Source organism: Orcinus orca, chromosome 2 (assembly GCF_937001465.1).
Source record: "Orcinus orca chromosome 2, mOrcOrc1.1, whole genome shotgun sequence".
Lineage (NCBI taxonomy): Eukaryota > Metazoa > Chordata > Mammalia > Artiodactyla > Delphinidae > Orcinus > Orcinus orca.
The window spans coordinates 123076376-123220554 of NC_064560.1; the positions used below are offsets into that span (position 1 = coordinate 123076376).

At 41.4% G+C, this 144179-nt stretch overlaps 3 protein-coding genes across 6 annotated transcripts in view; all 3 read left to right on the forward strand.

Annotated features, from left to right (window-relative positions):
- Window positions 1-26310: 26310 nt before the first annotated feature.
- ARHGAP11A (Rho GTPase activating protein 11A) lies at window positions 26311-53239 on the forward strand. Of its 3 annotated transcripts, none has more exons than XM_033435857.2 (12): window positions 26311-27156; window positions 30872-30942; window positions 32731-32827; window positions 33360-33613; window positions 34297-34454; window positions 34621-34767; window positions 43158-43232; window positions 44028-44192; window positions 46763-46892; window positions 47368-47476; window positions 50161-50299; window positions 50703-53239. In XM_033435857.2, exons 1-12 carry the CDS (start codon window positions 27028-27030, stop codon window positions 52286-52288), a joined length of 3060 nt encoding a protein of 1019 aa, XP_033291748.1. In that variant the 5' UTR covers window positions 26311-27027; the 3' UTR covers window positions 52289-53239. The 3 variants fall into 3 exon arrangements, with proteins under 3 accessions (XP_033291748.1, XP_004274080.1, XP_033291749.1); XM_004274032.4 differs by having other exon boundaries at window positions 26312-27156; window positions 34291-34454; XM_033435858.2 differs by having other exon boundaries at window positions 26312-27156; window positions 34291-34454; window positions 44028-44156.
- Window positions 53240-55852: 2613 nt separating this feature from the next.
- SCG5 (secretogranin V) lies at window positions 55853-110213 on the forward strand. Of its 2 annotated transcripts, none has more exons than XM_004274033.4 (6): window positions 55853-55993; window positions 57471-57703; window positions 95317-95466; window positions 99160-99272; window positions 105719-105772; window positions 109632-110213. In XM_004274033.4, exons 2-6 carry the CDS (start codon window positions 57478-57480, stop codon window positions 109725-109727), a joined length of 639 nt encoding a protein of 212 aa, XP_004274081.1. In that variant the 5' UTR covers window positions 55853-55993; window positions 57471-57477; the 3' UTR covers window positions 109728-110213. The 2 variants fall into 2 exon arrangements, with proteins under 2 accessions (XP_004274081.1, XP_012389992.1); XM_012534538.3 differs by having other exon boundaries at window positions 99163-99272.
- Window positions 110214-140347: 30134 nt separating this feature from the next.
- The window catches only part of GREM1 (gremlin 1, DAN family BMP antagonist), a 13852-nt gene continuing 10020 nt past the window's right edge, over window positions 140348-144179 (forward strand). Inside the window, exon 1 of the mRNA XM_004274034.3 lies at window positions 140348-140533. Within this exon, the coding sequence (XP_004274082.2) occupies window positions 140367-140533 (167 nt within the window). The 5' untranslated portion in view covers window positions 140348-140366. The remainder of the gene's footprint in view (window positions 140534-144179) is intronic.

Here is a 144179-nt window from a genome sequence, read left to right on the forward strand (position 1 = left end):
CCTGAGAAAACCGTATTTCAGAAAGGGTCATGTACCACATTGTTCTTTGCAGCTCTATTTACAATAGTCAGGACATGGAAGCAACCTAAGTGTCCATCGACAGATGAACGGCTAAAGATGTGGCACATATATACAATGGAATATTTCTCAGCCATAAAAAGAAACAAAATTGGGGCATTCGTAGTGACGTGGATGGACCTAGAGACTGTCTTACAGAGTGAAGTAAGTCAGAAAGAGAAAAACAAACACCATATATTAACGCATATATGTGGAACCTAGAAAAATGATACAGATGAACCGGTTTGCAGGGCAGAAATAGAGACGCAGATGTAGAGAACAAACATATGGACACCAAGCGGGGTAAGTGACGGAGGGGTGGTGGTGGTGGTGTGATGAATTGGGAGATTAGGATAGACATGTATACACTGATGTGTATAAAATTGATGACTAATAAGAACCTGCTGTATAAAGAAATAAATAAAATTAAATTTAAAAATTTAAAAGAAAAAAAGACGAGATAACAAGTGTTAGTAAGGATGTGGAGAAAAGGGAACCCTTGTGGACAGTTGGTTGGAAAGTAAATTTGTATAGTTACTGTGGAAAACAGTATGGAGTTTCCTCAAAAAATTAAAAGTAGAACTACCAAATGATCCAGCAATTCTACTTCTGGGTATATATCTGAAGGAAACAAAATCACTATCTCAAAGAGATATCTGCACCCTCATGTTCACTGCAGAATTACTGACAATAGCCAAGATATGGAAAGAACCTAAGTGTCTGTCAACAAATTAATGGATAAAGAATCATGGTGTGTATGTATATATGTGTGTGTGTGTGTGTGTGTGTGTGTGTGTGTATACATATATATATACACACACACGAATGACATATGAGTTATATATATATGTATATATGTGAATGACACATATACAATGGAATATTACTGAGCCATGAGAAAGAAGGAAATCCTGCCATTTGCAGGAACATGGATGGACCTTGAGGGCATTATGCTAAGTGAAATAAGTCATACAGAGAAAGACAAATATTGTATTATCCCTATGATCTCACTTATATGTGGAATCTAAAAAAGCAAAAAAAAAGAAAAAAAGATGTGGCACATACATAGAATGGAATATTACTCAGCCATAAAAAGAAACAAAATTGAGTTATTTGTAGTGAGGTGGATGGACCTAGAGTCTGTCATACAGAGTGAAGTAAGTCAGAAAGAGAAAAACAAATACTGTATGCTAACACATATATATGGAATCTAAAAAAAAAAAAAAAGTTTCTGAAGAACCTAGGGGCAGGACAGAAATTAAGACGCAGAGGTAGAGAATGGACTTGAGGACACGGGGAGGGGGAAGGGTAAGCTGGGACAAAGTGAGAGAGTGGCATGGACCTATATATACTACCAAATATAAAATAGATAGCTAGTCGAAGCAGTGCGTAGCACAGGGAGATCAGCTCGGTGCTTTGTGACCACCTAGAGGGGTGGGATAGGGAGGGTTGGTGGGAGACGCAAGAGGGAGGAGATACGGGGATATATGTATATGTATAGCTGATTCACTTTGTTATAAAGCAGAAACTAACACATCATTGTAAAGCAATTATACTCCAATAGCGATCTTAAAAATATATAAATAAATAAATAAAAGCTTGTATTTCCTTATTTATTTTCATTTTGGATGATCTGTCCATTGGTGAAAGTGGGGTGTTAAAGTCCCCCACTATTGTGTTACTGTAGATTTCCTCTTTTCTGTCTGTTAGCATTTGCCTTATGTATTGAAGTGCTCCTATGTTGGGTGCATAAATATTTACAATTGTTATATCTTCTTCTTGGATTGATCCCTTGATCCTTATGTAGTTTCCTTCTTTGTCTCTTGTAATAGTCTTTGTTTTAAAGTCTATTTTGTCTGATATGAGAATTACTACTCCAGCTTTCTTTTGGTTTCCATTTGCATGGAATATCTTTTTCCATCCCCTTACTTTCAGTCTGTATGTGTCTCTAGGTCTGAAGTGGGTCTCTTGTAGACAGCAAATATACGGGTCTTGTTTTTGTATCCATTCAGCCAGCCTATGTCTTTTGGTTGGAGCATTTAATCCATTTACATTTAAGGCAATTATCAATATGTATGTTCCTATTACCATTATCTTAATTGTTTTAGGTTTGTTATTGTAGGTCTTTTCCTTCTCTTGTGTTTCCTGCCTAGAGAAGTTCCTTTAGCATTTATTGTAAAGCTGGTTTGGTGGTGCTGAATTCACTTAGCTTTTGTTTCTCTGTACAGGTTTTAATTTCTCCATCCAATCTGAATGAGATCCCTGCTGGGTAGAGTATCTTGGTTGCAGGTTTTTCCCTTTCATCACTTTAAATATGTCCTGCCACTCCCTTCTGGCCTGGATAGTTTCTGCTGAAAGATTAGCTGTTAATCTTATGGGGATTCCCTTGTGTTATTTGTTGCTTTTCCCTTGCTGCTTTCAACATTTTTTCTTTGAATTTAATTTTTGATAGTTCGATTAATGTGTCTTGGTATGTTTCTCCTTAGCTTTATCCTGTATGGGACTCTCTGTGCTTCCTGGACTTGATTGACTATTTCTTTTCCCATATTAGGGAAGTTTTCAACTATAATCTCTTCAAATATTTTCAGTCCCTTTCTTTTTCTCTTCTTCTTCTGGGACCCCTATAATTCGAAGGTTGGTGTGTTTAATGTTGTCCCAGAGGTCTCTGAGACTGTCCTCAATTTTTTCATTCTTTTTTCTTTATTCTGCTCTGTGGTAGTTATTTCTACTGTTTTATCTTCCAGGTCACTTCTGTTCTTCTGCCTCAGTTATTCTGCTATTGATTCCTTCTAAAGAATTTTTAATTTCATTTATTGTGTTGTTCATCGTTGTTTGTTTCATCTTTAGTTCTTCTAGGTCCTTGTTAAATGTTTCTTGCATTTTGTCCATTCTATTTCCAAGATTTTGGATCATCGTTACTATAATTACTCTGAATTCTTTTTCAGGTAGGCTGCCTATTTCCTCTTCATTTGTTTGGTCTGGTGGGGTTTTATCTTGCTCCTTCATCTGCTGTGTGTTTTTCTGTCTTCTCATTTTGCTTAACTTACTGTGTTTGGGGTCTCCTTTTCACAAGCTGCACGTTCATAGTTCCTGTTGTTTTTGGTGTCTGCCCCCAGTGGCTAAGGTTGGTTCAGTGGGTTGTGTAGGCTTCCTGGTGGAGGGGACTGGTGCCTGTGTTCTGATGGATGAGGCTGGATCTTGTCTTTCTGGTGGGCAGAACTGCGTCCGGTGGTGTGTTTGGGGGTGTCTGTGAACTTACTGTGACTTTAGGCAGCCAATCTGCTAATGGGTGGGGTTGTGTTCCTGTCTTGCTAGTTGTTTGGCATATGGTGTCCAGCACTGTAGCTTGCTGGTCGTTGAGTGGAGCTGGGTCTTAGTGCTGAGATGGAGATCTCTGGAAGAGGTCTCACCGATTGATATTACATGGGGCCGGGTGATCTCTGGTGGTCCAATGTCCTGAACTCAGCTCTCCCACCTCAGAGGCTCAGGCCTGACACCTGGCCGGAGCACCAAGACCCTCTCAGCCACATGGCTCAGAAGAAAAGGGAGGAAAGAAAAGAAAGAAAAATAAAATAAAGTTATTAAAATAAATTTTTAAATTATTAAAATATAAAAAGTAATATACACACACACACACACACACATATATATATATATATATAAAGTAATAAAAAAAGAAGAGAGCAACCAAACCAATAAACAAGTCTGCCAATGATAAGCGCTAAAAAGTAAACAGATAGGGGGCTTCCCTGGTGGCGCAGTGGTTGAGAGTCCGCCTCCCGATGCAGAGAACATGGGTTCGTGCCCCGGTCCAGAAAGATCCCACATGCCGCGGAGCAGCTGGGCCCGTGAGCTATGGCTGCTGAGCCTGCGTGTCCGGAGCCTGTGCTCCGCAACGGGAGAGGCCACAGCAGTGAGAGGCCCGCGTACCACAAAAAAAAAGAATTAAAAACTAAACAGAGATAAACATAAAAATCAGAAACTGGTCAGTCACATACAGCAAACCCCAAGTCTACAGTTGCTCCCAAAGTCTACTGCCTCAATTTTGGGCTGATTCGTTGTCTATTCATGTATTCCACAGATGCAGGTACATCAAGTTGATTGTGGAGCTTTAATCCTCTGCTCCTGAGGCTGCTGGGAGAGATTTCCCTTTCTCTTCTTTGTTCTCACAGCTCCCAGGGGCTTAGCTTTGGATTTGGCCCCGCCTCTGCGTGTAGGTCTCCGGAGGGCGTCTGTTCTTCGCTCAGACAGGACCGGGTTAAAGGAGCCGCTGATTCCGGGGCTCTGGCTCACTCAGGCGGGGCGGAGGGAGGGGCACGGAGTGCGGGGCGGGCCTGAGTCGGCAGAGGCGGGTGTGACGTTGCACCAGCCTGAGGCGCACCGTGCGTTCTTCCGGGGGAGTTGACCCTGGATCCTGGGACCCTGGGACCCTGGCAGTGGCGGGCTGCACAGGCTCCCCAGAAGGGGGATGTGGATAGTGACCTGTGTTCGCACACAGGCTTCTTGGTGGCGGCAGCAGCAGCCTTAGCGTCTCCTGCCCGTCTCTGGGGTCCGCGCTGTTAGCCGCGGCTCGCGCCCGTCTCTGGAGCTCCTTTAAGCAGCGTTCTTAATCCCCTCTCCTCGCGCATCAGGAAACAAAGAGGGAGGAAAAAGTCTCTTGTCTCTTCGGCAGGTCCAGACTTTTTCCCGGACTCCATCCCTGCTAGCCGTGGCACACTAACCCCTTCAGGCTGTGTTCACGCCGCTAACCCCAGTCCTCTCCCAGCGCTCTGACCGAAGCCTGAGCCTCAACTCCCAACCCCGCCCGCCCCGGCGGGTGAGCAGAGAAGCATCTCGGGCTGGTGAGTGCTGGCCGGCACCAACCCTCTGTGCGGGAATCTCTCCGCTTTGCCCTCTGCACCCCTGTGGCTGTGCTCTCCTCCGCGGCTCTGAAGCTCCCCCGCTCTGCCACCCGCAGTCTCCGCCCGAGAAGGGGCATCCTAGTGTGTGGAAACCTTTCCTCCTTCACAGCTCCCTCCCACTGGTGCAGGTCCCGTCCCTATTCTTTGTCTCTGTTTTTCCTTTTTTCATTTGCCCTACCCTGCAGGTACGTGGGGAGTTTCTTGCCTTTTGGGAGGTCTGAGGTCTTCTGCCAGCGTTCAGTAGGTGCTCTGTAGGAGTTGTTCCACATGTATATCTATTTCTGATGTATTTGTGGGGAGGAAGGTCATCTCCACGTTTTACTCCTCCGCCATCTTGAAGGTCCTCCCCTCACATCCTTTTTAATATGTGTTTGTGATGCTCAAATCATATCACACAGCAGTGAATCAGTACGGGTTAATCAGTTAATTGTCTGTGTCATTATATTTTGGTGTGTGCTACACATGACGTGTGTGTCCTAGAAAAGTTTATTCAGAAATTATCATGGGGTTTGAAAATAAATAGCCACTCAAAATTGTACAAGCACAATCACACAGGGCTATGTTGTGGAAATTCCCCAGTTGTTTCACATTTATTATGTCCTTCCATGACTGAACAGTGATGGGAAGGACAGAGAACATTAGACACCCAAGCTACTCTTGTTCATGTACTTTTATAGTCTCTAAGAGTGCTCTCCTAAGTAATTCCCTCAACTATGGTTCATTAACGACCGTTAACAATCCCCTTCTGGCCCTAATTAATTACCTTGCTTTGGAGTTAAAGAGGGAGAATTGTTGTCAAGGGCATTATTTGCTCAATTACCCAAAAGCCATAGATAATGTGTGGTAATGAATTGGAAGATGGAACACCCAGCCCTTCTCCAAACCCACAACCATAAAACCTTGTTCTGCCCTTTAAGGTGTGTAACATCAGCCCTTAGAAAGAGCTTGTATTCAGGGCGACGCTAAATGGAATTAGAGGATGTAATATCTTCATTTTCCTTCCAGCAGAAACACTAAAATTCCACATTAATGTGGAAAGGCTCAGCTTTTTAGATGATTCATGGACCAATTACCAAGGCTTCTTGTTTTTCTTTCGTTGTCTACTCCTCCTCGCGGTCTGCTTTTTGGCCCTTTCACGGCTATTTCATAGCTGACTTCATCCCTAGGCTAATTATATCTTGTATGGTATAATTAGACCTCTGCTTGCAGGGTCTTCTGTTATAAAACTACATTTTACTTTTGTTTGCTTTTTAAAAAGCATGTTCTATTAGGGCTTGGGTTTTAAACTATAAAAGGAATGCTTTTCTTCTTTTTTAAAGAAAGAAGTAATCTTCATCAGACAAGAGTTATATCTGATCCTATTTGAGATAGTTGCTAAGGAGATACTTGGTGTCATGTTGAAAATAACAAAGCTTCAGGGGTAAAGAGCTAAGGTGAAGAGAAGTAAATCGGAAGCCAAGCACCTCTTCTCTAACAGGAAAGTGAAATCATGGCATTTTCCTTCTCTAAGAAGAAAATGATATGCTTTTTTCATGTGCTTGAGATCTTTTTCTTTTTACTTGAACCAAGGGAATTTGAAAGCAAATTTTTCTGATTAAATCATGAGCTGTCAGTACTTTGTGGCTTCCTTCTACCCATCTATAACAGATTTTGAACTGACATCGGCTTAGGGTCCTAAAACTATTACAGTTCTAGGGTAGTCGGGGTGCAGGGTTGGGGTAGGATTAAGCAGTGGTTGCAAACCACTTTGGAATTCATAACACTTGAAATGCTCTAATTGTTTTTAAATATAATTATAAGGAAATTATTGTTTAAAATGTCTGATATGTGTAACAATAGGGGTATGTTAACTTGCACTGCTAGCACTGAGGAAAGGGTGTCTAGCTTTGCGATGGTGGTGGGGCTGTGTGAGGTGTGTGTACGTGGGTGTGTGTTTGAGTGTGTGATTGGTGCATGAGTGTGTGGTATGTGTAAGTGTTCATGTGTGTGGTAGGTGTGACATGTGTGTGTGCATGTGTGTGTGAAGGCTTCACTCAGAAGGTAACTCCTGAGCTGAGTCTTGAGGGATGAGTGTTTCAGGTGGATAAGAAGGGTGAGGACGTTTAAATCAGAATAAACAGCACTTCAGCAGTAGAGAGGCCCTGAGGAAAAAGAAGCTAGATCCTGCTGAAGCAGAGACTGCAGGCTGGGAGATGAGGCTGTCATCGATGAGAGGCTGCAGACCAGCTCACAGATGCCTTGTCTACCCATACCTGGGCAAAACATGACACATGAGGAGAAGGCAGCTAGTCTGATCATTGATCAGATAACTGTTAAACTGGCAGCATGGAGCTTACCCTTCTGTACTGAGGCTTGGCCTGTCTGTTCGCTGGCCATCTCCTTGGGTTCCCTGGTCCTCTGGAGCTAATCTGAGCCAATTTGTTTAGACTCACTGGATTCAAACTTTGGTCCATTCCCCCAGTGTGCCTGTTACCGCCTATTTGGCAGACACTTTAGGCTTTGTTTCCAGCTTGCCAACTCTGAATCTGCTTCTCTTCAGCTAAAAGGCACATCCAGATCCCTCCTTAAAATGGAGATTTTCAGATGATTCCTTTTGTGCATACCTCACGTCTGTACCTTTCATATCCACTTCTCCAACCAAGCTTTTATTTTGGACATTCTTTTCAGCCCATGACACAAACTACAAATGCCTTTGCTTACCTATTTGAATAAAAGATTTTTTTTGCTTTGCTTTGTTGTGTCTTAAAACACAATTGACTGAAAAACTATGTGCCATCCTTGCCCCACTGTGGTACAGTAAGAAATATATTTGGTCTTTGTCCCCAGTCCCTGGCACAAAGGTGCCAAAACCCTCGGGATTTCCTGAGTGATAGGAGCCCCTTTTGAGCCCACCTGATTTTATGCTAATGAGGTGACTTAGAGATCCATAGGGAGCCTCAGGAAGGGACTGGTCACCAGAAAGCCTAGGCGATTAGAGGACTGGAATTTTTAGCCCCACCCGCTGACCTCTGGGAATTAGGAGCAGGTGGCTGCAGATTAAGCCCTATAAAAGCTCTTGAACCACAACAGTTGATGGGCCTCCACATTGGTGAATGTATCCACGTGCTGGTAGGGTGAGGTACCGCAATTTCATGGGGACAGAAACTCCTGTGCTCAGGGTCCTTCTGAGCTTTACCCTATGTACCTCTTCATCTGGCTGTTCATCTTTATCGTCTATCATATCCTTTATAATAAACTGATAAAAGTAAGTAAATGTTTGACTTCTGTAAGCTGCTCTAGTAAAATACTTGAATCTGAGGAGGGAATCACAGGAACCACCAGTTTATAGCCGGTAGGTCAGAAGCACAGGTAACAGCTGGCCCTTGTGAATGCCATCTGAAGTGGGACAGTCTTGTAGGACTGAGACCTCAGCCTGTGGGATCTGACAATCTCCAGGTACGTAGTGTCAGAGTTGAGTTAAATTTTCAGGACACCCAGTCAGTGTCCACTGAGAATTGGAGAATTGCTTGGTGATGTTAGAAAACATACATCAAACCCACTAATCAGTCACATTTGGCCATTTAGGCCAAAAGGTCTCATTATCAGCCATTACCCCATCCTTCATCAGTCATGGTTTGGTATAGTCCTTCTTGAAGACAGGAAAACACATTTGGAATCTATCAAAATTCTTCCAGTTCTCATGACTTCATGGTTTTATCCCTAGATGTAATTATTTGTAGCCCATAAATGCCAACAATGAAAGCTAAATAATACTTTTTGAATGATTTCTTTTCAAATTTCTGATCCCCATAGAATCACTTTTCTGTGTCAGAGGAGACCATGTTTACAATCTCTCTCATAGAAAGAATGAAATGTCACCAGGAGCTCCCCTGCTGCCACCCCCTGAGGATAATAAATGCTGTTACACTGACTAGTATCAAGGCATCATCAGCCTGGAATGCTTGCATGGGGCTCCCTCATTCTGGGTTATAACGAAAACAGACTTTCTGATTTCAGTAGGCACCTGACATCCAAGAAACTTGACTGTAGTATTTTGAGATGATTTTAGTCCCGCAGTTCACATTTTATCGTATTGCAGCACCTGGCTCAGTTTTGGTAGTGTCACCACTGTCACTGGAGGCCTGTCACAAAACCTTGGCACCTCATCCGTATTTCTCGGTAAATCCACGTATTTGCAGTTTGCAAAATGATCAGATTGTATCTTAGCTGTTTGGACTACTATAACAGAAATACTATAGACTTGGGGGACCTAAACAACCAACATTTATTTCTCACAGTCTGGAGGCTGAGAAGTCCAAGACCAAGGTGCCAGCAGATTTGGGGACTGGTGCGTCCTCTTCCTGGTTTGTAAATGAATGCCTTACTGCTGTGTCCTCACGTGTTGGAGAGCTAGATTGAGAAGAGACAGTATTATGGACTGAATTGTGTCCCCCCCCCCCAGATTCATATGTTGAAGCCCTTACCCCGCTGCCCCCCATACCTCAGAATGACTGTGTTTGGAGATAGGGTCTTTAAAGAGTGATTAAGTTGAGGACTTTAGGGTCAGCCCTAATCCAATCTGATTGATGTCCTTATGAGAAGAGGAGATTAGGACACAGAGAGAGACACTAGGGATGCACATGGAATGACCGTGTGAGGACACAGGGAGAAGGTAGCCGTCTGCAAAAAAACAGGTCTCAGAAGAAACATCCTGCCAACATCTTGATTTTGGACTTCTAGCTTCCAGAAATATGAGGAAATTAATTTCTGTGTCTTAAGCCACCCAGTCTGTGGTATTTTGTTATGGCAGCCTGGATGGTCAGGCCATTCAAGATGGCTGTTCTCTTGCTCTCTGTTCATCCCCTGCTCGACGAGTCCCTTCACTCACATGACTATCCAATCCACTTAATTATGCAGCTTAATCAGTAACTGCCTACGTGCTTGCTCCCTGCCCCAGCCACTGGTTTCCCTGGTAACCGATGAGCCTACCTGACATTAATTCCCCCTGAGTAGTAAAGATTGCTGACTGTCCTGCCTGCTGTCTGCTGTTCACAGTGGGGTGTTGCTCCAGGACCTTTTGCTTCAGACTTGTAAGATTCCCTATTCAACAAACCATTGATGTCTCCTATTGCTGTCTCTGGGCTCTTTCTTTGGTCTTGCAGCTGGGCAATTGGAAGGCTTGAAGGCCTGTGGGGTGCACCCCAATACAGCCCTAGCAAATTAATACATATATTAATAATTATTAATAAGCATTTAAACAAATAAAATAAGAGACTTCTTTTTGAGCCTACAGGGTGAAGCAGAAATAAAATGACCCAATGATCCTACAGTTTCACCCTTGTTTTAGGGTGTTTGGAGGAAGACAGTATCACCCATAAGCCCTCTTAGAGACTGAATCGGGCTGATTCTGGATCTGGATTACTGCCACTACCCAGGCGCCTAGTGGTAAACTACTGACCATATGTTTTCACCTATTGTAGATCAGTTACTGTCTTTTCATTCTTTTTAGTGCCCACTTTAACTTTGAAATGTGTCCTGACTTATATGAGAAGTGATATAGTCATCTTTATAGGTAAGTTGGGGTAACGTGCATCTCTGCAAGAAACCTCTTCGAGCTGGGATCAGAAAATCAAGCAACAGTTTCCCTGGATGATTTGCTGAAGGAGAAAAGGAGCCAGGCGTCCGCGGCAGTGTGGCAAGCGCATACCACACAACAAATGAGCACGCTAACAAATAAAAAGCAAGATTTAGTACATTGTTATAGGTCTCTGTACCACACGCAAACACACAGACAGCATCAGCCTAGAAAACGTCCACCATCCCTGGGTCCAAGTGCCTGGGGTTGTATCACACCTGACCTCTCTTCCTCCATGTTCTTTCAAAGGGTTTCTAAAGGATTTTAGCTTTGGTGATTTCTCCCATTAAACCTGCTTTTTAAAGGAATTGAATTTTACTTGCTCCGTCTGCATAAATATATGTGAGCCTGTAGAGGAGATGCCACAGTGTAGTGGACCGGCATCCCCCTCCACTTCCTGCCTCTGCACAGAGAGAGGAAGGATACTTCCCCTTCTCCCAAGTAAATTTACTTACAGGCAGAATTGGATGCAAATGAAATTTTAAAAGAGTAGCTGCAAAGAAAGTAGATCATAAATGTTCTCAGTGCACACACACACACACACAATTGCAATTATGGATGTGTTAATTAACCTTAGTGTGGTAATCATTTCATAATATATACTTGTATCAAATCGTCCCCTTGTACATCTTAAATTTACACAATGTTATATGTCAATTATATCTCAATAAAGCTGGAAAAATAAAAGAGTAGCTATAACGAGGAAGATAGCAAGCAACAGTAGCTTAAGGAAAAATAAAACCTTTATATGAAATAATAGGAATCTAGGGAAGTGGCCTCCTAGACGCTATTTTTATTTTCAGCATTTCAGGTTAACACAGATTGAGTTAATGATGTTTTCCTATAGCTCCCAGGCAACTCAGAAATGGCAGGGCTCAGACTAGCAGAGATGCACTTCGTGCAGATTTGGAAGGGGTGAGAAGCCAGGCCTGGGGGTTTTGCTGAGTCTCCAGTCAGTAGATATAGAGGAAAGTAGTATTATATCAGGGATTTTCTACTGCACCCTAGACACATGGCAATTTTCACAGATCTTCTCCTTGTCAGTTTAACCAGTTTGAATCAGCTACCCAATTTCAGTGGCTAACAGGCTTTTTTATTAAAGTAACCCCAGAGGTTCAATGATGGAAAATGAGCCATATTAGAGTAGAGGACCATTTAAGAATCCTAAATTCCATTTCACCCCTGGTGTTTATGTTTTCCATGGGAGAGATTAAAATGTGTATGTTCACAAAAAGGAAATTTCTGAAACCCTAATGGGAAAGTTTGAGATGTTTCCTGCTGCTAATGGATTGTTAAAGACTAAAGAATCAGCTCAAACTGAGGTCCACCTTTTGGTTGACTGGTGATTGCTACTTAGAGACTTTATGTCAACCTGTTTAAGTCAATGAAGATTGGTAGAGACATTTTGAAGTTCCAGCTCTACTTTCTTCTTTGGAAACATTTTCGCAACATCTGCCTTTTATGGAATTCTTTAATTAGTTTCTCAACATTACTTAATTATTCAAAAGCCTGACTCATGAATGCTTCATGAGCTACAGCCAGCAAGTGGTGTGGTGTGTGTGTGCACGCATGTGCATTGCATGCTCACATGCACGTGTGTATATTTTCATGTGCTCTCTTTGGACAACTCTCTAAGTTTTCTAGATAATTGTCTGCATTGGGATCATATTCTTTGAATCATAAGCTCTAAGAGGACTACTTCTAGGTCTGTGAGTATTGAATTATATTATTATATGGTGCTTAAAACATAAGCATAATAGAGATAGTGTAAGACAGAGGACCTTTCCTGAAAAGGGAATAGGAATTTTTGGGTTATTCATATCATATTATAATTCATATTAGCAATGCACATTGTCATATTTTATTATTGTATTAAAATATTATGTTTTTTTAGTATTGCCTTTTTTGCCAAAAAAAAAATGCATTCAGGATAGATGAGATAAAGACAGTCAGCCTGATGTGACCTATAAAAACAGAAGTCAATGAATGTTTGGTCTTCCTATCAAACACTTGGCCTCCAGGCAGCATCTATTTCATGTCAGATGCACTGTCTATTGTGCTTTTATTGATTTGTTTTATTGTGGCAAAAACCACAAAACATAAAATTTACCATGTTAACCATTTTTAAGTGTACAGTTTAGTTGGGTTAAGTATATTCCCATTGTTGTGCAAAGGATCTGAAGAACTTTTTCATCTTGTAGAATTGAAATTCTATACCCATTAAACAACAATCCCCCTTTCCCCTTTTCCTCAGGCCCTGGTAACTACCATTCTACTTTCTATTTCTAAGAATTTGACTACTTTAGATATATAAGTGGAATAATACAATATTTGTCTTTTTTGTGGCCAGCTTATTTCATTTAGCATAATGTTCTCAAATGTCACAGCATCTGACAGGATTTCTTTCCTTTTCTTTTTTTTTTTTTGCGGTACGCGGGCCTCTCACTGTTGTGGCTCTCCCGTTGTGGAGCACAGGCTCCGGATGCTCAGGCTCAGTGGCCATGGCTCACGGGCCCAGCCGCTCCGTGGCATGTTGGATCTTCCCAGACTGGGGCACGAACCTGTGTCCCCTGTATCGGTAGGCGGACTCTCAACCACTGTGCCACCAGGGAAGCCCTCCTTCCTTTTTTAAGGCTGAATAATATTCCGTTGAATGTATATATCACATTTTGTTTATCCATTCATTCATCATGGACATTTGAATGCTTCTACTCTTGGCTGTTATAAATAGCGCTTCTATGAACATAGGCATGCAGATATCTCTTTGAGATCCTGATATCAGTTCTTTTGGATACATACCTAGAAGAGAGAATGCTGGATCATACTGTAGTTGTATTTTTAATTTTTTGAGGAACCACCATACTGTTTTCCGTAGCGTTTGAACCTTTTTACAGTACTACCCAACAGTGCACAAGGGTTCCAGTTTCTCCACATCCTCATCAACACTCATTTTTTCCTGTTTTTCTGATAGTAGCCATCCTAATGGGTATGAGTCTTACTGACTTTTGACTAACAGGTTCCATAAATTCTATTAGAGCCTATTTCAGTGTCCTGTAATCTTCACTATTGAAATACCTTCGTTTACAATTGTTCACTCAGCCTTTATTTAGTGCCTACTTTGTGCTAGGGATAGGGGATACAAAGACTTTTTAAAAAGACATCTTGCATGCCATCAGAGAGCTGACAGTCTCATCAGGGACAGACCTGTAGATAATCATGTATTTACATGTGATACAACATGTTATATCACATAAGCAATGTGGTAAGTGTTAAATACACTCAGGTACAATGTTTCAAGACAGTACTAAGGAGTGAGTACTTAACTACTTGGAAGAGAACCCCAAGGAAATGATCGTTGAGCTGATTCTTGAAGCATTAGACAGAGAACGAGAAAGGAAAGGCTTAGGGAGTTTGCATTTGCAGAGGTACAAAGCAATGGAAGAATATTCAAGTTTAGGAAACCACCAGTTGTTTCTCTGGATATGGTAAGAGCATAGGATATGTTGTGGAATGTGACAAAGGCACAAAGGAGTGTGACAAAGGAAATGGCAGAGTTGATGCTAAAATGTAGGCAAGAGCCAGATGTGAAGAGTCTTGTGTGTCATGCTCTAGAAGAGGATGTCACTTCCACGAGCAGGGAAGTGACATAGATGCAAAATGTAATGGAGTTGGAGGACCAGTGGGGAGGATAAGACTGAAGATAAGGAAGACAATTTAGAAACTTCAATTGTCCTATACAGGTTAAATTAAGTAGAGATGTTAATGTTGGACCAGATTCAAAAGATACTTATTGGCTGAATATATGGGCTCTGATGAGTCTCTTGATGTGGTACATAATGGAAGGTGAGGAATCTAGGATGGCTCATATTTCTGATTTGGGTGGATGGTGATGGCATTAACTGAGATGAGAATATAGGAAGAAGGCCAAGCAGGTTGTTTGGTGTTTGTTGGGGTGGGACTCTAGGAGGATGACAAGGAGATAGAGAGGTAAGAAACACCTGTAGGATACAGATAGAGAGATGTTTAAAGGGGTAATTGGAAAAATGAGCCTGGAGTCCCAGAATGAGGTCTGAGCCAGAATAGCATACATTTGGAAGTCACCACTGATAAATTAGTAAAGCCATGGGAAGGGATGCCATTATTCAGGCAGACCACACAGAACAGGAGAAGGTTGAGTACAAAACTCCGGGGAGCCCAGTCTTCACAGGGTGAGAGACATGGGAGGACTTTAGAAGAGCCAGAAGAAAAGGGTTCTCTGGTTGGCCAGAGAAGTGACATAATGACTGAAAATTGTCCAGTGAATTTGGCAACCAGGTTATTGTCACCTTGGCAAGAGCATTTTCAGTGGATTAATAGCCATAGAACTCAGATTACAGTGACCTGAGGGAGGTGAGGACTGAAAGCCATAAATGTAGAATACTCTTTCAAGGTTTTTGTAAAAAGAAGAGGAGAAGGTAGGAGGCATAGCTGGAGAACTGAAAGAAAGTTTTTATTTTTCACTTTTTTTTGTTGTTTTTCTGAGATGAATATGTTTTTAGGCTGGGAGAAAGGAACCAGTGGAGAAAGAAAAATTGGCAATGGAAGAGAAGGGGGAAAACTGATGGAACAAGATGCTAAAGTTAAAAGTTGGTTGGGCTCAAAAGTGCAAGTGAAGACATTAGCATTGGACAAAAGAAGGGTCCCTTCTTTACAAGAAAATGAAAAAAGATGTTCTGGGGTACACACCTCTATATGTAAGTGAGATCATTCCTTATTCTTTACAGCAAGTCTCTTAATTCTCAGCAAAGATGGAAAATGGATCAATACCTTTCTCCATTATAATTTCTACTCCTCTCTTAGTCATTTGAACTATAGTTAAATCTTTTGTAAAAATCACCCTTGGTTTGAGTGATCCAAAAACAATAGAAGGACTCTCCTAGGCTTACTCTTTAGGAATTCCCAGCAAAGAGGGATCCCAAGTTCATTGATATCAAGGTAGCTAAGCAACCGTGTCACTATCTAATGTTATCTACCACAATGGCCTGACACAGAAAATAACCTGACTTTAAGTGTGAACGTAACTCCCTACTTCATTTTGCTGTCTCCCCCTCCCCCATAAATTTGGTGGTCTTTATTGAAAGGGAATATTTGCCATAAAACACAAAGGGTATTTGTTTCCTTAACTGGAATTTCAGCATTCATTTAGCCCACGATGCAAAAATAGTGCCTATGTCCATTCCAGAACAGAAATCAGGGAAATCCTTAAGAGTTGTTAGTGACTTCATTTAGAAACACTCCCATCCATGGTACAGTTGCATCATGTTTGCTGCTAGGGAAAAATAGAAAAGATCTGCCATAAAGAATTATAGATAGGATTTAAGTATGAACATTTTTTATGAGCTTCAAGGTACTATTTTCTTGAGCATAGAGCACAAGAAGGTGGTAGAGGAATACAATATTTCTTATTTATGCTTGTATTTATTATTTAAATTCTTGATAATAATGTATTTTGTGTAATACTGAGATAACATTTAATGCTTACCCACTGTCATTTTTTGAGGAGAATTGTATTTCTAAGATGAATTATGGTGACTGGGAGAATGGAAAGGGAGCTAATATTGATTAGGTCCCACTCGTAGGCTGGGAACCTTGGGCACATAATCTCATTTATCTCCCAAACCTGTGAAATAGTTATTATCCTTATCTACTTATCTACTTGAGGAACCGCCATCTACTGGAGTTGCTCTCAGGTTTATGTGTTAGATCCAGGACAGTCTCCTCTCTTTTTTCCAGGTAGGGCGTCTCTTAAACTCCAGAAGACTAAGTGATCTCTACTACTTGAACCCTCTCAAACTCATCATTTTTTATAACTCACCTGATACATAACTGCTTTCTTACTTACCAAGCACTCTCCTCCCTGGACTGAGTGTTTTATTCCCCCTTTAATGCTCTTTATTCTTACCTTATCTTTGAAGCCTGCTATCATTCCATTTTCTTATCAGGACCTCCCCAACAGTCCCAGAACTCTTTGATTGTCTGGTGTGCTGACTTAGGCCCTCACTAAGGCCACTAACAAATCAAGCCTATCTTATCAACTGACAACACATACTGGAACTATGATAGATCATTAGATATCAAGTCTTCTATCAAGACCTCTATCAATACTTGATGTTCTGGGACTGGAAAATGTCAATATGAATAGAAGAACTTCAAAGCTGCTAAACAGGTAAATAACAGTGTTTACCGTGTACTCATTAAAGGAAAGAGGATGGTATTACTTCTAGATCCTGTATAAAAAAATAACCAATGAAGATGAAACTGATGAGTGGACACTTCTTGAGATGAAATCTAAAGCTATCACTTTCCTTCTCTCACCTACCAGATTGGAACTCTCTGGTAAGAGCACAAAACTCTGGTTACCACTGTTAAATTAATTGAACAAGGAGACCATGAGGCCAGGGTGGCTCTACTGCTGTTGTGGCCCACATAAGCAAACTGCAGTCTTAGCTATAAATGCCTCCAGGTTACAAAATTGAAGCCTAAGGACAGCTAATCACAGACAGCCAACTAGGCTTCAACTATACCTGATCAATAATTTCCTTGCTTTGCTCCGCCCTTTCTCTATAAAAGTCCTTCCCTGAGCTCCTGTTAGTGGAGCACTCCTAACCACTTCTGGTTTGGCACTGTCTGATTCAAATATATTTTTGCTCAGATAAACTCTTAAGTTTTTTTTTTAATACGCCTCAGTTTATCTGTTAACACCACTCTATGAAAACTATGGACTGAATGAATGTGAGGGGAAAACTTGGTGAATAATATCTTGGTTTGCTTTTGCAATTCTAACCTATTGGTGATTGGTCTTCTCTTTCCTTCAAGGGATATCTCACTGCAAAATATACTCTGGTCTGCCTCCTCAACTAGATGTTCCCTCTCAAGGTAATGGCCTCTTCAATATTGCTGTGTCTCTAATGCCTAGCACGGGAATCGCTCAATGTATATGTCGGGTTGCTGACAATGATCCCTGAGATCTCTTCCCTCTAGGAAAGGGTTCAAACCTTCTAATCTATAGTCACCTTCCTTCAAGATCCAGAGAAAGAGATTTTGGAACATTAACTACCATCCATCTAGAGGTAAATAACTGGCTTCTTAAAGGTGTGTCTGCGTATGTGCTTCTGATACATTTTGAACAGGCATCAGATTGTGTTCCCACATCCCCTCTTCATCTGAATAAAGACCGTATATGTCTGAGATACAGTCTGAGAGTCAGATTTCCACCCACAATAACAGAGCTGCCTTGAAAAGTGCATTTCACTGGAATTTCATTCTAAATGAGTATTCAAAACTAGGCATGCAAAATTAAGAAAAGAAATTGATTTTAATACAGTAAAATTGATTTCACCATAGTTCTAAGAAACTTGGAAAATAAAACTTCACACTTGGCAAACTTGGCCATAAAAATGCACTAAGGTAGCTCATTCTTCTCATCAACCATAACTTTTGATCAAAAGTCAATGCCTTTGTGGCCTACAGTTCTGTTTGTCTGTTTGTCAAAGACTGGGCTGTTCATAAAATTTAATGTGTTCATGTGGATCCACTGGCTAATAAAAGAAAAGCATGGATTTGAGGACTTTTCTGCCCTGTTTATGCACAAAAATTAGCCTAAAACTGAAAGGTGTTTTGTGTTCCTTTACTCCCCTCTGCTGGTGAGTTCTAATATAGTGCTTAATTTTTAAAAAGTTGATAGAAACATTGTGTTTTTAAAACTGTAAGAGAAGATAATGTTGAAAATCATGAAAAGATTTTCTACAATGCAGTTCTTTCAGTTTGAATTTCATGCTGGAGATTTCTCTCTGGATGATGCTCCACAGTCGAGTAGACCAGTTGAAGTTCATAGCGATCAAATTGAGACATTCATTGAGAACAATCAGTGTTATACCACGCGGGAGATAGCTGACATATTCAAAATATCCAAATCAAGCATTGAAAATCATTTGCACCAGCTTGGTTATGTAAATCGCTTTGACGTTTGGGTTCCACATAAGTTAAGTGAAAAAAACCTTCTTGACCGTATTTCCACATGCGATTCTCTACTTAAACATAACGAAAATGTTCCGTTTTTAAAACAAATTGTGATGGGCGATGAAAAGTGGATACTGTACAACGGTGTAGAATGGAAGAGATCGTGGGGCAAGCGAAATGAACCACCACCAACCACAGCAAAGGCTGGTCTTCATCCAAAGAAGGTGATGTTGTGTATATGGTGGGATTAGAAGGGAGTTCTCTATTATAAGCTCCTTCCGGAAAACCAAACGATTAATTCCAACAAGTAGTGCTCCCAATTAGACCAACTGAAATCAGCGATCAATGAAAAGCATCCAGAATTAGTCAACAGAAAACGCATCACCTTCCTTCAGGAAAACGCAAGACCGCATGTTTCTTTGATGACCAGGCAAAAACTGTTAACAGCTTGGCTGGGAAGTTCTGATTCATCTGCCGTACTCACCAGACATTACACCTTCAGATTTCCATTTATTTCAGTCTTTAATGGAAAAAATTCTCTTAATGGAAAAAATTTCAATTCCCTGGAAGACTGTAAAAGGCACCTGGAACAGTTCTTTGCTCAAAAAGATAAAAAGTTTTGGGAAGATAGAATTATGAAGTTGCCTGAAAAATGGCAGAAGGTAGTGGAACAAAAGGATGAATACGTTGTTCAATAAAGTTCTTGGTGAAAATGAAAAATGTGTCTTTCATTTTTGTTTAAAAACCAAAGGCACTGGCTTCCCTGGTGGTACAGTGGTTAGGAATCCACCTGCCAATGCAGGGGACATGGTCCGGGAAGATCCCACATGCCGCGGAGCGGCTGGGCCCATGAGCCATGGCCACTGAGCCTGCGCGTCCGGAGCCTGTGCTTCACAACGGGAGAGGCCACAACAATGAGAGGACCGCGTATCGCAAAAAAAAAAAAAAAAAAAAAGAATTGCCAGGGATATTTAGATTGATGGAACATCTGTGTTTGAAAGGCTTTTGATGATTTCAAACTGTTACTTTCCTCATACCCACTCTATTTTCTCCTTCCTTTAATGGGAAACATATATGGTCTACAACTATGTCCAAACTTCTTAGATCTGAGAGACCACATAAACATTTGACTAAAGCTTGCAGACCCAGTGTGGGTATAGAGATAGGAAAGCCCACCAATAATGAGAAGAGCATTGCTGAAGGGTGTCTCAATGGGTTTACATGAACACGGTGCACAGGGCACCAAAGCTCACTCCTCAAACACTAACCACCAAGTGCTTTGAAATAATGAGAAAAAGAATAATTTAACAGTGAAATACTAGGAAGTGCAGTCCAACTCCCTCCTCTTATTGGAAAGTCCCAGTGCACAATGGTGTATTAAAGGCCTCTAGAGACCCTATGGTAAGGAAACTGGTTTAAATCCCCACGCTTATTTGACAGGAGATCTTTTTAACATTCCACACAACTAGGAATCTGGAGTCTGTGCCCATAGACATGTTGGTTCCCCTGCCTTCCTCTCTTCCCAAATCTAGAGTCTTTCAATTTTCATCCTTTAGGTGTTTCGTTGCTTTTGTTTGTTTGTTTATCCTACTCTGTAAGAGTAGGAGGGAAAGCTTTTCTTGCTAATAGGAATTCCTCATTCAATAATTCAAAAAGCATTCATTGAGATCTTTATTCAAAATTCAGGGCGACACTTCATGGGAAGTGAACATGAACCTGGCCCCTGCCCACTTGTGGGACTTAGACCTGGAGGAGAAAATGTAAGGCATGCAAATAGCTGCTCCCGACAAGGACTCTAGTGTTGCCCTCTGAACTGTCAGGGAAGGTTTTGTGAGAGAAGTCACCTTTGTGCTGGCTGACACATGTCATCTTCCTTCACGTCAATTATAGCTCCATTAAATTTTCAAAATGGCAGTGACTTTACTTTTTAATGATTATCAAGTAACATGTGCATTAGTCACTTAGGGCTACCTTAACGAGGTACCACAAGCTGGGTGCCTTCAAACAACGGAAGCTTATTTTCTCACAATTCTGGAAACTAGAAGTCAAGGTTGGTAGGGCAGTGCTCCTCGTAGGGGAGAACCCTTCTTCGCCTCCTCCTAGCTTCTGGCGATGGCCACCAATCTTTGGTGTTTCTTGGTGTGCAGATGCAGCACTTTAGTCTCTCTCTCCATCATCAAATGCGTTCTCACCTCACATGGCTGTGTCTCTCCTCTTCTTATAAGGATATTAGTTATATTGGATTAAGGGGCCACCCTACTTTGGTATGACCTCAACTAAGTACATCTGCTAATAAGGTCACATTTTGAGATACTGGGGGTTAAGAAATCAACACATCTTTTGGGGGGACACAATTCAACCCCTAACAATAAACCCATTATGAAATATTCAAATGATAATAGCAGAAAAGCACAAAGAAGAATGCAAAAAAGAAAAGTCACTTGCAAAGTTACCACTCAGACATAACTACTGTTAATATCTTTCCATTTTTCTTTGCATACACACATATAAAGCACAGCAGTCATTATACACACAACTTTGTGACTTCCTGTTCTCAAATTATATCCTGGATACCCTCCAAATCAATAAGTATATCTATGTAATTGGTGCACAATAACTTACCTAATCAAGCCTGTACTGTGGTTGGCGGCACTATTAAACTGTCCATTTCGTAGTTTTGTCAAAGACAGAAAAATTCTTAAGCTTTTCTGTACTTACAGTTTTTATTTAATCATTTTGGCTTATCTATCATTATCTTTTTCCACCTCATTTTTCCTACCTTCCCCCATGCTCCCCATTTCCCCCCAAAAAAGCAGCTTGAATTTCTTGCTCTAGAACAGAACAGAAATTTGTATGTGTCTCTTCCACTCACAAGTCTCAGAAGGCTATTATTCTCTGTTTGACATTTTTTGTCAGTCGTTTCAGAGTTGGCACAAGTCCTGGACTATTCTTTTGGATATTGGAACACCATACAAGGCAACCTTAAAGGCAAGAGAAAACCTTGTGACCTGAGACTAAAAGACCTAAAATTGACTAGTCAGGTGGTGACATTTACTCTCTGGGTGCCCCCCACTTTTATTTGTTTAATTTGTGTAATATAAAATACAACAAAACATTTTCTTTGGTTTTCCCACCTAACAACCCAGAGTAAGAAACATTTTTGAACTTAGACCATTGTCCTTTGAACCTGGTCCACAGGTTCTTAAACTTTAGTGTACAGACAAGTCATCTGGGAACCTTATCAAAAGGCAGATTCTGATTCAGTAGGTCTGAGTGAGACCTGAGTTACTCCTTTTCTAACTTCTCCGTGTTGACAACAATGCTGCTGGTCCATGGACCACATTTTGGTAGCAAGACTCTAGTTGAGAGCACTGGTTAGGGAAAACCATCAACCCTGTATCTTAAGTTGGGCTGCCTGAATAACAGACACTGAGGTGGAGATTCGTGAGCAGGAGTCTTACTGGGTCAAACTCTTGGAATAACAAGAGTAAAGGAGTGAAGATAGTAGGATTGGACAGATGGGAAGGCTGAGCTGTGATACGATTGCCACATAGGCCTCAGCCCATCCCACAGGAAGCTCTGGAGCCGGGAGGCCCTTCAGTTGCCCTGAATTGAGGCAAGGGGCCAAGCCTATGGACCCCCATATAAACCAGACACGGTAAGCACACTGCAGACCGCCCCCAGGAGGCATCATGTGGGGTGGGGCAGCTCCCTTCTGTGAGAGCAGTTCTCACTTCTCACAGGGGACTTGGCTGTGAGCCATCTGTAAGCCAAAATTCCTGCGAGCAGGGAAAGCAAGCACCTCAGCCCTGGAGGGGGATCTAGGTGAAGCATCGCTGTGTCCATTATTCTGGTGAGAGCTCCAGTGACCTGAGAAAATCATTGTAGTATTTTCTATTTTAGTCAAGTCTGAATTTTAGACATTTCCCCAAATGTTTTGGTTTTTGAAATTGTGTCTGTGCCATGTGCCAGGCCTTGGAGGCAGTGATTTCAAGGACAATCACTTTAGATTTACAGAGAAACGCTCTGTATCTGACTTGAAAACTACCTGAGTCACCTTTTCCCAAGCAGGGATGCAAGAAGAAAATCTAGGGAAGCCCTTTGGCAGATATGTGATCTATGCCACGGCAAAGAGAGCTAAGTGAAATACCTGAAGAAACAGATGTGTGCCATCTAGTGGCACTAACTAAAAGCAAAGTCTAGGTAATTCCCTGGTGGTCCAGTAGTTAGGCCTCCATCCTGCCACTGCTGGGGGCCCAGGTTCGATACCTTGTAGGGGAACTAAGATCCTGTAAGCCACGCAGCACAGCCAAAAATAAAAATGAAAATAAAATAATAAAAGCATAATCTAATGTTCAAGTGAAAGCAATTTCCCCTTACCCAGTCAAGGTCCTCTATGGGTATTCGGTAGTAGTGTTCTGCTACTTTCAGAGGCAGGTGTCAGGGGTTGCTGAAGTGAGATAAAATTAAAATGTCTAGGACTGGGTAGCCATATGGAAAATGATAAAATTTGATCCATTCTTTATTCTACACTGGATAAATTCCAAGTGGATCAGAGATCTAAATATTTTAAAAGAAAGAAACAAACCTGGCATTTAAAAACTGGCATTTTTTAAAAAAGAATAAATTATTTTGTAACTTGGGAGTAGAGAAAACATGCCTATCATTCAGAGTCTCAGGGACAAGGTTGATTATCTTAACTATAATTTAAACAAACAAGCAAAGCAGAAAGTCCAATAAAGGTTAGTTTTTAAAAGTGCAACCCATATCACATAGGGCTAATATATAAAAAGTTTCTAAATTTTTTTTTAGAAAAGAAGGCCATCTTGATGGAAAATAGGTAATGGATTGACAAGTCAAATAAAAAGAAATAAAATTCAGATAAAAAGAAACAGATGAAAAGATTGATTCACTTATTTCAGTTTGTTTTCCACTCAGTGGTTGCTTTTAAACTTTATTTTGTATTTTAAACATGTTAACCATTTACATGACTCCAAGGTCAAACTATAAAACAAGATATATTCAGAAATCTAGCTTCCATTCCTGCTCTCTCCCTCCCCTTGCTCTTCCCCTATTGGTTCCCAGTTTTATTAGATTTTGATTTACGTTTCCATTTTTTTAATCTTTTTTTTTTTTTTTTTTTTTTTGGCCGCACCATGCAGCATGTGGGATCATGTGGGATCTTAGTTCTTCCCTGACCAGGGATCAAACCTGTGGCCCCTTCAGTGGAAGCATGAAGTCTTAATCACTGGACTGCTGGGGAAGTCCCCTCCATTGTTTATTTTTAAAAATGTAAGCAAGTTTACATTTGTGTATGTATTTCTACCCCTTCTTACGTACATACTGCACAGTCTTCCGTGCCTTGCTTTTTCCACTTCATAGCTGTATATCTTCCATATTCCTTAACAGATTCATCCTTGCATTTCATTATATGTATTCATTTTATTCATGCACCATTCAGAAAGATGCTGCATATCATTCATAAAAAGATAAATGCAAAACTATACTGAGATACCATTTCTCACCTATCATATTAGCAAGAATCTAGGAGTTTGACAATCCATTCTGTGGGAGAGGATGTGGGGAAATAGGAACTCATATATTACTGGTATGAATACAAAATCACACCACTTCTATGAAGGTGAATTTGGGAATAATAAAGAAAATAACATTCTTTTACTTTCTAACCTAGTAATCCCATTTGTCCCAATCTATTTTAAAGATCCATTAGCAAGTAACTTTTTGTGATAGCAAAGACTGGAAATAGCCCGTGTATCCATCAATATAGGTCTGGTTGATTAAACTACGGTACATCCATAATAACCAAAGAGAAGATGTACGTCCAGTTCATTTAAAACACAATATTTTGTCTGTACATTGCCAATGGGATATAATGCGAAGGGAAAAAAAACAAACACAAATTTAAACTTCATTCAGCAGCCTTACGTTAGCAATATTGCTATTCCTATTCTGTTTTATATATATATATGTATATGTGTGTATATATTTATATACATGGATAAAGCAAATTTAAGTAATTATGTTAATATCATTAAGAACTAATATTTTCATCTTAAAGGACAAAACGCAAAATCAAAGAGCTCAGCTTTAAAAAAGCATTAATACATAGTTAGAAAAATTAATATTAAGAGACATAGGGGGTCCTAAAGCCCAAAACAATGTGAAGTTTGGGGACGGGAGGAGGCTAAAGATAACATAAGTAATTATTTATAGTTATGTCTGAAGGAAAAGAGGAGAAATGGGTTCAGCATAGCCTCTGATGTACTGGCTCCTGTTAAAACTGATGGCTTTTTCTGCAGTGCCTTTTGTCTCCTAAATGCTGGTCCCAGTCCACCATCCCACCTTCACGTTTTACTAAGTTAATTTCTGCTGATTCTTCAGATCAGTCAATTGGTACACTGCCCCTCCCCCATCAAGGATCTTTCATTGTACCCTGTCATGGAATAATATTCCTTTCCTAGTGCACGCCTCTCAGTTAATAATTATGCCCCCATTCGTAAGTTACTTGGTTGATATTCTTCCCCGCTCCCTTCGAGGGCCAAAATTGTGTCTGGTTTTGCTCATCATCCTATACCAAACTGCATGATAGGGGCTCAACAAACAACTGGTAAGATAAAGCAAAATGTTTAACTTCCATTTTGTTCCCACTTCTTCAGAGAATCCTCTTTAGATTGGGAAGGGTAGCACACCTAAAGACCTGAACTCCAAAAGGAGCAAAATGGTTCTAAGAAAACTGTTTCCCACTTAAATCCGTTCACGTCCGCAAATATGCATTTGGTCCCTGGCACAGTTAGGTAATAGGCACACAAGTGGATAATGCAGATAAAGTTCTGTTGATACTCTTACCAAGTTTACGTGGGAGTGAGGCAAGGGTGGTAGTAAATGTATGCTGTATTGTCTGCAGTATTTGAGTCCAAGTCTCCAGCCCTAAACAAATTACATCCCCCAAAAACAGAAAACACCCTGATGGGATTGCTGATGTTTGAGAATGGAAAAGCAGCCGGGGAACTAGGGCCTAGTATGTGTAATCTTGTCTGTCAACAAGATAAGCAAGGTTTCTGCATTGTGTGGGCCCGGAGCCAGGCTCCTCCCTGGTGTCCTAAATCCATATTCCACCAAATGAAGCTTCTGCAGCTGCCGCCTTCCGCGGACTTCGCATTCCTCCCGCACTCTATACTCTCTCATGACGGGTTTTCTTTGTTGTATTTAACTACCTAAGAGCTAAGATTTGGGCGTCACCATCAGCCCCCACGCCAAGTATGGACCAGTTCCCATAGCCGAAGTTCCCACCAAACGCCCCAGCTGAGGGTTACTAAGATCAGCGTTTGTGAATTCTGACCCAAATTGTCTCCCCTCCGGTTCCGTAGAACAGGTTTCTCTGTAAAAGGGCCTTCAGCCTCGGCCAAGTTCTGAAAAAAATGAGAATGAGGTGTCTATTACATATCCCCAAATATATTGTCTCAGGCGCAGGCCGGGTGTTTTAAAATACACGATAAAAAGTATTTTCCTCCAAAATATGGCTAAGAAGGAGCAAGTGTAACTCGTCTTTTCGTGTTTCTTAGTTTTGCCCGCCACACCCTTCGTGGTCCCGCCCCTTTGCCCTTAACTCACTAGACAGGCAGTTTCTGGCCACCTTCCGGGGCCCTGATTTTGAAAAGAGGAGCGGGCCAATCAGAGTGTGGAACGTTTTTTGGCGCTGCCGTTTGAGGCTGGACTGGAACAGAAGGTGGGCCGGCCGAGGTGGCTCCGGTTGTCTGTCGAGGCGGTGGGGCGGAGGCATGAGGAGGGACACTTGACTTTCAGTGAGCGCACCCGGCCGGGGGCGGCAGGCAGGTTGATGGAGGAGGGAGGGAGCAGCCTGTGAAACAGGGTGACGGCGGCCACCAGCCCGGGCGGGGACCGGGACTGGAAGAGGCCCCTGAACAGCCGGCTGGTCCGGCGACTGGGCTAGGGTGGGGGACTCGGGGCCTCAGGGACTAACGCCCAGCTGAGTCTGCGGGGGGTGGGGCAGGAGGGGCGAGGAGAAGGGTTGTCTTTACAGTTCGGAGAGAGACGAGGGCAAAGGGAGGTTTGGAGGAAGGTGGCCTGAAATAGTGAGAAGCTGGTAACGGGCGTGGTACAAGGAACCGAAAGGATATGGAAGAAAGAAGGGAGGTCTGTGTAAGTAGCCGAAAGGATTAAGTGACTAGAAAGAATGCCGGTGTAAGTGAAGGAAACGTGAGGTGTGGCTAGGTCAAAGGGCTAAGAGAAGACGGTCGGTGGAGCAAGGAAAAAGCCGTGGAAGTGGCTGGGGTCCGGGGCCGGAAGAGTGCCAGACGTGGCCGGAAGGCAGCGGAGCTGAGCGCAAAACTGAGAGTGTTCGGAAATTGGAAGACTTGGTGGCGAAAGAGGGTCAGGACTCAGATCCCACCTCGGAGAGTGGGCGACGTGTCCGGGATGTGGGATCAGAGGCTGGTGCGGTTGGCCGTTGTACAGCAGCTTCGGGCTGTTTATGGCGTTAAGGTCAAGGGTGGCCGTGGGCAGTGCGATCGCAGGAGACAGGAGACAGCAGCCACGGAAATCGTGGTAAGTTCTGGGGAAAGAGATTTAGGTTAAAAAAGGAGGGGGGCGTATTCCCTACCATCACTTATTACCGGGTCATGCTAAAATGTTCATTCTGTATGGATCCAAAAGAGAATATGTTTAAGTGTGTCAACTTCAGCAACACTGACATTTTGAACTAGATAATTCTTTGGGGGGTATTGGGGTTAGCTGTTCTGTGCATTATAGGATGTTTAGCAGCATCTCTGGCTTCTATGCACTAGATGCGCGTAGCGTGTCCCAATTGTGACAAATAAAAATGTCTCCAGATACTGCTAAGTTATTGTATTTTGAACAAGTTGCACGTGGGAAGGGAGACAAACACTACCCCACCACCACTGTTTGAGTAATATTCGGAGAGGAACAAGGGCTACCAGTATCTTTTTTAAATGAATCAGTAGATGAGGTGTGACAGTATTAGAAATAGGCTTTAGATAATAACTTTATATTCACCTATTTGAAAAGAACATGCTTGCTGCTTGGCTATATCATATTTTTGAGCCATAAAGGTTTTTTTTTAATTAATGAGTAAATTGAGAAACCACAGTGGAATGATTCAGAAGCTGTTGATTTTTGGGTGGTTGAGGTTAGGGGATTTCGAATTAGATTTTAATATCTCTACAGAATCGTCAAGAATTTCATTGTGAAAAATAAGTTGAATATAAAGCATTTTGTTTTAGATTTACTTGCCTAATTATATGGTGCTTTCTAAATACAGATGAAAACTAAAAATTAATTTTCATAACTCTTATTAGTTTATAGTTTCTGAAAGAAAATAAGTACTTGGAGAAGAAAACTGACAAATAATTTATATTCCTCTTAACAGCTTATAAATTCTGGAGAAATTATTTTTGTTGTTTGCAACTTATTGGCAACGTATTTGTTTATATTTAAAAACTAAGTGGTTTCTTCTGATTGTAAAACTGGCTTTCCAAGATCTCAAATATAGTAGGTTTTGTACGTATATGAAAGAATTTGTATGCAGATTTTTTTCTTACCCCTCAAGAAAAACTGACACTTGGCCTTTAGAGTCAGATAGACCTGAGTTTGATTCCTGCTCTACCCCTACCTGGGGTGTGATCTTGGGCTGCTTGTCCTAAGCTTTAGTTTCCTACTCTATAAAATGGGAATGGTATCTCTCGTTGAGTTGTTTAGGGGATTTAAAAAAATTATAAGATCTGTAGATGAGACTAGCACACAATGCCTGTCACATGCCACTAGTTGTTATGATAATCAGAGGTCCTCATCCTAATTGGTAATCATGCTAGAAACCCTAATAAAAATATTCTAATAGAGAAATACAGAAGATCATTGTGTTAACACGAACGAGATCTAACATGTTAGGTAATTATTTGAATACTAGATTTCTTTGGCTCTTTGGTGTTTGTTATCTAATGATAGTTTTGAGCTCTTTAAGAAACTTGCTAGACATCTTTTTAAAGATGATATTGTAAGTGATGTTCTAATACATAAAATTTTAAAAGCATGTTATTAGTTTTATTTTATGAGATTAAAGTATAGCACTTACTTGTGAAGCCAGTTATTGAGCATAACGAGACTTGAAAAAAAAAACCCTGAATTCTGGTTATGTAAGACATTTGTAAACTTACAATCAGCTTCAGCATCTGATTTATTTTTGCATTTTGTTTGGTTGCACAGTATCAAGAAAATTCTGATTTACCCAAATAAGGGGTTGCCCATACTAAGTTTTTTTTTTTTATTTAATTTTTTTTTTGACTGCACCATGCAGCATGCGGGATCTTAGTTCCCCAACCCGGGATGGAACCCGTGCCTCCTGCAATGAAAGCACGGAGTCTTAACTACTGGACCACCAGGGAAGTCCCCCTAACTTTTTTTTTTTACTAGCTCACCTTGAAATAATTGTAACAGCAACAAATATTCTTTGAATGTTTGCTTTGTCAAACACTGATGTTTTACATCTTTTAATTCATTTAATTCTCTCTGCAACTCTATGACTTAGAACCTATATAAGGATACTGAGGCACAGAGAATGACCATTTAATCATGGTCACTCAGCTAATAAGTGGAAGAGCCAGGATTTAAAACTTGGCAGTCCTGCCTCTAGGAGGCTGCTCACTTAAGCACTATGCTACACAGTCTTTTCTATATTCGTCAATTAAATTGAGCCAGCTACTTGAAAAAGGACTGGTAAGATTTTGTCAAATCATTAAGAATACTGAATGATTTTGGCTGCATCGTGGTTTGCGGGATCTTAGTTCCCCAACCAGGGATGGAACCCAGGCTCACAGCAGTGAAAGCGTGGAGTCCTAACCAGTGGACCACCAGAGAATTCCCTGAATGATTTCTTATTATAAATAACAGGTTAAATAAGGTACTCTTACAACACAAGTGCTTCAAGAGCATTCATGGAGAGCAGATGTATCTAAACTAAATTAAATCACATATGATCTAAACTAAATCACATATGAGTGATTAGGTATGCCCACTTAATCTAATTTCATATAAGCAGACATATACAGGCTTGAATTTTTTTTTTAATTAATTAATTTATTTTTGGCTGCATTGGGTCTTTGTTGCTGGGCACGTGCTTTCTCTAGTTGCGGCAAGAAGGGGCTACTCTTCGCTGCGGTGCGCAGGCTTCTCATTGCGGTGGCTTCTCTTGTCGCAGAGCACGGGCTCTAGGCGCTCGGGCTTCAGTAGTTGTGGCACACGAGGTCAGTAGTTGTGGCTCGCGGGTTCTAGAACACAGGCTCAGTAGCTGTGGCGCACAGGCTTAGTTGCTCCACTTGCAGGCATGTGGGATCTTCCCGGACCAGGGCTCGAACCTGTGTCCTCTGCATTGGCAGGCGGATTCTTAACCATTGAGCCACCAGGTAAATCCCTTGAATTTACGTTTAAGTCCAAGGCAAAGCTATAACCTTCTTAATCAATGACTCGTTTTTAAGAAGTTTGAATATATGCCCAAAGATAGTGGCAGATTCTTTATTCAGAGGTGTGCACAAACACTCAAGTTAACCAACATACAAATGTGCTCTTGGGATCTTCAAATGTATTAAAATTTGAATGCGAGTAATACATTCCACTCTGACTTTTTAAAATTGGTTTTGAAAGTACGACGTGAAATTTAAATTGTTTGCAGAATCCCTTCCTTGGATACCTCAGAACAGTTTGATTAGTACTCTCCCATAGAGTGTGGAAAAGATAATCAGGTATAAAAGGAACCACCCTGATATAATTTTAGGAAGTACTGAGTGACAGGAATTACTGTTATAGGCCAATTTGGCCTTTTCAAGTTAGTATTTATAAGGTGACCAACAGAAAGTTTAAGGTCAGTATTTATATAGTTACTAAAGGAGCTTGTAGTATTTTCCAGAAATGTTAGCATATTGGGCCAAATTCTGTTTAAGAATTTCCTTACTGAACACTAAAGGGATTGATTTTCTGTTGTGGGATTGGAAACTGAGGGAATTTGCTGCGTTGCTTAAGGGCAATGACTCTATCTTGACCATTTTTGTACTCCCAGCATCTAGCATAATATCTAGTATAAAGTAGTTATTTTTTAACAAATATACTTGATGTAATTGTTTTCTGTGTCTCGACCAATAGTTTATTTCTGCTATCTTGTTTTATTTTGTGAGGTTTTTAATTTGCCTAATGTTTAAGAAAACTTATATTGAGCCTAATATTTGTGTTAGAGTAACTGACTTTGTCATTTTAGGGTAAAATATTTGGAGTACCTTTTAATGCATTGCCCCAGTCTGTTGTTCCAGAATATGGACATATTCCAAGGTGAGCAAACTTTGAAATGAAGAGTAAATATTTCCAACTGGTATTGGAATGTTTAACAATAAATAGTTGAATGGCGCACAAAATTAGTTGGAACTAGCAAATGATTTTATTTCTCAACTAATGTTAAAAGTTGTTTTTTAAACTTTTGCATATTTTAACTTTTTAATTTGTACTCATTTTCAGGATTGAATTTTAAGGTTTAGTAATAAATAAATGTTAGAAAGCAAATTATTTTTGTTCTAAGGCAGAGTTTTCCGTTCTGTACCGATGTTTTCATTGCTGTTTTGATGATACTCAGTAATATACTAAACTACCAATTCATTTATAATTTTAATATTTTTTATCTTAGAAATGTTGGACAAAAGAATATTTAACTATCGGAGTATTTGTGAATATAAATTATTTAACACTTGAGCTTTTCTGTGTCACTATTTGTAAATAACCTTTTGGACTAACTGCATCAGAAGTTGCTAGGGAAGTTTACGGCTTAAGAAAATAGTTTAAAAATGCGTAGTAGAAAGATACTACCTTAGCTCTTACTAATTCATTTCCCCTCTATCCAAAGTAAGGTTCATTCTGGCTACTCTAGTCTAATAACTTAGGTTTTTAATTGGTGCATTGTCCAAAAGTATTTGTTGAACACCTTGCTGCCTTAGAACAATTTTCCCTCACTCACCCTATAGATACAGATTCACAATCTTCATGAGGTAACCACTTACTATTTTGCTTTTTAAATGGCCTATGAAAGGTTTTTTTTAATGATGATTTTCAGCGTTTAGAATTGCAGTCATATCTCTAGTAATAATGACTAAATCTTTGTTGTAGTTTCTTTGTCTGCTTTTTTAAAAAGAAAGTTTTTCTGTCAGTTACTCTGCAACATTCAGCCACTATGCACCAGTACAATGCTTTCGTTTACTTGCAGCTGACATCCATTCAAATTTTTTGTTACCAGCTGTTACCTAAGCATCTAAAGCCAGTATTGTTAAAAATTATTCAGTATAAAGAAATTGAGCACACACCTCTAAATGTGTGAAGGATTGTAAGGACTGGGATGGATATATCTGACTTTCTGACAGGTAATGTTGGTGAGAAAAAAAAAAAGCCTTGCCTTATTTTTGGGCAAATGTAGTTGATGGTAGGTTTTTTAAGCTATGTGTGCTGTGCAAGATCACCTGTGGAGAGAGAATAGGTAAAGAAATGGAGAAGGCCTTAGAGCCCTGGTTGATCCTAGGATGGAGAAGTCTGGCAGAAAAAGAGGAGCCAGAAAAAGTTTGAGAAAGAGCAGTCAGGGAGACAGCAGAAATTCCAAAAGTGTAGTGAAGAAGAGTATTTTCAGGGCCATCACAGAGTGGTCGAGTGTATCAACTGCTGGTAGGACAAGCAAGATAAAGACAGTGAACTGACCATGGATTTGGCAAGGCAGAGGCCATTAGTGATCTTGATGGAGTAATGGGGATGAGTCTGATTGCAGAGGGTTGAGCCAAGACTGGGATATGAAGAAGTGAAGGCAGTAAAAAAAAGACAAATCTTGTGCTCTGAGCTGAAGCAGAGAAATGGATTAAGATTGGCAAGGATCGGGGATGAGCAGGCTCACTGAAGTTGTCATGGGTAAAAAGATGGGCTTTAGAGAAGAATTTAGGAAGCAAGAAGGGAAACTAAAAGTAACCTTCTATCACAGAGATTAAAGGGATTTGTAGCATCAGAGCTGAAAGGGGTGTAGTCTCTGGCAGGAGAATAGGATTTAGTGAGATGTGTGTCTTACCACCTAAAAAGAGTTCTCTCTTTCAGTTTTCTTGTTGATGCTTGCACATCTTTAGAAGAGCATATTCATACAGAAGGGCTTTTTAGGAAATCAGGATCTGTTATTCGTCTAAAAGCACTAAAGGTAAGCATATTCTTGAACTATAATTTTTCATTTGTACCACTTTTTAATTTGGTTTTTAGGATTGAAATATTTAGAACTATTACATGAATTATGGACAGAAATTGAGTTTGCAGAAAGCTTTTTTTCATGGCAGAAGAACCTTTTTCTTTTTTCCAAAATGTATATCATTTATATAATGCTTTTTTTAAAAATCGAGGTATAATTGACAAATACATTTAAGGTGTACAACCTGATGTTTTGATATATGTATATGTTGTGAAATGATTGTCATAATCAAGCTATTTATATTTTATAATGCTTTAAAAGTTTACAGAGTACTTTCAGATTCATGGTCCTTGTTCCTATAATGTACTATATGAAATGAAAATTTTTTTAAATTTTGTTTTTAGCCTTCTAAAGAGAAGTGATAAATACTAAAACAAGAGTTAAGAGAAATTTATTAAAGAAAGCTCTTTAGAGTATAAGAAAGGATACTTTATTTGCATTAAACCCTTAAGCCCCCGAACGCTCAAGATTGTTGTATTTATTTCAGAATAAACTGGATCATGGTGAAAGATGCCTGTCTTCTGCACCTGCTTGTGATATTGCAGGGCTTCTTAAGCAGTTTTTTAGGGAATTGCCAGAGCCCATTCTCCCAGCTGATTTGCATGAAGCACTTTTCAAAGCTCAACAATTAAGAACAGAGGAGAAGAATAAAGCTACATTGTTGCTTTCCTGTCTTATGGCTGACCACACAATTGATATATTAAGATACTTCTTTAACTTTCTCAGGAAAGTTTCTCTTAGGTGAGTAGTAATTAAAAGTTTTGGGAGATGGTAGTTTAATTTCTCAACTAGCTAGATTTACCCTTATGATAAGAAATTAAATTTCATTTGGCATGGAAATTTTTCTTAAAAATATTATATTTTTCCTTACTATAAGAGGTATACCCTGTATCATTTAAAAAAACAATATACCAAATATAATATTTCCTTGCTGTCTTAGGGTTGTCATGGTGGATGCCTTAATGGCTTATTGGTGTTTATAGGCTTCTTAGTCCATTGAATGGCTTCAGATTATTGTGTTTCTAAAATATTTGCGATTTGCTTTTCAAATTTTTCCCTTCTCCCTGCTGTCATTGAGACTGCTGGTTTTAGACATACTTGGCTGCCTTCAGTACTTTGAATTTTCTGTGTGTGGGTTTGAAAAATCAAAGAAATGTGTTCAATTTGTGTGGAAAAACAAAGCGTGAACTCTATGGGTAGCAATGTTTTTATGACATATATTTAAGCACAGAGAGGCTGTGTATTTCTGGTTCTGTCTTATTTCAAGCCAGTCATGTAGATGGGTAGATGAAGGATAACTGTGTCTTGATTTGTGTTTAACTGATAAAATAAGAGGTCTGCAAAATGTGCCCAATATGTTATTTTAACTCTGTATTTTTATCTTTAGCTCCATCTCATAAAACCTTTTTTCCTTTAAGGTGCAGTGAGAATAAGATGGATAGCAGCAATCTTGCTGTGATATTTGCACCAAATCTTCTTCAGACAAGTGAAGGGCATGAGAAGATGTCTGCTAACACAGAAAAAAAGCTACGATTACAGGCTGCAGTAGTACAAACTCTTATTGATTATGCATCAGATATTGGTAAGATGTAGTTGCATTATTAAATAATGGGATTTGTTTAAATGAGGGAGATCCCAGCTTTTTCTAAGTGAACTATGAAGACAACTGTTAGAAAGTGGCTATATACTATTGAAATGTTTTGAGGGGGAGTAGAGGAACCATCTTAATTGTGAACATTTTCGTTTAGGACATGTTCCAGATTTTATCCTAGAAAAGATACCAGCTATGTTGGGTATTGATGAACTCTGTGCTACTCCATCACTAGAAGGCTTTGAAGAAGGTGATTATGAAACTCCTGGTGACTGTAAGAGAAAGCGAAGACAAAGTGTAGGAGGTAAGCGGTCATGGCAGTCCTGTTTGTGGATGTACAGCAATTTGCTTTTGCCTGAAATGTGTTTGAACATAAAAAAGCATAAGCTATGGTGTATGCCTTTTTGGTGCTTACAGCATAGTTGGAGAGGCATGACATATGCATGTGAAGAATAAAAATGACAATATAATCTAATATTTATGTGCTCGATGTTTAACACAAATATAAACTGCATTCCAGGGAGAAAAGTTCCCTGGTTGTAATGACCAGGGACACTATAAAAAGAAAGTTAAACTGAACCTTCTTGAAGAATGGGTAGAATCTAGGAGAACTGGGTGGAGGGTCAGAATATTTGTATCCTATTCGAGGATGCTATGAAGAAAGATTTGTGTAAACTAGAAGTAATCTATGTCTGTGTCTGTAAGGTAGAAGTAATCTATGTCTGCATGACTTGAGTGGCTCAACCTAGGGATTAGGATGGTATTATGATAAGCTTGAACTCACACTAAAGAATTAGAACATTAAACTGGGTATTGGAGAACCATTGAAGGTTTGGAGAGAGGCATAACATGATTACACTATTTTAGAAAATCATCTGGTTTGGAGAATTGAGACTTGGAGGTAGGGAGAATAGTCAAAAATGTGTGGCAGTAGTCCATGTGTGAGATCATGACTTGAAACAATAATATAAATTAGCAGTATGAACTAAATAATGAAGGAAACATTACCAAGGAAGAATCGAAAAGAACCAAAGTTTCCTCTTGGTGGAATCAATCATGAGACTTCTTAATCTTCTTGATTGGGAAGACAGACTATTCCTCCAGTTGCCTTAGGAAATTTCTTATCTTTTGCATATCAGAACCAATTTCTGTTAACTGTCCGATGCCTTTTTGAATCTTTTGGCTGATATGGTTTTGCCGCCTCCTTGGTTTTTTTTTGCCTCCTTTGTAGATTTCCCTTATGCCTTCTTTGTTCTGTAACAAAGTACTGTACTGTACAGTACAGTACTGTAACAAAGTACCACAAAGTACCACAAACTGGGTGGCTTAAAACAACCAAAATTTATTGTCTCACAGTTCTGGAAGCTAGAAGTCTGAAATCAAGGTGTTGTCTGGGCCATGTTCCCTCTGAAACCTTTAAGGGAGAATCTTTTCATGCCTCTTCGGGCTTCTGGTGGTGGCTATCGATTCTTGCCATTCTTTGATTTGCAGCTGCATCACTTCAATCTCTGCCTGTGTTGTCATATGGCGAACTCCCTAGGTGTTTCTCTGTGACACCAATCACATTGAATTAGGGCCTACCCTAATGACCTCATCTTTATTTTTTTCTTTTTTTTAAGTGAAAGCAGGTTTATTTTAGAGATACACACTCCACAGACAGAGTGTGGGCCATCTCAGAAGGCAATAGGTAGACTGTCTTGAAGGGCGAGCGGCCCTGAGGTGTGAGGGTCTTAGTTTTTATGGGCTGGTAATTTCATAGGCTAACAAGTGGGAGGAGTATTCTAACTATCTTGGAGGAGGGGTGGGGATTTCCAGGAGTTGGAGTACTACCCACTTTTTTGGCCTCTTATGATCGGCCTCTGAACTGTCATGGCACCAGTGGGTGTACTAATGACCTCATCTTAACTTGAGTTCATCTGCATAGACCCTAATTCTAAATGAGGTCACATTCACAAGTACTGGGAGTTAGGACTTAAACATATCTTTTTGGAGCACACAATTCAACCCACAAAACTTCCTACCCCAAATTCAGATATTCTTGGATACAGATCATCTTATTACCCTTTTCCCTTTGTGATTTCATTCACTCCTGTAAGTTTCACTTATTGCATCTAAATAGATGAACACTTAAATCTCTACCACTGTTATCTCACAAATGTCAAACCACTTTAGTAAAAGTCTCTACTAGGCAGACATCACACTTCTGCTTTTCCTTGGTGCTTGAGCTCAGCATTTTGAAATGATCATCTTCACCTTCTTTAAACTGGTTCTTCTCGAATTCTTTTTTCTATTAATGGTACCACCATTCTCTAGTCACAGCTTTAAGCCATAGGTGCCCAACTATTACTTTACGGTCTGTATTCACAGAGTTTTCAGGTTCTGTAAGATTCTATCTGCAGTGTTTACTGCATGTTTACTGTAAGAATTTCCTTCTTGGTCTTTGTGCCTCCTCCTTGAATCTGCCCTGCTTATTGCTGTCAAGGCGATATTCTTAATATATAATTCTAATCATGTATCTCACATGCATACCCTTCAGAAACTTTCATTAATACTGATATCTGTAGCCTGACATTAAAGATCTTTCATAGGATTGCTTTACCATGCCTTTCTACTGTATCCTATCTCTCCTTTATGCAGTCTATACTTTAGTCAAACTGCTTTCTTTATTCATTATTTTTAGACACTTTGTTCTTTTGCTTATACTTTTTGATATAATGTTTTACTTCCATCTACCTCTACTGTTCAAATAATATCCACTTGTCAAAACCCAGCCTAAATGTCTTATCCAGCAAGCTTCCCCCCTCCCTTTTAAAAATTTACTGTTTATGTATTTTTATTGATCTGACATTGGTCTATAACATTATTGTAAGTTTCATGTGGACATTAAATTTCGACTTACCTATACACTATGGTGTGCTCACCACCAAAAGTTTCATTTCTATCCATCACCATACAGTTGACCCCCTTTACCCATTTCGCCCTTCCCACACCTCTCTTTCCCTCTGGTAACCATAACTCAGTTCTCTGTATCTGTGTGTTTATTTTGGTTTATTTGGTTTGTTCATTTATTTTGGTTGTTTTAGTTTGTTTGGGATTTTTATTCCACATATGAGTGGAAGCATGCGGTGTTTGTCTTTGTCTGACTTATTTCACTTAGCATTATACCCTCAAGGTCCACCCATATTGTCACAAATGGCAAGATTTTGTCCTTTTTTTATGGCTGAGTAGTATTCATTGTGTATATATATACCACATCTTCTTTATCTATTCATCCATTGATGGACACTTAGGTTGTTTCCTCCCCCTGCCCCATTTTATTTATTTATTTATTTTTACATCTTTATTGGAGTATAATTGCTTTACAATAGTGTGTTAGTTTCTGCTGTATAACAAAGTGAATCAGTTATACATATACATATATCCCCATATCTCTTCCCTCTTGCGTCTCCCTCCCTCCCACCCTCCCTATCCCACCCCTCCAGGCGGTCACAAAGCACTGAGCTGATCTCCCTGTGCTATGCGGCTGCTTCCCACTAGCTATCTACCTTACATTTGGTAGTGTACATATGTCCATGCCTCTCCTTCGCTTTGTCACAGCTTACCCTTCCCCCTCCCCATATCCTCAAGTCCATTCTCTAGTAGGTTTGTGTCTTTATTCCTGTCTTACCCCTAGGTTCTTCATGACATTTTTTTTTTCTTAAATTCCATATATATGTGTTAGCATACGGTATTTGCCTTTCTCTTTCTGACTTACTTCACTCTGTATGACAGACTCTAGGTCTATCCACCTCATTACAAACAGCTCAATTTCGTTTCTTTTTATGGCTGAGTAATATTCCATTGTATATATGTGCCACATCTTCTTTATCCATTCATCCAATGATGGACACTTAGGTTGTTTCCTTATCGTGGCTATTGAAAATAATTCTGCGGTGAACATAGGGATGCGTGTGTCTTCTCAAATTAGTGTTTTCATACTCTTTGAATAAATACCCTCATATGGAATGGTTGGATCATAAGGTGGTTCTAGTCTTAAATTTTCGAGGAATCTCCATAATGTTTTCCACAGTGGCTGCACCAATTTACATTCCCACCAACAGTGTATGGGGGTTCCATTTTCTCCACACCCTCTCCAACACTTGTTATTTCTTGCCTTTTTGATAATAGCCATTCTAACAGGTGTAAGATGGTATCTCATTGTGGTTTGGATTTGCATTTCCCTAATAATTAGTAATGTTGGACATCTTTTCATGTGCCTGTTGGCCATCTTTGTCATAAATTAATTGTCCATATATGTATGGATTTATTTCTGGGCTTTGAATTTTGTTCCATTGATATGTGTCTGTTTTTCTGCCAATACCAGGCTGTTTTGAATACTATATAGCTTTGTAATATAATTTGAAATCTGGGAGTGTGATACCTTCAGCTTTGTTCTTTTTTCTCAGGATTGCTTTGGCTTTTCAGGAATTTTTGTGTTTCCATATAAAGTTTAGGATTTTTAATTCTGTTGACATGAAAAATGTCATTGGGATTTTGACAGGGATTGCATTGAGTCTTTAGGTTGCTTTAGGTACTATGGACATTTTAATAGTGTTAATTCTAATAATGTATGAACACAGAGTATCTTTCCATTTCTTTGTGTCTTCTTCAGTTTCTTTCAACAGTGCCTTAGCATTTTCAATGTACAGGTCTTTTACTTCCTTGGTTAAATTTGCTCCTAGGTACTTTATTCCTTTTGTTGTGATTGTAAAATGGGATTGTTTTCTTATTATTTCAAATAGGTTTTTAGTGGAGTCTTCAGGGTTTTATATATATATATATATATATATATAAAAACTATGTCCTCTGCAAATAGTGACAGTTTTACTTCTTCCTTTCAATTTGGATATCTTTTATTTATTTATTTTTTCCTTTTCTGTTTGCTCTGGTTAGGACTTTCCATACTGTATTGAATAAGAGGGGTGAGAGTGGGCATCCTTATCTTCTTCCTAATATTAGAGGGAAAGCGTTCACCTTTTTGCTATTGAGTATAAGGTTGACTGTGGGTTTATCATATATGGCCTTTATTATGTTGAGGTACTTCCCTTTTATACCCATTTTATTGAAAGTTTTTGTCACAGATGGGTGTTGAATCTTGTCAAATGCTTTTTACATCTATTGAGATGATCATATGATTTTTATCTTTCATTTTATTAATGCAGTGTATCATGTTGATTGATTTGCGGGTATTTGATCCTTTTAATGTAGTGTTGTATTCAGTTTGTCAATATTTTGTTGAGGATTTTTGCATCTATGTTCATCAGAGATACTAGCCTATAATTTTCTTTTTTTGCATTGTCTTGCCTGGTTTTGGTGTCAGGGAAATTTGGCCTCATAAAATGAGTTAGCACGTGCTCCCTCCTCTTCAGTCTTTCGGAAGCATTCGAGAAGGATAGGTATTAAATCTGTTTTGAATGTTTGGTAGGATTCACCTGTTTTGTTTTGTTTTTCGCCTTTGATTTCTTGATTGACCCAGTAGTTCAGTAGCATGTTGTTTAGTCTTCACGTATTTCTGATTTTTCAAGCTTTCTTCTTGTAGTTGATTTCTAGTTTCATACCATTATGATCGGAAAAGATGCTTGATATGATATCGGTCTTCTTAAACTTATTGAGACTTGTGTTGCAAGTTATGGTCAATCCATGAGAATGTTCCATGTGCTCTTGAGAAGAATGTGTGCTGCTGTATTTGGATGGAATGTTCTGTATAAATCTATTGAGTTCATCTGGTCTGATGTTTCATTTAAAACTGCTACTTCCTTGTTGACTTTCTTTCTGGATGAACTATCCATTGATGTAAGTGGGGTGTTAAAGTCCGTACTGTTATCGTGTTGTCAGTTTCTCCCTTTAGGTCTGTTAATACTTGCTTTATATATTTGGGCACTCATATATTAGGTGCATATATATTAACTGTTGTTTCTTCTTGGTGAATTGTCCCCTTTATCATTATATAATGTCCACCTTTGTCTCTTGTTAACTTTTTTAGCTTGAAGTCATTTTTGTCTAATATGAGTATGGCTATACCCATTTTCTTTTGGCTGCCATTTGCTTGGAGTATCATCTTCCATCCCTTTGCTTTGAGCCTATGTTTGTCTTTAGATCTGAAGTAAGTCTCCTGGAGGCAGCATATAGTTGGGTCTTGTTTTTTAATCCATCCAGCCACTCTGTCTTTCGATTGGTGAATTCAGTCCATTTACATTTAGGATGATTATTGATAGATGAAGACTTAGTACTGCCATTTTATCTTTTGTTTTCTGACTGTTCTGTATCTCCATTGTTTCTTTTTCTTTGTGTTTCTGTCTGCCATTTTGGTTCGATGGTTTTCTATGATGTTTTTCTCAGTTTTCTCTTTTATGTTCTGTGTCTCTGCTCTAGATTTATATATATATATATATATATATATATATATATATACACACACACATATTTTAAATAAATTTATTTATTTTGTTTGTTGATTTTTGGCTGCGTTGGGTCTTCATTGTTGCACAAGGGCTTTCTCTAGTTGTAGCAAGCAGGGGCTACTCTTCGTTGTGGTGCGTGGGCTTCTCATTGCGGTGGCTTCTCTTGTTGCAGAGCACAGGCTCTAGGCATGCAGGCTTCAGTAGTGTGGCATGTGGGCTCTAGAGCGCAGCCTCAGTAGTTGTGGTGCACAGGCTTAGTTACTCTGCAGCATGTGGGATCTTCCCAGACCAGGGCTCGAACCCATGTACCCTTCATTGGCAGGCAGATTCTTAACCACTGCACCACCAGGGAAGTCCCTCTAGATTTATATTTTCTGATTACTATGAGGTTTGTGTAAATTGTCTTACAGATAAAAGTCCTTTTTCTGCCAATAGCATCTTACTACCTTCATTTGCCTATATGAGTTTCATCCTTTTCCTTTTACCTTTCTGTTGCCTGAAATTGTCTCTTTATGTTTTGTGTTCTCTACCAAATTGAAGTAGCTATAGTTTTACTGCTTTTTTCCCTTTAACCTTTATTATAGAATTGTTTGACAGCTTATTTTGATATAGAGTTGCAATTTTCTGATTCTGTTTATCATCTTACTCAAAATTTTGTTTACTTTTGCCTTTTTGTTTTCTGGTAGAAGAGTTCCTTCCAGCATTTCTTGTAAGGCAGGTCTAGCACTGATGAAGTCTGTCAGCTTCTGTTCATCTGGGAAACCCTGTATTTCTCCTTCATATCTGAATGATATAGCTGACAGTTTTTATCTTTAAATATATTGAGTATGTCATTCCATTCTTTCCTGGCCTGTTGAGTTTCTTTGGATGACGCCATTGTCTACTCAGTCATCAAAGTCAGAATTCTAGACGTCCTTATCTGCTCTTTCCTCATTCGCACATCCCACTATCACTTTGATCTCTTAAATACCTTTAATAATGCCTCCATTTCCATAGCTGCTACCTCAGTTAAGACCTTCTTCTCTTGCCTGGCTAATTCCCACTCTTCCTTCAGGTCTCAGCTTAAATACCAGTTCCTCAAGGATACCTCCTCTAACTCCACAGTCTAAATCCATTGTTATATTTGTACTTCACACTATTTACCCATTTGTCAATAGGTATTTATTCCCTTAGTATATTTAATGTTTGTTTCCTCCAATAGAGTAAGTTTTGTAAAGGTCACTGTTTCATATTTTGGCCACTGTTGTATCTTCATTGTGTCTGACACATAATAGGTACAAAATAGATATTTGTTGAATGACTGAATAGCATACTTAGAAGAAACTTTAGCTAGTTTGCCTGTCTCCATCCAAGGAGGCTTACCCCCCAATAAATCTGTCATACTGCTGCAGATTTAGTGATTTTCCTAAAGTGCAGAAATGATGACTTTGTTCCTTTTTGCCTTTGGAGAAGTTCAAGTTCTTCAAAATGATACACAGCCCTGTTCTGCCTAATACACAAGACTTATCTCTTACCGTATCCACTGTTCACTGTTTGCTCTAGCAGTATCAAACTCCTGGTTTCTAGTATACATAAATTCTCTTTTTTCTTACATACCTTTGCATATACTAGTCACCTTGCCTGAATTCTACCTTCCACCCTAATCAACACCTGCAAATCCTTCAGAACACTGTCCAGGTTTTATTTCCCTTGCAAAGATTCCTCTCTTAATGCCATTTCTTTCCTTCCTCAAAAGGTAATGATTTCCTCTTCCATACTCTTTCTATACATTATAGATACTTGTTTTACAGTTCATTCTGTATTTATTTATTTGTATGTTTTTTGTTTTTGTTTTTGATGTGGACCATTTTTAAAGTTATGTTTTTAGTTTTTTGACTGTGAGACATGTGGGATCTTAGCTCCCCGACCTGGGATCGAACCCACACCCCCTGCATTGGAAGGCAAAGTCTTAACCACTGGACCACCAGGGAAGTCTCTCATTCTGTATTTAATGTCTTCCTATTTATCTTTTTTTTTTTTTTTTTTTGAGAGATATGGGAGTATAAGAGGGGAATGAAATACAAATATATCCTTTAGTATTTTTCCCCTATTTTGAAATAATTCCTTTTACATGACCTTAAGTGACTTTAAAACATATAAGCTGATATAAACTTAGATGCTAAAAGACCACAAATAGCAATATGAATTATTGATAAAAGTTAGGTAAATGTTGTTATAATTGATTATATGATTATAAATATGCCTTGCATTTCAGATTTTGTTAGTGGAGCATTAAATAAACTTAAATCTAACAGGACACCCTCTATTACACCTCAACAGGAAAGAACTGGTAGGTATTATATATATTTATTTAAGTGGACATTTATATATATTATACAAAAATTAATTACGATAATGATTACCTAACTTATTTTGTTTAATCAATTCCAAATGTAATTTTTAGTGGAGATATTGTACTATAATATTATGACATTGGATATATATATGTAATACATAATATATAATTACATTGGATATAATGAACGTAAAATTGTAGGTATGAATTTATTTTAGTCTATTGTTATATCTTTGATCTTCTGAATCATGTTCTTCCATTTGTAAGTTGGATGATATTGAACATGTGAAAATAAATCTCATTTTTATTTTAGAACCAGAAGTTTATTAATATTTGTTCCAATTTTTTTTTTTTTTTGGTTTGCTTGTGGCTGAAATTATTCAACCCAGTAATAGAAAATTTGATCACTTGTTTTGTTTTCTAGATTGAAGACATTAACTGGTTAATACTCAGTTATGATGAAAATCAAAAATATTTAGATCAGTTTTTGTTTCAATACCTTGATTATAATTTTTCTTGCCTATTTAATACTCTTTAATGTGAATTATATGCATCTTTTAGTCTATTTGGTGTTGAAGTTACTAAGAGTCTGGCCTCTTTGCAACTTCACTGTTTTTATTTTAAGTAATTGCATAGTGTTAATTTAGTTTTATAATATATATTTGATAATAATGTAAACATATCCCCCCCATTTTTGGTTCTAAGAAATAGCTTTATAAGAAGAAATTATATAAAGTGTTTGTATTTTATCAACTTTGTGGGAGAAAAAACAAGTTTTCTTTTTTTCAGCCCAGCTATCCATTTCACCAATGATTCTTACACCAAATGCTAAGCGTAAACTACCGGTAGATTCCCATGGTTTCTCAAGTAAGAAAAGGAAGTCCATCAAGCACAATTGTAACTTTGAGGTGTTGCCAGGTAATCTCTTCAGTAGCACTTCTACACCAGTATCAGGTAACAAATAGAATTTATATAATTGGGTTATAAACATTAACATGAGTGCCTATTCTGGGCAAAGTGCTATTTCATATTAATATGACCCTTTAGGAGCCAGAGTTTTATTCTCTGTTTTATCAGATCTCTGAATTTTATAAAGTCCCCTAACTTTTAAAATAGACAGTGGTTCAGTATAATTTGTGTGTGTGTGTGTGTGTGTGTGTGTGTGTGTGTGTTTTACTGCCATGCCTATTGAAAGTTATGGGTCACTGTGGATAGGATAGCATTTGTGCTCAGGTTTTACGTGATTGAACATCCTAAATTCTACTTTAGTTACTTCTGGATCTGTAGCTGTGGCTGGATTGCTGTCTTTTGTTGAGTTGAGGTCACCAGCGTTTGAGCATCTCTGAATCCAGAGTAGGGGTGTTACCATTGAAGTACCATTGTGGGTTAATTTGGGGGGCAGTATTTTTAAAGTTTTATACTCAAGTGGCTTTTATAAAAAGCCATCCTTATGGCATGGTTTCCACATCCCTTACCAGCCCAGCCATTTTATTCCAAATGAAATACAAGTTCCTAATGTGGCCAACCAGAGCCTTCAGAGAAAAATATAATCATGCTAATTTGAATACCAAATTTTTGTTAGTGTGATCTTGGATTGAGTCGGCTCCTTTAGCATGTGTAGAATACAAGTTGGCTCGTATTAACCTGTGGTCAACCCAAAATGAATTGAAACTCTAAGCCCAGAGTCTTCCATCTCATATTTGTGTCACATTTAGACAAAATGTGAGTAGCCTCTGATTCTTTTAGATTTTCTTTGGTTTCAGACAATGTTAAGAGTTTCAATTTGAATTTGTTAGCTGGGTTATGAGGTTTTCTTCCCAAAAGCCTCTCTTTCGCTTTTGTTATCCGAAAGGTTTACATTTTCCTTGTTTGTTGTATTAAAAAGGTGAACAGAATAGCAACTTGTTCTCTATGGTTCTTCAGGTTCTCTGTGGTTCATTAAAGTGTAATGATAAGAACTCTGAAGCTATGTCTGTAGTTCTATCTGTATTCACAGGCTGGAGACTTAAACTCCTTTAAAGTAACTTAGTGTGTTTTTAGTATTTAAAGGCTTTCTGCTTTGGAGGACTACTTCCAAGTGACAGATGTGAATCATAGTTCTACCTGCCTTTGTTTATTAGCCATACATCATCTTCCCCAAGAAATGAACCTGCAGATTCCTTCTCTCCAAGTTCCCCAAAAATAGATTAAACATTATGTTACTGTAACATTAGCGAAACTTCTTTTATAAAAAAATTAACAAGTTCAGCATCAGTAATTCTATTATTTTAACTCACCATTTTTCTTTGACCCTTTCTCAGCCACAATTCAGTAAATTGCATCTGCAAAATTGAAAATGAGTTGGTTTCTAAGTTTGGATTATAACAGATATGATGCTTTTCTTTAATATATGTAGGCAACAAGATTAATCTACAATCCATAGTGTACTTATTTTTAATTTTTTTCTAATATGTGTTGTAACTGTGTGTTATTCCATCTATTCTGACTGTGCCTCCTTGTCACCACTGATATATTTTCAAGATAACTAGACTGCAGCCCTAGAATAAAGCTACCTATGTCACATTGGATATATCATATTGCCTCCAAGCTTTCTTTTTAGCCAAATGCACCCAAAAAGTCACTGTAATGGTTGTATTATTTTCTGGTTTTGTAATTGAAAAAACATGGATATTTCTGTTTGGGGACCTGTGAATTCTTTATCGATACCAATGATAAGTTGAGAGGGTTCATGTTTGTTGAGTGTATCCTGGGCAATATTCAAATGCAAATCAAATGTATATGGAGCCTTTGCTCATAACTATTATACTTTTCCCTAATTTTTTATTATAGTTGGTTTCATGGTATAGTGTTAAATAACTTAATCAAAATGAGCTGTTGTAACCTCCAGTTGTTATCATGGAACATGGCAGTAGCCAAGTGGTTAGGTGTATGTTATAGATCATCAGTTTTTGTTTGTTTGCCAAAACTTTTGGACAAATTGCACTCCAGAGTCAGGTAGACAGCAAGTTGGCTAGCAGGTGCATACTGGATACTCAGATACTAAATTGTTTTTCAGTAGTTTATTTTTGATAGGAGCATTAATTAATCTTGTGTACCAGGTACTGTGCTAGACATCTTATATACGTTATAGTAATATTTATATTCACCATAGAAGTCCAGTTTTAGAGCCTAAAGCCATTTAGTAAGTGGTGGACAAACTCAAGTCTGTCTCGAAAGCTTGCTCCTTCTCCAATCTGCAACAGTGCCCACCCCTCCCTTGTAGTATTAAAAGAGTTTAAAGCAAAACTCTAATATAAAAATAATGTTTAATCTGACCTTTAATTGGTAACTAAAAAGTAAGAAATAGATTTTTTTTTTCAGTTGACTTGGGTTATTTGACCCCTGAAGATTCTAACCAGAAATTATGTGATTTTGTGGTTGTTTAGGGGTGGAAATTAAGACTTCAAATCTAATTGCTATTAATATTTTATACTTTGAAAAGAAAATGAGTATGTGTGGTCTATCACGTGTGGTTATTTTTATAGTTCACTTTGATACAAGCCCAGAAGGGTCATCTCAGAGTTCACTCTCTCCTGTCGCCGTCAATGGAAACCATTTGATCAGTACAGGTGTGCTAAGGCGAAGTAAAAGGCTTGCAAGCAAAAAAGTTTGCAGGTAATTTATCCAGGTTGGATAAAAATTTGGTATATACAGTTAATAAAATATTTTGTGTCTTTCTACTGAGAATCATAATTTTTAAAAATGCCCTTTGCCTTTATAGTCTTATTAATCAAGTGCATATCCTCTAGAGAAAGATTCCTAATTTGAATCCATTTTACTTGCTTAAAATCCTATTTTATGTTGATGTGTGTAATTTTTAAATTTCCTTTTAATATAAAAAGCTAGTCTACCCTAATGATTCTGGTTTATAAGTGACTAAACTCTGGTGGTAAACAGGAAAGTTTATTTTATAAAATACTTGTATTTTTTATGCAAATACAATGTGTTCCTATATGGTATCTTAAACCTAAAAAATTGTTACTCTATTCAATTACTAACAATGTGATTTGCTCTGGACTTTCAAACTTTATTTCGTAGGAATTCCAGTTCTTATGCTATAAACTGATGTTTTTAATTTGACTCTTTCTAGGGTGGAATCAGGAAAAGCAGACTGCTTCTCTCCTAAAATCAGCCGTAAAGAAAAGGTTCGAAGATCTCTTCGTTTGAAATTTAATCTAGGGAAAAGCAGCAAAGATGGAGTAAGTGTCTTTCACCATTTCATTGAAGTTTATATTAGGATAAAGCTGAAGACTTGATGCTAAAAGACTCTCTCAACCCTGCCTCTCTTCCATCTACTGTCCCATTCTCTGCTCTTCTTTATACCAGCCCTTACACTTGAGTTGTTATCTCCAGTTCCTCCTTTTCTATTCTGCTGAAATCAATTCCAGTGAAGCTTTCATCCCCAACACTCACTGAAACAGCTCTCATAAGATCACTCATGAATTGAGCATTGCTCAGACCAGTCCTTGTTAGCCTTGATATGTCAGCAGCATGTAACCTGGCTGATGACTTGCTCCTCTCTGGCATACTTTCTTTCCTTGCTTCAAGGACATATAGTCTCATGATTTTCTTCCTTCTTTGTCAGTTAATTTTCTAATTCCTTTACATTGGAGTGCCCAAAACTTTGCGCTTGGGTTTTTCTTTTCTCACTCCACTCACTCAGGGTGATCATCAGCTCTAAACATCATGTATATACTTACGACTTATATACTTACGACTTCAAGTTTATATACTTACGACTTGAAGTTTATATCTCTAGCCCCAAATGCTCTCCTGAACAACTTGACTGTTTAACCGACCTACCTACTTGACCTCCCTACTTGGGTGTTGATCCCAAGTAGGGAGGTGTTGACATCTCAAGTGTAACCTGCCCCAAATAGAGCTCCCAAGATGCACTTCTCCACTGTTGGTATTTCTCCACTCCTCCCCGTCTCCTCCACCCACACTTCTATTCTACCTGTAGTCTTCACCATCTCACTTATGGCAACTCATTCTTCTAATCACTTAGGCCAAAAACCATGCAGGCATTCTTTTTTTTTTTTTAACATCTTTATTGGAGTATAATTGCTTTACATTGTTGTGTTAGTTGCTGCTATATAACCAAGTGAATCAGCTATACGTATACATGTATCCCCATATCCCCTCCCTCTTGCGTCTCCCTCCCACCCTCCCTATCCCACCCCTCTAGGTGGTCACAAAGCACTGAGCTGATCTCCCTGTGCTATGCGGCTGCTTCCCACTAGCTATCTATTTTACATTTGGTAGTGTGTATATGTCCATGCCATGTATATGTCCATGCTCTCTCACTTCGTCCCAGCTTACACTTTCCTCTCCCCAAGGAGAGGAAACGGTCCTCAAGTCCGTTCTCTACATCTGCATCTTTATTCCTGTCTTGCCCCTAGGTTCTTCAGAACCACTTTTTTTTTAGATTCCATATGTATATGTTAGCATATGGTATTTGTTTTTCTCTTTCTTACTTCACTCTGTATGACAGACTCTAGGTCCATCCACCTCACTACAAATAACTCAATTTCGTTTCTTTTTATGGCTGAGTAATACTCCATGGTATATATGTACCACATCTTCTTTATCTATTCACCTGTCCATGGATACTTAGGTGGCTTCCATGTCCTGGCTATTGTAAATAGTGCTGCAGTGAACATTGTGGTACCTGTCTTTTTTTGAATAATGGTTTTCTCTGGGTATATGCCCAGTAGTGGGATTGCTGGACCATATGGTAGTTCTATTTTTAGTTTTTTAAGGAACAACCATACTGTTCTCCATAGTGGCTGTATCAATTTACATTCCCATCAACAGCATGCAGACATTCTTGACCCCTCACTTTCTCTCACATGTACCGTCAAAACCATTAGGGAATCCTGTCTAACTTCTGCTTTCAGTCTATCCAGGCTGACTATTTCTCACCAGTACTACATTTCTAACCTTCTCTAAGTTATGTCATCTGGAACTTGGATTACTACAAGTTCCTACTAGTAGGTCTACCTGCTTCTACCTTGCTGCAGTACTAGAGCCAAAATTATCCTCTAAAAACCAGAGTTAAATCATGTAACTCATGTCACTCCTCAGCTCAGAACCCTTCAGTGACTCCTTGCTTCACTCTGAGGGGAAAAAAAGAGAAGCCAAAGTTCTTACACTGATCTGCAGTGCCCCGCATGATCTGTTCCTGGCCTCCCTCTTGGAGCTCTCCTCCTGCCACCCTCCCTTGCTCTCTCGGCTTCATTCACTTTTGCCTCCTGCAGTTTCTCAAGTGTGCCAGACCTTGCTTCAGCCTTAGAGGCTGCACTGGCATTTTCCTGTTCTGGAATGTTCTTCCCCCTCATACCTTCATGACTGTCGCTCTCATTTTTCTTTACTCACAAATCATCTTCTGTTCACTGTGTTTAAAATTATACCCCACCCTTCACCACTCCGTATCCTCCTTACCCTGCTTTGCTTTTGTCCTTAGCACTTTTCACCTTATATATTGTATATTATACTTTATAGTTTATTGTCTGTCTTCTGGTCTAAATCTGCCCATCAAGAATGTAAATTCCATGAGGTAAGATTTTGTTCTGTTTTTCTGTTTTCTTTCACTCTTGTGAACAGGTACTGGCACAGTCATCACACACACAAAAAGTTTTTTAAGTTAATTTGTGAGGCTGTTTTTATTTTAGATCATAAAATATCCACTAATAGCCAAGTCAAATGCTTATCATTTTCATCAGCATGCATGCAAGTATATTGTGTTTGCTATAAAATTGTTCTTCAATTATATACACACCTTTTAAAATCAGCTGTAGAGGATTTTGATAACTACAAAGTAATATTTTGAATTAACTAGGTTTATTTCTTAACCAAAACTTTTTCAATTTGTTCTGTACAGAATGTGTGTTCTGGTGTCGATAGATCTGAAAATGTTGGTCGACGACTTGCAAATCAACAAAGTTTAAAAAATAGGATTGAATCTGTAAAAACAGGTCTGCTTTTTAGCCCATATATTGATGAAAGATTAACAAAAAAAGGTATATTTACATGATATTGTTAGAGTTTTATCCCAAAAGCCTACTTTCGTTGTTTTTTAAAAAATTTTCTTCCCATTTTAGTGAGATATAATTGACACATAACCTTTAGTTGTTTTTAATGATAAAATATATTAAGTAATTTACTATTCTAGAAATTGAAAATTCGTGTTTGAATAATGAAAATATTGGAATTGCAATGTATTTGTCTATGAATAATTGGAGGATCTTTAAAAATGTAAATATAAAGATGTTTGACATATTTATAGGTAAAAATTATCTCTTTTAACACAAATCTAGTTTATCGGAATTAAATGCTTAGTATTTAATTTGTCATGTATTTGAATAACATTTCAAAACTAGGTCAGATATAAATGATTAAAAACACTGAACTGCTTTATTTTAGGTTCAAAAAAGATCAGTAAGTCTGAGGAAAACTTATTAACTCCAGAGCGACTAGGTGGAAGAAATTACCGGATGTCTTGGACAGGACCTAGTAATTCAAGTTTTCAAGAAATAGATGGAAATGAAGCTTCTCCAATAGATGCAGTTCTTGAGGTGGAAAACTCTTCCTTGGAGCCCGATATGATGGTTGAAAAGTCACCTGTTAGGTCATATGAGCTTACCCCTTCTAATGTACACAGTAGGCATAATAACAACGTAACTGGCAGCTCTCTTAGTGGGGATGAAAATAACCTGACCACAGAGACTGTGGTGAAAATTCAGAAAGCATTTTCTGAATCTGGAAGTAATCTTCATGCATTGATAAATCACAGGCAGTCATCATTAACTAATGTAGGGAAAGTAAAATTTAATGAAACATCTTCTATCAAATGTAGCACAGAAAAAAATCTATTTGAAATTAATAATTTCACTGTGATAGAATCCAATGAACACCACACTAGTAAAGATGAAATTAGTTTTTCAGAAAGAGACTTCTCACTACATCAAACTCAAAAATTGGGTAGAGAAGCCCCTATAAAATGTTACTCAACTCAGATGAAGATAGAACTAGAAGACAACATTCATTCGAATATACCAAAAGATTATTTAAGCAAGCAGGAATTGTCCAGTGATGAACAAATAAAGAAACAAGAGTCCCCAAGGGATACACTAAATACTAAATTAAAGGAGAATGAAAATATGATTGAAGAGAACTTACTGAAATGTGCAGCTTCTAGAGAGGACGTGGCTAGTGCCTCTTCCTCAGAGCAGATTACGTGTCATAGTGCAAACCTGTCAAAACCTAGGCCTGTGAGAATTGTTAAACAGCAGTCACTGGTGGAAACATGTGATAAAACGGTTTCTGAACATTTACAAATGACAGAGCATGGAAAGGTTTCAGACCACATACAGTGGTTTAACAATCTTTCTTTAAATGAAACAAATAGGACAAAAGTTAAGTCACCTCTTAAGTTTCAGCGTATGCCTGTCCGTCAGTCTGTCAGAAGAATTAATTCTTTGTTGTTGTATGGTGGACAACCTCCAAGACATAAACTAGCAAGTCTTGGTGATGCTGCTTCTCCTCTGGTTAAATCAGTGAGCTGTGATAGTGCTCTTCCCTCTCGTGTAGAATGTACATCAAAAGATTCCTCTATTCCATGTACCAGATCAAGTCCTAAAGAACAGAAGGCTACATCATGCAAACAGTCGAATGTTGATGCGATTTCAAAATCAAGCATGGAGGTAACTTCTACATCTTTCTCACAAATGAAGAGGCACCCAAACTCTGGAAATGCTTCTCTTGGGTCCACCAGAATTTGTAAGCAGGAAGTGACATCTAATGGCCAAATTAAGGTTCCCTTGGATGATCTAACAAATCATGATATAGTAAAATCTGTTGTAAATAATGATATGGGCTTTTCTCGTGGCATAAATAACAGGGTCCTTAGAAGACCATCAGATAAAGAGAGGGCCTGGTATAAAGGTTCTCCAAAAAATCCTATTGGAAAAGCTCAACTACTACCAACAAGTAGACCTGTAGACTTGTAATTGGTAAATGTTATACTACTTGTCATTAATGTAAATAAAATTAGCAATTGGTGATATGACTTGCAAGGTAATCTACGTGTTAGTTTGTAGCTCAGAATGATTGGTGTGTGATCAATTTTAATTTCATTGCACAAGCAACTTGAATTCTTAAGCTTGTATAAATGATGACTTTGTTTTTCTTAATTATGGCAATATTTAAACTTATTAATTTTATTGTCATCTCTCAAAGCAGAGGTTACACTTTACTTTTTTAAAGAAATTGTTGACTGGGTTTATAAGAAATTAATTTTTGAAAATTGCATGAATTTTATTTTTTAACATGCGATAGAAGAATGGAATGAGTTGTGCCTATTTCCTGTTACTCCTAAATCAGATGAGGTTTCTCTAAGAAATGTCTAACACAGAGAGAGAGAGAGAGATAAGCCCTGCAAATCTTATTTCCCAGATTCCGTTAATGTTTATTGTCTTTATCAAAGTCGCTAGAAATTAATTTGTTTCAATAGCATCTTAATCCTTTATTCCTTTTGGGTGCAGAGTAATTAGACATATATTGTCTATAGATGTGACGGTGTGTTCACTTGAACTAAGAATAATGGCTAATGCAGAATGACGACTCAAGTGTGCTCATATAGTATGATGCTGCAGAAGTAACTGTGACTTTAAAGCCATACTATGTTTTTTAAAGTTAATTTGCACAAGTACATTTATATCTGTTTTGTCCAATGTAGAATTAAAATGTTTTAAGAGGGAGTAATTAAGCTTGGAAGATTTTAATTAAAGTGATTGCTTATATACAGATGCTTGATTTTAGACTTTGAAATAGTTGATGCACCTCTGTACATTTACCTTGGATTCTTACACTTTGGATTCCTACAGGAGCCTGTGATGGTTTTGTCGTGTGTGTAAATGTTATTTATTTAGCAAAGACATTAAAGATAACTTTCTGGAAAATGACTTGCCTGAGACTCTAATGAAATTCAAAATAACCTTTTAGAATTTGACCCAAATTGTCAAGCAAATCTATCTAAATTTATATTTTAAATTATTAGAAATAACAAATCTTTAAGGAAAGAATAATATCAACAGTAGAGGGTATTCTCTGAGTTTTGGAGGAAGGAATATGCATGCAGACTCAACCACTAAAGACAGTTTTGCAGGTCAGTTGTTAGGGTGCCGCATTCAAGCTTGGGGCAGAATAGAACCACACTGCACACCATTCGGAGCAACCAGGCAGCATGAATTTGTGTGAGGAATTTAAAGTCATCAGAGGTTTGCTTTACCAAGTTCTCCCTAATAACAGTACATCGGTTTTATTTCAAAGCTATTTCCTGTTTCTATATTCACTACCTAGGAATCGACCCTTTCTCAGAATTAGTAAGTATTTACTTATATAAAGACTAAAAATCTGTAGATATAAACATCATGTTTATCTGACATGAAAACAGGTATTTAATGTAGACTGGGTATGCATTTCAGATGTTTATGGTATAAGAGTAAGTGGAAATAGAAAATATTTATAAATTCTGAGATGTTTGTTGTCTGGTTCAAAGCAGTTTTTTTAAACTTCGCTTTTAAAGTTTTAAAAATACATCAGTGTCCTTTTATATCCATGGGGGTAGGTGAAATGTTGAATTGGAAGACTAATTCAGTAAGAAGTCATAGGAAATTAACTGTACAAATCACCTGAATTAGTGGATTTTCTGAGAGATTAATCATTAATCAATAATGAAAGATATTTATTTAAAAAAGAAAACTACCCATATATATCACTCCCATTTTTTGTTAGCTGAAAGCTGCAATACAGATTAAAGGATTATGAAGGTGCAAACCTTGGAGATGAGGTAATTGGAGAGTCGTGAAAGCTGAGTTTTAGACTTGATTTAATATTCCTGCTTTTATTTTTTTCTTATAAAAAATAGAGATAATGTTACCAATCTCATGGGGATATTTGATCAAATGATATACAAACATACTTAACGAAGTTAAAGTGTCTGGACATGTGTAGTAACTCCAAAAACTATTTTTACTTTGTTCTTACAAGTAAATAAATTAATATTAATTTGATTATTATGAGCAACAAACAATACAGTTATACATAGAACTTAATAGACTGCTTGGCAATATTCTAAAATCACTAAAAACTTGATATAGGATTTTGAAAATCATCAAGCCCAGGACATATAATAGATGTTTTTAGAAAATCAAATTTCATATGAAGCATAAACAATTTAGTGTATTTCAGTCAAATTTCCATTCAGCACGAAGGCGGTAAATTGTAATAACGGCTTCTCCATTTTTCCAAGCACAAAATGAAGATAACAGTGAAACAACATTAATGTAAAATTCAGAATTGAATAAAACCTCAGTATGTGTGAATAATAAATATTAAACCCCAGCATGGTCTTTTGAGCCTAGAACCAATAGACAGTATTTGTCCAGCTGATTTAGCATGCACTGAAACAAAAAGCTGGAAACCGAAGAGCATCCATGGAAGAAAAGGTGCCAGGAAGGAGGTTGGCTTCAAACCAAAAGGCCATGGATGAATTTTGCAGGCCCCCTCTTCATTGCATAAAATTGCTGTAGATGATAACGGATCCGGGGAACAGAGCTGGGGTATGTACAGAGTTCTGGATTCTAACCTCCTCAAAGTACTTATTCTTGGACCTCCAGGTACTTTACTCATCCCCAGTCTTTTTTTTTTTTTTTTTAAGATTTTTTCTTTGATGTGGACCATTTTTAAAGTCTTTTGTTGAATTTGTTACAATATTGCTTCTGTTTTATGTTTTGGTTTTTTGGCCACAGAGACGTGTGGGATCTTGGCTCCCCAACCAGGGATTGAACCCCGCAGCCTCTGCATTGGAAGGGGGAGTCTTAACCGCTGGACCGCCAGGGAAGTCCCTCAATCCCGTCTTGACGAAAGAAATTTAAGTACTTATATTCATTGTATGGTTTCCCATTTCAATTCTTGTGTTTGAACAAAATTCAAATGTTAAAGTTGCCCTATAAATCTTTTACAGAAGGTATTCTGGATCTACCTGGATACATTTCCGCAATGTGCAGGGAGTATGGTTTCTCTTCCGGCAAAAGGAATCTTACTTGATAGTTGGTGTGGAAGTTTAGAAGTAGCTCTCAGAACTAATATTCCTAGCAGTTTTCACGTGGTTTTGGTTTATCACTTTAACAGAAATTTCTATCAGCTTGTATTAAATATCCCCATAGGTTTCCTGCTCAATGAAAAGGCTTCTGAAAGCACTCATGATTTACCTAATCATTGCCATCATTAAAAGCTCTTAAGGCCTCTTCAACTTTTGTCTCTTCTATTGCCCCAGTGCTGCTTTTCTCTTCAAGCTAAAACACTTCTAAAAAGCTGGAAGGTGTGCTATTGAGAACGAAAGACAGAAATGGCGAGGCGATCTGGCACACTGTTTGGATAATTGCTCGAGGAAAGGTTAATTACTTACACAGGGGTCGATGGAGGAAGAGGGTCTCTGTGAGATGTGTATGTGGAATGCGTGGATGGAAGGCCCCAGCATCTGAGTTTGAGTTCTGGGGAGTCCTGGCCAGGCGACCTCCACCTGCTGGAGGAGGGACGGGGCGGGGCTAAGACGAGGAGGGAGGTGACGCACCAGAGACCCAGATCTCCCCACTTCGCGCCCGACCCCCACCGAGGCCCAGACCGCAGCAGGCTCCTCCGGCTGCCGCTCGGTGAGTGCTGCGCTGAGGCCGGCTCGACCTCCTGACGCCCACCCAGACCAACGGGCTCTTCACGATCGGGAGTGGGGGAGGGCGTCGGGCTGAAATCCTTGAGCTGGAGGCTGGGGGGCAGACAAAGGATGGGTGTGGGAACCGGAGGTTCGGCTCTAAATAAGAGGGAAAGAGTACCGAGGAAGGAGATCAAATCAGAACGCTGTTGGCTGGGGGTGTAAATGAAACAAAGACATCCTGCATTCAGAGCGGAGGAGGGAAAGATGGAGATGGCCGGAGAGGCTGGTGTCTGCCTCTGGCCTTTTTCGTCAGATTTTGCGGGCTTTGCTGTCTCAGCTCTTTGTAGTACAGGGTTTTACATCTGAGTGGCTTTTTAAAAAGCCTTTCCTTTACAGAAGTAGATATTGGGGATAATGAATATTTCAGTTTCAGGGAAGAAATGCATGCCGCCGCCACCTTCTCCCCCCGCCCCCCCCCCCCCCGCGCGCTCCCATAGAAGGATGGTCAAAAGAGGGTTTGCATGGCCACTGCCTGCAGTCTCCACCCTAACGTTCAGCAGAGGGAATTTGCGTGAATATTTGTTCTCTTGTTCTGCAGGCTTCTGGTTGCGTGGAAGCCAACATTCAGGACAGGTTGACTCCCCAGACTAGGTTTCTCCAGTCTCCTTCACCTGTTCTGTTTTCTCTCTCATCACCCTTCGATTCCCCAAATTCGAACCTCCGGAACAGTAAGGCAATATTGCCAACATAATAATAGCAATCTGGGGGGCTGTGTGTCTGGCATTGTTTTCAGTCCTCTTACATGTGCCCTCACACTTAACCTCAGAGTAACCCTATAAGACGGATGCTTTTCTCATCCCTTTTTGCAGAGAAGGAAGTTGAGGCATTTGCCCAAGTTCACCCTGCTAGCATGTGGTGCAGCAAGAATCCTTCCCAGATTAGAGGGCAGGCCTGAGCTGTGTGTATTGATGTTCCCTTGTACCACTCCTAAGCTTTCTATGCTTCTTTACCATTTGTGTCTTCCAACTCCTTCCCCTGAGCCTTTTCTTCACCAGGACTAGAAAAGTCAAGATGTCACTCTCCCTCTCCCTTTCTCAAAATTGAGGCAAATTTTTTTGTTGTTTTTGTTGGTTTAAGGGAGGGAGAGAGTGGTGGGGTAGGCATAATGCAGAGCTTCCAGGGAGCTGTAAGGACAATAAAAAATGAGTGAGAAGTGCCATTATAGTCTAGTCTTCCCAAGAATGTGAGGACAGAGGGAACTGGCTATCTCAGACAGACTGTTCTGTTTCTTTAATACCTTCTCACAGCTGATGTCCTGGCTAGGGTGGACACATAAGGCCTAAGCAAATCCTTAAGAATTTTTCATTGCAGTCCCTTCCTGGGAGGTCCTTGAATCACTCCCTGGAGTGATTACATGATTGCATCATCACAATTGCCAGTTGTGGCCAATCGATATATGTTTGGTCTTTTTTCTGCAGGTTAAAAATGGTTGCCAGGATGGTTTCTACCATGCTGTCTGGCCTAGTGTTTTGGCTGACATTTGGATGGACTGCAACAGCTGCTTATAGCCCGAGAACCCCTGACCGGGTCTCAGAAACAGATATCCAGAGGCTGCTCCATGGTGTGATGGAGCAGCTGGGCATTGCCAGGCCACGGGTAGAGTATCCAGCTCACCAGGCCATGAACCTTGTGGGCCCACAGAGCATCGAAGGTATTTACTGTGTTCTGCCAGTTTGCAGTTTCCATTAGCAGTAAAATAATTAATGCATATTGAAGAAACTCTACTTCCTCCTTCTGTTTTCCCTTTCTTCTTATGCTACACAGTATATAGATACATACATACACATGAGAATATAAGTCCTGTGAGGGCAGGGACCTTATCTAATTCACAGCTGTAGCCCTAGCATCTAGCACAAAATCTGGTACATTAATATTTAGTAAGTGAATGAAGGAGCATCTAGCATTATCACTAAAAAAAGATTAGAACCCAGACCCCATGTCTTCTCCCAAACTGATCTTTGGGAAATTGTGTCCCCAGCTGGCTGCCTCTGAGCCACTGCCAGCCAGTATTTGTAAAAGATCTTCAAAATATAGGACCTAAAAGATCTGATTTGATTCTTAGGGATGATGTCAGATAAGCCCAAGGGAGCCAAAAGAGGTACTGATGTTAAGAGTTTATGTCAATAACTTTAAAAAAAGTTTTTTAATATAACAGATGTTAATTTAACTGTTTTAGGGTGATAAGACCATTTCCCACCTGAATTCCTCTAAGTTTCTGGCAATATGATTGTAATACTTTTATTAGAAAGTGATACTTTTTTTGTTTAGTGATTTACTTATAGAGAGAATTGGAATCTCGCTCTTATGAGGTGGTGATGAGCAGCTCTTAAGAGCAGGTGCCTTATTTCCATGCCTTGCTTTGTATCCCTCTGATTCTGAATGCTCTCTTTCTCCACCGAGGTGGAGCCCTAAAGCAGTAGCATGGTCAATTTAGTCTGAACACAAAAGAGCACTTCAAGTGTTTGCCCACAGGAGTGGGTCCTAAGGAAAAACATGAGTTCTTTCTCTGAGTTTTGTCAAAACACACACCCAGAAAATACTATTTCCTGTGCAATGATTTTGTATAATTTTTCTGAGTCTATAATTTCCTAAAACAGCTATCTGCTTTGGGGGTCCTGGGAATGCCATGGATATTGTTGATATATGATTCTCATTTCTGTCTTGTTACCCATAGTTTTAAACCATTGAGTAAAACTAACTCTGTGGAGTTGTTGTCTATTTAGGCTGACATTTATTTCAGGAATGGATTAACACAGATGATTTGAATCAGAAGCATGCAAATCTAGCACAGGGCTTGAGGCAGAACAAATCAGACAGAGCTTCGCACCACCCCTTCTGGGGTGAATCTAAATCCTTTCCAGCGTCTGCTACCAACTCTGGCTTCAAGTACACCTACCCATTTCAGACCAGCTCTTTCAAGACAGTAAATATCTGCCCTTTTGACCAGTAAAAGTGCTTGATTAGTCACCCAGCTGTTGTCATGGAGACGGCTTTCTAGGTTTCCATTAATACTGGAGGCCTGATCATCTGTGTGGAAAAGAAACAGCAACTCCCTGGGCATCAACAGCCTATGTATATCCACAGCCTCCTTTCCTTTACTCAGTAGCCAGCTGTTCAGCACCGGCTCTGTGCCGGCCACCGTGCAGGAGACTGAGGCAGCTCTGCCCTAAAAGTTTCTCAGTCTTGTGGGGTGGGAGCCGGGAGAAGTTATTACAGTGTATCATGGCCAGTGTTTTGATAGATGGACAGGCAAGCTGCTGCCATGGAAGTAAAGAACACAGTAATTTATTCTGCTTGGGAGGGGATGGGGGTGTCTGTAAGGAAATGCTGTTTTGAAGAAGCAACATTTGACCTGGGTTTTGTAGTTTGAATAGGAATTCATCATGTAATGTCAAGTGAAAAGGCATTGGAGGTGTGAAAGAGCATGGATTAGAACAATTCAGAATTAAAAACTGCTTTCATTATTACCCTTGGGGTAATGTGACGTCATAACCATGCTGGGTCTCCTCAGTGTCTGTGGAAGGGATGAATATCGGCTTGTGTTTTGGTTTTCTATTACCACACATTTAGCAGCTTAACACAACACCCATTGATCAGCTCACAGTTTCCTTTGGTCAGGAGTCAGGCTTGGGTTAGCTGGGCCCCCTGCTCAGTCTCATCAGGCTGAAATCACAGTGTTGACAGGAGATGCAGTCTTGGCTGGAGCTTGGGGTCCTCTTCCAAACTCATCTAGGTTGTTGGCAGAATTCAGTTTTTTGCTGTTGTGGGATCAAAGTCCCCTTTCTCTTGCTGGCTGTCAGCAGGGTCCCTTTCAGCTCTCAGAGGCCACTCTCAGGTTGGTTGTAAGCCACTGACCCTCTCACAACATGGCAGCTTACTTCCTCAAATCTGGAGGGAGAATATCCCTTTAGTCTGCTAATCATAATACAATATAATTATAGGAGTGACTATCTCATTACTTTTGTCATTTATCAAGGGAGTGATAGCCCACAGGTCCTACCCACACTCAAAGGCAGAGGATTATGCAGGGCATGTACACCGGTAGGTGGGAATCTTGGGGGTCATCTTAGAATTCTGCCAGCTGGGTGCAAGCTAACAGGGAAACAAAATAAGCCTGGGATTTTTCCCTGTCCTGGAGTTTGGCATTTAATTTATTGGGTGGTCTAATATTTTCTCATGTGAGTGTAGGATTGTTTCAACTCATCCGTTTATTTGCATTGTCTCTGCTGACATTCATTCATGCTAATTCCCAGGGGTCTGACAGATACATGGGGTATCTTCCATATCCCTTCAACATTTATTTTAGTATTTTGTTATGAAGGACCAAGTTAGAAAGTTTTTCTTTCTAATTTTTATAGAAAGAATACGATATATACACACACACACACACATACATACATATATTCTGGTGTGAATTTTAATGCACATTTAACATAAACTGTTCCCAAAGATATCTGGATTTAACCGGCAGCTCCATCATTTATCAGTAATGTGACCTTGAGTGAATTACTTCTTGAAGCTTCCATTTAGCTTGGGGGTAGGATTTAAATTTATTCACCTGCAAGCAGGTAATATTCCAGTTCAGAGAAACAAAAATAAAGTTTTAGCATACTCCAACTATTCTACCATGAAATCATTTCTAAATGAATCATCATTGTCATTTTAGGTGACAATTACTGGACTCTTCAATTCTTTGCATGCAGCGCTGTTCATTGTCTAATAAGTGGCACATGGAAGACAATTTCCTCTTATTGTGTCTACTCTGATTAATTAGTTGTATAATCCTTAGATTAATCTCACTATTGAAGATGTATATAAGCTCTCAAACATAGCATAATAAACTCTCCTTTTAAAATAGGATGTAGTATCAGTGTAAATTACTATTAGGTCACTGGGGTCATATATCCCACTAAAAAAAAATTTCCTCCTTTGATCCCATATCCCTTCGAGTTACTCTACCATTTTTCTTCCACAGCAACCTTTCCACACATGCTAATGTACTTCCTCACCTCCTGTCCTCTCCTAGTCCATTGTAGCCCACTGTTCTCACCACTCATTTGTCAAGTCAACAAGCATTTTTTGAATGCTAGGCACTGTTTTAGGTACTGAAGAAATGAACATGAACCTGAAAGATTGGCAGGACAGGGGAGATAGAGTCATTACATAAAGAAATAAGTAAAATATGTAATAAGCCAAATGGTCATAAGTGCTATAAAAATATAAAGCAGAAGAGGGGGATGGAGGAAACAAAATAGGGGCAGGGGACTCCTCACTGGGAAGACAGGCAAAAATAAGAGTTGAGAGAGTCAGCTGTGTGATCCATGTCCTTCTAGGTGGAGAGGGCTGCAAATGCGAAAGCCATAAGGTTAGAGCAAGGAGGCTAGTATGGCTGTAGCCCAGGACTCAGGAGCGCAGGAAGAGATGAGACTGGGGTAAGGGCAGGAAGGGGAGGTGGGAGGTGGTGTGTTGGGACAGATCATGTCATAGGGTCTTACAGTCCTACAGCGGCTTTGGCTTTTCCTTTGAGCGTGTATCTGAAGCCGCTGGAGACTTTGGACAGTGATGTGATCAGCCTTCCTTTGAAAAGGACCACTCCAACTGCTGTCTTGAAAATACTCTGTAGGGAGGGAGGACTGCAATGGGGGAGATGAGTTAGGAGACTAAGGTAATAATCCAGGTGAGGGGTGTACTAGCATGGCAGCTAGAGAAGTGGCGAGGCATGGTCGGAGGATGGATATATTTGAAGTTGGAGCCAATTGGATTTGCCAGTGGGTTAGAGGTAGGAACTGAAAAACAGAGAGGAGCCAGGGGTGACGCCAGGATATTGGCATGATATCCTGGAAAGGAACTTTTTTTTTTGTTTCTTATTTTTGGCTGCGTTGGGTCTTCATTGCTGTGCGCGGGCTTGAAGCGAGCGGGGGCTACTCTTCATTGCGGTGCGCGGGCTTCTCATTGCGGTGGCTTCTCTTGTTGTGGAGCACGGGCTCTAGGCGCGTGGGCTTCATTAGTTGTGGCACACGGGCTCAGTAGTTGTGGCTTGCGGGCTTTAGAGAACAGGCTCAGTAGTTGTGGCGCACGGGCTTAGTTGCTTCGCGGCATGTGGGATCTTCCTGGACCAGGGATTGAAACCGTGTTCCCTGCATTGGCAGGCGGATTCTTAACCACTGCACCACCAGGGAAGCCCTGCACAGGTTAATGTTGAGATGCCTTTTAGGCTGTGCTTGTGAAGGCCAACAACTTCCTTGCCCGTTTCACCTGCACTCTGCCTTCATCCCTCCCAACCTCCCTGCAGCCCCACACCCACACCAGTGTCTTCCCTCCTCCAGGCTCTCACCTGTTCTTTCCACTCTGCGTATACCTGTCCTCCTCTGCAGGGCTCGGCTTCAAAGTCATCCGCTCAGAGAGGCCTACCCAGCTTCTCTGAGTGGCCCCCCTTCTCTGCCACAGAGCCCTTTTGTTTTTTTAAAACTTTATAGCATTTTAAAAATTTATAATGAATGTTTGTTTCCTTGCTTATTTATTGTCCGTCTCCCTACTGGAACGGCAATTCCATGAGGCAATAGCTATTTTATTTACTGCTTTATACCCAGACACATAGTAGGCACTTGGTAAATATTTGAAGAATGAATGTATATTTGAATAAATATTTAAAAAATAAGTATATCTGGCAGCAATAAGTACATAAATTCTATTTGACTTCTGGATCTTTTGAGACTCTATTCCTTTCAGTTCAAGGAAAATATTCCATTTCTGTTCTGTGTTTCAAAAAATCTACCTAGAGGTTTTTGCCAGGAACTCAGTGATAATGTGCTTGGCAAAAGGTCTATTTACTTTGACTATGACTGATCACCAGGGTGCAAGGTTTGAACCTTCTGTACAGGGGCCTATTGAGAAATGGGAAAGGCTTTTTGCAGTTATGGAATGAAACCAGCAGGGGGCCAACTAGACTTGAGGCAATAGAGGATTCCTGAAACCTGGTACGCAGCCTCCTGGTTGTTAAGTCACTCGTTGTTAAGCCAGACTTCTGGTTGACCTGCTCTAAGTGGTCCCTGGGGAGGAAACATTTGCCCAAAACATCCTAAGAGGTTGGAGGTTATTTTTCACTTCTCCGTAGGTATGTTAAACATGACTTGGTGAGGAGCATCTTTCAAATGTGTAAATTCTATTTTTTTCTTTTTTTGAAACTTCATAAATAAATGTATTCCTTTAATTACAATTGTAAAGATTTTTGATGATGTTATAAACATTGTGAGGATTAATCATACTTTGCCCCCAAATTAACTGATTTTACATAGCTTTGCATATAGTGTAGAGAAAATAACCATGGAGTTTAAAAATTTGTATGAGAAACATCTTCTAGCATGAGAATTGCTAACCATTAAGTAATTAATGGAGAGTTGTGATTTGTGCTCATCTTCTGTCTGGGGAAAAAGAGACTATAGGGCTTCCCTGGTGGCGCAGTGGTTGAGAGTCCGCCTGCCAATGCAGGGGACACGGGTTCGTGCCCTGGTCCGGGAGGATCCTGCATGCCGCGGAGCGGCTGGGCCCGTGAGCCGTGGCCTCAGAGCCTGTGCTCCGCAACGGGAGAGGCCACAACAGTGAGAGGCCCGTGTACCGCAAAAAAAAAAAAAGAGAGAGACTATATTATTAAAGGATGGTCATCAAATGTGTAAATTCTTAACCCAAAGCAAAACAAAAATATAAAGTAAAGACAAACAGGCACCAACTTGTTTTATAGAGAAGAAAACACGCTTTGATGGTAAGGAAAAGCGGGGTTGAGTCTTTTTTTTTTTTAAATACATCTTTATTGGAGTATAATTGCTTTACAATGGTGTGTTAGTTTCTGCTTTACAACAAAGTGAATCAGCTATACATATACATATATCCCCATGTCTCCTCCCTCTTGCGTCTCCCTCCCACCCTCCCTACCCCACCCCTCTAGGTGGTCACGGGTTGAATCTTAACCATACTATTTATTAGCTGTGTGTGATCTCAGCGACTGTTCTGAAACCTGGTTTTCTCGTAGTGGGGCTTCAGCCCGCTCTCACAGTGGGTTCCGTTAGTAACTGAATGTAGGCCTGCCTCCTCTCACTCTGTGGATATCAGGAACACGCTTCCAGTCTTTAATGGCTTTCCCTGATATTATTTTGGATGACTCCCCCAGTGAGCAGTACAGTTCAGCTGCGTTTCAGTGCACCTTGTATCTCAGCAGTGCCCACCTCCCTCCAAGCTCAAAGTGGCTCATTGGTCCCTATGACATAGCTAAATGGCTACTGTTGTTATATTATCCCCAGAAACAAATAAAGCCACCAGCTGTCCAAGGGATTGATTCAGACAGCCATTAGCTATGGGATAGAGATGCGTGGGAATCAGAAGTGGCTCTGCCAGCTGACACTAATGTTAGCTTTTGATGAATCCAACCGGAAAATGTGCTTCAGTCTTCAGAATAGGAGCCTCAGGTAAAAGAGGGTCTCCTCAATGCCACTGGTTCATTTTCCCCACCATTCTAGACCACATGATAACCCCAGATACCAAGCCACTTGATGGATCCCGATTAAATTTAAACCAGTATTGCCAAACCTAAAAATATCAAAATTCCTTTTTATAACACTAAATTTTGGGCTTCATCTCCTAAGGAGTCTCTACTTGGCCAACCTTTGGCCTCGTAAAGGAGCCGTAGTGCCTCCACTTGGCCACAGGGTGGCAATAGTTGCTTCCCATTTGAAGGTTGGAGGGAAGAGTTGTTAACATTGAACAACCGACCTGGGCCTCTCAAAGTTTCAGGCTAGCCTCTCTCGGCATTTGGAGGAAGGGGTGGGGCTGACTCTTGACCCAGGTATCCTGACTAAAATCTCTTTCTAGGTTATCCTCATCCTGGGAGAGCCAATGAGAGCAATGGGCTTGAAGGGTTGTCTTTCAGTGGACCAGGGCCTCCAGTTTGCCCCATGTCCTTTGGGGTTCCATTGAGACCACCCTGAACTCAAATCCTTAAAATTTCCCTGGATGATTTCCAGTGTTTTGTCTTAGGCAATTGCATGGATAGTGATAAGAAATTGAAAAGGAATAGGAGGAGGTCTGCGTTTTTTTTCTGGTGGAGCGGGGAGGATAAGGAGATGAAAATGATGATTTTGTTGTGTTTAAGGTGCCCTGGGACATCCAGGTGCAGGTGTGCAGAAAGCACACTCAGATGTATCTGACACAGGAGAGCTGTCTGGGTAAAGGAAGGAGTTTGGGAGTCACCCCATATTAGTGGCAGCTCATGCCATAGAAATGGATGAGATTACCTGGGTGGGTATCAAGTAAGAAGAGCAGGGGCTTCCCTGGTGGCACAGTGGTTGAGAGTCCGCCTGCCGATGCAGGGGACGCAGGTTTGTGCCCCGGTCCGGGAAGATCCCACATGCCGTGAAGTGGCTGGGCCCGTGAGCCGTGGCCGCTGGGCCTGCGCGTCCGGAGCCTGTGCTCTGCAACGGGAGAGGCCACAACAGTGAGAGGCCCACGTACCGCAAAAAATAAATAAATAAATAAAAGAAGAGCAGACACCTGAGAAAAGGCCCGGACTACTCAGTCTACAGGGCCAGGTAGAAGGATCTGTGAAGGAAACCAAGAAAGATTGGGCATTAGGGAGGACCAGTAAGGTGCGGTGTAAACAAGGAAAGAGTGTTTCAGGAAGGGGCAGTGGTCACCTTTGTCAAAATCAACAGAGAGGTCGTGTGAAATAAGGACCATTGGGTGTAAAGTGTATACTGTGTGTAGCAACACTGAAGTTCCCGGGGGTCTTTGGGCAGAACGGGTTCTGCGGAGTAGTGGGGCCAGAAACCACAGTGCAGGAAACAGGAGAGAAGACACGATGTAAACATCTGTTCCAGAATGTCGGGTAGTGGGGAGAAGACTGAGTAACAGTTGTGGAAGGATGATGATGTAGAGATGATGGTGATGTAGAGATGAGGAAGGTTTTTGTGTAGGTGGTTGTTTTAGAGATTTGCACTTGTTGAAGTGCTAATTGGCAAGACCCAATAGAGAGTTAAAGATGTGGGATGAAGAGCAGATGACTGAGGGGTGAACCTTCCTGGGGAGGTGGGAGATGAAACCGGGAGCTCAGATGGAGGCCTGGATTTAGGTCTTTCCTCAGCTGGGAAAAAAGGGAAGAGGCAGAAGTATGTCGGGATGCTGTGAAGTTCATGCTTGCAAGCAAGTTCACACTTGCTTCCTTGATTCAGGCAAGGAGAGCAGGTATTCTTTGCCACATTTTACAGTTGTGGAAGCAGAAGGTCAGAGAAGTGACTTGTCCAGGGTTGCAGCTAGTATTTGAATGTGTTTCAGAGCCTGAGCTGGACCCTGGCGTACCCTTCTTACGCTAGTTGATTAATGGTGTGGTTGAGGACAGGCTTGATCTTGGACCAAACTGGGGAAGTAGGTTTATCTTTAAGGATGATCCTTGTTCCTGGGCTCATTATTGATCTTTCTTTGAATTTGCTGCTCTATATAGACTGCCTGTGAATTGGCATTTATGATGAGGTTGCTGCTTGCCTTCTTCACCAGACTGTAAGATCTGCAGGAGCAGACACAATGTCTGCCCTGCTTTTTGTATCTGCAGAGCCTAGACAGGGCCAGGCACATAATAGATACTCACAAAATATCTTTTGAAAGAACCTCTCACTGTATTTGCTCTTTGGAAACAACATTGACTTCTGAGATGCCAGCAGGTGAAACTAGTGTTAGATCAGTCAAGATCATCCAGCCTGTAACTATATTTCAAGCATTTTATATTTATTTTTTATTTCTTTGGCCGCACCACGCGGCTTGTGGGATCTTAGTTCCCCAGCCAGAGATTGAACCCCTGCCCTCTGCAGTGGATGCACGGGACCGCCAGGAACTCCCTATTTCGAGCATTTTAACCCTAAAATTCAAAATTCACTGGCTCTTCTTCCACCTACTCACTTAGGACCTCAGCTCCTGCAAAGTGCCGTAAATCCACGTATGATTCTGAACACAGAGCATTGAGCTGTTACAACCTCAGGGAGCCTGTCGTAAAGTGTTGGGTGGCGAGGGCATGGGGAGCCCCGTCAGTGTACCCCGTCAGTGTGCCCCTAAACCCTGGAGAGTTTTAGGAAAACAGAGCTTTCCATTTTATTTCTCACTGTTCCCAGCAACACCCAGCCCCCCACCTTGCTCTCCGTAGATCACAGGAGAGGTTGCACAGGGAGAGAAACCTAACTAGGCATCAGGCACCGTAGGGGTTAACAATCCCCACCCCCCACCCCGCCCACTAACCACAAAGGCAGGACTTATCCCTGCCTCAGGGTCTGCCCGCCAGACTCCTCCTTCCTTTGGTTTGAGCTTCTCCCCAGGAGGCATCTCAGTTCCTCATGCAAATAGCTTCTGGCTGGTGTCCTCCCAGACACAGCTGTCCTATCTGAAGCCCAGAGCAGGTTCAAGCTGGGACCTCGTCACCTGAGACTTGCCATCTGGAGACAGGGCACGGCAACAGCAGCGTTCTGAGTCACCACAGGACATGATTTCCACAGATAATGGACAAAGCAGATCACACACATGTGGGAAATGGAATAGTGGTAACAAAATCTTATATAATACTTTATGGTTTGCAAAACTACTTTCCCAAACCCTGTCTGGTTTGATATAACCTTTCTAACAGTGAAAAAAAAGTGTCAAGTTGCCCACAATCACACAGCTTGAGCTTTTCGATCTAGCTGGCAAGCCAGCTGTGTTAGGTTTGACTGAATTTCTCCAACCAGCTGTCTTCCATCCCCGTAGACTTGGCTAATCCTGTGATATTTAGCTGAGAAGCTGTAATGATGCTGGGAGTCGTGGTAAACCACAGGCGGGTTGGGGCAGATGGTGTTTCAGGGACGTGAAGCTTCAGAAAGCAAATTTTCCGACAGACTGCCCTCTTGGAACAAATTGGTGCAAATACCTTGGGCACCACGGTTCATAAAGAAAGCTGTGAAAGCCGGCTGGGAGGGTTTAGCAGACCACAGCTTGGCACCACGATTAAAACTAAGTGTGGCTTTTACCCATGGTGTGCCATGGGACTGGAGTGGCAGAAGGGGCACGTGGTGTGGATGGTGGGGGAGGTGATCATCACGTGGCGTAGCAGGAAAAGCACCGAGGCTCGAAGCCCGGGGGTTTGAGTCCTGGCTCAGACCCGCCATTGTGGCCCTAAGCAAGTCCCTTAAACTCTATGAAGTTTAGTTTCCCAGTCTGAAGATGGAGGTAAGCTACCCAGGCCATCTCACAGGGTTGATATAGCAGTCAGGTTAAATGATACATATAAAAGTGTTTGGGACAATATGAGATATTACTCATATGGGAAGCATTGTTGTCATGGTCATTACCTGTTTCATTCTACCATATGTATTTCTAGGTATAAATGGCTTCAGGGCTGGAAGGTGGTCATGTCTACGGTCATATCCTATGTTCCCTGTTCCCTGTGTCCTCCTAGGCTTGGCCTGGGGAAACTGCCCGCCATAGCTGCATGTAAGACTTTGGAGAAACCAGTACTGTACCCATCCCCCCCAATCCCCCCACCCCCAGTCCTATGAAGTGCTCTACTAGTGTTGACCTTAAGAGTTAGGAACATGTGACTATAGTGAAGAGAGATGCTTCCTGAAAACCAGTAAATAGCAATTTTTCCGTACCCAACCATGCTCTGTTCTATTTCTTATCCTTATAACTATATGTCCTGTGTTTGGCCATGACATGGGTTATAGAAACATCTTTTAAAAGTCAAGAAGACTGACTGTTTAGTCAGCTGCGGAGCCAAGAGCGAAGCATGCTCATGTGCATGTAGGAGATGCTGGTGTGAGAATGGTGTGCAGATGGGTTGGAAAGCGTGTTCTCAGTCGCTTGAGAGCAGACTGTCCACGTGCTGGCGTGACTAGCAGGCCATGATCAGTATGCTTCCCCTGAACCATGCATCCTATCAAAATATCATCTAACACATTTCCATTTTTACTGACTCCATAAGTAATTACTGGGTGCCTACCGCATGCCAGGTGCTGTAACCTTGATACATTTTCAAACCAACCAACACACATCTAATTTTTTTACATAGGATCTTTGTGAAATAAGAGTCAGTCATTATCTTCTCTTAGCCTGTTAGTAAAAGTTAAACTCTGACCCGAGGAATTGGGTAGTTTTCCTGAGGATCGGGGACAGAACAGGACTGGACTGCCTTTCCCCTCACCCCATCCCCGGATGCGTTTTCCATTGGTGCTCCAGAGGGGTGAGAATGAGAAAACACACGCAAGATCAGGAATGATAAACTGTATTTTCATACACCCCCTCGCTCCAGTGGAGTGGGTCAGTTAAATGGGTGTGATACAGACTGGTATCCGCGGAGCTGCAGGGGAGCGGCCGGGCCCGTGTTCTCTTAACTGTGACTGTAGCAGCCCTTGTCTGAGGAGCTTGAAGTCTAGGTGAGGGAAAGGGACATAAAAATAGAAATGCACACTTTCCACACGCTGGGATAGGAGCTGAGAGTCCAGAATGTGGCTCTCACAGTCACCACGCAGGAGCTCTGAGGGGAGGTAAGGCGTTGCCCTACGCACCCCCCAACCCCGCAAAAAAAAAAAAACACAAAAACGCTGCAGGTCAGTTGAACTTGAGCCAGGCTTCCTTGAGGAAGGATCTTGTGGATCATGGGGACTCAGGTTCAGGCAGGAGGAGGCGGGAAGAAATAGACATTGTATCCAGAATGTGTTGAGTGCAGGGTGGTTAGGGGTAGAGGGGAGGTGACAGGAAAGCTGGTCACTTTGAGGGTTGTCACCGAGTTTTTCTACTTAAGAGCATCCGGGGACAGGGGTACATGGTGCGTGTGACTCTGCCTGTCCCCCTTCTCTGCAGTGTCCTGCACCCTCCTCTGTCCCCTTGCAGATAAAAAGGCTGCCCCGAGCCTGGCTGGCAACGGCGGCGGTGGTGGTTTTAGGTGGGAGGTGGGTGGGGTATTTCTTTGTGTCTTGGTCAGATACGTGTGCATTAGGCACCAACACCATTGGGATCTCGGGGGACGGAGGTGGGCGTTGCTTCAGTCACTCAGCGCGTGTGGACGTCAGAGAGAGAATCGAGGGAGCGTGCCTCCCGCCGTGCTCAGCACAGGCTGGATGGTCTGTGGACCAGCTCTTTCCTCTAGCTGCTCCACCTGTTCCGTGTTGGACACACTGGATCGTAAGCTCTCAGGGGGCCAGAGGCTGACCCCTCCCAGCACTTCAGAGGACGCTGGTGCCCAGTGGGTGTGGCAACACCGTGCAGTGAGAACTTTGGCATGGTGTTTGGCCTGAGCAAAGCAGGGTGATACTCCCCCCAGGGCTGGAAACAACCAAGGTGACAGGCTCGGGGCACTACTGGCCATCTCCCCCGGAGGCCTGTCCGAGGTTATCTGCATGAGACAGATTGTGGCTGGGGAGATGGTCAGTCCAGTAGAGTGGCCTGCCCTGTAGAGGCCCAGGGGACCTTCCTGGTCCGAGAGCTCAGCAGGCCTGTGTCAACAAGCCCGGCACGGTTTGGACGAGATGTGAGTGACTCACGTTCTCCACCTGAGCAGCAAGATTGGCTGGGCCTGCTGGGAGGAGTCCCTTTGCTGTAAACTACCGCAGACACCCGTCTCCTGAACTGAACCAGCAGGTCGCTTCTCCTGTCTCTTGCTTGCCTGCCTTCTTTTTTTAATCCTTCAGCATTTGACGGGAAGGACCACTTGTGAGTTTGTCCAGACTCTGAATAGTCCTTGGTCGCTGGAGTGTGCAAAAATATGGCAACAGTGCAGGTGCTATTGCCTGAAAATGTTTCCGAAGGGATGGGTAAAAGAGCAGTTCTTCTGACGGTAAATGGTGCATTTTACTAATATCAGAAGGATTCTTTGTCTTCGCATGGGGTCAGTGAAGAGGATTTTTGGCAGTTGGTTCTCATTGAACTGGGTCTGTATACAGCACTCTGGAGCCAGGTCAGCGCCTCTGGCTTCTTTTTACAGGCAGAGTTGTGGAGCCTGGAGGTCTGGGCTGTGCAAGACGTGCCTGCAGGCAGGGAGTGGTCAGCTCCTCCCAGCTCTCCAGATCCAGGCCTTGAGCAGAGTAAGCGATTGGTACCTGGTACCCACGCAACTCTCTCTGCAGCCCGCCTACCCACCCAGGCCTCCCCACCCTGCTTCAGAGCCTTCATCTGTGGTCCAAGACGAGTCAGATCTCATCCCTCACCCCCACTTACAGCACCGAGGAGAGCACGTGATGACCGTCAGCCTCCCTCTGATTTAAGCAGAGATGCACACACAACACCTGTGTGTCCTTTGGTGCCCTGTGTCCCCCTCCAGACCCCAGGGAGGACCCAGTGGGCAGTGTCAGGACAGAAGATCAGCTTTTCACCTACATTAGCCCCAGTACTTAGAACATTTGCCTCCATGAGTTTTTGGTAGATTCAAGAATTCACTTTTTTTCATCCTATCAACCTGATATTAAAGCTCTAGAATCTGGGGAGAGCACATCAAAGCTGACTTGACTCCAAATGTACGTTTGAAAAAGGTAATTGAGGTTAGTTAAAAGGTTAAGAAGCTCTCTTTTTATAATACCTAACAAAAGGAAACACAAAATTGAATACGTAATAGTATTTTTCCTTTAAATGTGGTTCTAGGGGAAGAGAACTAATGTTTATTTTGCATCTACTATATGCCAGACACTATATATATATATATATATATATATATATATATATATATATATATATATGCTTACTTTTGCCCTCAGAAATCCTATGCAGATGCTGCTCTCTCACAAGGGCAAGTTGATGTACAGAGTTGGTGAGTAGTTGACCAGGACTGACCAGCTAAGGGGGATACAGATACAGGTCTGGATTCAAATCGTGTGAGTTTGACTTGAGAGCAGGGTTTTCACTCTCAGCACCCGTGACATTGGGCCAGAGACTTCTCTGCTGTGAGGGCTCCATCTCTGGCACCTGCCCTCTACATGCAGGCAGAACTCCCTGACTTGTGACAACCAGAACTAATGTCATCTGTGGGTCAACATCGCCCCCTGTGGAGAACCACTTCTCTGCAGGCTTTATTTTTCCTGGTGCAGCACATTTCAGAAGGAAATTTGGGGTACCTTTAAAGACTCTCTAGGTGGTATGGACTACTTATATTTATAGTAATTTTTCTTATTATAAAAGTAATTTAAAAAAGTAATAAAGGCCACTGTGGATGATTTGGACAATAAATTATTTACAGTCTTACCACGGAGAGATACCTACTTTCAACATTTATTGTGCTTCTTTCCAGTCTCTTTTTCTATGCACATAAATGTAATTTAAAAAAATTATACTGTAAATTTTTTTTATTGAAGTATAGTTGATTTACAATGTCGTGTTAGTTTCAGGTGTACAGCACAGTGATTCAGTTATACATACATATATATATTTTTCCAGATTCTTTTCCCTTATAGATTACAAAATACTGAGTATAGTTCCCTGTGCTGTACAGCAGGTACTTGTTGGTTATCTATTTAATATGTAATAGTGTGTATGCATTAATTCTAACCTCCTAATTTATCCCTCCCCCCCATACTGTAAATATTTTAATCTGGATTTTTATACTTAATATGATATCAAGAGCCTTTTTGTTTATCATTTTTAAAAATCACTGTAATTATTCTTAGTAACTGAATTATAGTCTATTATATGTTTATCCCACGTTCAGTTAAGTATTCCCCAAATACAGGACATTTAGAGTTGTTCCAGTTTGTCCCCATCAAAAACATTGCTTCAGTGATCATATTTGCATATGAATCTTTGTGTAGACTCCTGATAAATTCTCTAGGGTATATATTTCTATGAAAAGAAAATTTGGGTCAAGCTCCATGCATATTTTTAGGCTCCATTTCCTACCTACTGTTAGATTGATTTCTGTAAATGTTGGAGTAATAGGGCTGCTCTCTCTTCCTCTGTTTGTGGGAATCTTGTCTCCCTTGTTAACTATTAGTATTACCTTTTTAAATCTTTTGACAGGCAAAAATGACACTCATTGTTTCAGCTTGTATTTATTTGATTACCAGCAAAACTGACCATCTTTCCATCTATTATGTAGCTGTTTGCTTTTCATATTCTCCAAAATATTTGTTAATAAGGTGCGTTGTTCTTTATTAGATCGGATTGTGACTAACCACTTTCAGATTTTGCCTTCTTCACAGTGCAGGCTTATAACTGAAGTTCCTTAAGCTTTTTAGCAGCAGTTGAAGGGTTGGACTCTGGGAAAGGATTGGGAGAAGAGATGGAAGGGAATGCTTGTGTATAAATTGGAGATTACCTAAATGAGAATTAACTGAACCCTGAAGTTGGCAGAAGAAAACGAGAGAATGGCTTATGCCTGAGGTCCTCAGACAATGAGAGAGGAGGTAGCGCAGAAATACCTAGTCAGAGATTTCCTGGGTTGGCCACCAGGTGGTGCCATTGTCCTGGGACAATTTGGGATCTGGTTTGGGAGGGTGGGAGGAGGGTCATAACAAGTGGTCACAGGTGAGTGAGGTGATAAGGCGGCTGAATGCCAAACACGGAGGACATTCACCTGTTGGGTGTTTGTGATTAACCTGCCAGTGATCACAAGTTGGCATGGTACGTGTGTGGGTGTGTGTTTATGTGTGTGTGCAGAGGAGGAAGGGAAGGTTAGGGCTGGTTATTTTATTTTATTTTATTTTAAATGTTGAGCCTTCTTTTAATTTATTTTATTATTTTTGGCTGTGTTGGGTCTTCGTTTCCGTGCAAGGGCTTTCTCTAGTCGTGGCAAGCGGGGGCCACTCTTCATCGCGGTGCGCGGGGCTCTCACTGTCGTGGCCTCTCTTGTTGCGGAGCACAGGCTGCAGGCGCGCAGGCTCAGTAGTTGTGGCTCATGGGCCTAGTTGCTCCGCGGCATGTGGGATCTTCCCAGACCAGGGCTCGAACCCGTGTCCCCTGCATTAGCAGGCAGATTCTCCACCACTGCGCCACCAGGGAAGCCCAGGGCTGGTTATTTACTGATATATTTATTGAGATATAATTCACATACCATACAATTCACCCATTTATGGCATACATTTTAATGGTTTTCAGCATATTCACATCACCACAGTCAATTTTAGACCATTTTTATCATCCCCAGAAGAAACCCCATTCCCCTTAGCCATCACCACTCCTTCCATCTCTGCCCGCCTCGTCCCCTCCCTTTACTTCCTATTCCCCTTTCCCAGCCCCTGGCAACCAGTAATCTACTCTATGGAGTTGTCTACTCTGGACACTTCATATAACGGGATCGTACAATGCGTGGTCTTTTGTGATAGGGGTGTCCTCTGGCTGCTGTTACTTGTCCCAGCCAACACTGCCCCAGCTGATTTTGTAACAAGAGGCATCAGAGTAGCGGGATAGACGGTTTCAAGTGCTGTGGCATTTCCAGGCCTGTTAAGATAGAGAAAACTACCGAGAACAGCGATATTCTCACCCGCTGGGTAATCAGAATCAGCTGGGAAGCTTTTAGAATTAAAGATCCCTGGCCCCCAGTATCTCCAGGAATGTAAATTTGGGAGTTCTGGGGAGTTGGGGCTGCTGAGGATTGTTTTTTTTTTTTGGGTGCCCCAGGTGATTCCAATGATTGTCCAGCTGTCAGCAATGGACAGTCAAGTAATGGAGAAAAGGAAACCTGGTTTGGAATGGAGGCATGAGGAAAAAAAAATGACGTTTCCCTGCAGACCAGCTGTACCAGCTGCAGCTTCAAATCCACTGCCTCTCGTGGGAAGGGAGCTGCACGCTCGTGATCACCACGTCCACACGCTACAAGCCTGGTTCATGTCAGAGCGTCATCTTTGACTCGGCATGACAACAGCGCATTTTTTGAAGGCCATCAAAGCCGGTGACATCAGCCTTATTTACTGTTCGGCTGGCAAATGTCTGCAGTGGGGTGTAGCAAAAAGAACACTGAATTAGAAGCCAGAAGCTCACCAGAATACCCCGCTGAATACTCCCTGGGGCTCTTGTGAGCATCTGGTGAGAGTAGGTGAGAGGTGTGACCTACAGCATAAATTAGGGTATTGGAAGCACAGGACGAGATGGGGCTTCAGAGAGCATCTTGTCCACCTGACGCGTTTCACAGTAGAGAAAATTGTGGTCTGGAGAGGTGAAGTTCCTCACTGAAGGTCACATACCAGCTGTTAGCAGTGCAGCCGAGACTGGGGCTGGGGGTCCTTTGCTGCTTTCTTTTCCCACTGTATCTTCTCCACATCTCTCTCTTTTGAGACTTGAGGAATCCTATGCAGTTGTTTGTCATTTTCGGAAGCGAGGAAACCCAGGCCTAATTTGTCCATGGTTCCAGAGCTAATTGATTTATATTTGCTTTGGATAAGTAGGAGTTAAAATAATGGCAGATAAAAACTCCACGATGGTATTCATGGAAGGCTTTTAAGAACAGCTCAGAGCAGATCCAAGCTTTGTGAGGCCTGAAGCTTATGTAATTTGGAAACCTCTTTAAGGCAAATAACACCAAATTACAAAATTAGGTCCAGGGCCTTGGAAGCAGTCTATGAAAATGTGAGGTTCTGAATCTTCAGCTTCATTCACTTCACTGTAAATCCACCTCTAGAAGCAGTTATAGCAACTAGTCATGTGTGTTCTGCTAGAATTTTTTGTTTGTATAAATAACACATAACCTGCTGAGAACCGTTTAGTTACCTCCAGTCTCATAGAACGGAGGCCATTCCATCAACGAATGTCTTGCATAGCTGCTGTACGTAAAGAATACTGAAGGGGGGAGTTCCCTGGTGGCTTAGTGGTTAGGATTCTGGGCTTTCACTGCTATGGCCTGGGTTCAACCCCTGGTCAGGGAACTGAGATCCCACAAGCTGTACGGCCAAAAAAAAAAAAAGAAAATACTGAAGGGGACAGAGAGAGGTCAGGAGGGCTACAGTCTCACTTAGGAGATGAGGCTCCAAAGCATAATAATAAATCCATAATAATTTCTTCACAACTGTGGGCTGGGCCAGGGATGCCTAAGGAAACCCAACCTCTATCTGTGCCTCCAGTTTGGGTCTCAGAGACCCTTCTTCCTCTCATAATCATTCTTCTGCCTCCCTCAGGTGGGGAATAGACATCAACATAAGTAAAACCCTTGGGATTTCTGGATGAAAAACTTTTCATGGTTTAAATGACATTTCTGTGGTTGCGCAACCTTCCCCAACTCACCCCAAAATCCCTTAAATCTCAAATCACTGCCTTTAAATGAATTAAAAGTACGTCTATTCATCAGGGCCCCTTTTCCCTAAAACTGTGCCTGATGCCACTGAAGTAGTTGGAATACCATGAGTATCCTGAATAACCTCTATGCAGATTCTCAGGATATTTATTTCCATTTTGGTAAGGCATCTGTCTGTGCCCAATTCTGTTTTATTTAATTGATCATATCAGCATTAACTCCTGTATTTAAAAAAAAAAGAGTGGTTTTTGCCACTTTCTGAAAGATGTAACATGGCTACAGAGATAAATCTAGGGTCACGAGGGGACCTAGTTTAGTGGAGGGTGTTTTTGTGATGTTTGTTTTATTTCATTTTTTATTGTTACACTTAGTTTTATTGAATCCCTTGGAGAAGTAAGGAGTCAGAGCTGTGATTCCCATTAGGTAAAATCAAGTACTGTTCGTGTCTTATCGAAATTTCCCTTTCCATTGGTGGGAGGAATGGCTGAGCCCTTGGTATCATCCAAAGCTCACTTTGTTTTTCGTGGCAGTTTTATTATTATTCAGAAATGAGCCTTCTGGAACGTTAAAGCACGAAGGGGCATTAAAACCTTGGGAGGGTTTACAACATCTCCTTGAAGTGCAGGGTGGAGTGTTCTGAGCCCCTGGTTTGAGGAATGGCTGGATCCTTCTGGTGTCATAACCAATCCCATCACTCTTGTGACCTTCCCTGTTTTGAATCATGGATTTCAAACATCCTCAAAAGCTCTTCTCCGGTAATTCCAAAACTCTTAACAAATCAATCCTAAGAAAAAATAAACAAATATGCAGAGGAGCAGAAGGATATTTAGGATATGGTTCTAATTAAAATTTTTAAGTTTTCCTTCTCAAAATCTTGTATAAGACATTAAATATGAAAAAAACAAGCCTCGGAGTAGGAAAGCAGTCAAGGCCATTACCAATAGAGATTTTGAATTATATAGTAACTAAATAGTTTATTTGTTTTTCTTCTTATTAACACCAAGAGAACCAAGTCATGGCTGTAGCTTTAAAATACCAAATGGCTGTCTATTGAATTGGGCATACATAGCGACGTATCATATAAGATGCAAATCCATCCTCCATCAGCCTATGAAACAGTGAGCCTGCTTGTTGTTAGATGGCTTCTAGTACAGGGACTATAAAGGAAACACATCTCGTGGGCACTCTCAAACTGCCCGAGGTAGATTGGAACCATCTAGATGCTTGCCTGTCGCACAGTTACCTTGTGACGATCCAGTTTGCCAGTTACCCAGGCCCATTTACCTCTGTTCCAACTGTGCTGGCCCTTTGGCTATTTCTCTGTTTGTTGACACCTGAATCCAAGGGGAAAGAAACGAACATTTATTAAGTGCTATGTTTGTACAAGTTAATCTTCTTAATGAAGTATTATTATCACCTCTGTTTTACAGAAAAGGAAAATGAATATTTAAAGGGGTAAGATAACTTGTCCAGGATCACATTAAGTTTTTAAGTATGGAGCACATGTATTGTAAAATTACAACAACTTAATATTTGCCAAGATCCATGCAAAAAACCTCACAGGGTCTATTTTATTTTATTTTTTTAGTTTTTATATTTTTATTTTATTATTTGTTTTATTTTTTATTTTTAAATTAAATTTGTTAAATTATTTTATTATTTTAAAATTTATTTGATTGATTTATTTATATGATTTATTTTTTTATTTTATCCTCATACCAACCCCTTCAAATTGGCATTATTTGTATTCTCATTTTACAGATGAGGTCATACAGTAGTGTGATGGAGCCAAGATTCAAACTCAAGCATTCAGACTGCAGAGCCTCCACTTTTGCCCAGCATGCCTCACCTCCTCTGTGAACTTGAGCTGTCCACACAGACCCCAGCCATGGGTGACTACTACACACTTGACATATGGCTGGTTGGAATTGCGATGTACTCTAAATATAAACTACACCCCAGATTTTGAAGGCAGTACCAAAAAAAAAAAAAAGAAAGAATGCAAAATATATAAGTCATTTTTTATATTGATTACATGTTGATATAGCAATTTGCATAGTTTGGAATACATTTTTCTAGTTATTAAATTTAACTTCACCTGTTCCTCTTTATTTTTTTGAAATGAGACTACTAGACAATTTTAAATTACCTATGTAGCTTTCATTATATTTCTATAGGACAGAGCTGCTATCTACTATTGCAAGTAAAGAGAGACTATGAAATTTAATTGTTTCTCATCAGTAGTTCTAGTTAAAATTTTGGTTGGTAAGGTGGGTGGGGAGGCTGCAGCCATTTAAAAATCTTTTAAATTATTTTTTAAGGCTATTTTAAAATGTAAGTCTGGATTTATGAATGAATTTGAATTATGCTTTCTTCACTCCCATTACCATTTGTGGGTAAGAAAGATTGCCATTTTTAAGGTTCAGAAGAAACGCGTGAGTTATGACTTCAGTGTTGCATGGCATATACCCTTCTTCTGTCCTCCCTGGTGGGAGCTGCTTCCACTTTCCACACAGCTTTGTGACAACCAACTTTGGGTCTCCTCCAGCATGCCATGAGCCCCTAGCTCCAGGTATGGTGCCTGGCACTTATTTTATACTCAGTAAGTAGCTGAGCATTTTTTGTTGGTTTTGACGTTGTCTTATTCCTTTTTAAAATTGATGGACATTTAGTTTATTTCCACTTTTTGGCTATGATGGATAATGTTGCTATGAACATTGAGTACAAGTTCTGGGTGGGTGTATGTTTTAATTTCTCTTGGGTATATACCTAGACCTGGAATTGCTGGGTCATATGATAGCTCTGTTGAACCGTTTGAAGAGCTGCCAGATTGTGTCCTGAAGCAGCTGTATCCTAGTGCATTCCCATCCACAGTGTGTGACGATGTTGTTTTATTCTTAATAACGTCGCCAGGCAGGGATTACATGGCTACAAAAGGAAGAAGTTGGGAATATGTGTGTGAGATGGGAAAACTACAGGCCAGAAAAACTATACCAAATGTTTGCGGAGGATTTAGTCCCGGTGTCCCCCGCTGCCCACCAACCCTCCTACACACACACCACCTGCCCTCTCCTCCCAAGGCTGCAATTCAAAAACAAAAAAGAAAGAAAGAAAACAGGTAATAACTGCTAGAAACTCAGAAAAGAATGTCCTATAAGGAGATCACTGTTTGTCCAAAACAAATGTTTATGCTAGCTCTTTATAAGATGCTTAGTTACTTATAGCAGCTTTGGATGGAGAAAGGGAAACAGGAGATCGATAATGCAGATACCAATTGGTAAGACCAGGTGGGATCATTCTTTGTCATGGCCCAGAGGCCTTCCCTGACCGGAATTGAGTCCCTTTGTCTTAATCTACAGACAAGGGGACTGCCATAGGAAATGATTGCATTCCTGGGCATGTACCTTCTGGGCTAGGTTGCTGCTCCTCTGGCCAGTACAGAACCTCACAAAGGAGACTCTTGACACCAAGCACATGACTGCCAAGCCCTGTCACCTCCCATCTCCATCCCATCCAGAATGGACCCGCCATGGCCTCTGCTACCCCTTATTCACGCCTCCTTCTCAGCTCTGTGTTCCTAGTGACCTGCTGCCCCTGTAACACTCAAGCTGGTGGGAAAGAAATTATCAAAGAGCTTTAAGTCTGGAGCAGGGGACCACCTCCACGATCCCAAATGGCTTGTCGTTGACGTCACCTGTCGGCTCACGCAGTCATTTTTTCCCTATTTTCTACACTTCTGCAGCCCTACTTTTTTTTCCTTTGTGTTGGAAGCTATTTCCTTGGATGCTTAATCACTAATCGTGAACCTTGCAGCCATTTACTTGGCTCCGGTTTGGCCTCTGATGTCCTCCTTACATTGATTTCTGCCTGTCTATCAGGATCGTCACTGCCATTGTCCTTTCTCCTGACCTGAGAACCTGACATAGCCTGCTTGTCTCTTTAGCTGGTACACCAGGGGGACTGGAACTCCTGTTAGTGGAGTCATGACTTTACGTTAAAATAATTATCCCAAGAATTCTCTAAGGTGCAAATATATTATACAGGAGCAGAGTACCACGGGTTAATTCATACTTCTTAGTAGAGGAATGACACCCAGGATTTGTGTCAGGAATGACGCCCAGGCTCTGGACAGAGGATGTCATCAGTAAGTGAAGTTTCAGAAAGGAAGATGCAGTTGGGGGCTTTGAATAGTTGGAGACAGCAGGACTCCTAGATGGAACCAGGTGCTAGGGGGTCCAAGTTCATAGTTTGACTTTTTTACCAATATACTCACCTACTACCAATCCCCCCACAATTTTGTCTGTAGTCCCATTTTTTCAACATTAGTTGATACCTCAACTTAAGCTCCACTGCCTCCCAGTTAAGTCATATAATTTCAGCAAGAATCATAGACTACAGGTTTTAAAGGACCCTAAATGGGTTTTAACCTCAGTACAAAAACATACCTGGTCTCCATACAAATTGCCAAATAGAGACTTCACTTCAGGCAGCAAATGAAGTTACATGAAGGGACTGAAAATGCTACCGTAAATTACCTGTTAAAATGATGTTTTCAAAACCCACAAAATTCACAGCTACCCTAAAAATGCCTCATTTTCAAATTAATGTATTTTGCTTTAATTTGGAGTTTTGGGGTGTATGTGTTGGGCAGGGGCGGGGCTTGTGGCTGCAGGAAAATGAGTTAAATTCACAGAATAGAATCTGAACTTTTGCAAATGAGTAAACAGCCAAAACAAACACCACTTTGGAAAAAAATACACATTTTCTCCTTTTGAAAAGCAAGCAATGCCTAAGCAAAATACCTTAAAAGTGAACTAAAAAGCTTTTCTAAAATAAACAACTCTGCTTGTGATCCTAAATTGGGACCATATGGAGATGTGAAAGCTACAAACGCAGTACACTTCAACCCCGACTTTCTGCCTTCACTATTTGCGTGCCTCCGAGTAGAAGCTGATAATGTTGCCTTTGGTCCCAAAGGAGCCTGAGTCTTTTAGATCCTAGGATGAGGGAGGAAGCAAAAGAAGAAAGAAAAGCCATGAAAACAAATGCCTTTCAAGACAAAATATCAACAGTGAGTTTCATTTTTGCTTCCCTGCCAACAGGCGCAACTCAATTCAGATCTGTCCGGTATGTATAGGATGATGCCGCTGAAATGGGGTGCATTGGCCAGTGATGCAGGCTACGTGGGTAAGTCCCTGTTGAGGGACCAGGCTCGCACTCAGAGCATTAGGATAGCTTTAGCAATCTGCCTGGACCAGCCCCCTGCCCTGGGGCAAATCGATGAATAAGCCAGTTCAGCATAGATAGAATCATTCCTTTGTTTTTCTCAATTACCAAATGTTGTGTGCTTTGGGGTCACTTGTCATGAGTTTAGAGAATGTGAATGTTGCAACATAAGTCCTCACCGTTCTAAACAGCCTAAACTACATTCTGTTACTAGGGAGGAGAGTTGAGGACATAACATCCATCTCTAATTGTACGTGATCAGATGCTCATTTTCTCATTCTAGGATACATGTTTCTTTTCCCCCACTGTGCTCATGGTCTGTTTCATGAAATTGGCACTTATATGTGTTTATGTGGATGTGTTTTGTCCCCTGTAAGTGGATGGCAAAGCCTTGAGAAAGAGATTATGCTGCCTGGTTGAGGCAGAGGGGTGCTTGCCCTGAAAAAAATGAGTAGAATGAGTTCAAGCATTAAGTTTTTAGTGGATGAGGAGGCGCTGCTGTAAGTAAAAAGTTCAACTGTTTTTGAGCCCCTGTTTCTCACTGCCCCAAATACAGAACTGTGGGCATCAGAATGAAAAATAAGTAGGATCGTGAATTTGGCCTCTGTTAATTGTGCTGTTAGGAAACATGGATTGGATAATGAAAGCAGTTAACATTTATTGAGTTCTTACTACATTCCAGGCACTTAGCTATGCAATTAGCAAATTATGCCCAAGTGAAAAAGGGTTTGGGATGTCATCAGATGTGCGAGAGCATGTGGATTTGAACCCAGGGCCCGAACAAAGGGAGGCTATAAAGGTTCTTTATATAAAAGGTGCTCTCTTGTCTGTGGGTCTTAGTAAATGCAAATTAGTTGCTTTTCATAATGATGTTTGAATTTTAGGACTCTCATTTCTCACCAGGAATCAAAGCAAAAAAGGCCTTAATGCACAGAGTTAGTTTTGAGAATGGACATGTACAGAAAGCTACTTTTAAAAGAAAATTTTATTGAAGTATAGCTGATTTACTATGTTGTGTTAATTTCCTCTATACAGCAAAGTGATTCAGTTATACATATATATATTCTTTTTCCTATTCTTTTCCATTATGGTTTATCATTGGATATTGAATATAGTTCCCTGTGCTATACAGTAGGACCTTGCTGTTTATCCATCCTATATATAATAGTTTGTATCTGCTAACCCCAAACTCCCAGTTCTTCCCTCCCCCACCCCACCTCCTCCTTGGCAACCACAAGTCTGTTCTCTATGTCTGTGAATCTGCAGAAACTACTCTTAATTGTTTTCATTTCTTCCTTTTATCCCACTTAAATTATTGGGCTTGAAGGAAGAAGAAACAAATGTCAGACATCAAAAATTTAAAAATCTCACCCATTAAGTGGGCCATTTCTTTCAGGTGTTTTTCCCCCGTTAATAAGGGCTAAGTTGTTTGTCTCTTTCCAGCCCTTTCTCCTTGCTCCTGTCTTTGCTCCAGTGCAGACAGTCGTGTGCTTGCCTGAAACTTGCCTGAACGCTGCGCTAAGGAGAAACCCATGGCTGTACGGGAGGTGACAGGTTACAGGCATATCTCATTTTATTGCACTGCACAGATGTTGCGTTTTTGACAAACTGAAGGTCTGTGGCAACCCTGTGATGAGCAAGTCTATCGGTGCCATTTTCCCAACGGCATTTGCTCACTTTGTGTCTGTGTCACATTTTGGTAATTCTCTCAATAAGTCAAACTTTTTCATTGTTATTGTATTTGTTATGGTGATCTGTGATCAGTGATCTTTGATGTTACTACTACGACTTGCTGAAGGCTCGGAGGATGGTTAGCACTTTTTAGTGAGACGTTTTTTCGTTTGTTTGTTTGTTTTGTTTTTTGCGGTACGCGGGCCTCTCACTGTTGCGGCCTCTCCCGTTGCGGAGCACAGGCTCCGGACGCAAAGGCTCAGCGGCCACGGCTCACGGGCCCAGCCGCTCCGCGGCATGTGGGATCTTCCCGGACCGGGGCACGAACCCGTGTCCCCTGCATCGGCAGACGGACTCTCAACCACTGCGCCACCAGGGAAACCCAAGATGGTATTTTTTAATGAAGGTATGTGCATTTTGTTTTAGGCATGATGCTATTGCACACCTAACAGACTACAGTATAGTGGGAACATAACTTTTATATGCGCTGGGAAACCCACACATTTGTGGGACTGGCTTTATTGTGATATTTGCTTGATTGTGGTGGTCTGGAACTGAACCCGCCACATCCCCAAGGCCCGCTTGTTGTCCTGCAAGCTGAGAAGTGACGGCACTTTTTGTAAAAGTGTGTTTATAGGTTGTGGGAAAAAACCTGCAAGCTTTTGGGGCCAGCCAGCCCTTCCTCCTTAAGGCCCCCTCTGTCCCCTCATGTCCAGACGGGGCTGCCTGATTACAGCACCCACACCTGCCCTGTGGCCTCGGAAACCAATATGAGGGGCCCCGCCTGCTTCACTTTTCTTTCCTCCTCAGCCCCCGCCGGGGGCCTTTGCTGTCTTTCGGCTTTCTTTCCCCTTTCTCAGCTGCCCCCTCCTTTGCCCCTTCAAAGGGACAAACCAAAAGAGGGCAGCATTAGTTGGGATCACCTCTCTGGCTGCTTCAGTCTCCCAGACCGTGAACAAAAGGAAAGCTGGACATCGCTTTATAAATGATGTATGGAGACACGCGGTTGGAATGAAGGCCCAGACCGCAGTGTATTTTTAGCATCTGCTGTTTGTGGTAACATAAGTGAAAACTGCTGGATCCGTTCCCTTCAGCCGAATGGCTGGTATTCAGGCGAGTGTGCCCGCTGCCTGCCAAACTCTCCTCACGGAACTCCTTCTTTAGGAGGAAGGTGACCGGCTCCCTGGCACCAGGCTGCCCCGTCGCACGGTCCCCCCGGCGGCCCCAGCGCGGGGCTGCGGGTGAGACTCCTGGCTGCGAGCTTGGCAGAGTGTTGCCGGATTGTGAAGCCGAGTCTGCAGGGCAGGGGCTGTGCCTGGCCGCTCTCAGCCTTCTGGCGTGAGGCTGGCGCTCAGACACGCGGGACCCACGGTGGTGAGGCCCGCGGCTGGAGCCCTGTCTTAGAGTCACCCCGCTGGTGCCTGGCTCGAGGGGGGCCGTCGACCCCCGCCCTGGTCGCTGACACTCTGGAGCCTCGGAGTGAGCTAGAAAATACGAGAGAGGCCCCTTTTATGCGGATAGGCCGTGCTACCAACTATTGCTCGGGAGCACGAGCTGATCTGTGGATGATGGACACTGCTGGAAAGGGTCTGGATGGACGGCAGGAGGCCCCAGGGGGCTCTCCTGGTGCCTGGAAACAACGCTGGGATCCCAGGCTCCCAATAGCACTGACTCGCTGAGCGGCTTTAGGCAAGTAACGATCTCCTAGGACTCCCTTTCTCACAGTTATGAGTAGTAACTCTCGTCCCACTGACCTCACGAAAATGGTTTTAATAAGGAGATGAAAGTACTTTGAAAGTGTTGAAATCAGAGCGTTACAAAAAGGCGGGGGAGTGGTGCAGCCCCTGTTCATTTTTTTCTTTTCTGACCAACCTTGACTTCTACCAAAACCAGCCCCCTCAGCCCCGGGCTCTTGCATCGTGGCGCGAAGCAACGGGCTCCGCGGAGGACGTCGCTTATTCCCTGAGAACATACCTTCGTGCTTCACGAGCAGGTCTTTACTTCCAGTGCCCACAGAATTAATTAGAATGGGAAAGGGTGCAGTGGGCTCCTTTTCTTGTGAAATGTGTGCGAGTGCCTCTATAATTAAAATACAACCTTAAATAAAGGGACTTCAGCTGTAGCTAGAGCTCCCTTGTCTGAAACCTCAAGTGACTTTTAAAAAGCCTCTCAGCAGCCGTGCTGAATGTCACAAACTCCATGAACCAAGGTGGTCACTCCAAGGTCTCTCTCAGTGCTGACTCTTATTTTGCATATAATTCGAATAAGTCTGGCCCTCTGGTTTTCGAGCCCTTGCTGCTGAAAGTGTGGTTAATGGAGCAATAGCATCGGCATCACCTGGGGGCTCGTAAGAAAGGCAGAGGCAGGTCCACCCCATCTTTTGATCAGACTCTGCATTTTGACGAGATCCTCGTGTGATGCATATGTGTGTGGTGAAGCAAATTTGAAGACAGGACTTACAGGGCCTTGACCCACTCAGTTTATTTATTTATGCCCTGAGCTTTATTATGAAAAGCACTGGGGATGACTGGGATTAATAGCTTACAAAGAGGGAGGAGACAAAGAACTTTAAAAGCCCTAGCAGCTGGGACCGCTTAATACAGTTGTATTGCTGTATGCATTTTAATGCTCTGAGAACACACTGCTACAAAACTACGCAGTCACGGATATTCCCAATACTAGGCCCAAGTTATCAAGAAGAGGTAAAGCCATATTTCAAAGCTGCTGTGTAGAGTATTTACCTAAAATTCATGGTGAAAATTTTCCCTTAAAGTGGTTAAATACATGAATATTGATGTTAATGGGGATGTTTCAGTTATCTGGATACTATGTGGAAAACCACATTCTCCAGTAAAGAGATAAGTGAAACGTTACTATAATTGGAAACCCCAGTTCGCTCAGATTTTATTGTTTTTGTTTTGAATTTTATTTATTTTTTTATACAGCACGTTCTTATTCAGATTTTGTTTTTTATGCACTACATTTAGGAGAGTTAGATGAGATCAAGATAAGGTGCGATACAGAAGATTTACTGCATAACTAAACAGCTAAAAAATTCAACTGTTATAACAAAAAAAACCCATGACTGTCCAGAGCCGGGTAAAATTTTAGGGGTCAGTAAGTAGTATTCAGTTTTCATATTTTCATTTACTAGATAATGACAACTGATCTTCAGAATCACTAAGGCAGGAAAATGGATTTGAAACTGAATGGAGTTTTTCATTAACCAGAAGAGTGAGTGCCTTTTTCTGGATAAGTGATTATTGGTAGTACTGGCTCCCGGGTGGTGGTCCTCTGGAGTCTTGCTGGGAGCTGCCATGTTGAGACCAGCCAAGGCTACAGGTGGCAAAGCATGGAGCTGAGGCTGACCAGATAGCTGTCTGAAACCAACAAGATCAACCACCCATTAGAATTGCCAAACTAAAAGGACACACAGAGGAGGGAGAATCCCAGCACAAAGCAGGGATGGGAGTGCGGGAAAGAGCTGAGAGATGTTGGAGAAATTCCCCAAGATGTGGAAACAGCCTTGGCAGATTTTTATGGAGGGCTCCAGTGCAGGCCAAGAAGGAGATTTAAGGGCCTTGGCCTAGGTCAGACCAACCCAGGTCCCTTTCCCTTCTTCCCCTTCCCTGCTCTCCCTTGCCTCTGAACATCACAACTGACTGGCATTTTATTGCCATAACAATGCAGAGAAAACCTACCAATGATTTGATATCTAGAATTTGAAAATAAACAGCTGGGTGGTCCCAGTTTTATTGTATAAAGCAAGGTTTATATAAGCAAAAGGGCTTATAACTTATTTGGCAAGAATTAAATATTTTCTGTCTATTCTAGAAACATGTGGGTGTGACGGAAACAAATAAAGTATCATCACAGGATAGAAATAATTAATTGCCTGAAATAATTTAAAAGCTGTAATGAAAGATCCTGTCTTTGCCAATGGCATTATTTTCCCAAATCAAGGGGGCTCTAGACTTTGGAAACCTCATGGACTCTTGACTCATCTCTCCCTTGTGCACTGTTTGAAATTTCTCTTATTTCTACTCATGCTGTGGCCACCCCAACCCCAATCCTTATCGCTTCTCCCCTGAGTTGTTAGCAATAGCCTTTTATTAGGTCTTCTTAACTTCCTTCCAATTTACCTATGTACAGTGGTCTTCAGGAGGATGCTTGGGTGCAGTGGATCTGGAGTAGAGGGCATTGGAATTTTGAAAAACTCCACAAGTGATACTGATGTGCACCCCGAGGTAGGAAAGGGGGCTTTAAACTGTTGATAAATTAATGTTCTATACAACATCCAATTATTATATCACTCTCCTGCCCAGAAAGCTTTGGTTGCTATTTGTTATTATATCAATTCATACTTTTCAGCTTGGCATTGGCCTTCTCCTCTCCCATCCAGCTTCTCCCTTCCCCAGCAGTGCTCATCGCTGGTGCTCAAATATCCCATGCTCACACCTACCTCTGTGCCCTCGCGTGTGGTTTTTTTCATTGCCACCTATAAGGATGGATCCTGCCTTTCATGATTCAACTTAAGCGTCACCTCTTCCATGGAAGTTTTCCTGGAAGGTTCCCTATTTCCTGAATGTCTACATCATTTATAGTCTATGCCATAATGAATTATATCAGGGAATGTATCTTATCACGTACCACTGGCTTATTGTGTTGGTGTTAAACAACCAACTAGAATGAAGAACCAAGTAGAGAGCAGGAATCGTGTCTTTTATGTTTGTGTCTTCTACAACACTGCACGTAATCATTGGTACATTGCTTCTTGCAGGCAATCCTCCACATCTTAGATCTGGGTTAGATGTTTCTTCTGTGACATCTCACTGTATCCCAGTTACACTATAAGTGCATCACAACTCTGCATCTTAAATCTGTGCTTCTTTTTTTTATTGAGTTATAGTTAATTTACAATGTTGTGTTAATTTCAAGTGTATAGCAAAGTGACTCAGTTATATACCTATATATATATATAATATATATATATATTCTTTTTCAGATTCTTTTCCATTATAGGTTATTACAAAATATCGAGTATAGTTCCCTGTGCTATAGAGTAGCCTATTTTATATATATTAGTGTGTATATGTTAATCCCAAACTCCTAATTTATCCCTCCCCCCTTTAACCCTTCCCCCTTTGGTAACTATAAGTTTGTTTTCTATGTCTGTGAGTCTATTTCTGTTTTGTAAATAAGTTCATCTGTATCATTAAATATGTGTTTCATTATGTATCTCTTACAGACTGTAAGCTCTGTGAGAGCAGGGCCCATGTTTACCTGGTTCATCACTGACCCTCTAGTCCACGTCTTGATGTGTAGTATGTACTCAGTACATATTTTTTTAAGCTGACTGAATAATGATTTAAAAATATGTTTGGTTGAGTATGAGACGAATGGACCAAATAGCATCCATGGTATCCTAACAGTTTGGTTGACTTGGTTTCAGGTGCAATAGATCAGCATAATCTAAACATTATACTGAACCAGATAACTAGCATTTGATTGTATACTCAATTATATCTTTTTCTAATTATTTTCTATATGTGGTTATTTGTCTATAAAATTCAAGCTCTTGGAGAGCAAAGGATAGCATTTTTTTTTTTACTTCCATCTATCTCCCATAGTTCCTCAGTATTTCTTGATTTGATGTCATTAAATATAGTTTTAAAAGAGCCTGTGTTATAATGTATCTGCCTGGTGCTAAACATCTGTTGCTTCCTAACAAGAGTACCATTCATTCTAATGGCACTGGTACACAGAGGTAAACAGAGCCTTGGCAGGTCTTCCATAAAGGAAACTGTGTTTGCTTCTTTCATTAATTACTAATGGAGCATTAAGACATGCACTCTTTCTGAAGCCAAGTTGGATAATTCCTGGCACTTAAGGCTAGGGTGCTTTCAAAAGTTGAGACTTGTATTGACACACCAGAAGGCATGCCCTATAGCAAGCACAGTGGTGGCTCTAATGCCAAGATTGTACAGAACTTCGAATATATCAATACCAAGTGTACTGATCTGTCTCTCTAACGTTTTGCAGGTCTTGGGTTAATGTGAGTTAATAAATGTGAATTTCTAGAATGTCTCTGAAGGCAGGCACCTCAGTATGAATTGGAAAAGTCATCAGAGAGATAAAGAAAGGTTAAAAATAAAAGAATGATCAAAGATTCACCAGACAAAACAACAGAATGAGAGTGGCAAAGCTAATAGAAGAAATATGTATCAAGATATGATTTGTCACAGAGCTGGAGGAATCAGGCTCCCAGACTTCAGACTATACTACAAAGCTACAGTAATCAGGACAGTATGGTACTGGCACAAAAACAGAAATATAGATCAATGAAACAGGATAGAAAGCCCAGAGGTAAACCCACGCACATATGGTCACCTTAGTTTTGATAAAGGAGACAAGAATATAAATGCAGAAAAGACAGCCTCTTCAATACGTGGTGCTGGGAAAACTGGACAGCTACATGTAAAAGAATGAAATTAGAACACTCCCTAACACCATACACAAAAATAAACTCAAAATGGATTAAAGACCTAAATGTAAGGCCACACACTATAAAATTCTTAGAGCAAAACATAGGCAGAACACTATGACATAAATCACAGCAAGATCCTTTTTGACCCACCTCCTAGAGAAATGGAAATAAAAACAAAAATAAACAAATGGGACCTAATGAAACTTAAAAGCTTTTGCACAGCAAAGGAAACCATAAACAAGACCAAAAGACAACCCTCAGAATGGGAGAAAATATTTGCAAATGAAGCAACTGACAAAGGATTAATCTCCAAAATTTACAAGCAGCTCATGCAGCTCAATAACAAAAAAGCAAACAACCCAATCCAAAAATGGGCAGAAGACCTAAATAGACACTTCTCCAAAGAAGATATACAGATTGCCAACAAACACATGAAAGGATGCTCAACATCACTAGTCATTAGAGAAATGCAAATCAAAACTACAATGAGGTATCACCTCACACCAGTCAGAATGGCCATCATCAAAAAATCTACAAACAATAAATGCTGGAGAGGGTGTGGAGAAAAGGGAACCCTGTTGCACTGTTGGTGGGAATGTAAATTATTACAGCCACTATGGAGAACAGTATGGAGGTTCCTTAAGAAACTAAAAATAGAACTACCATACGACCCATAAATCCCACTACTGGGCATAAACCCTGAGAAAACCATAATTCAAGAAGAGTCATATACCACAATGTTCATTGTAGCTCTATTTACAATAGCCAGGACATGGAAGAAACCTAAGTGTCCATCGACAGATGAATGGATAAAGAAGATGTGGCACATATATACATTGGAATTGTACTCAGCCATAAAAAGAAATGAAATTGAGTTATTTATAGTGAGTGGGATGGACCTAGAGACTGTCATACAGAGTGAAGTAAGTCAGAAAGAGAAAAACAAATACCGTATGCTAACACATATATATGGAATCTAAATATAAATAAATTAATTAAATGGTTATGAAGAACCTAGGGGCAGGACAGGAATAAAGACACGGATGCAGAGAATGGACTCGAGGACACAGGGAGGGGGGAGGGTAAGCTGGGATGAAGTGAGAGAGTGGCATGGACATATATACACTACCAAATGTAAAATAGATAGCTAGTGGGAAGCAGCCACATAGCACAGGGAGATCAGCTCAGTGCTTTGTGACCACCTAGAGGGGTGGGATAGGGAGGGTGGGAGGGAGACCCAAGAGGGAGGAGATATGGAGATATATGTATATGTATAGCTGATTCACTTTGTTATAAAGCAGAAACTAACACCATTGTATACCAATTATACTCCAATAAAGATGTTTTTTAAAAAGATATGATTTGTCCATTAATTTTTTACTTTGCCAATTAATAACACAATTAAAATGAAGAATTTATACTCTTGGACATGCCAATTAGCATAGCATCAAAATGCTAAAGTAAAAATGGTGAGAAATAGGGCTTCCCTGGTGGCGCAGTGGTTGAGAGCCCGCCTGCCGATGCAGGGGACACGGGTTCGTGCCCCGGTCCGGGAAGATCCCGCATGCCGCGGAGCGGCTGGGCCCGTGAGCCATGGCCGCCGAGCCTGTGCGTCTGGAGCCTGTGCTCCTCAACGGGAGAGGCCACAACAGTGAGAGGCCTGTGTACCGCAAAAAAAAAAAAAAAAAAATGGTGAGAAATAAAAGATACTGACAGACACTTATTGGTAGTAATAGATTTTAACACATAGCCATCAGATTATGATAAAGAGATAAAATATGAATAAGGACATAAAAGAATATGATTAAGAATGTTGAATAATTGGCTATATATTTTTTAACATATTTACTTTATATATTTATTTTTGGCTGTGTTGGGTCTTCGTTGCTGTGCGCAGGCTTTCTGTAGTTGCAGCTAGTGAGGGCTGCTCTTTGTTGCGGTGCGCAGGCTTCTCATTGTGGTGGCTTCTCTCTTGCAGAGCACAGGCTCTAGGTGCGTGGGCTTCAGTAGTTGTGGCTCGCAGGCTCAGTAGTTGTGGCGCACGGATTTAGTTGCTCCGCGACATGTGGGATCTTCCCAGACCAGAGCTTGAACCCATGTACCCTGCATTGGCAGGCAGATTCTTAACTACTGCGCCACCAGGGAAGCCCTTGGCTGTATTTAGATGTTTATGGATTATATAAAAATACATCTTAAATACTCACAAGGAAAATTTATAAAAATAATATCTTTTTCTTTAAATGTAGAAATTTTGCAGGCTTACTCACAAAACAACCCAGTTACTTTACAGTGTCTATATTTGGAAGATAGAGGAATTTGGAAATAAAGGAGGTACAATTATCCTTTTAAGAATAAATGTTAATCTGGACTTCCCCGGTGATCCAGTGGTTAAGACTCCACACTTCCACTGCAGGGGACGCAGGTTCGATCCCTGGTTGGGGAGCTAAGATCCCACGTGCCATGCTGTGAGGTCAAAAAAACAAACAAAAAAGAATAAATGTTAACCAAACATAGTAAATTAAGACAAAAAGATGCAATGTCACTTCAAAGAGACCATATGATTCCCAGGACACTAAAAGCTAGCCATGATCCTACTGAATATATTAATATTTCCAAAGAAAAATTGTGTTGATCCAAAGGGGAGCTAGTTCAACCAAAAAAGAGAAAAATATAAAGCAAGTGTCAGAGGGCACACCTTGGCTCAGCTCATCCAGGGGAAACTAGAGCCTCACCCAGCTAGACTTAGGTAATATAAACTGTTGGCAAGACCATTCTTCTCATGAAGGTGGAAGTACGGTTACCTTAGCCTGATTTTGTTCTAATTTCATGCACATCAAACAAGAACCTTTTGATTTGGCCCTTTGTGTATAGGTCTATGTACAGGGTGATTGTGCATCAAGGGAGCTGTGTCACAATAAGGTTAATAAATAGGAATTCATTCCTGAAATGGCTGCTGTAGGGTTGGAAAAGTAAGGTTCCTGAACCTTATAGGATATTAAGGCTACAAGAGGAGAGTCCAGAAGTTGATATGCATTATATTTAAGTAAAGCAAGTTACACAACATAAGTTGCTCTTATTCACTGCTGTGCCTTGGTATTCAGAGCAGGTTTTGGTATCTATGGGGCACCTAAATATTTGCTGAAGGAATGAAATATGTGGGGAAGAACAGAATCACTTAACAAATGGGAAAATGGTTAATTATTTTACATGCACTAAAACACATAGCGTATAGATTACACAGTTAATTCTTTCTTTTCTTTTTTTTGAAGTATAGTTGACTTGCAATATTATATTAGTTCCAGGTGCACAGCATAGTGATTCGATGTTTTTTAAAAATATTTATTTATTTTCCTTTTTTTTTGGGCTGCGTTGGGTCTTAGTTGCGGCACATGGAAATTTTGTTGAGGCATGTATGATCTTTTTCATTACAGCATGCAGTCTGCTTGAGTTTCTCTCTAGTTGTGGCATGGGCTCCAGAACACATGGGCTCTGTTGTTTGCACATGGGCTTAGTTGCCCTGCGGCATATGGGATCTTAGTTCCCCGACCAGGGATCGAAACCGCATCCCCTGCATTGGAAGGGAGATTCTTTACCACTGGACCACCAGGGGAGTCCCAGTGATTCAATATTTCTATAGATTATGCAATGTACAAATTTATTATAATATCATTGAGTATATTCCCTATGCTGCCCGTTACATCACTGTGACTTTTTTATTTTATAACCTCAAGCTTGTGCCTCTTAATCCCCTTCATTTATTTCACCCAACCCCCTGCCACCCCCATTCCTTTCTGGCAACTACTAGTTTGTTCTCTGTATCTGCAAATCTGTTTCTGTTTTGTTATATTTGTTCATTTGTTTTGTTTTTTAGATGCCATATATAAGTGAAAACATACAGTATTTCACTTAGCTTAATACCCTCCAGGTCCATCCATGTTGTCATAAGTGGCAAGGTTTCGTTCTTTTTTATGGCTGAGTAATATTCCACTGACTCTCTCAATAGATAGATAGATAGATATAGATAGATAGATATATTCTTTATATATATATATGTATATATATATATACATAAAGATATATATATCTTCTTTATCCATTCATCTGTTGATGGACACTTAGGTTGCTTTCATATCTTGGCTGTTGTAAATAAAGCTGCAATGAATATTGGGCTGCATATATATTTTTGAATTAGTGTTTTCAGTTTCTTTGGATAAATACCCAGGAGTGGAATTGTTGGATCATATGATAGTTCTATTTTTCATTTTTTGAGGAACCTCCACCCTGTTTTCATGGTGGCTGTACCAAAGAGTTAATTTTAAAAATAGAAAAACTGAAAGAAATATCTAAATGTTGATAGTACTTTTGAAGTGGCAATAGTTTTGTAAGTTTAGAAGGTGAGGAGAAATCACAAAGGATAACAACAAGTCTGAGTGAATAAATATTAAAAACTTATGTTAGCAAACTATCGATATTACAAATTTAATAACCAGAATTCAGTCAGACAACATGGGGAAGTGTTTGTAGGAAATGTAATGGCCAAAGGCCTGATATCTTTATTATGTAAAATGTTCATGCAAATTGATAAGAGAAACACTAAAATTCCAAAAGCATAAACAGACAACCCACAGAAAAGAAATTAAAGCTAGTAAATAAACACATGGAAAAATATTTGAGCTAGTAATCAAAGACATTCAAAATAAAGCAGTCATTTTTCTAAAAGATTTTAAATTAGCAAAGACAACATAAAAATTTATTTTTGTAGAACCCAGTGCTGGTTAAGATGTTATAAAAATGGTATTCTCAGATTTTGTTGATGATATTTTATTAATTGATACCTCCTTTTTGGAAAACAGTTTGGCAATATAAAGAGCCATAAAATATTTATAGCCTTTGACCCAGTAATTTGACTTCTGGGAGTCTCTCCTGAGGAAAACGAATCCAAAATATGGAAAAAATTAAATGCCCAAGAGTAAATTGGGAAACACTAAACATCCCACAAAGTGGGAATGATTAAAATGTGTGGTAGAGCCACTGGGTAGAAGACTACATATTCATTTATAATCAAGGGCATAGAGACCATGCAGCCACATGCTTTAATAGTAAGTGGAAAACCAATAAACACTTAGATATAAAAAGATGTGCAGAGAAGAAAATTGAAGCAAATGCACCCAGTTTTAAGTGGTTGATCTAGAATGGTGGGAGGACAAAGACCTTTTCCTTCATCTCCCTTTTTTGTGGTCATTGGTTGTCATTCAGCCTGTTCTTTTACCTGGATGCCAGTTGCATCCTCTTCTCTTCCCTGAGCTCCATGCCCAGCTTCCAAACCCCAGCCCATCTGTGTCAGTGCCACTCAAGCTCCAACTCGTTCAAGAAGCCCTCCCCGTCCTATCAGCCAAATGAAACACTCCCTTTACTCTGCTCCCAATGCTATATTTTAACATGTCTATTATAGCACATATACAGTGTGCCCTGTGTGGAAATGATATATGTGCAGTATGTGTCTGTTTCCACAACTAAAATTTTAACCCCCTAGAGGGTAGGAACTGTTGGATTTCCTTTTTTCTCTCCACAGCATAGGGCACAGTGCTTTGTCTGTATGGTATGCGCGAATAAATGTTAGTTGAAATGAATGTCATTGCACTGAAATGAACTACTTCTGATTCCCTGGCAGGTGGAGCTCATGAAGGTCTTCAGCACTTGGGTCCCTTTGGCAACATCCCAAACATTGTGGCAGAGTTGACCGGTGACAACATTCCCAAGGACTTCAGTGAAGACCAGGGCTACCCAGACCCTCCAAATCCCTGTCCAGTTGGAAAAACAGGTAGTGGGCATGCCCTTGGGTTCTTATGAAAGGTAGAGCCTTTGGGAGGAAATTAAAAATTCTAACATTGGCTGCACATGTTCAGAGAAATAGTATTTCTATTCCGATGAGCCCCTGTGTATCTGTATGTGGGTTGGAAAGGGAAGTTGATTCTAGAACCCTTGGTGAGTTCTGGTGTTCCGATACACCCACAGAGGACTCCCCTAGCCAAGGCTTTATCTTCTGTCTCTCTCCCTCTTTGGGAGTTGATGCTCTTTTCTGCACTGGCTCCAATTTTAATAAAAAGGGAGACGGATTTTCTTTTTTCTGCCTCTTCTATGATACAATTGCTGCCCACTTTTAGTGTCTTTGGAACTTTTTAGTATGTGGATGATCCATGCTCATTTGTTTTCCTTACCTTCTCTTGACAATCGATATCTCAACTATGTTGTAACCAGTGAGCATCTATCCTGAAATATTTCTTTGGGGGCTGGGAGGCGGCATGATAGAGAGGGGGCCCTGGAAGGGAAGAAGTTGGTTAAGGGAGAAGGTTGAAACTTTCCTTGCTCCTCATGTATCGCTCCCACTTTCCTACCACCCAATTCCAAAGAGAATGAATGGTGAGTGTGCTACACTTATGCTGGGCTTTGAGCGGTTTACCTTGGTGGTTCAGGGTAGTGGCTCTAGACTGGCGACTACTGGAATTCAAACCCAAGGTCAAGATATGTGACCTCGAACAAGTTAGTGAACCACTTGCACCTCAGTTTCCTTATTTGCAAAATGGGGGTTATTGGGGAATTACATGAAATTATCCATGTTAAACACTTGGTACAGCACCCAGCACAGAGTAAGGACTCATTAAATGTCATCCTGATTATAAATAGCTTTGCCACTAGTAAGAAATGAATCTCTTTCCTTGGGCTTGTACTCGCTTCCAGCAACAGAGTAGTCTTTTCCCCACAACCTAATAGTAATACTAGGTAGTATTTATTATCCCTACTTTACATATAAGGAAACTTAGAAAGTAACTTCACCGAGGTTATCCATGTAGCAAGTAGTTGAGCCAAGGCTCAAACCCGGATCTACCTGATTCAGGACTGTGCATGCAACCACCATGTCATGATGTCTTGCTCTGAAAATTCTGTCAGTATTGGCCCCTCAGCTTTTCTAAAACACAATACAGGCTCTCTCTGAAAGATATTCCTCTTTTCATTTAGGGTGAGATCTCTGTTTTCCATGGGGGACAGAGGCTTCATCCTGGGATGGAACAACCAGAGTATCTGGATGTGGCCAAGCTAGTGCAGGGACGCTGGCCCAGGACCACAGGAAAATCTGAATCAGCCACCTTTTACTTGCTTGTGGGACTTTGGATGGGAAGGAAGAAAGGCCAGTTCAGGCTCCATGGGGATTTGGTTAAATTGATTCCATATCATATGATACGGTGGTTCTTAATATATAGTCCCAGCAATATCAGCATTACCTGAAACTTACTGGAAATGCAGATTTTCAGGCCCTACTCCAGACATATTGAATCAAAAGCTCTGGGGATAGGACCCAGAAATTCATATTCTAACCTGCCTTTCATGTGATTCTGGAGCATACCAAAGTTTTGAGAACTGTTGTTGGAGAATGGAAAGAGAACCAGAGGTTGAGCCAAGAGATCTGAGTTTTTGTCCTAATCATTGTATGTCAGTTTACTTCCCTGGACCTCAGTTTCTTCATCTGTAAAATGAAGACATAGTCAGTGCCTTAAAAAAAAATTCAGTGTAGTCCTAGCTTATCCTGAAAGAAAAGTAATATATAGATCTATGTGATCAAGCAATAATTAGGAGTACTTAGGAGCTCCGAGATGGAGCAATCAGGGCGGTTTGATAGAGTTGGATAAAAGGACCCAGCTCCCAGGACCTTTCTTGTCTGAGATTACCTGCCATTTCCTTCCCTGTCTTTTCATTAAGCTAACATACGCTGCCATATGCAGACTGCCTGACCTCTCTTGCTTTGCTATCCCTTTCCTCCATGTTAATTGCTCTAGATGAAGTTAGATAAATAGTTCAGTGAGAAGTGGGGAGCCACGTCAGAGCCACACTAGGGATTTGTTCCAAATGCTAGTGCCTTCCTCAGGAGCTTCATGCTGTTAAGGGCTGAGAGACTGGATGCTTAAAGCTGCTGGAAGGTGTCAGAGCAGTCTCAAGAGACCAGACTACCTGACTGATTGTATTAGACCCCCTTTAGTACTGACTTTGATGCCTCACTATCCCTTCGAAAGGAAGTCTCTTTCATTCTAGTCCTGCACAAAATTCACATCCCTCCCCAGCGCCCCCTCCCTTTTTTTTTTTTTTTTGCGGTACGTGGGCCTCTCACTGTTGAGGCCTCTCCCGCTGCAGAGCACAGGCTCTGGACGCGCAGGCTCAGCGGCCATGGTTTACGGGCCCAGCCGCTCCGTGGCATGTGGGATCCTCCCGGACCAGGGCACGAACCCACGTCCCCTGCATCGACAGGTGGACTCTCAACCACTGCGCCACCAGGGAAGCCCCCCAGCCCCCCTTTTTAAAGCTGTTGTCTAAAACACATTAGAGACAGAAAAAAAAATGGCTTATTTTCAGAGTATTGTGTCTATTAATGATAGGGCTTAGGTAAAAGCAGCAGCCAAGGGGGATAACCTTTCTTGGGTTTGAATGGAAGACATGCTTTATTTCAAAGAGCATTGATAATATGAACTGTCATTTAAAGAAAGATGGTGAGGAGGGAACTAAAACATGGAGGAAACCTATTATGTGCCAGATGCTCTATATATGATCATCTCTATTCCTCATAGCTACCCTATCAGGTAAAGATTTGATTATTCCCATCTCATAGATGAATAAATGGGCTTAGACTAAGTTAACTTTCCCAAGAAACTAAACCCATCTATCACTCATGAGTTAGGATTTGAACCCTGAGCTTGGGTCTAGCTTTCTGACTTCAAGCTTACCCTGTTACCACTACAACACACAACATCAAGTACTGTCTAATAATTATTGTTCTTATATAATGGACTTTTGCCAAGAAACCAGAATCATTTCTAAAGAGCCCACCCAAGAGAAAACAGAGTGAGTCATGTGGAATGGAAGTATACCAGTGAAGGAAATACTTGCCATTATGACAGATAAAAAATAATAGTGGCTTAACACAATAGAAGTTTATTTCTCGTTTGTGTGAAGTCCTGCCAAAGGTGGGTGAGGGTGTGGTAGGGGTGGATGGTTCAGCAACGCAGACTGCCATCTTTCATCTTTGTACTTGACATCTACAGTTACCCTGGTCGGCAACATGTAGCAAGCAGACCGACAGAAGGCGGGGGGTTGGGGAGAGAAGGAGAGGGGGTCATATAGAAGGTTTCTATGGGCCAGGCCTGGAGGTGGAGTACATCACTTCTGCCCACATTCCATTGGCCCAAACCCAGGCATATGACTCCACCTGATTGCATAACAAGGCTGGGAAATTAGCCATGTGCCAACGGGGAATAGGAAGTGGGTTTGGGGAGCAGCCGACCAGTCTCTGCCATGGGAAGGAGAGGAGTGGGAGTCTGGGATGAGCAAATCCCAGAAGGAAAGTGACTTAGAGTGACTGATGTGAATAGATTCTGACCTTTGGGTGCCTAGTTGTTTTTAATAAATTAACTCTTAGAATAACAATAGATGTCGTGGCTGTTCCTCAAAAACCTTTTGTTGTTTGCAGTAGATGATGGATGTCTAGAAAACACCCCTGACACAGCAGAGTTCAGTCGAGAATTCCAGTTACACCAGCACCTTTTTGATCCAGAACATGACTATCCAGGCTTGGGCAAGTGGGTAAGTCCAATCTTAATTGCTAATAGGTCTTATACTCTGGTACTCTGAAGGTACTGATGGTAGAGATGAGCAACATGGGTGGGGAGAGAGAAGGAAAATTGCTTAGAAGCTGATTTTTTCCAGAAATCTCTGGTTGAGAGGGACTTTAATTCCAAACCACACTCACTGTCTAGGGCTCAATACACCAATCCATCCAAAGAGTCAGGGACCTGAACCAGTCTCATTGGCTGTAGTCCCAGAGGCTTCTACTCTGGTCTACTCCATAGCCTGTGTCACAACACGTCCTAAAGTCTCATCAGTGTTTCATGCAGCTCTTATAGGAAGTATATGATATTTTTGTTTTAAAGAAAAAGGATACTAAGAAAATTTGCAAGTTTTATCTCTAGACTGAGGGAAGTGATCTCTGCAGAAACAAGGGAAGACTATGCCAGAAGCTGAGAAACAGACATGTAATCCTGCTCTATGGAAAGAGAAGATAAATTCCAAAATGTGTAGCAGTGAACTTGCTGTCAATACCAGGCAAGAATCTGTAACTGTTAAGTTAAGCACTTAGAAGAGAAATCAAGACCATTTGGAGTAGGTTTGCTAAAAAACAAGGTTTGTCAATCTAACTGTATTCTTCTACTTGCCAGCATTATTCATTTACTTGCCAGCTTGATGAGGGAAATGAAATGAGCATGGTGCATTTGGACTTCAGCAAAGTGTTTGATCAGCTCTTTCATGATCTCCTGTTTGAAGAAGTGGAGGGATACAACCTAGGCAGGAGAACATTATCAGAAGGGAGTTTCTTAAAGAGTCTGTGTCAAGAGGGAGAGCGATTTCACATGGTATCCTGTGTGTCTTAGCGCTATCCCACTCCACATTTTTATAAATGTTTGTAATAAAAACTATAGAACATGAACTTATCAGATTCTTCAGAAAGACACGAAGTTGGAAGGGAGAGCACTGAATGACAGAGTTGGGATTCAAGAAGATCCTAACAAGCTGGAACAATGAATTGAACAAGATCACAATTGAGTGGAGAGAGATCTGTCTTCCTGTGGCTTGGATGATGTAATCAAATGCTGAAGCCATGTGAGCAAAGTGGAAAAATACTAAGAAGTGTTAGTTCACATATACATAGGTGGTCATTACGTCTGTGGAAGGAGTGAGTGAATGAGGAATGAGGAGATACTCCTAATTGCCTAAGCCCCTCTAAAATTATAGGTCTCTTCTCAGCTCATTACTGGCAGCCGGCTTGCTGCCTACTTTACTAGGAATACTGTGATCTCAGAACTAAATTCTCTCACTTCCTTTTACATTGTTTCAGAGAGAGAAGTCCTTCCTCATTAATAACCACTTTCATTTTTCCATCATCCAAGCAGTTTGATTCCCTCTCCTGTCAACATGCACATGTTTCCTGTCTTAAAACAACAAAGCAACAACACGCTCTAAGTTAATTTTGCTTTTTCCATTATGCATTATTCTATTTCTCTTCTTTTTCATAAGCAGTTCTGTTAGGGAGAATTTGTAGAGCCATCCTGAAGCTTACTAGCAGTGTTTAAATATGTTGAGTTACATAGGCAATCATCTATAGGTTCTTGAATAGGAGACTGAAATCATGAAAGTCTTCTATAAAAGTTACTAGGGTGGCATAGAGAATGATGAAGTATATAGAGAAGAGACTAAAGGCAGGAAAAAAATAGAAAAGGTAATTCTAGTTATGAAGGCTGTGAACATAGAGAATTTAAGTGAATCTCACCGACACAATGAGAATCCAAGACATTTCAAAGGGGGCCAGGGAACTGACTAGAATTGGTATATGGCATATACATAGCATGAGGAGGAAAAAAGAGCTATATCAGGTTTATAAGAAATGGAAGGTATGAACTTTTCCTCTGAGGGAATTTAAAAAAAAAAAAAGAAAGGAAGAAGAGAGGGAGGTAGCAGAGAAAGAAGGAAGCAGAGACAGGGTAGGAAAAAGTAGAAGACCACAGCAGAGCACTGGGAAGCAATCCATAAGAGATGAGCAGAAGTATTGCCAAACTGAAGCAAGGGCCAGGATGGAGCCTGCTTTGTTCCAGGCACTGTGCTAGGTGCTTGATATACAGTAGTCATCAACATGGTAGTGGTCTTCGATGAGCTTACCATCTTGTGATGAATTGCATGAAAATAAAATGAACCCAACTTAGCACTGTTCAGCTTCCTGATCCAGCTATACCATGAGTATACCAGGTTAAATTACTGGGGGAAAATGGAATAGAAGGGTAGAGGAAGACCCAGGACTGAGGACTCACGTGGTCAATTGTATGATAACAATTGAGGACGTCAAAGACACTAAAAAAGGGCAGCACTGAATCCTAGGGTGACATGTCTACCTTGCATGACTGATAGGCCGGAAATGAGGGAAAAGATGCAAGGGGGAAATGGAGAACAGTCTGAGTGAGGGCAGAGAGCCCAACTGAGGAAGTGGGAGAGATGGAAACTTCTCTGTTGCCAACTTTCCTCATCTCTTCTTGAAAACCTTTACAGATTTCCCTCATCACGTTCCACTCACTCCCAGCACTCCAGTACAAGGCCAGCCACCATCTCTCATTCTTTTCTTGCTTCCTTCTCTAAATACTGATTTGTTTTCTCTCAGTCACTCCCATTCTTTGTCTACATCAGAGCTAAAGACTAGAAGTTAGGACTATTACAGATCAATGACCAGGAACAATGTTTACACACCTTTCTCATCTGTAATTATGTGTCTGTTTAAACTTAAGTTTCCTTCATTTATTTTCTCATTACCACCCAGCAGTCAAACATGATTTGCTTGATCTTCGCATGGAAGTGTGAATTGACTATGTCTTGCTTTTGCAAGCTGGGGTCCCGAAGCTTTCCTTAGTGTTTATAAAGAATGATGGTCTCAAGCTTGTCTTAAGCTCCACTACCCTTTAAGTTAACAAAGGAATTATCTTTCACAAGAGACCTGCACACAAGACCCTTATTCCTTAGTTGCTAGTAATGTTTCCCTGTCTTCGATATTAGCTGGAGCTCAGCTGGGTTTTGAGCAGTGATTCACATATTATAAATATCAGTGTCTGTCTAATTTCCTGCATTCCTCTCTCTTTGTTAATACATCAGGATACATTTATTAAATGCACATCATATGCCTTCCAGGCCCTGTGTTAGGTGATGGAAATACAAAGATGATGATAATAGTCATTGTATTTTATACTAAGATAGTAAATAGTCCTATTTGTTGAGCACCATACTGTGAGGCAGACACTATGCTAAATACTTTACATGAATTATTTCATTCAGTCTGCCCTTCCCTATCATGCTCATTTTATAGATGAGAAAATACAGGCTTAGGGAGTTTGAATAGCCTGCCCAATACCAAACAGCTGGTGATTGGCAGAGCTGGGATTTGAACCAGACCATTCAACTCTGAGAGTTCTGTAAAAACTGGATACATTCCTTATCTTTTCTTGGCTCATCCTTCATAGTGTGTCCTGTACAGTGGTCCTGTCGAGTCCTATCTAGGACTGGTTGTCTTTCAGAAGACGTGTGTATCCACAGCATTGAGCGGCCATATCAAAGGCTGGCTACCATAGGTGTCAGCCATCTCCCCCTCCACACATTCATTGCTGAGTGTTACTCGCTTAGGAAAAAGTTGTCTCGAAAGCAACTGTTTCTCCTTTCCAAGTGCTTTCCACATCTCTTCATCAGCAGCTCAGGTCTTTAATCGGATGCAGTTGAACGGAGCCATGAACCTGAGCCATGGGAGAAATGAGACACAGGACCCTCTGCCTTTCTTTATCTTTCATGCCCTCAATGTGTCTGAAGAGTTGCCTGCTCTTCAGTTTGGCTTTCTCTCATGCTTCCGTGTCATTAGACATGAGCTATGCCTTTCTGATGTGTTCTTAGTGTTTCCCTCGGGAGGCCCATGAAGCCAGTTTGTCCCAGAATTGGTGGTGACTTGGGCAACGTGGTGTCTGTCAAGTTTCTCCAGTGTAAAATCAGTATCTTTCCCTTCGAAATTAATCGTTGATCTATGGGGATTTACTTCAAGACTGTATAAATATTCTGTACCCATTAAACTTTCAACTAACAATTTTAGAATCCATTGATGACGCTCACCAGAATCAATGATAACTATGGTAGTCGTAAATGGTGATTTTTTTAAAACTCTACTATTCTTTCAGCATTTCTTGGTTGGCATTCTCTTCTAAGCAAGATTTTTTCCCTGCTCCCCCGTTTATTTATTTGTTTTAAAATTTATTATCAGTATAGATTCATTGTTTCCTATTATTATTTATTTTGCTGTGCAAACTGTCCTAGATTTAGCCAGTGGGAGTCTCTGCAGGCTGGCTTTTCTTTCCTTTCACTATGTCTCATCACTTTTTTGAGTACTTTCTGGCCCAATTAGATATCCCAACTTCATTCATCCTTGTACTTTCCCTGCCCTAGCCCTAGAATCAGACATTTCTCTAAGAAGCCTCTCTGGTTCCATTTAGGAATGGAATTTGAAGCCAAGATCTGGGCAGTTGTCCAAAATCTTGATGACGCCATGGAAAGCTCTCTCCATGAACTCAAACCTGCTACTCACCTGGAAAACAGGCTCACTGCTCCCCCCTCCCCACCCCACCTATAGGGAATGGGTGTGAGGAGAGGGGCTGGTTTCTTCTCATTCGTTTTTGTATACTTCTTGCACCCACCTGCCAGTCCCTGCCTTTAAATCCATATGATAGCGGGGCTAATCGGCAATGCCAAGACCACTGTCAGGCGGGAGTTGGAAAGCATCCTGCTAATCCTAACCTGTGCTCTTAGGGAATCACAGGGACCATCTTTGAGAGGAAGACTTGACAGACCTTTGCATTTCTTTTTGAATGAAGCCTCTTATGAGTATAACCTGTCCCACGACCTTCTAAAGGGGAGTAACTAAAATGCTGCTGTCTTTAACCCTGCTGGCGGCACAGTGGACCTCTGCCATGGCCGATTGTCTGTCCCACCCCATGGTACCAGCTCGTGGGCCCCTGTGCCCTCCCTCCCGCTCAGGCAGCTGATCCCGGTGCTACACATGAAGAAGCCTCTTTCCTGGCCCCCTATCTCCCAACCCCCTTCCCCAGCTTTAGCACGAACTCCCAGGACATTCTCTTGCATCAGGAATTGTTTCATCCACAGAAAGGCAAGTCCAGACAATGGGAATGAGCTTCACAGCAATATCCTCATTCCTCGAGTGAATGATCTGCAAGTCCGTCTTTTCTCCCTTCTGAGATTAAACTGATCAGTTCTCCAAATGAGCATGAGATGGCGGCTGTGGCCAGGGCCGGCCTTTGGGGCTGTGGAGGCTCCTTGACGCCCTGGCACGGCCTCCGTGCATAGCTGAGGTTGGGCAAGAGATGCACATTGTAAATTGTGGGTGGAGTAGATTTTAATGAACATGAAAACTATGAAGCTCATTCTTGGCGTTTGTCATTTTCATTTGCAAATCTATCATGAAAAAAAATTTGATATCCAGACAGCTCAGGAGATACTAGGATTGTAGAAACTTGTTCCTTACCAGAACTCTGTCGTCTCCTTTTTTTTTTTTTTCCAATCAATGTCAGGGTATTTTATTTAGAGTAAGATGAATCACCTCTTTTATACATTATCTCCCTTCTGATTAAAAAATCAAATAAAACAACCACCTAAGGAAGCCCCCAATTCCCCTTCTCCCGTTCTCCCTCAGGTTAAGTGTTCTGTCTCTTGTAATCCCAACAGAATGGAAATCTGTTCAGCGTGCGTCTGATATTCTAGAGCTCATGTAAGTCCACTACGTGTTTGAAATCTGGTAATATGAGGCAACACTTACACAAACTGTGGTAACGGAGCCTGTCCCCACCGCCCAGCCCCAACACAACTTTCCTTCTGCCAAGAAGTTTTTTGGCAGTTTTTAAAAGGTTCACTCTATTAAAAATGTTATAGACCGAATGGTTTTCCGATTGCCTTGACTGGGGGCACTGACTCAAGCCACAAGAGGAAGGGTCACAGAAGTCAGGTGTCTCGTTTGCTTACACAGAGGATTGTTACTAATAGTCCGACCCTACTCTAGAGAACGATTTATGTGTACAGTTCATAAAAAGGGAGTTAGATACCAAAGTAAAATAAGATAAAATTGTTTGTTTTAAACAAAGCCTGTTCAAAGTGAGGAGATGGGTCTCCAGTGCCCCTTGTGTGTTAGAATGTCGTATTTTCTTGTTTATGTGACTGTTGATGACACTGGTGTGCCTCGGGGCATTGCAGAGCACTTTATTAAAAACTGTACAACCACTGGCTTTTCTCTTGTGGTCTATCTTTCTGCCACGACATTCCTTTCATCTGGCTTCGTTTCCAAAATATGTATATGCAAATATCCAGGGGGACACACCAGGTGTAAAATAGACATTGACCAAATGTGATCCATACTTCTGCATTTGTGTTTTCTTTTCTCCCCACTGTAGAACAAGAAGCTCCTTTATGAGAAGATGAAAGGAGGACAGAGACGCAAGCGGAGGGTAATGCCTGGCTGGCTGGCGGGCTGTGGGGATGCCTGGAGCTTTCTGAGCGGGGGCAGTTGACAGGCCGTTAGCCTCAGTGGTTGGAAGGTAGCAGAATCCTTTCACGTGCTGAACAGTGGTCCCAAGTGACAAGGGCCATGCCTAAAAAGTCTGCCCTTGGTTTCTGCGATGTCCTCCCCAAGCTTTAGCATGTGATTTTTAGTGGCATGCTAAGTTTTGTGGCAATTCTACCAGCTCCATTGCACTCACAAAATGTCAATTGCATCCCTACCATGGGTATAGGGACGCGGGGAGTACAGGAGGGTATGTCTTTCCTCAAAGGGTCTGTAGGCCACTGGGGGAAACTGCTCACACCTCTGCATCAATTATATAAAAACTCGAGACAGGAGCCAGGAAGTGTTGAACTGCCTGCTCCAGGCAGTAATTTTGAAGGAATGTAGGGGCAGAAAATGAGATGAACAAACCTCATTCCTTCGACATACTTTTTTCCCTTGCTCTAGCCAGATTGATGTAAAAATTCACCAGATCCATTATATTTGTTCGCTGACTGGTGAATTTACTGCAGGCTTAGTTATTAACCGTCTCTGGGCTGCCCAAGGTGCTGTGCATTTACCCACTACAGTGATGCCTCTTGTAAAGCTGATGTCAATTTGCTTTGGGTTTACGATGCATTTTATGGTGTTGAGACTGAACAAGTGGTCGGTGGTTGGTGCCTTACTAGACAAAACCACCTGCCATTTGTTTTGGATCAGATGGAGGAAAAAGTTAAAGTCCTGCTTATTACATAGCAAAGTGCTACCAGGGAGTAACCGTTTTAGTTAAAATATACAAACCAAACTGTATACTCAAGGCTACTGACTGTTTATGTAGAATAGCAAGTGCTTGGATCCTGGCAAAATTTGGGAATCTGGACAGTGGTAACTGTGGCCATTCTGAATAGTTTTGCCGGATCCAGGCAGAGAATGCTTTAAGAGGGGTGGATTTTCTGGACTCAACATTAATTCCTCAGGTCCCTGAAACAGAAAGTTCCAAGCCCCTGTGCTGCCTGACAAAATGCAGAAGACCCGTGGCCAGTTGTCTATTTGAGAAGCAAAGTTTTGCTTGTAAGCAGATCTTCAGAGAGTTAACGGTGTTATTAGGGGTTTTTCTTGGGTGATTACAGTTTCTAGTGGCAGATGATGGCAGGAAGGATCCGAAAGGTATAATGCGGTCTTGAGAGAACATCAAGAAATTCTATTCCAAGAGCTCAGGATACCCATAATTTACCAGTAAGATGGCTTGAGCATCTCCCCATGGCACAGCAAGGATATTTCCAAATCAGACCAATGACCGTACCAAAATGAGTAACTTAGCATGAAGCTTTAATCGCCTCTCCTTCCTCGCTCACTATTCCTTCTGCCCTGACTCAGTTAATGACTGTGGGTCATGATTTAGGTCATTTTTCCATGAGACCAGTGACTACCAAAACTCAGGACTCTGGCTAGAACACATGTTATAAAGGATTTTACTTTGGCTTCAACTTCCTCCACACAGGACAGGCTTAGAGTTTATGAAAATAACGATCACTTTGACCCAGAGGTATCAAGTTCTTCCTACTTTCAGGCGTCTATTGATACAAAGATCCATGCTCATGCCGTTAACCAGGGGCCTTTCAGGTCTGGTGGAGAAACAGAACTTGCCTCCCCTGTCATCAGGCCTCAGGTGGTGTTCCCACCTTGACTGAAGACTTGAAACGACTCCCTCAAGTGTGCGAATCAATATAAAGAAATTATGGGCTTTTGTGAAAAATCAAGGCTTTCTCCAACTGAGCTCAGCATCTGCTGTGGTTTCCAGAGGTCACTAGAAGCAGGGATCCCATCCTAATGGTTCTGCGGTTGTGAAGTGGCAATAATGTTCTCTGTGTAACCTAGACAGTCTCTCACCCAAGGGAGAAGGTAAATATCTAAGTGCCTTGTCATTATTATTACTTTTATGTGTAGGAGTCAATACTCATAGACATTTATCAAGAAAGTTCAAGCCCCGTGTGCTGCAACGAAGACCCAGTGCAGCCAAATGAATAAATAAATATATAAATATTTTTTAAAAAATACTACTGTAGTTTAAATTAAAAAAAAAAAAAAGCTCAAGTGATTGCTCCTGTTACTTCCTCATTACTTCACTTTCCCCTGCCCTCTATCATTTGGCATGTTCCGGGTCTGGGCCAAAGGACTTGCTGCCATGACAGTCCCTTGCCAGGAGGGATTCTCCCCAGAGTTACAACAGAGCCTCAGGTGGTTTTATGCAAATTTCTATACTTGCTCACATCTGGTTGAATTCCTAGTTGCTTCAAGAGTAAAAGGTCCATTCACCTTTTAAATGACTTTGCAAACTAACTCTTAAGATGTATCTTGTTGATATTTGAGATCTACTATTATTTAAAGAGTTTATCAACCCTTTATTCCCATATTTGATAACATGAATATCTCATATCCTTTTAAAATATATTAGAATTTTTAGTAAAATATATTTTCACTAAAAAACAATCAAAATATTTATAATCCTGAATACACTTTTTCAGTTCACACATGCTCCACCTAGCCAGAGATTCTGATACGATTCCCTGGGATAGGCCAGGCCATTCCAGTTGACAATTCCTGATATAAAAAGGTATTTTAGTTATTTAAAATATTTTAAGGATGCTTCCCAGCAAAGTACTGTTATTTGGTGACATATCACTTTTCAGATATATGAGGACATTGCATACTTTGTAATTCTCAGCTTGTTCGTGATACATTTTTGCACAATGTGTGGGACCTTTCATCATTCATGCTTTTACCTGTCAGAATGTGGAAGGACATTCATTAAATACTAAACTCAGATTCCAGGCCTTGTCTTTTGGAGAATGTCTGCTCACCCTTCGAGAGTTATGGCAGACAATGTCCCGTGGGCAAGAGAGACGCCCTGCAAAATGCCTCCATGCATCCATGGGGACTAGAGGTGTGATGGGATTGCTGATTATTTGTAACTACAGCTTCTTTCTTATGTTTTTGTTCAGTTATTGGCAGGCAACTTCAATAAACAAATATCTTCCAAAACTTCTGAATTTTTTCTGCTTGCTAAATACTGTGTTGAAAAGCTCCAGTTACTAGTTCAAATCCAAACCTCAAAACATAGATACGGATTAGAGAAGGAATGGAAAAACCTTGACTGATTCAGAATACCAACAGCTGAAAAGGATTTCAGATGGTGGAGTCTTGAGTCAAAACTAAAGGAGCTTTCTGTATAACTTCCTTCTTTTCTTCGTGTTTTGAATTTGACTGAGGGAAGGTGAAAATGATTGCTAGAGCCCCTGATGCGTCCTCTTTAAGTAGAATACTGCTTTGAAAGAATCAGTCACAGCAACAGGTGATCTGTGACCACTCTGCAGATACTAATTCCCATCTGGCCCTGCTCTGTCATCGTCTTTAGAACATTCTTCTTGTAAAATGATTTAATGCAGTTCACATTCTCTCTCCCCTAAAATAAGGCCATAGGATAATAATTCTGTTTCATGTGGGGCTTTGTATCTAAGTTAATAGTGAGGGTTTCTTAGCTGGTTCACTTCAAATCTTTATGCCAAAACAGGGGATGGAACCCAATTGTATGTGATACTTAGCTGTGTGAAATAGTTGTGTGAAAGACAGAGACACCTCTGTCAGTCAATGTTTCTCTGGCCACTGAGGTATTGATTAGTGCACCGGAGTAATCACCTGGTAGGTAGTAGGCACCACTGTTACCTTGTTAACCCAATAGGCCAGAAACAATTCTCGGTCACTTCTTCTGTGCGATGTCTGTATCTGATGTCCACATATGACTCCAACCATGTATTTTTTTTCAGAGTGTCAATCCATATCTGCAAGGACAGAGACTGGACAATGTTGTGGCAAAGAAGTCAGTCCCTCATTTTTCAGGTGAGGATAAGGACCCAGAGTAAAGCGAAGATGTTGAGTGGAAACCCACACGACCTGACCCGTCAGACCTCCTTGGTGTTGCTTATGTGCACTCGTTGTCAGAGCCCCTGTGAATGGCAGCATGTTTCTAATTTAGACAAGTATGGATGAAAAGCAGCTGTATTTTGATATCCTATTGTCCTTCACACTGATAGCTCTGCTTTCTGCTAAATTAGGATAAGAGCTTTTTTCCTTTAAATGTGGAGCTGCAGTGAGCATTAAAATTAAAATGTATGTGTCAATAACAATAAAAAGCAAATGAATGAAATGTCCTCCGATTTCTTACAGTTTAAAATGGTGTTTCGGGTGGCACTGTTTTGGCCAAGTCTGTAAAAGGCTGGCATTTGATTTTGATTATGTAGTTAATCCAGCCCTTGGGCATTATTACACACCAATAAAGAAGATTGTACCCAGGAGGAGCTGACACATTTCACTTGGCCGCATCTTAATAAATGTGTATGCAAGCGTGAGTATGTGCATTTCTTTTTCATTTAGAGCATTCTAAAAACTCTCTGCTTACTAGAACAAACTCACAGATATGATCTTATCTGATCTTAACAATAATACGGTGAAGTAAATGGCGGGGGGTATTATTATTCCCATTTTACAGATGGTGGGACTGAGACTCAGCTTCCACGAAAAGCTGAAAATGGCACAGTCAGTATTCGGGGACTAAGGTCTGCTGACTCTGAGTTTTTATTCAGCAAATATTGTTTCTACCATGTGCCAGGCACAGGGCTGGGCTCTGGCGGGGGGCACACTGGGGACTCACACTGACACCAGCCAGGTCCTCAGGCAGCAAAGCATCCAATCCATGAGCTCTGAGTAGGTCAGTCAGCTCCATGCTGCTTTCAAAGCTTGGAATGGCAGATGCAGACGTGCTCTCCTGCATGCTTCTGAAGAGGCAGGCGATTTTCTTTCAGCCGAGTCCTCCCAAGTCAGAAAAATCAGTGAAAGGCTGGCAGGAATCGGTTCACTGGTGAGATTATTCTCGTGCTCTTTATACCTCCTCACTGTAAAAGAGGTGATGGTTTCAGGCTTTGATATCATTGGCCTCAATTTCGTTGTCTGTAAGAGGGAGACAGCAGTGAGAAAGGACTCAGGGAAGAAAGATCCTTCTTGATTTTAATTTTAATAACTGCATATTAAATCCAAATGTCAGTGACTTGTCTAATAGAAATAGCTTGTCCATATTTAGTTAGCATGTGAGTCTGTTATTACTTATACAAATCAAGAAAGGTATTGGCCCCTGTTTTACGGCAGGAGGCATGTTTCCTAGAGGGCTTCACCAGGCAATTTCTCCACAACCCGTAGTGTCATTTCAGAAGTATCATTATCACCTGATTTTAAGAGAGAGTTCCCTCACGTCCTAGAGACGTATAGAGCTGGGAGGGTCTCCTTTATGGATTCTGTGTTTTGTAGGCATTTTAATTACATTTTATACCAGTTCCAGTCCTCTTAGAAGAAGGACAAAGGACATCTCTTTCTCCAAGATTGGACAGAAGGAAGGAAAATGGCTAAGGACATGCTTTGAGGTCATGAGGAAGGAAGTAGAAGTGAAGCAGGAGAAGGGGAGGTCATTGTGCCTGGGTTAGGCCTGTTCGCCATCCAATGCCTTTTCTGCCCTCCCCTGTTTCACAGGCTGCCTTGTCAGCTGACTTCTGGCTGGGTTTAATGTGAGGTCCCTGAGGGCGGAGTAGAAGGTGAGAAAATGGGAGAAAACAAGATAATTCATTTTTGCTCCCGGTAGCTGCATCTTCTCTGAGGCTCCATCTCCTGCCAGGTAAGCCTGGCCCCTGGGCCCCAGTCATGTCACCTCTTCCACTGGTCCCTGCAGCCTAAGAAGGCCATGGCCTCTGTCATATTGTTAATTTCTGGGTTATTTCACCAACTCCTGTTTGGCTTCCTGGCCTTTCTATCACCTGTATAAGCCATTTTCTACATTGAATTATTTCCGTTTGAAATCTTTAGAGTGTTTTCTGTTTCGCTGGTTGGTCCCTGACTGATGCAGCCACCCATAGGGGAAATCAGGAATAAGTTGAAGTATTCTGAGAAGAATTTAGAACAAGCATTGTGGAGAACAAAGAGGACAGTGATCCTCAATCATTAATGTAACAGGATTCACATGGGGGTATTGTTAAACATGCACGCTCTGATGCGGTAGTTCCAGGAAGGGCCTTAGATTTTGCATTTCTTATAAGTACATAGGTGATGCTGGTGATGCTGGTCCGTGGGCAACATCTTTTTTTTTCTTTTTTTTTTGCCATACGCGGGCCTCTCACTGTTGCGGCCTCTCCCGTTGCGGAGCACAGGCTCCGGACGCGCAGGCTCAGCGGCCATGGCTCACGGGCCCAGCCGCTCCGCGGCATGTGGGTTCTTCCCGGACCAGGACACGAACCCGTGTGCCCTGCATCGGCAGGCAGACTCTCAACCACCGCGCCACCAGGGAAGCCCATGGGCAACATCTTGAGTTGCAGAGAAATAGGGAATTAGGAGAGGATGAATGAAAGTGCATGAACTGCTCTGAGAGCCCAGTTAATAACTTAGGGCAGATAGGGCAGACGTGAGAGTGGGCCCCACAGATTGGCACATGGTAGAACACCAAGGAGTCAAGATTCTAAAACATGAGGGAAAGCAACCCTGAGATGCCCCATTATAGACATGAGGCTCTGTAATGGGTCGGGTTGGATCAATGATCTGAGAAAGGTCAAAAGATTAGCGGAAATGATGTGGCTTGAAATAAGCTTCAATAGGTACAAAAGAAAACAAGAGGGAAAGGTAAAGCGTTGGTTACCTGAGGGAAGCTGAGTCTGGATTCTCGGCAAAGGAAAAATTTCGAGCGACAATGAATGACATCTCCTTTGTGACAATTACAGGAAATAGAGTTGAGTGGAGCTGAAGATCAATGGGCTTGAGGAAGTAGAAAAATTGTAAAGTCAGAGAACAAAAGACAGGATCACTTAAATGCGAGAGGTAAAGTCTTCGAGTTAGAGGGGGAGCTCAGGGGAGTAAGATTACATATGAGGTCAAAGCTGCCCACAAGCTTGTAGAGTGCAGGCGAATCTGAGGTCCAAGAGCCTCTGACACTGGCATTCTGCGTGCCTATGCATACCCATGCATACCTGGTGGGGTTTTTTTTCTTTAGAAGTTCCAGATTCTTAAAGGGATCTGTGACCTCACAAAAGTTTAGAAATCACTGCTGAGAGCAGTAGTGTGAGCCACGTTGGTCATCACTGAGGAACAGCAAAGTTTGTCGTGAGGGACCCTTGAGAAAGAAAGAAGAGGGTAGAGTAACTTCTCTTATGTGGATTTCAAAAGAAAATTGTCGTGGCCAATAATCGTCAATGGCTTCTAACCACCAGGTGAAAGACCAAAGAGTTAATTGCTAATAGATCAACCAGGCCAGCAGCACCTGAACCCACTAGGCAATCAGATCAAACAAGAGACAAATATTATGTGCCTCCTGGTGTGATTAATATGAAGCACTGTCAATGAAATACTCTTGCCCAAACAATCTTACCTGAACCACTGGGTTTAACTCCCTGCTAATAGAAACAGGTTAAACACACCACTAGGAAGTAATCACCAAAATCCAGAATCGGAGAGACTCTACAGGACCAGCGACCCAGCATTTTTCAACAAATAAATGGCAGGAATAAAAAAATAGATGGGGAACTACTATTATAGATTTAGAAAGACTTAAGAGACATACAATCCAAATACAGTGTGTGAGTCTTAATTGTATCCTGACTCAAATGAAAAAGACACTGATTAGACAACTGGGGAAATTTGAGTAATGACTGGATATTTGGTGGTATTTAGGTGCCATGAGATATTATGAGATTTTAATTTTTTATTATTTATTTTATTGAAGTACAGTTGAGTTACAATGTTGTGTTACTTTCTGGTATACAGCAAAGTGATTTGGTTATACATGTATATATTCTTTTTCAGATTCTTTTCCATTATAAGTTATTCCAAGGTATTGAATATAGTTCCCTGGGCTATACAGTAGGAACTTGTGGTTTATTTTATATATAATAGTGTGTATCTGTTAATCCCAAACTCCTAATTTACCCCTCTCATTATCCCTAATTTTTATTATCTCTCATTATCCCTAAAATTATCCCTAATTTTCCCACTTTGGAAACCATGTTTGTTTTCTATGTTTGTGAGTCTGTTTCTGTTTTGCAAATAAGTTCACTTGTATCATTTTTTTTAGTTTCCACATATAAGTGAAATCATATGACATTTGTCTTTCTCTGTCTGACTTACTTCACTTAGTATGACAATCTCTAGGTCCATTCATGTTGCTGCAAATGACATTACTGCATTCTTTTTTATGGCTGAATAATATTCCATTGTATATGTGTACCACATCTTCTTTATCCATTTGTCTGTCGATGGACATTTAGGTTGCTTCCATGTCTTGGCTATTGTATAATAAGTAGTTCTGCAATGAACACTGGGGTGCATATATCCTTTCGAAGTATGGTTTTCTCTGGATATATGCCCAATAGTGGAATTGCTGGATCACATGATAGCTCTATTTTTAGGTTTTTAAAGAACGTCCGTATTGTTCTCCACAGTGGCTGTACAAATTTACATTCCCACCAACAGTGTAGGAGGGTTCTCTTTTCTCCACACCCTGTCCAGCATTTATTGTTTGTAGATTTTTTTTAATTGATTAATTTTTATTTTTGGCTGTGTTGGGTCATCGTTTCTGTGCGAGGGCTTTCTCTAGTTGCAGCGAGGGCGGGCCACTCTTCATTGCGGTGCGCGGGCCTCCCACTGTTGTGGCCTCTCTTGTTGAGGAGCACAGGCTCCAGACGCGCAGGCTCAGTAGTTGTGGCTCACGGGCCCAGTTGCTCCGCGGCATGTGGGATCTTCCCAGACCAGGGCTTAAACCCGTGTCCCCTGCATTGGCAGGCAGATTCTTAACCACTGCGCCACCAGGGAAGCCCAGTTTGTAGATTTTTTGATGATAGCCCTTCTGACTAGTGTGAGGTGATACCATACTTCATTGTAGTTTTGATTTGCATTTCTCATATAATTAGCAACGTTGAGCATTTTTTCATGTGCCTGTTGGCCATCTGTATGTCTCCTTTGGTGAAATGTCTGTTTAGGCCTTTTGCCCATTTTTTGATTGGGTTGTTTGTTTTTTTGATATTGAGCTGTATGAGCTGTTTGTATATTTGGGAAATTAAGCCCTTGTCGGTCACATCATTTGCAAATATTTTCTCCCATTTTGTAGGTTGTCTTTTCATTTTGTTTATGGTTTCCTTTGCTGTAAAAAAGCTTTTAAGTTTGATTAGGTCCCATTAATTTATTTTTGCTTTTATTTCTTTTGCCTTGGGAGACTGACCTAAGAAAACATTACTACGATTTACGTCATAGAATGTTTTGCCTAAGTTCTCTTCTAGAAGTTTTATGGTATCATGTCATATCTTTAAGCCACTTTGAGTTTATTTTTGTGTATAGTGAGAAGGAGTGTTCTAACTTCATTAATTTACATGTGACTGTCCAGTTTTTCCAACACCACTTGCTAGAGAGGCTGTCTTTTCTCCATTGTATATTCTTGCCACCTTTGTCATAGATTAATTGACTGTAGGTGTGTGGGTTTTTTTCTAGGCTCTCTACTCTGTTCCATTGCTCCATGTGTCTGCTTCTGTATATGGCTATATTTTTTTAAAACAATTCTCTTAGGGATAAATATTGAATTATTTACAGATAAAATGATAAGATATCTTGGAGTTGCTTTAAAATAATCCAATGATAGTGGTAGTGAAGGAGGGAATTGGGGGTATAGATAAATCAAGATTGGCCATAAATTGATAATTGTTGAAGCTGGGTCATGGGCACATGGCGGTTCATTGAACTTCTGTCTCTACATTTGGGTATATTTGAAATTTTCCACAATAAAACCACAATTAATGGTGAAATAGCAATGTCAGACAAGGTATAAAGCTTTACTGGGTAAGGCTGTGGAAAATGTGGGGAAGCAAAAACAGAGACTGATGTTTCCCTGGGGTGCTGGGGAAGGAAGTAGCAGGGGGTTTCCTAGGAGACAGAATCTGGTGGTGGCGGTGAGCTGGATGGTGAGGGCTCAGAGTCCCTGGGAGGAGAAGAGATCCTCCTGGAAAGAGGATGACGACTTGAGGCAGGAAAGGAAGGGGCCCTCCATCAGAAAGACAGACTCAGAAAGGCCATTTCCTTCTGGTGGAGTTTGGGCTGCATCTACAGCAGAAATACTAAATTTTCTGGGTGCTGGAAGGGTCTTTACCTCACCTCTGGGGTCTATCAATTTTTCCACAATGCTTCAACCAAGGATCTTAATAAAAAGGAAGATGGTTGTAGATCCCCACTCTCTCCCCCAACACACTCACAAGATACCTACTACTTCGCAGGCAGGCATGCACAGAAGAAAGAGTGAGAAAACATAGGAGTGGGTGTGGGTTGAAAAAGATTGAGAAGCCCTGTTTCTGGGGGTTCTCCATTAAATGACTTACAGAAAATACCGATCTAGGTATAACGTGTGTGGGGTGGAGAGGAACACTACTAAAAGATGGGAAGGTAGCAGCAGTAAAACTAAAGCAATAAAGCCAATGCAGAGTGCAAAGGCATGGTTTGCCAATGCAAAGGTTCAGACAAGCCCACACCCACCTATTGGGGTGACATTGCAGAGTCAAGTGGAATAGTGAATAAAGATGATGGAGTCTTGGAGCCGAGCTGGGGCTGGGGGTGGAGTGGGGAGATTGGGCAGGATGTTGTAGCAGCTGCAGTTCAGAGCCTAGTTTATTCCATATCTGCAAAAGCCCTCACTTCTAGACTCTAGTAATCTCATGATTCCCACAAAATTAAAGCAAATCAAAAGAAAATAGATACTGCACTTCCTCTGACACCTAAGAACTCTAAGTTTAGCTATATCCTGTTTAGCCAGACCTCACCTGGAGCCCTTTGGGAGTCAGTGAACACCTATTTCAGAGGGAAAGATGCTCCATCAGAGCATCAGAACTGCAGGGGGCACCTGGTGGGCTACTGGGAAAGGAAGCCAGAAGGTCACACCCGAGCTGAGTCTTAAAAGAGTTCTTCAAACCAGGAAGGAGATGGAAGGCAGAATATTTCAGGCAAGGGAGCGCATGTTCAAAACTCCAGAGGAGAGAGAGGCAATAGCGTGTGGAGGGAGCCCAGTCTGGTGATAGTTTTAAGGGTAACATGGAGGGGAAATCTAAGAGAGGAGTCTGGTGAGGAGGAAGAGCCAGTCATGAAGAGCCATATGGGCCACACTAAAGAGTATGGATTTCATCCCGAAGGATGAAAAGTCCCAGGAGGATTTCATAAGCGGTAGGGACATTACCAAGTTCATGTTTTAGAAAGATCACTGGTGATAGTGTATGGACCAGGCCAAAGGCTGTTCAAGTTTATAATCTAGACAAGAAAAAACAGGAGAAGGGGGTAAGGGAACTAGAAATACTGAAATGTCAGGGCAAATAGAAATTCCAGGTCTTGTGATGCCTGGGAGCTATTTGTAACGCTAAGCGGACTCCGGGCTGGGCTAGTGTACCATCTCCACCTCACTGTGTCAGAATAGTTAAGGCTCATTCTAAGAGGATATGAACTCCAACATACTGGGTAGCTATTCTTCCCAGCAACTTTCACCTGGAAATACAGTCAGGTCAGAGGTCACTCTTCCCCCCCAACATCAAGTAGTATTGACCCTTTTATAACCCTTTGTGTTCCTAGGAGACCCCACACATACTTCCACTCAGTCCCTATAACAGGGCATAATAATGATAAGAGTTACTATATATGTAGAGCAGTTTATATATACATGGTTCATTTAATTCTTCTGCTTTACATTTTCTAGATGAAGCAATTGAGGCAGAGAGGTTACATCACTTAGCCAAAGCTCTACAACTAGTAAGTGGCAGAGTTGGAAATTGAATTTTAGTCTCTTCATCTCTGCAGTTAACACTCTTTTCCTTGTACCACACGGCTACCCAATACTTGTCTGCTTATTATGTGTCTGCCTCACTCTACAGGGTTATAAACTCCTTGAGGCCACGGACTATGTCTTATTTTTCATTCTATCATGGTACTTACCCAGGTGTTGACAAATGCAATAACTGCTGAATGAAGGATATTATGGGATGTTTTTAAAATTCATATAAGGTTGAATATCTCAGACTATGTATAAAGAAGGAAAGGTGGGGGAATTCCCTGGTGGTCCAGTCATTGGGACTCGGCGCTTTTACTGCTGGGGCCCGGGTTCAATCCCTGGTCAGGGAACTAAAATCCTGCAAGCTGCTCAGTACAGCCAAAAAAAAAAAAAAGAAGGAAAGGTATTACTGGCGTTACCTCTTACTTTGCATTGGTTGACAGATTGACAATAAGCTGTGTATACGATTGTCAGGTCCTTTTAAAAATCATCTGATATGACTGCTCCCTACTTCCCTGAGTCACCGCCCAAATGTTGACAGCTGGGGAGTGTCAGGCACCTTTATTTGCTGTCCTCAAACGATGGCTGTGCATGACTTAATCATCAGGGAGATAGACCAGACCAGTGTAGTGGTCCTGCTTACCCCAAGGGCAGATCTCTGGGCAGCCTCAGCATCAGGTTGTGCCATGGCCTTTCAACTGCCAGGGCTCCTCTGACCAGGGGAAGATCCAGTAGCCATGTGGACAGCACACAGAGCATATGTCAGCCTTTAACTATATCAAGTGCTACGGTAACTGCTTTTGGAATTAGAACAGTGAGACCTTGGGAAACATTGGCCAATCCATGGAAGCTTGCTTAGCACACAGAGGAGCCCCAAGGTGAAGTCAGGAGGGTGGGTCAGTTCCATCACCCCTCAAAAGCAACTCCCAAGACATTCATCACAAAAAATAATGAAAGCCAGCCCTACTTAAAGAGGAATCTATTTTGAGAAAGTATCATTCCCTGAAGCCTCCCGAAACCTTGGTTTTACCAACAGCCTGAGCCTAGTAGGAGTGCTCGCTCTTCACATCCATAACTTCCTGTTTCTAAAGGAAAAAAGAGACTCTACCAGGACTTTGTGGCTGTCAGGCTGCTCTCCCCAGTTTGGTGACTGAGTTGTAGATGAATCAGAAAGAGATGGATCAAATTTCCTCCTACAATACACATGGGTTTGGCAATGAAAAGAAAATGTATAGAAGATAGCAGATCTGGGAGCTCTCAGCCCTAAAAGAAGGCAGAAAATTATCATAACTAGTGAAAGAAAACTGTATTGCTAATGGGCACAGAGGAAATACTGGAGAAAACTAGCAAGAGATTTGTGGATGTCACCCTTTGGCTTCGGAAGCAAAGGCAAGGTGTTTGCAAAGGTTCTAGTAGAAACAGCTCCTTGAAAAGAGGTTTTTTAGGAAAGAACTGCTACAAGATGGGGTGCGATAAATAGACCTGGAAGTCCATCCTAACAGACTGAATGTTCTATTGTTTGATGCCTTTGATGAGGCAGGAGAGCTTGTCGATTAGCTATCCCTCCCAACAGAAACTAAAAATATACACACAGGAAAGAGAAAAATATTTGTAATAGCTCTTAGGAGAGGCAATTGAACACATGAGGAGTGAGAAACATCTTAATAAAACCAGTCTGACAATTTAATAAAACCACAAGCAGGCCATCATATGAATGTCATCTTTTAGTATCACTTTCCTTGGTAGTATTCATCACAATACCGTTCATTTATTAATTCATTTATTCTTTCAGCAGTAACTTATCAAGGAACTATTCTAGGTGCCAAATACTGAGCCATACTCTGGGATTTGGGAGTCTTCTTATACAAAGATGTATAAGATGTAGACTCTTCCCTCACGTACTTTGTAGCAAAATAAACAAATAATAAAAAATCTTCAGCTATTTGTACACTATTATTATGTATTTGACCCTGTACCATCAGAGTTCATCAGAGTAGTTAGGCACAAAAATTTTGTAATTAAATTTACATTTGACCTTGGGTTCTGCTACTTCCATATTGAGTGACCTTGACCAAGTTATTTATTTTTTGAATTTTATTTTATTTACTTTTCTATACAGCAGGTTCTTATTAGTCATCCATTTTATACACATCAGTGTATACATGTCAATCCCAATCTCCCAATTCATCACACCACCCCCACCCCCCGCCGCTTTCCCCCCTTGGTGTCCATATGTTTGTTCTCTACATCTGTGTCTCTATTTCTGACCTGCAAACTGGTTCATCTGTACCATTTTGCTAGGTTCCACATATATGCGTAAATATACGATATTTGTTTTACTCTTTCTGACTTAGTTCACTCTGTATGACAGTCTCTAGATCCATCCACGACTCTACAAATGACCCAATTTCATTCCTTTTTATGGCTGAGTAATATTCCATTGTATATATGTACCACATCTTCTTTATCCATTCAACTGTTGATGGGCATTTATGTTGCTTCCATGACCTGGCTATTGTAAATAGTGCTGCAATGAACATTGGGGTACATGACTCTTTTTGAATTATGGTTTTCTCTGGGTATATGCTCAGTAGTGGGATTGCTGAGTCATATGGTAATTCTATTTTTAGTTTTTTAAGGAGCTTCCATACTGTTCTCCATAGTGGCTGTATCAATTTACATTCCCACCAACAGTGTAGGAGGGTTCCCTTTTCTCCACACCCTCTCCAGCATTTGTTGTTTGTAGATTTTCTGATGATGCCCATTCTGACTGGTGTGAGGTGATACCTCATTGTAGTTTTGATTTGCATTTCTCTAATAATTAGTGATGTTGAGCAGGTTTTCATATGCTTCCTGGCCATCTGTATGTCTTCTTTGGAGAAATGTCTATTTAGGTTTTCTGCCCATTTTTGGATTGGGTTGTTTGTTTTTTGGATATTGAGCTGCATGAGCTGTTTATATATCTTGGAGATTAATCCTTTGTCCATTGATTTGTTTGCAAATATTTTCTCCCATTCTGAGGGTTGTCTTTTGTCTTGTTTGTAGTTTCCTTTGCTTTGCAAAAGCTTTTAAGTTTCATTAGGTCCCATTTGTTTATTTTTTACACTAGAGGTAGATCAGAAAAGATCTTGCTGTGATTTATGTCAAAGAGCGTTCTGCCTATGTTTCCTCTAAGAGTTTTATAGTGTCCAGTCTTACATTTAGGTCTCTAATCCATTTTGAGTTTATTTTTGTGTATGGTGTTATGGAGTGTTCTAATTTCATTCTTTTACATGTAGCTATACAGTTTTCCCAGCACCACCTATTGAAGAGACTGTCTTTTCTCCATTATATATCCTTGCCTCCTTTGTCATAGATTAGTTGACCAAAGGTGCATGGGTTTATCTCTGGGCTTTCTATCCTGTTCCATTGATCTATGTTTTTGTTTTTGTGCCAGTACCATACTGTCTTGATTACTGTAGCTTTGTAGTATAGTCTGAAGTCAGGGAGTCTGATTCCTACAGCTCTGTTTTTTTCCCTCAAGACTGCTTTGGCTATTCAGGGGTTTTTGTGTCACCATACAAATTTTAAGATTTTTTGTCTAGTTCTGTAAAAAATGCTGTTGGTAATTTGATAGGGATTGCATTGAATCTGTAGATTGCTTTGGGCAGTATAGTCGTTTTCACAATATTGATTCTTCCAATCCAAGAACATGGTATATCTCTCCATCTGTTTGTATCATCTTTAATTTCTTTCATCAGCCTCTTATAGTTTTCTGCATACAGGTCTTTGGTCTCCTTAGGTTGGTTTATTCCTAGGTATTTTATTCTTTTTGTTGCAGTGGTAAATGGGAGTGTTTCCTTAATTTCTCTTTCAGATTTTTCATCATTAGTGTATAGGAATGCAAGAGATTTCTGTGCATTAATTTTGTATTCTGCAACTTTACCAGATTCATTGATTAGCTCTACAAGTTTTCTGGTTGCATCTTTAGGATTCTCTCTGTAGAGTATCATGTCATCTGCAAACAGTGACCGTTTTACTTCTTCTTTTCCAATTTGTATTCCTTTTATTCCTTTTTCTTCTCTGATTGCCACGGCTAGGACTTCCAAAACTATGTTGAATAATAGTGGACATCCTTGTCTTGTTCCTGACCTTAGAGGAAATGCTTTCAGTTTTTCCACCATTGAGAACGATGTTTGCTGTGGGTTTGTCGTATATGGCATTTATTATGTTGAGGTAGGTTCCCTCTGTGCCCACTTTCCCAAGAGTTTTTATCATAAATCAGTGTTGAATGTTGTCAGAAGCTTTTTCTGCATCTATTAAGATACTCATATGGTTTTTATTCTTCAATTTTTTAATATGGTGTATCTCACTGATTGATTTGTGTATACTGAAGAATCCTTGCATCCCTGGGATAAATCCCACTTGATCATGGTGTATGATCCTTTTAATGTGTCGTTGGATTCTGTTTGCTAGTATTTTGTTGAGGATTTTTGCATCTATGTTCATCAGTGATATTGGCCTGTAGTTTTCTTTTTTGTGGCATCTTTGTGTGGTTTTTTTTATCAGGGTGATGGTGGTCTTGTAGAATGAGTTTGGGAGTGTTCCTCCCTCTGCTATATTTTGGAAGAGTTTGAGAAGGATAGGTGTTAGCTCTTCTCCAAATGTTTGATAGAATTCGCCTGTGAAGGCAGCTGGTCCTGGGCTTTTGCTTGTTGGAAGATTTTTTTTTTTTGCGGTACACGGGCCTCTCACTGTTGTGGCCTCTCCCGTTGTGGAGCACAGGCTCCAGACGCACAGGCCCAGGGGCTGTGGATCACGGGCCCAGCTGCTCTGCGGCATGTGGGATCTTCCCGGACCAGGGCACGAACCCGTATCCCCTGCATCTGCAGGTGGACTCTCAACCACTGCACCACCAGGGAAGCCCTGTTGGAAGATTTTTAATCGCAGTCTCAATTTCAGTGCTTGTGATTGGTCTGTTTATATTTTCTATTTCTTCCTGGTTCAGTCTTGGAAGGTTGTGCTTTTCTAAGAATTTGTCCATTTCTTCCAGATTGTCCATTTTATTGGCATAGAGTTGCTTGTAGTAATCTCTCATGATCATTTGTATTTCTGCAGTGTCCGTTGTTACTTCTCCTTTTTCATTTCTAATTCTATTGATTTGAGTCTTGACCCTTTTTTTCTTGATGAGTCTGGTTAATGGTTTATCAATTTTGTTTATCTTCTCAAAGAATCAGCTTTTAGTTTTATTGATCTTCGCTATTGTTTTCTTTGTTTCTATTTCATTTATTTCTGCTCTGATCTTTATTACTTCTTTCCTTCTGCTAACTTTGGGTTTTGTTTGTTCTTCTTTCTCTAATTCCTTTAGGTGTAAGCTTAGATTGTTTATTTGAGATTTTTCTTGTTTCTTGATTTAGGCTTGTATTGCTATAAACTTCCCTCTTAGAACTCCTTTTGCTGCATCCCATAGGTTTTGGATCGTCGTGTTTTCACTGTCATTTGTCTCTAGGTATTTTTTTATTTCCCCTTTGATTTCTTCAGTGATCTCTTGGTTATTTAGTAACGTATTGCTTAGCCTCCACGTGTTTGTGTTTCTTACGTTTTTTTCCCTCTAATTGATTTCTAACCTCATAGCGTTGTGGTCAGAAAAGATGCTTGATATGATTTCAATTTTCTTAAATTTACTGAAGCTTGATTTGTGACCCAGGATGTGACCTATCCTGGAGAACGTTCCATGCGCACTTGGGGAGAAAGTGTAATCTGCTGTTTTTGGATGTAATGTCCTATAAATATCAATTAAATCTATCTGGTCTATTGTGTCATTTAAAGCTTCTGTTTCCTTATTAATTTTCTCTCTGGATGATTTGTCCATTGGTGTAAGTGAGATGTTAAAATCCCCCACTATTATTGTGTTACTGTCAATTTCTTCTTTTATAGCTGTTAGCAGTTGCCTTATGTATTGCGGTGCTCCTATGTTGGGTACATATATATTTACAATTTTTCTATCTTCTCCTTGGATTGATCCCTTGATCATTATGTAGTTTCCTTCCTTGGCTCTTGTAAAATTCTTTTAAAGTCTATTTTATCTGATATGAGTATTGCTACTCCAGCTTTCTTTTGATTTCCATTTGCATGGAATATCTCTTTCCATCCCCTCACTTTCAGTCTGAATGTGTCCCTAGGTCTGATGTGGGTCTCTTGTAGACAGCATATATATGGGTCCTGTTTTTGTATCCATTCAGCGAGCCTGTGTCTTTTGGCTGGAGCATTTAATGCTTTCACGTTTAAGGTAATTATCAATATGTATGTTCCTATTACCATTTTCTTAATTGTTATGGGTTTGTTTTTGTAGGTTCTTTTCTTCTCTTGTGTTTCCTGCCTAGAGAAATTCCTTTAGCATTTGTTGTAGAGCTGGTTTGGTGGTGTTGAATTCTCTTAGCTTTTGCTTGTCTGTAAAGCTTTTGATTTCTCTGTTGAATCTGAATGAGATCCTTGCCAGGTAGAGTAACCTTGATTGTAGGTTCTTCCCTTTCATCACTTTAAATATGTCCTGCCACAACTTTCTGGCTTGCAGAGTTTCTGCTGAGAAATCAGCTATTAACATTATGGGAGTTCTCTTGTATGTTGTCATTTTTCCCTTGTTGCTTTCAATAATTTTTGCTTGTCTTTAATTTTTGTCAATTTGATTACTATGTGTCTTGCCATGTTTCTCCTTGGGTGTATCCTGCCTGGGACTCTCTGCACTTCCTGAACTTGGGTGGCTCTTTCCTTTCCCATGTTAGGGAAGTTTTCAACTATAATCTCTTCAAATATTTTCTTGGGTCCTTTCTCTCTCTCTTCTCCTTCTGGGACCCCTATAATGCAAATGTTGTTGCGTTTAATGTTATCCCAGTGGTCTCTTATGCTGTCTTCATTTCTTTTCATTCTTTTTTCTTAATTCTGTTCGGTGGCAGTGAATTCCACCATTCTGTCTTCCAGGTCACTTATCCATTCTTCTGCCTCAGTTATTCTGCTATTGATTCCTTCTAGTGTAGTTTTCATTTCAGTTAGTGTATTGTTCATCTCTGTTTGCTTGTTCTTTAATTCTTCTAGGTGTTTGTCTTTCATTCTTCTAGGTCTTTGCTAAACATTTCTTGCATCTTCTCAATCTTTGCCTCCATTCTTTTTCCAAGGTCCTGGATCATCTTCACTATCATTATTATGAATTCTCTTTCTGGAAGGTTGCCTATCTCCATTTCATTTAGTTGTTTTTCTGGGGTTTTATCTTGTTTCTTCATCTGGTACATAGCCCTCTGCCTTTTCATCTTATCTGTCTTTCTGTGAATGTGGTTTTTGTTCCACAGGCTGCAGGATTGTAGTTCTTCTGCTGTCTGCCCTCTGGTGGATGAGGCCACCTAAGAGATTTGTGCAAGCTTCCTGATAGGAGGGTCTGGTGGTGGGTAGAGCTGGCTGTTGCTCTGGTGGGCAGAGCTCAGCAAAACTTTAATCCGCTTGTCTGCTGATGGGTGGGGCTGGGTTCCCTCCCTGTTGGTTGTTTGGCCTGAGGTGACCCAACACTGGAGCCTACCCAGGCTCTTTGGTGGGGCTAATGGCAGACTCTGGGAGGGCTCACGCCAAGGAGTACTTCCCAGAACTTCTGCTGCCAGTGTCCTTGTCCCCATGGTGAGCCACAGCCCCCGCCCCCACCTCTGCAGGAGACCCTCTGACACTAGCAGGTAGGTCTGGTTCAGTCTCCTATGGGGTCACTGCTCCTTCCCCTGGGTCCCGATGCACACACTACATTGTGTGTGCCCTCTAAGAGTGGAGTCTCTGTTTCCCCCAGTCCTGTCAAAGTCCTGCAATCAAATCCCTCTAGCCTTCAAAGTCTGATTCTCTAGGAATTCCTCCTCCTGTTGCCAGACCCCCAGGTGGGGCTCAGAACCTTCACTCCCCTCCCGTGGGTGGACTTCTGTGATGTAAATGTTCTCCATTTTGTGAGTCACCCACCCAGCAGTTATGAAATTTGATTTTACTGTGATTGTGCCCATCCTACCGTCTCATTGTGGCTTCTCCTTTGTCTTTGGATGTGGGGTATATTTTTTTCGTGAGTTCCAGTGTCTTCCTGTCGATGATTTTTCAGCAGTTAGCTGTGATTCTGGTGCTCACACAAGAGGGAGTGAGAGCACATCCTTCTACTCCGCCATCTTGAACCAATCTTGACCAAGTTATTTTATCTCACCGAATTTTAATTCTTTCATCTGTCAAATGGGAAACATAATACTTAGATCATTAAACTGATGTGAGGATAAATTCCTTGTGATACCACACCTGTATTAAACCTTGATTTGGGTGCCAAATTCAGAATTAGTGAGATTTTAAAGTATGAGAAACAAAGAATTTACTCTGGATGTTTCCATTTTTTTAATTTTCTTTTTTTTTTTTTATTTTTGGCCATGCCATGCAGCTTGTGGGATCTTTGTTCCCTGACCAGGGATTAAACCCAGGCCCTCAGCAGTGAGAGCATGGAGTCCTAATCACTGGACCACCAGGGAATTCCTTACTCTGGCTATCTCCAGATGAAAGCAATTTAATGAAAAGAATTAGGTGCTTACAAAATTATTTGAAGATATGGAGGAGCAGGCAGGAGCCCATGGCTGGGCTTAGCCAGTTCAAGGTTAACAGCATAACCTGGATCCAGAGGTCAGGAATGGTGACTGTTGTAACTGCCGACACCACCCTGCTATGACACCCCCAAAGCAATTGTCTTGACACAGGTGTGCCGAGTTTGCCTTCAGCTACTGTCTCTCATAGTAGAATAGCAGCAGAAAAATAGTTGTTCTCTCTTGTCTTCCAAAACTTGTGGGAGTGCATCTACCTGGTGTTCTGTTTTGCTTCCAGAATTCTCACTGCCCACAAGTTAGCAAATGCAGTTTTGAGTTTTCCAGTGCCTGCTATACAAGAAGGCGCATGGAAGGTGATGGGACTAAATACCGTGTGCCAGTGGACCACATCCAATGTTTCAACTACTTAGCACAGTGTTGACATAAGAGATCTTAAATGTTAATCATCATGATTAATAGATATACAAATTTAGGCCAGCATTCATAAGCTATTATTCTTAGAAGTGAAGGTCGTCCACATCACACTTCCTTGCTCCACTCTGTCAAGTAAATCATCAGGAAATCTATATTGTCCATCTAGGAGTGGCTGAAGCAAAGGTCTGTTGAATGCTCTGTCAAAGGTCCAAGTAGAGCCCGTTGATCTGATCTCAGTTTAGCCATCAGTTCATCATTTTATAATAGCTCCATAGGAGAAAGTCTGGCCAAATAGTAGACTGTGGAATTTTCTTTTTTTTTTTTTTTTTTGGTGGTATGCGGGCCTTTCAGTGTTGTGGCCTCTCTCGTTGTGGAGCACAGGCTCCGGACGCGCAGGCTCAGCGGCCATGGCTCACGGGCCCAGCCGCTCCGCGGCATGAGGGATCTTCCCGGACCGGGGCACGAACCCGTGTCCCCTGCATCGGCAGGCGGACTCTCAACCACTGCGCCACCAGTGAAGCCCACTTTGTCCTTTTTTTTGATTGAGGTTTGGATTGGGCTGTTACCTTATTTGTCCTCCACAGCTTTGGGAAGTTTTCAAATTGGATGATGTTATTTTAGAGTGCCTGATGGGGAATCATCGTCATATCCAGGTGACACCCATTATCCGAAATGGTCAGATTACTTTTCCATTAGTCAATCATACCCCCAGAAAACTCTGAGTTTAGCATCGGAGGGAGTTATTTTTATTGGAACAGCAGATGAACTTACAGAGTGAAAGGGGCCAATGGAAAAGCCAGAAAGAGTGTGGAGAGATGCCCCCATGTCCTACCCATCCCCCCATAACCCAGAAGAAATTTTCCAAATCACTTTTTACATATGCCTTGACTGTTGATTCATCAAAGTTGTCTTCAATAGATTCACAACTCAAACCACATTGCAGTTTTTTTTTAATAAAGAGGAGAATTGAAAATGTGAATAGAGTATTGCTTTTATTTTTACAAATGGGTGTGTTCAATACAAAACACTGTCAGCAGCTAATACTATGCTTGTTAATATGCTCAGATCAAATGCGTACACGTTCCCAAATGAAGTATGTATGATCAGATGCTCTCACATGCAGTTTGTCTTCTTCCCTCACATCATTAGAGGAAAGGGCTTTTTTTTTTTTTTTGATACATTTTGTCAATACTAAACAGTGTAACAGCTTTTTTCAAGAGGCTAGAGTGTTTTCCTCCTGATTCATTGTGAATGTCTACCAGAGTATTTCCTTTTAAGTTAAAGCATTTTACAAATTCTTTCTCCTGAATCAATTTACATACTTTTCTTGTCACTATTTTTAACACATAACATTTCTTACTGAAACTTCATTTCATTTTGTCCCAACCTTCTTATGATGTTTGGAAGGAAAGAAACAGAGTTCATTTAAAACACTCTTGTTTATGATGGAGGAAACCACAACTTTTTGTGATGTTAACCCACTCACGGACAGAGAATCTGAACTTCAGAATATTTTGTGTTTGGAGAGAATGCACACCAAGGAGAATGGGCTCATTTCAATTCAATGTATTATAGGAAGGAAAAGATCAAGGAAGAGCTGGTCTTAAAACTGTCAAAATATGAGAATTTGATGGGAAGAAAGAAGGAAAACAGAGCAGTTGGAAATGCAAAGATAAAAGAGTTGGATCCAGACATGTCTATGTAATTTCCCAGAAATGGAAACTGTAGTGGCAATTTGGAAAGAGATAGCAAGAAGCAATATGCATTAAATGTTGAGCATTTCTTGCATCAATGAAATTGGAAGGCTCTTAGAACACATGGCGTAATGGTCTTATGATTCATCTACATATGGCCTTATTCTTGGTGACTGACAAAGGGAGAAATGAAGTTCCATAAGGAATTAAACACAGAAGAGGAAGCTAAACACTATTTCAAAAAAAAGATTCTGGGAAGCCTCTAGGTCACCAGCAGAGTATTAACTAACTTGGCCTATTAAATACCCATGAGGATTGATCCCGTCTGTAATTTCCTTTAATTCTGTGCATCCTGGTTATGTAGGTGTCATTTCTTCTGTTTTCCTGATAGTCCTAGAGGTGACTTGTCTGAAGTTGGTCAGGCAGTTGGTGGTTGGGTTTAGGGGCAAATAGAATTCTTTCTGCCACACCAGTGATTTCCAACCCAGGTTACTTGTCAGAATCATTGAAGAGTGTTGTAAAAATACAGATTCTTGGGCCTTAGCCCAGGAAATTTTGATTCAATAGTCTAGAGCAAGCTCTGAGAATCAAAAAAAAAAAAAAAAAAGTAAGTCCCTCCAATGACTCTGCTGCATGTTCCATTTGGGGAAACAATGCCCACAATTATGACCAGAGATAGTGTGAGAATGGTTGAAGATAAGAGACCAGGAGAGGAGGGGGTGGAATATAGGCACTCCTCTGCTGTGTGAGCAGTGAGCAAAACTACACCCAACCACAGTCAGTCTCACAAAATTCTACCACATCTGAAAAATATGCCTTAGCATCACCTGAATTTATTTCTGAGACCCCAGGCCTTTCTAACTAGCCCACTTCCTTCCAAATGGCAATTGGATACTCCTGTGGTTTGGAATTGTGCTTTCAGAAGCCACAAAAACCATGATAAAATGCTGTCACTATATCCTGTCTCCTCAAGATGAATTAGGGGGCTTCCCTGGTGGTGCAGTGGTTAAGAATCCGCCTGCCAGTGCAGGGGACACGGGTTCAAGCCCTGGTCCAGGAAGATCCCACGTGCCGCGGAGCGACTAAGCCCATGCGCCACAACTACTGAGCCACTGAGTATTTTGCCACAAATACTGAGCCCACGCGCCATAACGACTGAAGCCCACGCGACTTAGGGCCCGTGCTCCTCAACGAGAGTAGCCACCGGAATGAGAAGCCCGCGTACCACAACGAAGAGCAGCCCCCGCTCTCCACAACTAAAGGAAGCCCGCGTGCAGCAACAAAGACCCAATGCAGCCAAAAAAAAAAAAAAAAAAAAAAGAGTAAAGGAAGAGGCATTTGGAAATATGGATGCCCTGAAAGTGTACTTACTAGACCGTGCTTCAAAAAAAAGAGTAAAATATAAAATCGGTGGCAAAATGTGCATCATTCCTGGCCACATACACAAATGTTCCTTCTCTCATTCAATATCGCTTTCTTCTTTTGTGCCCTATTTCATCAGGCTAAGAAAACAAAAATATCTGCCTACGGCAAATCTTTAAGGCCTCCCCCAAACACAAGAGGGACAGTGTATTATTAATTTCTCACAAAACTTTACCATGATATTTTTAGTGGAGTGGATGCTATCCTATCTGGCAGGCAATGAAACTTCCTCACTTCTCTGGGGTCTTGGAATGTTGTCTCATGATTGGTTTTACAAGGGATGTTGGGACACAGTTGAAGTTCCCAGAGTGAGTCTGTGCCATCATTGCTGGCTGGTTCTCAATGGGTGGGGCACACACAGAGCACAGGGATGTGCTCTCTGATTCCACAACAAAACTAAAAACTGAGGTTCCACTGGAAGGCTTAGATCCAGAGCCATACCACGCTCATTTGTCCAGTGAGATCCAGGCAAAGTGCGGAAACCAGGAAAACGCGAGGTAGCACAAGGTTTCTAAAGTGAAGGAGAATGATAATAACTCTGCGCTTTTTATCTATTCATTCAACAAATGTCTGCGAGCATCTACTATATTCCAAGCACCATGCTAGGGCCCAGGCAGACAGGGAACCAGAGATGGTTCTTGCCTCACACAGCTTGTGGAGGAGACGGACAAAAACGAGGCAAGTTAGCAAAGTGAATAATTTGTAAGTTCAGTAAGAGCTAGAAAGAAAGCTTTTAGGTTGGGGAATGACATGATCTGGTATGTGATTTAAGAAGTTGACTCCAACAGTTCTGTGTCAGCGTTGGTGGAAGTGAGGAGAGGAGTCAGTAAAGAAGACGCTGCATCTGTCCAGAAGAGAAATGTCCGCGACCTGGACTGGGGTGCTGGCAGCAAAGAGATGGGGTGGACCCAAACTCAGCACCTTAACGGCCACCACCAGCAACTAGCTGGTGGATGAACGCTAGTGCTTAGTACTTCTGACAAGAGTTCCCACAGGTGATGGGATAAAACAGAAGACTGAAACAATAGGGAGATTTGGGGCACTTTTGTTATGATTCAACTCAGCCTCCTTTATTTTAAGTGAAATCCTGGCTTCCAGTTCAATGAACATCTACTGAGTGAGCAACTTCTTTGCTCAGCACACAGCCCTAGGCCCACAGCGAACTCAAGGATGAAGAAAGAAATGATGCCAGACCTCAAGGAGTCTGTGTTCCATGGACAAAATATGTCAAATAAACATGCAACTAAAACAAAGTAGAAATGTGACTAGAATCACAGAAAATGCTAAAGCGTCTGGAAAGGAGCCTTGAAGTAGAAGTAGGAATTTAAAAGAACGATGTGATCAGATGAATGGATAAAGAAGATGTGGCACATATATACAATGGAATATTACTCAGCCATAAAAAGAAACGAAATTGAGCTATTTGTAATGAGGTGGATAGACCTAGAGTCTGTCATACAGAGTGAAGTAAGTCAGAAAGAAAAAGACAAATACCGTATGCTAACACATATATATGGAATTTAAGAAAAAAAAATGTCATGAAGAACCTAGGGGTAAGACAGGAATAAAGACGCAGACCTACTGGAGAACGGACTTGAGGATATGGGGAGGGGGAAGGGTGAGCTGTGACAGGGCGAGAGAGAGTCATGGACATATACACACTAACAAACGTAGTAAGGTAGATAGCTAGTGGGAAGCAGCCGCATGGCACAGGGATATTGGCTCGGTGCTTTGTGACCGCCTGGAAGGGTGGGAGAGGGAGGGTGGGAGGGAGGGAGACACAAGAGGGAAGAGATATGGGAACATATGTATATGTATAACTGATTCACTTTGTTATAAAGCAGAAACTAACACACCATTGTAAAGCAATTATACCCCAATAAAGATGTTAAAAATAAATAAATAAATAAAAAAAGAACGATGTGAGGGTGGGAAATTCTAAGTGGAACGTGCAGCAGGAGCAAAAGCCTGGAAGTGGGGATCTGGGTATGTATTCAGGGACCAGCCCTTGGTCGAGTTTGGCTCAAGGGCTGGATTTGCAGAAAGTGAGACTGAGAGCATCCCAGGGGCAGCAGCAGACACTGGCAGCTCCTTTCTCGTCCTCCTCTGCTGTATTTGTGCAACTCTGTATCAAATGTTTGTATCAAAAGCAAACTCTAGGGCTTCCTTGGTGGCGCAGTGGTTGAGAGTCCGCCTGCCGATGCAGGGCACACGGGTTCGTGCCCCGGTCCGGGAAGATCCCACACGCTGCGGAGCGGCTGGGCCCGTGAGCCATGGCTGCTGAGCCTGTGCGTCCGGAAGCTGTGCTCCACAACTGCAGAGGCCACAGCAGTGAGAGGCCCGCGTACCGCAAAAAAACCCAAAAAAACCAAACTGTAACTGTAACTCTGAAATTCCTCTTCCTAGGGCAAGATTCTTTTCCCTAGATTGACAGCACAGAGCTCACATAGCAATCACTGCCATTAATATAGACACTTAGAATGACAGAGCCAAAGTTAGGTACCAATTAAGGGAAGCTGTTGTTTTCTGAAATAGTTTGTCTTTCTTATTTAAAAGGTGTGATCCCTTCCCTCCTTCTCTCCTTTCCTCTCACCCTTCCATCCTTTCAAGAATATAGGCAACCTAACAAGGGCTCAGGCTAGTGTCCTGAGGTTTGGGCTAGGCAGGCTTTTTGAGGCTGCTGGTACTGAGAGGTGGCCACAGAGATGTGTCGAGGGAAAGTACATCCTAATCTGTCCACAGACTCATGGATCTCTCTGGCTAGCAGAGTAGCTGCAGCAGGAATCATGGTTTATTTTCAGAAAGTTTTTCTTTTTTAGCTCAATGCAACAGTGACTAAGAACCATGCTTGACAGTATTTTTTATTGAAGTATAGTTGCTGTACGTTATTATATGTTATAAGTGTAGAATATAGTGATTCGTAAGTTGTAAAGGTTATCCTCCATTTATAGTTATTATAACATACTGGCTATATTCCCTGTGTTGTACAATACATCCTTGTATCTTATTTTACACCTAATAGTTTGTACCTCTTGCTCCCCTATCCCTATATTGCCCCTCCCCCTTTCCCTCTCCCCACTGGTAACCACTAGTTTATTCTCTATATCTGTGAGTCTGCTTCTTTTTTGTTATATTCACTACTTTGTTTTGTCCATGCTTTATAATCTTTAAGAGCCTGTGCTCAGCCCTGAACTTCCCTACAACATGGTGGGCCTGGGCAGGTAGACACATGCCCCTGGGAGATCCTGAGATCCCCTCACCACTCAGGCTGTTGGGGTATCCAGTCACCAGGAAACCTCTGGGAGATCATCTGAAAACCAGTATCTGGGGACACACTGCCATGTGGTCCAGTCCAAAGTGTGTCCTCTGTATTTTTCTCTTTCTTGTCACACAGACAAGTAACATGGTATCTAGAAACCAACATTACAGGCCAGGCTGCCTTGTCTCCTTGGAAGTTTCCTCCTCCCGCCATGGCCTCCAATATAGGGGGAAATGCAGTTTGATGCTCATCTTGGAGATGTCCTTTCACATTCTGGATGTGAGGATAAAGGACTTTCTCTTCCCATTGGTTTCTTCCTTCTCTGATCCTCTTTCCAGAGGCACTACATTTCTCTAGAGAGTGTGTCCCAAATACCTTATGTCTACGAAGCTTTACAAACATTAATAGACAAATGGTTAGTTTATATAAAGCACACATGTATTACTCTGACATAAGCAGCGAGGGGCCCACAGTTTACATTTTTTGTCTTTCTTTTAAAAAGGAATGAGAAATCATATTCCAGGTGATCCAACCTTTTAAGCTAGGGAGGGAAGGAGTGAAGAAGTTACCGTGACTTAAAAGAGATTTAAATTTGAACGCTTTGTAAGCCAAGTACAAACTGACATATGAGCTTCTACTGATCTTTAGATGGGAAAAGTAGGGCTTGAATTTACTTTCCCACCTCCAGCTCGGCGCTTCTCTGCCCTGAGCAGACCCCCAAACGCTGAGCTTATTGATGAGCTCCTAATTTTAAAAACAGACTGATACTGTCTGGCACTAATAACAATTGTCATCGCAGTAAAGCAGTTTTCATACAAAACCCCAAGAAGACAGGGCATATCTGAGTTTTCAATGACCACGTGTTCAGAATTTTTTATAAGTCATGTAGAATCTAACTCGTATTTCTCATATATATGTTCATATCTTACATAACCAATGTCTTGACAATACCAGCTATTGAATTATTTAAATCGCTTGGCATTTAGGGTGCTGGTTTGTGGAGTGACCATGGTGCTTGAATACCAGCTCTGACACAGTGTGCAGTGTAGACTCTTAACTACACAGTGTATGGTGTGGAAGGTAAGTGGAGGGGGCCTAGGTATCAGCCGGCTGTGAATATTTCCTCTGCCTCATACAGCTGTGTGCCCTTGAGACAGTTACACAACCTCTCTGGACATCGGTTTCCTCACCTTCAAAGAGAGCAAATCATAGAAGCAACTTCATAGGACTGTTATAAAGATTAAATTAGATAATGTATGTGAAGCCTAGTGTTCGGTACATGTTAAGTAGTTAATAAAAGTCAACTTTAAGATACACACACACATACACACACTTTATATCACTGGAATTAAATCCATATATGTATATATGTATTGTGTCTGTGTGTGTGTTGTATATGTATAAACAGTGGTTTGGGGGAGGTTGTGAGCTTATGGAAAATTTCTTTGTATTTTCTCTATTTTCCAAGTTTTCTAGGATAAGTTTATCATATACTTGTAATGTTATAAACTCTTTTTTTTTTCAATGTAATGAACCAGAACAAGTGACTTATTAGGACAGTTATAGCAAAAGCAAAGTCAGGTATATGTTTCAATGCCTTAAAGATAAATCTTAAAACATAGTTCCTAGTAAATAGCAGAGATCTTGAGGGAACAAAGGCTGCAAGTGAATTAAACGAGCCAAACGTAAAAGAAGGAACAGGGCAGTCCAAGACAATGAGGTAAAACCCAGAGAACTTCAGTTTAATAAGCACCTTCAGTAGATCTTCTCCAAGGCACCAGCATTTAGAATTTGCAGTAGAATGAGCTTTTCTTGGGAAGTGTACCCCAAAAAAGATTTAGAAAATGAAGACCCACAGCAGTTCAAACACTAAGGGAAAACAGGAAATCAATAACTGATTAAAATCCCATCCAATGTTTCCCAAGAGGGAGGTCACATCAAAGAGCTCAAAGCAAATAGAAACTTTTCAGACTTAACAAGTCACCTAGTCTGCACACAAAGATGGGAGCCTAATTTTCAGCAGGTCCCGTTATAGTCTGGCACCGGGGATGTGAATTCTTGCTGAGATACATTTCTGTCTCTGCCTTTGTCTCGTTTCACTCCCATGTCTCTGCCGGCAGACCTCGGCTGGGGAGCTTCAGCCTGTCTTGTTACACGTTCAGGCATCTTCTGGTCTCTTTTTCTCAAGTTCTGTCACTGCAGTGAAAACAGCCTGAGGATTGTAAGTTTGGGTTTAAAGTGATTCTTATGACGCAGGCAGAAGAGTGCCAGAAGGGTTTTCTGTTCTGCTTGAGCCCCTCTGTGGGGTATTTATACCATTCACTGGTTTTACCAAAAACAGAAGTCGCTGTGCCATTTACTGGAATGGGATTGCTTCTTTTCATTTCTTTTTCTTTTCTTTCCCTTTCTTTTCTTTCTCCCCCTCCCCTCCTCCCTTCCTTCCTCTGTTTCTTTCTCCCTTTCTCCATTCCTCCCTCCTTCCCTCTCTCCCTCCCTCCCTTTCTTCCTTTCCCCTCTGCAAGTACTCATTTAGTAGCTTTATCAACCACCTACCATGTGGCATCCATTGCGTTATGCACTGTGAAATTAAGATTCATAAGACACGACCCATACTATTATACTTTCATTGTCTTGGTTGAGCTCCCAATTGAACTCTAACATCCATACAGACACGTTTATTACGTGTCTGTTACATGTCTGGCACTTTCATGGAGCTTATTTTACTTAGTTCCATCATCCACCCAGAGGTAGGTATTATTCCCATTCTCGTAACACAGATGATTGAATTTAGGTAGAGGGTTTAAATATCTAACCCAGGGGCACTCGGTTCCTATGAGGAGGAGTCAGGACATTCTGATTTTTCTGATTCCCAGTTCAGTGTGTTTTCCACCGTGCCTGCATATTGGCTGGGAAGGACTTTTATGCTTTCGTCTTTTATATACCGCACTGCACATGTAATGTGCACAATAAATACTTGTGTAGAATTAGATCCAAACTGTATTGAAATTTGCATGCTTCAGCCTTTTCATATGCTTGCATTTGGCAGCATTGTTCAGAACTTTCAAACGCATTTTTTTATATACAGACAACGGGTAAACGTTCTACTGCTTATGTGTAAAGAGCAAGGTGACTAGTCAGGAGTTGACCCTTAGACAGATCTGCAGACATACAGACCCCAGTAAGGGCTTGTATGTGTTCTGAAAGCCTGCCTACCTTGATTAGAGCTGGTTACAGAGGACACGCAGGAAGGAAAAATCCTCAGCGCCCAAATGAGCATCAAAGTCGCTCTTGAAATCATGATAGAAAGATCAGATCCTTTTTTCTTTTAACTTTGAGAAAATTTTAAAAATAACCAAAATGTAAAGAGAATAATCTAACAGATATCCACATACCCCCACCCAGAGATGAAAGTTGTCAACATTTTGTCATATTAGTTTCGAGATTTTTTAAGAAATAAAATTTTCAAAAGCATTATAAAATTACAATCTCTTTTGTCTTCTATCCCCAGTCCAACCCCATCCCCTACTCCATTCTGGTGGGCACCGTCAAGGGTCTGGTTTCCAATCCACTATTTATATATTTACATGAACACATATGTTTCCATAAACAATTTATACTATTGTTTTATATGTTTATTATAAAATATACATAATGGTGTCATACTGCTTGTATCATTTTACAACTTGCTTTTATTTTTGCAAATATCACTAAGGTTTTGAGCTGTGTGTTGAAACAGAAGACTCTAGTCCATTCCTGTTAGTAACTGTATAGCATTTTATTATATAAATAAAATGATTTCTTATGCCTTCTCCTACTCCTGTTAATTGGAACTAAGATTGTTATAAACAAACCACAGTAGAAGTGCTCACACAAGTTTCTATCCTTCATACACGTGCTCAGATTCTTCTAAGGTGTTTTGCCTAGAAGTGGAATGGCTGGATGGTATACTAGGTATATGTTTAATTTTATCACATTTTGAAAAATTACTCTCCGAAATGGTTGTACCAATCTACAGTCTCATTGTCAATGCATTTAATTACCTGCTTCTCCATACTCTTTTCAATGCTAGATACGGACAGACTTAAATCTTTGCTCCTCTGCTTGATAAGCAAGCGTACCTTCTTATTTCTTTTGCATTTCACTATTTACTAATATAATCTAGCACCTTTTCACGTTCATTGGCTATTCAGGTTTCTTCTTTTGTGAAATGCGTGGTCATGTGCTTTGCCAACTCCTACACTTATTTGTGGAGTTTTTTTCTTGTTAATTTATAAGACAGATCCATTTTGGATACGAATCATTTAACTGTTATTTGACCATTGCAAATATCTTTTTTTTTAATCATTGTCAAGTTCATTATCACTTTTTTTTTTTTAAAGAGGGCCATACAAGATCAGTTCCAAATGGGTAAAGATCTTTATTCTTTTTTTAGGTCAATGCAAGACGGCATACACGGTCTCTGCAATTGAGGGAACGGGCATAAATAGCTTTTGCAGATCTAAGCGAAAACTTCCCTACAAAGGCCTTCAAATTTCTTCTCCAGATCTTTAGAGTAGCCCCCTTTTAGCATCTTGTGAGTTAGATGGAGAGAAACACTTTTTATATTTAGATAGGAGAGCAAAACAAGAGAAATGGACTTTCCTTTTACAAGCCAGTAGCATCAACGCTTCTCACAAGAGCCTCAAATTAATTTGAAAGTGGTTTCTGTAAGTGAAATTTATCATTTAGTGATTACTGCTTAGGCATCTCAGATTTCAGATTTTAAGTTTGCCTACATGGAGTCATTCTACTTCTTCCCTCTTACTAAGAGCAGGTTTCAATTATGTAATTATGGTTAAAGAGGTCTGAAGAGTTTTTACTCTTATGCCTTCATCCTGAGTGGATAATGGTTTGCAATGACTGGTTGACAGCTGTGGAAACACAAATGTGAGGCAGAAAACTTGATAAATATTTACCAACATACTAGACTATAAACAGCGAGATGAGGGCCTGTCTTTACCATCTGCATGATGGTTATATCCTCAACATTGGCTCCGCTGATAATCTTACCGAGTGAGCACGTGCTGAATATTCCCAATCTACAGCTGGTTATTGAATCCCAATTCTGTGTTAGATACTTCTGTATTCTATACACTCGTGTAATCAAAGTGACCAACATTGACAAAGTGCCCACCCTCATGAAGCTTACATTCTAGTGGCAGGGAGAGATAAGTGACAATGAAGAAAACAGATGCAGTGAAATGGGGCAGAGAGCTGTGGGCTGGTGGGATGGGGGTCGGGATGTTTCTACTGTAGGGAGTGTGGTCTGAGAAGCCTCCTGAGGAGGGATCCTAAAGATGAACAACATTTACTAGATAGAGATGGTGAGAAAAAGATGGGATATATAAAACCACAGGCTCGGAGCTCTTAAACAATTACTTCCGATATAGGAGGTAAGCGCTTGTCTCTTTGTATTTTTATTTGGAGCAGTTCATATGAGTTTTGGAAAAAAACATGACTAAAGCATTGATTTTAGATTAGAAGAAGTTAACGAATTTGTAAAATATGCTTCCTTTTCTTTGGCGGAATAGTTTACACAGGGAGAGAACAGCTGGCTCCTAGGACTTGGTGGTGCACTTTGGCTGGGCTGTTAATTGCGTAAGTATTTTGTGTATTTCTGACTGTGTATCTCTCCTGCAGCCCACTTGACCAAGATAAGTCTTTTGAGCCCTACTGAATGTTTGCATCTCGCAGGCAACTACAAACTATGGCTCATGGGATGATTTAACAAAAAATTATCGAAAACATTTAAAGTGCAGCACTGAGTTCATGGATAGAAACTGCTGTTTGCCCAAACAAAACATTCAGATGATGAAGATTCTCTAGATATTGATTTAATGCAGACTTCCTTCTTGTTTGATTTATTTGGAAAAATTGATTTCAAGTTCCTAGCAGTATCTAGCAGAAGTTCAATATTTCTTGCCCCCTCCCCCTAATGCCTGCCTAGAGAGAAAAACAAAAACAAAACAAAAAACCACACTGTTTGGGGGTTTTGTTTTGTTTTCTTAAGCCAAATACTTAAATCACGAATGTCTCATAAGTGCCTTTGGATGGCTTTCATCGCCTTGTTTATTTTGCTGTAGTCAGTACAAACACCTTCAAATCTCCTTCTGTAACAGATGATTTTCAAAGTCATCATCTGACCTCGCTGATGGAGCTGGTCTGCAGACCTTGCAGCCGAGTTGATTTTTGCATGGACTCTAACTTCCACACACAAAACTTTACAGCCTCTTTGAGGAACCAATTTCCAAGCTAAGAGAACAAATGAAAAGTGTTCGCTCATCTCTCAAAAATATTTCTGCGCTTGGTATGTTCCCACTCTTATCGGGTTCTCAGGAATGAACACAGAATGTGACATGGGTTTTTCACATACGTAAGTTTTTGTCTTCCATTTCTGGGAAGTTATTTCCTCGTCTGAGGTTTTATTTTCTTGATTTATTAAACTTTAACATGCTACGGAAAACCTCTTCTCTCCTAGCGACTGTTCTCTCCCTTTTAAAAATGGCTCAGGAATGGAAAGCTTGATTTTCCATCTTAGATTTTTTAGGGTCCTTTTAGGTTTATTCTGCCCCTCGTTACTCCCTCCTGTACACTCACACCCGAGGCCGCCGGCATCTGGGCTGAAAGAACCCGTGGCGGGCGAGGAGAGGAGGGTGTCATATTGGCGACAGGCTCCTGCTGGCGGCCGGCGAGCCCGCCGGGGTTAACGGGGGCGCAGGGGTCAGCGCCCTCGAAGTTGGGGGCCTCGGGCGGAGCCGCACCAGAGCCGCGGCGACCGCTCAACCAGAGCGCCTTGCAGTCCCGCTCCGTCCACGGGGAAAGGATCGCCTAATTGGTCGCGATCCCACGGAGGTCTTGCTCTTCCCGGGGCAGTCTCCGGGACCGAGAGCGTCGCGGGGCCGACGCAGGCGGAGCGGAGCCGGCGAGAGGAAAAGCCCAGGCCTGGGGCAGAGGAGGAATGAGGGGCCGGGAGCCGGGGGGATTTCCTCCCGCGCTTCCCCCTCCAACGGGAGCGGAAAATGTGATTTGCTGTGCATTCCAGGCGCGGTTCCCTGGGGTGACCTCTCCCAGCCGGCCTGGGCGGGGGGAGCAGACAAAGAGGCGAGGCAGGCGGAGAGGGGACCCCGCGGGGAGGCAGGAGGGGTGCGGGGGGCGGGGGCAGTACCGGGAAAGGGGGCGGATAGCGGGTCCCGCGGCGGCGGCGGCGCCTGGCCAATGGAGAGGCGCGGCCCCGGGCGCCGCGCTCCGCCGCCGGCATTTAAACGGGAGACGGCGCGATGCCCCGCACTCGGTGCGCCCTCCGCGGATCGGGCGACCTAGTGTGCAGCAAGAGCGGTGCTCTCTGTCCCGCTGACCCCGCGCCGAGCCCGGGCGGCTCGTGCCGCGGCCGCACACCGCGCCACGCGTCGAGAGCGCAGGCCCCGAAGGCCCGCAGCACTGACAGGTGAGCGCGGAGGCGCGGGCGTGTGTGTGTGTGTGTGTGTGTGTGTGTGTGTGTGTGTGTGTGTGTGTGTGTGTAGGGGTCGGCAAACGACTGCCGCGTCTCGCTCCGTGCAGACTTGCCGTAGCCCTTCGTGAGCGCAGGCCGAGGCCCCGCGATCCCTGGGTGAACCCTGAAGAACCATCGCGGGGTCTTTCGTGCCAAGGTCTTGGCTGCCATGACCTCACCTTGCGCGGTCTGCAGGGCAAGACTGGGAAAGAGGATGTCAAGAGCAAGAGCCCCGCATCCCAGTTCCACCTCCCGGAGCTCCGCTAATAACGCTCCTGGTGTGTTTGGCAGCCGCGCTTGCCAGTCGCGTCCGCTGGGTGAGGGCGCAGAGTCCGTGAGTCCAGAGCGCAGGAGCAGAGGGATAATGAGCGAGCGGGAGCAGTGAGGCGCTGCGGGGACCTTCAGCTCGACCGCAAACACCGGGGCAGGTTGCAATGAGAGGGTCCCATTTGTTTGAGGCGGGGCGCTGGGTCTGGGGACTTTCGGGGCGCGCACGTCGGAGGGCCGTGAGTGATCCTGCCCTGAGGTGGTGGATCCTGAGAATCAGCGATGCATTTGCCTCTCCCCAAGATGGAGACTCATGCAACAGCGGAGCTGCGGAGTTCCGCCGTGGCGGAAACCCAAGGGTCAGGTAACTGGACAGCTGAAGTGAGGTGCGCGGTCCCGGACGCCTAGTCCCGCGAGCCCGCGGTGCTCACATAGCAAACACCGCACACACTGCGCGCTTGTGCGCGCCGTTTCCTCTTCTAGGCTTCTCCCTGTCCCATGCGCTTCTCGGCTGAACTGCGGACGTCCGGGCAATGAGCAGTGACAACTCGCCGGGTCCCACTTGTGCGGGTACCCTTTAATTTGTGTCCGAGAGGCCCCTGCCTCACCTCGCCGCGCCTTCCTAGAGACTGACTAGGCGGGACTGGCGGCGGGAGGCTGGTCCCTGGGCTTGGACGCCCAGGTCATCCCTCGTCCTCCCCCGCCACTTTGCTGACCCCTCTGCAGCTCACGGAGCAAGGCAGGCGGGCGGTGGGGTGTCGGGGCCGTCACCTTGACGGCCGGAGTTACTCGTAGATTTCTGGCTTAGGAAGAACAGACGCGCCACCGCTCTGGCTTGGCATTGTCTTCGGATCCCAGCTCTGCCTTGGGGGCGCCCCAGCCTGGCGTTTCCCCGCGCAGGGCTCTGGTGATGGCCCCCCGGGCGAGGCAGGGGGCAGACAGGAGCCTCTCCAGTGAAGCCCTTCCAGCGCGCCCAGAGCTGGCTCCCCAGTCAAATCTGGGTGCGCTTTCTCCTCTTTTAGACAGAAATATAGCCTCGAAGTTAGGGGTTAAAAATCTCTTCTTAAATGTTACAAGGGCAGAGAGGCGACCATCGGTAGGTAATTGGATCTCCCGCTGGAAAGAGCAGATCCAAGCGGTGTGCGCGTCTGTTTATGTTCCCCTTCGAGATGGTGCCAGGACACGAGTTGATTAAAACAATCTCCTGTGTTAAGTGGGTCACCAGGGACTTAAGCTGTCCCAGGGACCCCAGAGTAGTGGCTTCCTTTTGGCTGTACATACAAGTTAAATAAATAGCGGAGAAGAGGTTAAGATAACCCTGAACTCAGGGTGAGGAGTCTTCTTTCACCCAGGGCTTTCCACTTTCCAGCACCCTCTTTTTCTTTTTCTTTCTTTCTTTCCTTCTTTTTCTTTCTTTCTTTTTTTCTTTCTTTCTTTTTTTCTTTCTTTCTTTCTTTCTTTCTTTCTTTCTTTCTTCCCTCCCTTCTCTCTCTCTCTCTCTCTCTGTCTCTCTTTCTGGGATGCAGGACTTAAAAGGATGGACTTTTCAAAGCAAGGAGGGAAAGAAGAATATTAAACAAAATTAGAGATTCTCATCTCCTCCCGGGCACACTGCAGCCTACAGTGGTAGGCGATTTGATTACCATCACTGGATAAATTGCACACTCCAAATTGTTAGTATTAACTAATTATTTAAGGGCTCTTTAGAACTTAGTTGCTGTGTGTAGGGCTGTGTGTGTGTGTTTAACCCCCAGGTCATTGTAGGAATTAAAATGTTTTGTAAACTTTGTAATTTCACAGGTTTCCTATTTTCTTAAAAGTTCCTTTTGAGTGAAATGTTTTGGTAACCCATGCACGATCTATGGGAAATCCAAGTTGGCTAACATAGACTTGTGTGAATGGTTACACAGGGGAGAACAGAAACCTATTACATCCTCACCTTTCTGAATGAGAGCTGCCTGCCTTGTCTTCTAAACTGAAGCCCTAATCTTAAGGTTTAAGTGTTAAAAGTGATACAATGCCACGAAATTTTATGCCACAAACCCAGCTCCCAAGAAATGCTTGTCAGCAACAAAGCTGTGGAGCAGCAAAGCTGTGCAGAATAGAGTGTAGGACAGACGGGAAAACCTAAACCTTTTATGTAAAAGGAGTGGGGGAGGTAGGGGAGGTGACTGTAGCATCCAACTGAAAGCACAAATCAGGCCAGTGTTATCAGCCTATGTCTTACATCTGCAAGGAATTGTCTTTAGTTTTAACATATGCTCTTAGAAATGCAAAGTACAACAATAATTCCTGGGACCAGAAAGGTTTTTTTCTTTACATGTGAACAAAATAGAGAATTATTTGAGTCACAATATTGTTCAAATTTGATTGCATTAGAAACAAGTCCATGTGTCCCTTATTAAATACCGTGCTGAGTGTCCATAGAATAGTGGTTAAGGACATGTGTTTGGGGGCTAGGGAGAATGGGGCTCAAACCCTGTCTTTCCCATGAGGGGCTGTGTGACCTTGGACAAATTCCTAACTTTTCAGAGTCTGAATTCCCTGATCATCCGTAAAAGGAAGATGATATTGTCTACCTCATATTTTGTTGTGAAAAATCAATTATAAAATTCAGTCAGAATTGAGCATAATGCCTGGCATAGGGTTTAAAAAATAGAGGTGGCTCTTAGTGGTGGTATTGGGAGAGGCAGTAACATTATAGGACATCAGCGTGTACCACAAGGTGGTTCTGAAATGAAATCACAAATCCCACTCACACAGGGACCAACACACATCTTTCACTACAATATAGAACCTATGGCTTGACTGACTCTCAATAGTGCTGCTCAGTGAACATTTAACATTTATTACTTTCTAACTTGTCTCCTGTTGACCACAAGAATTGTGTACCATCATTACCTTCACCAAAAAAATCTTCGGATGAGCCTTGAGAGCTCCTGAGATACTTAACTACTAGGTGGTCTCCTCCCTGCCCTATATGATGTTGGGCCCAAGCCTGACTTAGCCTGAATGGTCTTCAGAATAGGGAGGTTGCAGTTAGGGTACTTGCAATACATACAGGATGAGACTTTATCCTCTACTAGTTTGCCTTTGGTGCAAATTGTCTGAAAACAAAAAAATCAATGCAGTATATTCTTTTATTTTTTTAATTAATTTATTTGTTTATTTATTTATGGCTGTGTTGAGTCTTCATTTCTGTGCGAGGGATTTCTCTAGTTGCGGCAAGCGGCGGCCACTCTTCATCGCGGTGTGCGGGCCTCTCACTGTCGCGGCCTCTCCCGTTGCAGAGCACAGGCTCCAGACGTGCAGGCTCAGTAGTTGTAGCTCACGG

Bases quoted from the DNA above. Each gene is read 5' to 3' on its own strand.
- SCG5 (XM_004274033.4), top strand. From the start codon at position 57,478: ATGGTTGCCAGGATGGTTTCTACCATGCTGTCTGGCCTAGTGTTTTGG. The intron at 57,704-95,316 runs GTATTTACTGTG...ATTCCCTGGCAG, and splicing joins GGGCCCACAGAGCATCGAAG to GTGGAGCTCATGAAGGTCTT. The intron at 105,773-109,631 runs GTAATGCCTGGC...ATTTTTTTTCAG, and splicing joins GACAGAGACGCAAGCGGAGG to AGTGTCAATCCATATCTGCA.
- ARHGAP11A (XM_004274032.4), top strand. From the start codon at position 27,028: ATGTGGGATCAGAGGCTGGTGCGGTTGGCCGTTGTACAGCAGCTTCGG. The intron at 27,157-30,871 runs GTAAGTTCTGGG...TTGTCATTTTAG, and splicing joins CAGCAGCCACGGAAATCGTG to GGTAAAATATTTGGAGTACC. The intron at 50,300-50,702 runs GTATATTTACAT...GCTTTATTTTAG, and splicing joins TGAAAGATTAACAAAAAAAG to GTTCAAAAAAGATCAGTAAG.